This window comes from Berghia stephanieae, chromosome 1 (assembly GCF_034508935.2).
Source record: "Berghia stephanieae isolate SIO BIC M18660-M18661 chromosome 1, UCSD_Bste_1.3, whole genome shotgun sequence".
NCBI classification, from domain to species: Eukaryota; Metazoa; Mollusca; class Gastropoda; order Nudibranchia; family Aeolidiidae; genus Berghia; species Berghia stephanieae.
Genome location: NC_088360.1, coordinates 43957404 through 44099734, shown reverse-complemented (window position 1 = coordinate 44099734; position 142331 = coordinate 43957404). Strand labels below are relative to the sequence as shown.

The 142331-nt window shown below is 34.9% G+C and overlaps 6 protein-coding genes across 12 annotated transcripts; 3 read left to right on the top strand and 3 right to left on the bottom strand.

Moving 5' to 3' along the window:
• Positions 1-3772: 3772 nt before the first annotated feature.
• LOC144975495 (histone acetyltransferase KAT8-like) lies at positions 3773-23479 on the bottom strand. The gene is made up of 4 exons (XM_078919646.1): positions 23178-23479; positions 10405-10612; positions 8223-8426; positions 3773-6893 (listed from the first exon to the last, which is right to left on the bottom strand). The coding sequence occupies exons 1-4, from the start codon at positions 23399-23401 to the stop codon at positions 6243-6245; spliced, it is 1287 nt and encodes a 428-aa protein (XP_078775772.1). The 5' UTR covers positions 23402-23479; the 3' UTR covers positions 3773-6242.
• Positions 23480-29304: 5825 nt separating this feature from the next.
• LOC144975470 (uncharacterized) lies at positions 29305-64665 on the top strand. 2 transcript variants are annotated; one of them, XM_078919589.1, is made up of 11 exons: positions 29305-29393; positions 35652-35721; positions 39791-39882; positions 41232-41339; positions 42268-42392; positions 46045-46222; positions 47421-47527; positions 49342-49458; positions 50581-50702; positions 53350-53426; positions 60457-64665. In XM_078919589.1, the coding sequence occupies exons 1-11, from the start codon at positions 29385-29387 to the stop codon at positions 62206-62208; spliced, it is 2757 nt and encodes a 918-aa protein (XP_078775715.1). In that variant the 5' UTR covers positions 29305-29384; the 3' UTR covers positions 62209-64665. The 2 variants fall into 2 exon arrangements, with proteins under 2 accessions (XP_078775715.1, XP_078775724.1); XM_078919598.1 differs by lacking the exon at positions 29305-29393 and adding an exon at positions 34662-34733.
• Positions 64666-69396: 4731 nt separating this feature from the next.
• Positions 69397-80939, bottom strand: LOC144975455 (malate dehydrogenase, cytoplasmic-like). Its single transcript, XM_078919538.1, has 8 exons — positions 80813-80939; positions 79262-79360; positions 78801-78897; positions 77726-77901; positions 75635-75757; positions 72130-72306; positions 71581-71694; positions 69397-70176 (listed from the first exon to the last, which is right to left on the bottom strand). The coding sequence occupies exons 1-8, from the start codon at positions 80813-80815 to the stop codon at positions 69967-69969; spliced, it is 999 nt and encodes a 332-aa protein (XP_078775664.1). The 5' UTR covers positions 80816-80939; the 3' UTR covers positions 69397-69966.
• Positions 80910-91098, top strand: LOC144975457 (dynein regulatory complex protein 8-like). 2 transcript variants are annotated; one of them, XM_078919563.1, is made up of 7 exons: positions 80910-81043; positions 84615-84699; positions 86017-86089; positions 86857-86936; positions 89521-89630; positions 90235-90376; positions 90826-91098. In XM_078919563.1, exons 1-6 carry the CDS (start codon positions 81001-81003, stop codon positions 90348-90350), a joined length of 507 nt encoding a protein of 168 aa, XP_078775689.1. In that variant the 5' UTR covers positions 80910-81000; the 3' UTR covers positions 90351-90376; positions 90826-91098. The 2 variants fall into 2 exon arrangements, with proteins under 2 accessions (XP_078775689.1, XP_078775680.1); XM_078919554.1 differs by lacking the exon at positions 90235-90376.
• Positions 91099-92602: 1504 nt separating this feature from the next.
• LOC144975431 (uncharacterized) lies at positions 92603-139967 on the bottom strand. 5 transcript variants are annotated; one of them, XM_078919504.1, is made up of 12 exons: positions 139833-139967; positions 129347-130828; positions 122235-123722; positions 105842-106297; positions 104460-104585; positions 103576-103774; positions 101345-101581; positions 100311-100556; positions 99566-99708; positions 98874-98933; positions 94458-94473; positions 92603-93082 (listed from the first exon to the last, which is right to left on the bottom strand). In XM_078919504.1, the coding sequence occupies exons 2-10, from the start codon at positions 130815-130817 to the stop codon at positions 98893-98895; spliced, it is 4407 nt and encodes a 1468-aa protein (XP_078775630.1). In that variant the 5' UTR covers positions 130818-130828; positions 139833-139967; the 3' UTR covers positions 92603-93082; positions 94458-94473; positions 98874-98892. The 5 variants fall into 5 exon arrangements, 4 of the variants coding, with proteins under 4 accessions (XP_078775630.1, XP_078775647.1, XP_078775623.1 ...); XM_078919512.1 differs by having other exon boundaries at positions 92880-93082; positions 98870-98933; XM_078919521.1 differs by lacking the exon at positions 94458-94473 and having other exon boundaries at positions 92603-93108.
• Positions 110153-112617, top strand: LOC144975465 (uncharacterized). Its single transcript, XM_078919574.1, has 2 exons — positions 110153-110365; positions 112275-112617. The coding sequence occupies exons 1-2, from the start codon at positions 110209-110211 to the stop codon at positions 112607-112609; spliced, it is 492 nt and encodes a 163-aa protein (XP_078775700.1). The 5' UTR covers positions 110153-110208; the 3' UTR covers positions 112610-112617.
• Positions 139968-142331: the final 2364 nt, after the last annotated feature.

Sequence of the window (142331 nt, the reverse complement as noted above, 5' to 3'; positions counted from 1 at the left end):
CATGTCGTTATACAGGGAATGTCGCTATAACGGATGTCGTTACATCGGGGTTGCACTGTACATAACAGAGTGATGATTTACAAGAAAAAAATATCATCTCCCAAAACAATAACTATGCATTTGACCGTTTCCCTCCCAGCCAGGGCCAGGACAAAACCAAGTAATCTCATCCCAAGACAAAGGCAGAAGGCATGTTGGAAAACAGACAGTATGTACCGCCCTGCCCACTATGCTGACATGGCGGGGTTTGTTTTTTTTAAATCCCAAATTTTGCAAATTTGCAACAATTTTGCAAAAATTTGCGATTAATTTTCCTAAAAACCCATAATTAGTTCATGAAAGAGGAAGGTATTTGTTTGTTTTTAAGGGTTTCACGGCACTTGCAACAAATGTAAGGTCATAGTCATATCAGCGCCAGTAAAAAGGAAGAAAATGGGATCTAGTAAAAAGTTCCAGAATTACAATTAAAGTACCCAAGAAAAAGGAAGAACACGCTATCAGTGTACGTACTTATTTTGAGATTATCTAAATTTTTCATCCTGACACAAGCACAGGTCCCCCAGTGATGATAATGACAATTTGTCAAAAAAGAGGAAATTCTACCAGCCCGTCAGTCAAGCCCAAATCTAATGCAAATTAACATAGCTATTCATAGTTATTTAATATATTATTAGTCCTAAAGCACTTCTGATCATTAGACACATCCTGGCCTTTGGTAAATATAATTTAATGAATTGTCATTTCCAATTAAACATTTTAGAGAGGCCTATAATGCCGTCCACTATATCAAGAGATTATGATAAACTTTTGGCCAAAAGACCAGGAGGTATTTGTTTTTACATAACAAACCCGACTAATGTCTGTATTATTATTATTGCAACCTTGTGATGATGAAGCTTATAAATAACAATATTTAATCAATTGCAAAACATATTCCATCAACAAAGCAAATTTAAATTAGCCTATAAACAATAATTTCTTAGATCGATCAGCCTAACTTATTATCTCTCTATTACCAAATGATATCTATAAACATAATATGGAGAGAGAGAGAGAGAGAGAGAGAGAGAGAGAGAGAGAGAGAGAGAGAGAGAGAGAGAGAGAGAGAGAGAGAGAGAGAGAGAGAGAGAGAGAGAGAGAGAGAGAGATGATGAATTGATTTTTTATTTTTTTCAAAATTGTTTTATAATTAGACAGAAGTTGTAATGAATTCTATTAACAAATTCAGAACAATCAAACAAATACAAAAACAAAAACACAAATTAAAAAGGAAGAAAAAAAAAGACACGCTTATAAAACATAAAATCGCCAAATGTACTATCACTATCATGCTACAGCTAAAAAGTACACAAATATTTACACCCATTTGCTCCATCCCCTTCCCTTTCGATCATCTTCTCATTCATGGATTCGTGTCTTGTGCTACTTTTGACATTTGGCGCCAGTGTGTCTAGACTAACGTCATAAATAAAGGAGTGTCACCAAAATTCATGCAACTGAGCAGAGGTGTCAAAAAATGATAGAAGGCATATTGGTTGTTTTTTTCCCCGGAACTACCACTTAGCAGAAAATTTTTGACATTACAAAAACAACGGAACACTTATGGAAAGATCCTAAAATTAAAATCCCAGAATTCCGCGGAAGATTATAATCACTGGTCCCCACTATATTTTTAAAAATATTCCTTTTTTTTTTTTTTTTCAAAATCTCGAAAATTTGCAAAATCCGCAATGCAAATCAGCGATTTTTTGCGGCATTGAAAGGGCCATGCTTTGGGGATTAGTGGCCCGATGGAATGAGAGCGCGGTACCTCGCGCTGGAAGGAGACGTAGTACTAGGCTCAGTCATGGGAACTTGGCAAAAGCTAGTAGGTAGGAGATGTACAAGACCTAGATGTGAGAACTTGGCACCTCTTTTGAGGGTGGAAGTGCCCGTGACTCAGACCAACGGTGCAGCCAGCCGTAGTGGGAAACAAGGTTTCAAGCAGGTAGGAGAAAACTCATGGCCATTAGGAGCACATGGGACCCAGACGACCCCCGCCGCGTAAACGCGCTGAGCTTCAACCGCTGACGTGGTTGGGAAGGCTTGGGAGATCCGATGTAAAGTATGTAAAATATGGCTCTAAAACTAAAACCGGGATAATCGGGGGGGGGGGGGGGGGGGGGGGGGGGGGGGGGGTAGTGGGAGCCAATAGCCGATGATAATGAAAAAGGAAGGCTAGAGAACAGATTTAGATAAAATATCTTTGTATTTTGATGTTCATATCTGTTGTACCCCTACTTGTACATGGCAACAACCCATGGAAAATTCTTTGAAGTTAGAATGTTATCCCGACATCCCCTACCGAGATAACGATGTGTTTAGTAACAATGACGATTGTCTGGGATTGTGAATTATTCAATAATTAATGGACATGACAATTGGTTGACAATGTTCTATTACAGTTACAGTATGCATCATAATTTATACACTTATCTTAATGTTAGTTGAGGATGATATTAATCTACCTGTATGAGATCAATGTTATGATCCTTTCTGGATTGAGACAATTTTTAAAAAGCAAAAATTGCCTCTAGTGATGACAATGACAGAACAAACCGGAAGATGTTTAAATCGCACAGTGACGTGGCTGCTGGGGGTTAAAGTTAAAGTTTTAGGAACAGTTTGTGTGTGGACAAAATTGCGTAACAGGTAGATAACCATTTGAGCGTAATCCTCCAGAAGTTGCTGGCTCGGCAGTATGGTGTCTGGATAATAATAGGTGTTTGTTTTGTGTTTTTAAGGGTTTTACGGCGCTAGCAACACATTTAGGTTATATCAGCGCCAGTAAAAAGGAAGAAAATGGGATAGTAAAAAGTTCTAGAATTACAATTAAAGCACAAAAGAAAAGGTGAGACAAAGGGCAATTGGTTCAAATAGGGAACAGATGTAGATTCCAAGAGCACACCGTCAAAGTACTTAGTTTGAGACCACCTATAAGTCTCATTCAGACACAAGCACATGTCCCAACTAAGAGGAATACACTCAAATGTTTACAAATCATATAATATAATATGTAAACTAAACATAATACAATGCATAACAGAGAGATGATTTACAATGGAAAAAAATATCATCTCCCAAAACTATAACTATACATTCGACTGTTTCCCGCCCAGCCAAGGAACTCCGGCAAGGATCAGGACAAAACTAAGTAATCTCATTCCAAGACAACGACAGGAAACAATTGGAAAACCGGTTATGGGGGGATAGAAGACACAGCATGTACCTCCCTGCCCACTATGGGAGGTCAGGATCCCCACCCAGTAATAATAGGTGTTGTCAGGTGAGAAGATCAACCAGATAAACTATTAGTTATTATGACACCCACATTCACAAAAAAACAAAATCAATACAGTTTACAACAGCAAACCTATCCCTGAAGCGAGATCACCTAAAAGTCTCACCTAGACAAAAGCACAGAATCCCACTAAGAAGAGGAACACACTCAAATGCTTACAAACCATTATGATCTTCTTTTTTTTTTTAATGGAACTACATACAGTCAAGGACTGGCAAGGGCCAGACAAAACCAGGTAATCCCTTTCCAAGGCAAAGACAGAAAGCAAAATCGTAAAACAGAAACACGTATAGGGGGATCTCCAATGGGAGGTCAAGAGACCTCAAACAGACTATACGGGCTGACTCATACCCCAGTTATTCATAAGGTTTTTCTTATTTGGTAGAAATTTCCACGGTGTATTGTAATTTGAATTAGCAACACAGACTCCAGTTTCATTTATAAACCAATGTGACTTTATAAAATTTGAACATTCAATATGAAATGAATCGGACTTAATGATAGCAAATATTACATTTTTAAACAATAAAAGTGCATATCATTTATCTACCTGTCCATCTATCAATCCACATTGTTAGCCTATCATCTCACTCTTGTTCTGTTACTACACAATGCAATTCAATTGTACTTCAGCTGACAATCTCATACTCATATGCGTGCGCAAACACACACACAACACACGCGCAAGCGTACAAACACACGCTAAAAGTCGGAAAACAAAATGATAATACTAATACTAACAAAAATAACTTTCAGAGGAAATTGATTTTTTACTTGTGGTACCTAGTAGTGGTAGGTTGGTAGATAGGTAGGTAAATAGTAGTAGTATTTTATTTACATTCAAGGAAATACAACTGTAGAATGTAAAAATAATCTAGATACTACAATTGAGCTGCCAGACTCCTTAGGATTCACAATAAACGCAGAAAAATCTGAATTTAAAACAGGCACAAAAATGGAATTTCTAGAGTTTATTATATATTGTGAGAATATGGATGTTCATCCAAATAAGAAAAAAGTCACAAACATTAAATCATTGTGCTGTGACTGTGAGATTATTTCATTACCTAAGATCTCCTTGCAGCGCTTATCTGAAGTAATAGGACACTTGGCATCTGTCAGTATCAGAAATATGTTTGCATCGCTATAGTATAAGAGGCTAGAAATCCTTAGAAAAAAGGGTTAAAAATATCAAAAGGAAATTAACCTTTTCTAATCCCTATTCCATAATAGGAAGTAAAACGACTTAGAATGGTGGATATATAATGTACCAGATAGTTATCCATGACCTATCACTCATAATAAACTGGTGTTTGAAATGTACAGAGTATCCTGATAGCTCAGTTGGTAGAGCACTCACTTCACATGCAAAGGAACCGAGATCGATCCCAGGTGCAGTCGAGATTTTTTCTGACCCCCCTGTCCATCTAGCAGTGATTGGGTAGCTGGGTCTGTTAGATCTGGTGGAAAGTACTTTGCGATAGACTAGCATCATATCCAAGGGGTAGCAAGCAATTGCTATTGTCCGGTTCACGCTATAGAAAACAGGATAAACTCAGGTTCCATGAGCTGAATGGCTCCTTTTAAAATCTTTTTTTAAAATGTACACTAGTACACTGTACACGGACGCTGTTTGTCAGGGTATGGGATTTCTTGCAATGGTATTGACACAGAGGGATTGAGGAACGAAGAAGAGAGAAAACATTTTCAGATAATAGTACAACAGCTTCTTGTATAAACAGAATGGGTAGTCTCTTTGCATTAATGCATTCAATTTATCTTGGGAAAATTACTACCCATAATCATTTTGCTCCCTTCAGTCTAATTTCAAGAATTCTTCAAAAAGCAGAACAAGAAAACCGCAAGATATGCTTGAGTTGAGATGACCAGTATAATGGTCAATTAGAATTGAACATGCCATAAGTGTGATTGGGAGACCTGATAGCCCTTCCGTTGTTTTGTTTTGTTTGTTTTTAAGGGTTTTACGGCGCTTGCAACACATTAAGGTCATATCAGCGCCAGTAAAAAGGAAGAAAATGAGATAGTCAAAAGTTCTAGAATTACAATTAAAGCACCCAAGAAAAGGTAAGACAAAGGGGAATTTGTTCAAATAGGAAACAGATGTAGATTCCAAGAGCACACTATCAAAGTACTTAGTTTGAGATCACCTAAAAGTCTCATCCACACACAAGCCCAGGTCCCAACTAAGAAGAAGGATACACTCAAATGTTTAAAAATCATATATAATATTTAAACAAAACAATACAGTGCATAACAGGGAGATGATTTACAAGGAAAAAAATATCATCTCCCAAAACTTGCTAACTATACATTTGACTGTTTCCCTCCCAGCTAGGGTATCCAGCCAGGGCCAGGACAAAACCAAGTAATCTCATTCCAAGACAAAGACAGAAAGCATGTTGGAAAACAGACATAGGGGGATAGAAGACACAGTATGTACCTCCCTGCCCACTATGAGAGGTCAGGAACCCCACCCAGTAGCCCTTCCGTAGAAGACTTGTTTCACAAGTAAAGGAAAAGGGGTTGATCCTGGACAAAGCTGAGATATTTTTTTTGACCCCCTGAACATCCTGGAGGTATTGGGTAGCTGGATCTGTTAGATCTGTGAGGAAGGTCCCATGGGTGATTGCTTATACAAGTTCAACTGTATTTACATATCAGTATCAATATTTCCTCTGGTCATCAACATGTGGATGAAAAGTTAAAAGAATTTTCTTGGGTTGCAGTTGGTCACATGATAAATATAACAAATTAATTGATGGGTAAAAAATTTAGAGCACCTAATTTTAACTGTCCTGTAACCACATATTTCCAAACTATGTTATCAACATTGCGAAGCTGGAGGATTAAAAATAAGGAAATGTAAAAACTTGATGTAAGTTCACCTCTTGGTCAATTTCACTGGTGGCTTATTACTATTTGGTTTATCCCATCTCAAACAAGAGGGATCCACTGTTAGCGTTGGTTGTTTATGAATTTTGTGGTACAGCTCTTCCACTGTTTTAGGTGTGACGCACAAAATGTGGTTTCCTTTCCAATATTTGATTATGTTCAGATTTTGTAGAGTGCTGACTACATCTGTGTATGAAATTGATGTCATCTTTTCAAGCTCCCTCATGCTTATTTTCACCCCCATCCTGTATATGGAATCCAGCAACACAGACATCCAGTAGCTTCTATAACTTAGCTTACCCAGATCTGACAAAGGCTTTTCGGGTGAGCCGACAACCCCTTCGATAATTGATAACTCATAGCTGAGAGCTATTAAAAATTTCCCATAACCTTTTCTCTGATATGGAGGTAATGTCAATATACAAGCCAGATTATTTCCATCGGGTGATTCTTTTTCTTTGGAAAAATAGCCCACAAGATGACACCCATAGCGGTCCACTTCAACGAGGATATAGAAAAGGAATGGTTCAACATCAAAATATAAAGTTTTATGATCTAGAAACAGCTTGGCCAGCAAACAAAGGTTTTGACAATATATCTTCCAGTCCTTTCCATCAACTTCAAAGACAGAAATGGTGCCCTGAGGGAAAAAAAATGTATGAAAAACACTTTAAACAAACAAACAAAAAATTTATTTAACATTCCATTTATTAGAATTCATCTACCAATTCTGGGACCAAACAACATGATTCACATTTTGTTTCTGGGTTTTACATCACTCTTATGTCATTTCAGCATCAGTAAAATAAAAATAATGTGACAGCAAGACTGGTGTAGCTGCACTTACACATCCCCATGAACAGGAGGGCCATATGAGCAAACCTGCCATTTTACCGACACAAAAAATCAGGACCAAGGTCTCAAAAAATCAGGACACAGGACAAAAAATCAGGAGGCTTGAAAATAAGGGACAAAACGTTACATTGATATTTTTTGAAAACACTCACATGAGGACACTAAACTCACAGGTGTAGTGCCGTTATTGTCGACCACATTTGGCCAGAAGACTTGGTGATGGCACAAAGCCATAACAAGACTGCCCACGACTAATAAGAGTCATCTTGATCAGAATTATATCACTCAGAAGCTGCAATTAACAATTCAGCTCAGTACGAGGTAGAGTTGAGAACAATGAATCAGTGACTGTGACTGGTGATTGACGATTGAACGAATGGTGTGCACGAAATTGAAATAAACCACAGCACAGGTATCGATGTCTTCTATGAAACAATAACACCTACGAATTCAATCCCGTCTGCCCATACTATAAAAAGAAATACTTATGACCGGGCAACATTACCGATCTCATTATATCGATACCGTACAATGGAGTGGGGATATGTTATACACATCCGGTTCATACGGTCACCTCATCATTTGATTACCGCTAAAAAAAACATTCTCCACCAATGTTTTTTTCTAACTAAAAAAATTCGGGTAAAAAGAGAAATCGGGACGCGAGAGAGAAAAATCAGGAAATCGGGACAGCAGCAAATTTCGCATAAATATCGGGACAGTCCCGATTAAATCAGCACAAACGACAGGTCTGTATGAGCATTAAAATAGGTGCCTAGTCCCGAGACAGTGATGAATGAATGAATATAGCGCCTGGATCCACAATGTGCTCAGAGGCGCTTTACAATATGCAAATAAAACAAAACAATAAATTAATAATTTAAGCATAAAATCTATCATATTTGAATAGCATCAATCAATTTGTAATTTAATTACCACGCACTGTGCTAAAGTGCCTGGGCAAAATCAAAATCAAATCGCCCCATTCTAGATCTCAAGACAAAATATGTCATGAAAAAGTAAGAGTGTATAGAGGAAAGAAGAAATAGCAAAGGTGGACCGATCATACCCAAACCCCAATCAGCATGGAAGGCCAATGGAATTAACAACAAACCTTTCTGTAGATTTCTTTTCCAGGAGGATGTCTCCATGTGCATTGTGACTGATGATATCGAAACGATTTCTCCAGCTTCATATATTTTAGGCAAAACTCACAAATCCACAGCTTAGGTTGTTTCCCATACTCCTCAGGATACGGAGAGAAGTACCATGCATCAATCTCATATTTCCCCATTTGAATTCTGTCAATATACTTCACCTGAAAATTAGTAATAAATCAACTGAGGGGAAAATGAAAAAAAAAATAAAAAATAAAAAAAAAATTTTAAAAACCCACAGAACCTAATTGCTCCTCACCTCATAAAAAACATTGTCATGAAACTTTTGATATAATATTGTCAACAAAATATAATGCAACCGGGACAAAACAACATTAACAGGACCAATGGGTGAATTTCACTGAATCCGAATGCTCAAAGAATGTATGATTTTTAAAAAAAGGATTGTTCTGTTCACATCTTCAATGTATTCAGGATGCATTGTAGTCAATTTTATTACCATGGAAAAATGTGTCACGATTTTATTAGCATTGACTGAATTGGCACCTTTTCATGGGGCTCCAACATTTGTTACACCAAGAGCCTTGATTCATTCTGAGAAACAATGATTCCCACAGCTGCTGGTCATAAAGACCAAATTTTCATTTTATACAGTGCAAGTCACCTCTCAAGTGTCATTTGTGGACAGATTCTTACAAGAGGATTCCTGATGGCTCGAACTGTATACTCTTAAGCAAATAGACCAATTACTCAACTGTGTAGAGTTGGAGAGGTTTACTGACACTGACACCTTTGTCCTTTGGCATTAAAAGCCCATTACATTATAAAAAAGCTTCCCAAACTTATTTTGTTACCCCTTCTTACTATCAACCACGTTGTCTGACTTTTTTTGGAGTGCTATAATTTTTACCGTGCATTGGGGAAAAAAAAAGGAAAGCCTGCTTTTGTATCAAACTGTTGGAAAGCATTGTAATGAATATTTTAAATACATTACTTGAAGACTTGGGGGATTTATTTTTCCAAGAGATTTTAAATGGTTCTAGAGTGCTACCACATTCCCTAAATCAATCAAGAAATCCTTATACCTATGAATAACATCATTATCAAAATTTTCAAAGTTCAATCATTTATCAATTGTTCATGTTAAAAAATCCTCTTCTTTTCTCTCAATCAAGAATAATAGAATTTATTCAAAGATCTATTCGAACTACAGTGCAGCACGAAAGTCTCGAAATTACAGAAATCTTGAAATTGAAACCTCTCAATTGGCCATTTTAATCCCTCAATTTTCAATATCTTAATACTGGCAACAAAAAAATCTCGAACACTATCAGAGGCTAACACAGAAATCTCTTACAAAATGGACCCTAACTTTCGTGTTCTTGATGAAATTATGTTGCCAAAAACGAAAGCTGTCATCGCTCTGTACCTGGCCTTAATGGTATCTGTTAATGTGGAGAATGTGTGCGTGGTGTGTGAGTCTGTTTGGAGGGAAGTAGGCTGCATGCTTGACCAGTGTCATATACGTGACGCATCACTCTATTTAATGTGTACCAGTAAGTACCATAGGGAGACTAGAGAGGCAATGATGATCTCAGGCTATTACTGTTATGTATTAAAATCAAAGAAGTTATGTGGAGTGGGGAAGATGAGATGAGAGGAGAAGCGCAAAAGAGATAAGCGAGGAACGCGGCATGCTGAGTGTTTAATAAAAAATGGGAAGTGCTGGCTTTGTCTTATTATAGCCAATGTAAAGGGGAACATTATTCCATCCGTTATTGAATGAAACAAGATGCACTCAACGCTACGCCTCGATGGGACCTTACTGAAGCCACCCGTGTTTACCCCCCCCCCCCCCCCCCACACACACACACACACACACACACTTTTCTTCACAATGTTCTTTGTATGATTACTAGCCACGTAAATCTTAAAAACAAGGAAATCTCTAATAAATAGGTCAGGTCCCAACTTGTTCAAAATTTCCATGCTGCACTGCATTAAAAAAAAAAAAAAAAAAAAAGTAAACAACTAAAAAGAAAACAATAAAAAAAAACATAACTGACACTAACATTGCAGAAAATTAAATAATCAAGATCAAAATGTAGCACATCCAAAATGGATCTCAAAATAATCAGGAACAAAGAACTAGTAAATCATAATATATCATAACAATACCTTTGTAATGGCCTCATGCTCTTTCTCCAGAGCTGCTGTAGTTGGATCCATTTCTGCAAACGTTTTCTGTACATGATTGATCTCGTCATGTTTACGCTTTTGGTTGCGAGTTATCTTTCTATCTGTTCCATCACTGAACTCAGAAAAGGAAAGAGCCAATTCATTTGACTTCCCTTGAGAATCATCAAGTTTTGTTGACAAATCCAACCTGAAAATTATGAAAATTGAAAATGCAATGAACATCTCTGTAAAAGAGAGAAAATAATAATAATAATAATAATAATAATAATAATTATTATTATTATTATTATTATAATTATTATTATTATATTTTTTTTTAAACAGCAAAGAAAAACAGGATAACAAATGGGATGTAAATAATAATAAAAACGAAGTGACTAGTTCTCCTAATGCTCGGTTTCCGTTCTCAAGATTTTTTTTGGTTATTTGCGAGAGTGTCTGTGTGAATGATGAATGTGTATGCATTTTTTGAGGTTTTCTTTTGCCAGTGTCTGGGCCCTCTGTCTTTTATTCCCAACTTTCTGTTAGACTTCTATCCTGAGTTTGTGCTATCCTGTCTTTTAGCCTCTGCGTTCCCGTCTTGAGACTTTGGCTTTGTTATTTAGGTTTACTTCTGTTCTCTCTTTGATAGTGCAGCATGAAGTGCAAAAGTGAACACGCCATGGAGTATTCGCGATAGCACAACATTTTGATAAAATTATCTGTCTTTGTCAACAATGTGTCTGAAAAACTCTATAGCTTGATGATTCATGGGAATTCCTTGTCCAATCTGAGCATTTACTTTTGCATCCACAACGCGTCCGTAACCCATCAGTTACTGGAAGCGAATCGACCATTCGGAGAAATAGAGATCAAGTTAATTTACCTGAGCGTTCGGAGAATTAGAATTAGAGCTGGCCTAAATAAAAACGGACTATTTTCACCGTACGGTGAAAATAGTGTTTTAGGCTATTTTCACCGTACTGTGATAATAGTCTGACAGACTATTTTCACAGTATGTATTAGCCAATCACAAGCCAGGATACTAACTGTGACGTATGCGCCTCTGCATCCAGACCATTAGAATTCGACCTGACATCATTTTCATTTTCTTACTGCGCGCAGACCAGTTTTAAAAAAAGAAAAAGTTTGCAGAGAACAAGGGAGGCCTCCCGAAAGCTCCTCGTTATAGCATTTCTTTCAATTTGTATTTTCACTTTGGACCTTTTGTCAGACGTTTATTTATTCAATTTGTCATCATATAGAACAAACCTTGATAGATTTGTGAAAGTTAAAAAATTCCTAATTTGACCATTGTTTTGATTCTCGGCCGCCATTTTGATTTGTGAGGTATTGAAAGGCAGTGCAAAGCAGTCATAGGGTTGTTTTTGTTTTGTTTTTTGTCTTTTTCTATTCGGGATAGTTAGAGGTCATTTGTTTTTCCTATTAGGGGTAGCAGTTAAAGGTACTAGGTTGCATTTTTTCTTAGGAGTAGGAGCGAATATTTGGCATGATGAGCTTTCGGAGGGCCTCCCAAAATAATACAGGCGGGATTCAGAATTGGTTACAGTTTACAGTTACCGATGAAGCTTTCCAATTTCGTGGCAGCGATGGGGTCTCGAACCCGGGACCTTTCTGGTACAACAAAACACCTGGCCGGGGAGGGCGTGGCTCTACTGTATGAGTATGAGCTGTTCACAACTCGAGAAATAGTGATTTCAATCTCTATGTCTATCTTGAACCGCTACCCGCTACTTCTTGAGGTCATGCATGGGTTCAACACAGACAAACGCCGCGACGTTTGTTAGCTACCAAGATACCATTATCACCGTACGGTGAAAATAGTGTGTCAGACTATTTTCACCATATGCTGAAAATCGTCCACCAAGATATTACCGTACGGTGAAAATAAGTCTCCCACACTATTATTACCATACAGTGAATATAGCCTTCCACACCGTTATAATGAATATAGTCTCCCACACTATTATCACCATACACTGAATATAGCCTTCCACACCATTATCACCTTACGGTGAAAAATAGTGTGTCAGGCTATTTTCACCATACGGTGAAAATCGTCCACCAAAATATTACGGGACGGTGAAAAAAGTCTCCCACACTATTATCACCGTACAGTGAAAATCGTCCACCAAGATATTACCGTACGATGAAAAAGGTCTCCCACACTATTACAGTGCACTCTCCCGATAACGACCTCTCCGAATAACGACATTGGCCCCCTGTCCCGATTTTTTTACTATATGTTATTAGTAATAAAACTCTAAATAATGACATACTTTTTAGACCAATCTCCGGATAACGACATTGAGTTAGCAATAATCGGCTGTGACTTTGCTAGATACAAAAATAAAAATAGCTAAAATGTTGTTTCCGGTAAGTTTCATTTCATTCTCTGAGCCAGAGGCACCTCATAGCCAATGAGATCACTTTGTTATCGGCCAATGAAATGTCCTACCAGAGGCACCTCATAGCCAATGAAAACACACCTGTGTCTATTGTCATCGGTACAAAAGGGTGACGCGCATTGAATGAGTCAATCATCACATCGCTGACCGCTGAATCGATTGTATTCACCTGAGAGCAATAACGCACCCCAAGATGTCGACAGCTGCTATTAGAAAAAGAAAGATACTGACAATAGATGTCAAGCTGCAATTTCTGGCTGATGTGGACACAAAGACATTAACCAAGAAACAGATCGCTGAGAAGTACGAGATTCCCCACAACAGCTTATCAACAATAATCAAGAACAGGACAAAGATAGAGACAAGCAGCCATGAACCTCAGCGCAAGAAACGACGCCTTGCAACGAATGCGACCGTAGACGAAGCTGTGTTGACATGGTTTAAACAAACAAGAGCAATAAATGCCCCTACTTCTGGCCCCATTATCCGCGAGCAGGCCCGACTTATTGTGGAGAGGCTAGGCGTAACAGATTTTCAAGCAAACAGCGGTTGGCTGATGAAATTCAAGCCACAACACGGCATCGTGTTCAAGGTGGCCTGCGGCGAATCTGCTTCCGTGGACACATCAATCGTCAATGAATGGAAAACAACAACTCTGTCCAGTTTGATGAAAGAGTATTCACCTCGTGACGTTTTCAACACGGATGAAACAGGCCTGTTTTTCCGCTGCCTCCCGAACAAGACTCACACTATTAAAGGAGAAGCCTGCCACGGTGGCAAACAAGCGAAAGACAGACTAACGGTACTCATCGCAACTAATTCAACGGGAACAGAAAAACTTCCCCTTCTCGTTATCGGGAAGTCGGCCAACCCGTGCTGCTTCAAAAACGTAAAATCACTGCCTTCAAGCATGCTGGCTTCTGCGCAGAGGAGGATTCAACTCAACGTGCACCCAATGCCGACTCAGCGATTGAGGAGCTGTCTGCCTTGTTCAATCGTATCGACGATGCAGATGCCGGTCTCGAGAAATACGTCAACATCGACAGCGACTTGGCAGTGACCGGCGAGGTATCAGTCGATTCCATCGTTGACAGTATCAAACAGAGACAGGAGCCACCCGAAGATGACGACGATGATGAAGATGAAGCTGCCCCTCTTGTCACGGATAGTGACGCAAATTCGGCACTAAAAACTCTCAGACGGTTTGCACTGCAACATTAGGATGGTGCATCTATTTTCGACTTGTTGCATCAGATGGAAGATAAAGTCGGCCCTATGATTTACAGCAACAAGCGACAGACCGGGATTATGGATTTCTTCTCTAAATCGAAATCCGACAGTAAGTTCAAAAAAACAAAAACACAAAAACAAAAACAAAAAAAACAACAAAAAAAAACATTTTTAATGTGGCCATGTGTTCAGTTGTATTATTAAATATAGCTGCACTCATGCCGGTCCCAAGCCCGGATAAACAACAGAGGGAAAATGACACACAAAAAACAACAACAACAACAAAAACAAACAAACAAACAAAAAACAACAAAACTACACACACACACACACACTTCGTGTATTTTACATGTTTGGAAAGTCTGATCACTGATCACCCACTATGGTTGGTACATTAATGTACATTCTAAGGGTCTAACCACACCCCTTTTTCCGCCATCTTGAAATTTTCCGAATAGCGACATGTTCCCGATAACGACATGCACCTCTGGTCCCGAGCCATGTCGTTATCGGGAGAGTGCACTGTATCACCGTATGCTGAAAATCGTCCACCAAAGTATTACCATACGGTGAAAATAGTCTCCCACACTATTATCACCAAGATATTACAGTACCCCCACTATTATCACCGTACAGTGAATATAGCCTTCCACACCATTATTGCCGTACGGTGAAAATAGTGTGTCAGGCTATTTTCACCGTACGATGAAAATCGTCTCCCACACTATTATCATCATACAATGAATATAAGCCTTCCACACCATTATAATGAATATAGTCTCCCGCACTTTTATCACCGTACACTGAATATTATAGCCTTCCACACCATTATCACCGTATGGTGAAAATAGTGTGTCAGGCTATTTTTTTTAAAAAGTTTACCCCCTCCCAAACCCCCTACGAGAACAAGAATACTTGTTGGGATGTAGTAGCTTATGGAAGGTGTCCCAGATACGTAAACAAAGTGACAAATTGCAACCAAAAAAATTTGCACCAGTTTAGGTTCCAGCATCATTCCTATTTACTGAATCCATGTAGAGAGGTGGGCCTTTAGCTAACCAACCTCCGCTGAATGTCCAATTCGCCTTGAGCATGCATTCACGTAAAAGAGAAATATTTTTTTTTAAAACCTACCTCTGTTTCAAAAACTAGCATCTGTCAACTTTCTAAGAAACATTTTGATTTTTCAGAACTTTAGTTCGTTAAAAAATACCAGCCAATCTGACCCGTTGAGTCAAATGAAAACGAAATTTTGTTGTTTACACGGTTTAAAGGAAATGCCGTAAATAAGCATTCATGGACTTCCTGTGTTGTTTTTACAGTGTCACGTGACCGTTTTGAGAAATTTATCGTCTGCTACAAATAATGAGACCGGTGGGGGTGGGGGTGGGTGGGGGGGGGGGTAGATATTTTCGTTGGAGCAGAAAAAAAGTGAGTATTATTTCTTGTACTTGTAGAGAGGATTAGGGTCCAACAGCAGTCAAGTTGATTGAATGAAAAAAAAAAGCCTTTTTTATCCGCCGCCACCACCACCACCATGACAGTGGAGGGGTGGGGGGAGGGGGGGTTGCATGAAGACGAAAGGGAGACGTGTCGTTTGGTGACCTTGATGACGTAGAGCATGTCAAGGATGCTTGCAGGTGTCCTTAACTCCTTAACAGCGAAGCTAATTTTTTGCTTTCAGATAATAGTTTGCTTTTATCTTTATTATTGTTAACGGAGAATACAGCGTTTCCACCAAGAGAGCAGTCAGACTATCGTTTTGCCGTTACTTGTCTTTTGATGAAAGAAGATTTGGTGTTAGGTCACCAAAGATCGAATTTCGTCGCTAAAAGGTTGCATTGCTACTGGGTTTGCTCCCCCCCCCCCCCCCCCCCCTCCTTTTTTTCCCTTTTTCTTCTTCATTTTTTTTTTCAACTTAGTATTGTTGATTGCTATTTCCTTTTTTATGATTAGCAAGTGCCGTAGGAGTCTCACAGGATGCAGGAGTACTGCAATTAACCCTTTGCCAGTGACACTATTTTTTTGTTATTAAATAATAGTCTCCATTTATATTATTTTTTAGCGCAGAAAAAAAAAACCGTTTCCACCATAAGAGCAGTAAGAATATTGATAAAAAGCGCTTTGAGCACGTTGGGTGGATATTGCCCTATATAAAAGCTCAAGTTTTTAAATTGTATTCTGTTTTTTGTCTTCTGATGAAAACGGTAAGATTTTATTTTTGGTCCAAGTAAGATTGATATTCGCCTTTAAAAGGTTAAGTTGTTTTTGTTTTGTTTTTTTCAAAGGCGGATACGCTGCTTCTTCCTTTTTTTCCTCAACTGGCAAGCTATCGTTGTACTTACCCGCATGGCTTGCACACACAAAAGGATACATCTAGGTCACAAAACCTTACATCCAGGTCACAAAATCAGACAACTAGGTCACACATCAAGACATCTCTGTTTCGTTTGTTCCAAGATAGCAAAACAAACCAGGCGTCTTGGAGTTCGAAAGACCTTTCCATAAAATATTTGGTATTTGCAAGACCCTCAGAAACCAATTCCCGATACAGCTCTTGTGCACGGTTACTTATGACCTTGATTTCTTTCGTCCCCACCCCCAAAATCCCACTTATTGTGTGTTATAGGCAGAACATAATAAATAGCTGGGCTGCCACATGCGTGACTAAATTGGCCAAAGAGAGAATCTATACTTTGGCATTAGACACCCATTACCCGATGTCTTGGTTTTTAATCCTAGCCTAGTGAGAGAGAAAAAACAAAACAATCATACATGTATCTGCAAACAGCAGAACATTTTCATTTTACAATGAGATGGGAAGGGGAAGGGATAACACTATGACACTATATAGTGAGAGAGAGAGAGAGAGAGAGAGAGAGAGAGAGAGAGAGAGAGAGAGAGAGAGAGAGATGGGCGGGGGGATGGGGGGGGATAGTAAGGGGGAATGGGAAAAGATGAAAGAAACAATGGGTTGCTGATGACGTTGATCAAAGGATTGTTACAGCGGTGTTCACGGTGCGTACTTCGTGAAATTTTAACCTTTTACAGTGACACTGCTTTTTTTCTCCAGATTGCTTATGTAGAATAAATCGTTTCCACCAAGAGAGCAGTAGTTAGAGTATATTTCGACTCGGGCTTCAATTAAACTATAAATCGCAAAGCTTGTCTTTTAATAATAACATTAAGACTAAGATCTGGAGGTTGGGGAGTGTAAGATGGAATCTCGTCATTAATGGTTAAAATTGTTTTTTTTTTCTTTTTAAATAACACACACACACAGACACGAGCATGTGCGGACACGACAGCAAGGACCATCTATTGCTTGTGTTGCAACGGTAAACCAGTTTACGTCTACGTAGATCCTGAGGCTAGATGCCCCGTTACTGTGTACGTAGGCACTCCCAAAAAAAAAAAAAGAAAAAAAAAAAAGACACACCCCCCCCCCCCCCCCCTCCTTCACTCTCACGGTGGTGGTGGCGGCAGATAAAAAAGGCCTTTTTTCTTTCATTCAATCAACTTGACTGCTGTTGGACCCTAGTGCTCTCTACAAGTACAAGAAATAATACTCACTTTTTTTCTGCTCCAACGAAAATATCTACCCCCCACCTGTCTAATTATTTGTAGCAGACGACAAATTTCTCAAACCGGTCACGTAACACTGTAAAAACAACACAGGAAATCCATGAATGCTTATTTACGGCATTTCCTTTAATCCGCGTAAACAACAAAATTTCGTTTTCATTCGACTCAACGGGTCAGATTGGCCGGTATTTTTTAACGAACTAAAGTTCTGAAAAATCAAAATGTTTCTTAGAAAGTTGAAAGATGCTAGTTTTTGAAACAGAGGTAGGTTTTAAAAAAAAATATTTATCTTTTACTTGAATGTGTGCTCAAAGCGAATTGGAGGTCCAGCGGAGGTTGGTAAGCCAAAGGCCCACCTCTCTAGTCTAGAGAGCTGCGCCGCGGTTACCAATAGTTAGCTTCTTAATCCTTACCAATCGTTCGTTTGGACAGAAATTTTTTTTTTAAACTTACCGCTTACCGTCAAAAGCAGTTTAGATTTGAAGATGCATTTGTTTTCCATCAAAAAACATTCGGTACTAGACAATCCTTGATGAATTTCAAAAGTTGTGTTTGAAATTATATCGTAAATTTTTTCATCATTCATTCCTCGCGAAATCGTGGAGGCTTAATCTGTTTTCAAGATGCGGTCGCAAAAAAAAAAAAAAAGGTTTTTAAAAATGTTTATTGAGAAAAAGATACGGAAAAAACTATCCCTAGATAGGTATGCAATTTGGTGCATAAGCGCAGTAAAAATTGGTGTGCAAAATTAGTTTGTAGCGGATGCGAGACTCTGTGTGTGTGTGTGTGTGTGTGTGTTTATGTGTGAGTGTGTGTGTCTCTCTTTTTTTTTTTTGGGAGTGCCTACGTACACGGTAACGGGGCATCTAGCCTCAGGATCTACGTACACGTAAACTGGCTTACCGTTGCAACACAACCAATAGATGGTCCTCGCTGTCATGACCGCGCGCGCTCGTTTGTGTGTGTGTGCGTGTGTGTGTGTGTGGTGTGTGTTATTTTTTTAAAAATCAAAACAATTTTAACCATTAATGGCGAGATTCCATCTTACACTCCCCAAACTCCAGATCTTAGTCTTAATGTTATCATTAAAAGACAAGCTTTGCGAATTATAGTTTAATTGAAGCCTGAGTCAAAATATACTCTGACTACTGCACTCTTGGTGGAAACGATTTATTCTGCATAAGCAATCCGGAGAAAAAAATCTGTGTCGCTGTAAAAGGTTAAAATTTCACAAGTACACTCCGTGAACACCGATGTAACAATCCTTTGATCTATGTCATCAGGCAACCCACTGTTTCTTTCATCGTTTCCCACTCCCCCTTACTACCCCCCCCCCCCATCTCTCTCTCTCTCGTTATAGTGTTATCCCTTCCCCTTCCCATCTCATTGTAAAATGAAAACGTTCTGCTGTTTGCAGATACATGTATGATTGTTTTGTTTTTTCTCTCTCACTAGGCTAGGATTAAAAACCAAGACATCGGGTAATGGGTGTCTAATGCCAAAGTATAGATTCTCTCTTTGGCCAATTTAGTCACGCATGTGGCAGCCCAGCTATTTAATATGTTCTACCTATAACACACAATAAGTGGGATTTTGGGGGTGGGTACGAAAGAAATCAAGGTCATAAGTAACCGTGCACAAGAGCTGTATCGGGAATTGTTTTCTTAGGGTCTTGCAAATACCAAATATTTTATGGAAAGGTCTTTCGAACTCCAAGACGCCTGGTTTGTTTTGCTGTCTTGGAACAAACGAAACAGAGATGTCTTGATGTGTGACTTAGTTGTCTGATTTTGTGACCTGGATGTAAGGTTTTGTGACCTAGATGTATCCTTTTGTGTGTGCAAGCCATGCGGGTAAGTACAGCGATAGCTTGCCAGTTGAGGAAAAAAAAAGGAAGAAGCAGCGTATCCGCATTTGAAAAACAAAACAATAAAAACCTGAAAAAACAAAACAACTTAACCTTTTAAGGCGAATATCAATCTTACTTGGACCAAAAATAAAATCTTACCGTTTTCATCAAAAGACAATAAACAAATTACAATTTAAAAACTTGAGCTTTTATATAGAGCAATATCCACCCAACATGCTCAAAGCGCTTTTTATCAATATTCTTACTGCTCTTATGGTGGAAACGTTTTTATCTGCGTTAAAAAATAATATAAATGAAGACTATTATTTGAAAAACAAAAAAATCAGTGTCACTGGCAAAGGGTTAATTGCAGTACTCCTGCATCCTGTGAGACTCCTTCGGCACTTGCTAATCATAAAAAAGGAAATAGCAGCAATCAACAATACTAAGGTGAAAAAAAAAGAAGAAAAAAAAGGTGGGTGGGGGGGGGGAGCAAACCCAGTAGCAATGCAACCTTTTAGCGGCGAAATTCGATCTTTGACCTAACACCAAATCTTCTATCATCAAAAGACAAGTAACGGCAAAACTATTATAGACAATTGAAGTCCAAGTTGCGATAGTCTGGCTACTCTCTTGGTGGAAACGCTGTATTCCCCGTTAACAATAATAAAGATAAAAGCAAACTACTATCTAAAAGCAAAAAATTAGCTTCGCTGTTAAGGGGTTAAGAATACCTGCAACTGCAACTGCCAGCATCCTTGAGATGCTCTACGTCACCAAGGTCACCAATCGACACATCTCCCTCTCGTCGGCATGCACCCCCCCCCCCCTCCACTCTTTCAAGGTGGTGGTGGCGGCGGATAAAAAAGGCTTTTTTTCTTTCATTCAATCAACTTGACTGCTGGTGGACCCTAGGCCTCTCTACAAGTACAAGAAATAATACTCACTTTTTCTCTGCTCCAACGAAAATATCTACCCCCTACCGGTCTAATTATTTGTAGCAGACGACAAATTTCTCAAAACGGTCACGTGACACTGTAAAAACAACACAGGAAGTCCATGAAAGCTTATTTACGGCATTTCTTTTGAACCGTGTAAACAACGCTGTGATTATCCCCAGACACCTGTCTGGGGATAATAAAAATTTGTTATCCCCAGACACCTGTCTGGGGATAACGAATTTTTATTATCCCCAGACGCATATTTGAAACTCCGCTCTTTTAAACAATTATCCACATTCCAGAATATGGAATGTTTCCAGATACACATAGAAATAAGGAAAGTTAATAAAATATCTATAAAAACATAAAATTAACCAACATTGAAATCAGTTGTTACTACATATACACAATATGCGTCGACTTCGAAGTGGGTGTCATGGCCGAATGGTTTAGTCGTCTGCCCTGGAAGTTTGACCATAATCGACGTTGTGGGTTCAAATCCTGGTAACGTCACTTTTTTTAAAAAAAAAAAAATTCCGTCTTCTTTTTACAGAACGTTGAAAGGGATAAATGTCCCATCCATCCTCCCCCCACCTCTTTTTTTTTATTATTAAACTCTCTCTCTCTCTCTCTCTCTCTCTCTCCCTCTCTCTCTCTCTCTCTTGTTTTTTTCTAGTTTCTAGCAAATAAATTCGACTCCACTCCGATCTCAAATAGTGTCTAAAAAGAATAAATAATTAAAAAGCAAACAAACAGAAATATTCAGAGAGCGACCAAATGGTCAGATAGAGGAGAAAAAAAACAATAATTGTTTTAAACATAAAAACAATAATTGTTTTAAAATAAAAACAATTTAAGAAATTCATGCTCAGAAACGGAACATTTACATAAAGGTTTAGCAAACAAAAAACTCTAAGGTTTAGGTCAAAATATAAAAAAGAAAAAAGAAAAAGAGAGATTTCCCTCGGAGCAGGGAATAGTGTTAATAATATAATAATAATATAATAATAATAATAATAATAATAATAATAATAATAATAATATATATTATTATATTATTTTTATTATATTATTATATAATATATAATAATAATAATAATAATAATAATAATAATAATAATAATAATAATAGTAATAGTATGATAATAAGAGTATTAATAATAAAAATAATACTATTATTGATAATAATATAATAATGATTATGATGGTAATAGTAATAATAATAACAAATATTACAATTATCATTATTATTATTATTATTATTTTATTATTATTATTATTATTATTATCATTGACCAAAACAAAAAAAACAATAATAGATCGAGAGCAAATTAAATAATGAAATAATATTATCGGAGAAATAAAAAATTCAACTGATTAAAAAAAAACTCTTGCTCGGAACTCGGAACAAAAGTGAAAACAATGAAAATCAATTGGGAAGAAAGAAAGAAAAGTAAAAAAAAAAAAAATGAGTGGGGGGGGGGGGGGGGGGCGGTCGTGACTGGGTCGAATCTGTGCAGCTAAAAGGAGTAAAATGAAAGGTGGCCTTACCCACTGAGCTGCCTATCCACACCGCTATCGGAATATTTTAAATTCATATATGAGCTAAACATATTTCCACCATTTTTGATTCCTTGTTTTGGTAGTTATTTTCATCTCTGATTCGAATAAAAATATGTTGTTGGATCTAGTTTTGTGGACGTGTGATACTAAATTGTATTGTCTTATGCGAAGCAGACAGGAAAATAACAGGTGTGGGTTTTGGGCTTTGGGGCGAACAACACCATGGCCTAGGAATTCGTCCGCGACATAAAAATTATTCCCGGTCGTCCCCAAAATTGTGGCCAGAATGAGCAAATTATAGAAACAAGAGATGATCAATAAAGTTAACAGGTAGGTTGGTAATGAAAATTTAAATGGTTGGTGGACTATGAACAGATTTGATGATTAACAACTTTCTTCCTGGTCGAATTGCCAGTTTGACGTTTTCAGATCAAAGTAACAAAAGAAATTTCACTGATCCATTTGCTTTAAAATATTTTTTAAAAAAGAGCTGGATTTGACATTTGATCACTATTTACTTTCATCTTGTGTTAAATATCACTTGATATATAACTGTTTTGGGACACAACCACTAGTATTTTTTCCAGAATATTTGGTATTTTTCACGCCTAGTTTGGCATTTTGCAAATCTTTCTGCCCACTTGCTACATGCGTCTGAGGATAGTATCCTCAGACAGGTGTCTGGGGATAACAAAAATTGGTTATCCCCAGACACCTGTCTGGGGATAACGAATTTTTATTATCCCCAGACAGGCGTCTGGGAATAATGACAGCCGTGTAAACAACAAAATTTCGTTTTCATTCGACTCAACGCGTCAGATTGGCCGGTATTTTTTTAAGGAACTAAAGTTCTGAAAAATCAAAATGTTTCTTAGAAACTTGAAAGATGCTAGTTTTTGAAACAGAGGTAGTTTTTAAAAAAAATCTTTATATTTTACGTGAATGCATGCTCAAGGCGAGTTGGACGTGCAGCGGAGGTTGGTCGGCCAAAGGCCCACCTCTCTAATTTTTGGGTGTTTTTAAGGCATAACAAATAGAATAACTCTGCTTCTATATAACCTAGAGACAAAATTCAAACGGTTTTATCATCGGGATGGTATACTGCATCATAGTAAACCAGATTTTATACTGTCATTTGAAAACTGAATTTTCATTTCAGTGCCTACCGTCCGTTACCTGTTCAAATCAACCCATTCATCAAGTCTTCGGTCAAAGCCTTCATAGTGGACGTATAATTCTTGATTGCCCTCATCATTTTGTCTAATCTGAATTATTTCTGCCGCGTGCAAAGAATTGTATCTTTTGACGAGAAAATGATCTCCTATTTCTGGAACTGTTTGGTTGTTAGCACTACCGTTGTTCTCTTTTCCCATCTCCTTTTGTTTGTTCATGTCAGCCATTTTGATTTTGAATGGAGTGAGTGAGGGGCAGGGCGGGCTGGGCAGGGACGAACCGGGTAGATATCGTCTAGGACGAGTTCCTACTAAGAAAGTTCGGAGATAAAAATCTAAAGGATGTGAGGTGAGGCGACGTGCACTTATTTGTAGGTCTTATGACCCAATTCCTTATGGGCTCATTGTTGTAATGGAAATCTAAAAAAAAAATTACGCAAAATATTGTCCATTACAAAAATGTTAAACTCGGCCCATACGTGGGTTCGGATGTCAGATCTGCATATACGTATACGTTGGGTGATGGCATTTCCTCCACGGGTGAGCATTATACTTTTTTGCTGATCCCCGACGCTGTACATTAATTTCTATTTTTGAGCAGCTATTGTCCGTTTATGAAAACGTGGAAGGTGTGGAGTGGGTACGGGTCAAATTTGTATAAAAATTATCAATTGAAATTTGGTATGTGTAGACTTTCTTAAATTTTGTTTTTCGTATAGATCTATAATGTGCACCAACAGTAACCCAGAATACACAAACCCACTTACTGGGAAGAAGAGAGATTGAATTCATATCTTCAGATGAATGAATAGTTGGTTGATTGGTTTGTCTCTGTTATGTTGCTGTTATTGTTGACGTTGTGGTTGGCACACTTTATTTAACCCTTTCCTTCTAACATTTACTGTCCATTCCTCTCTGGGTTCTTGATAAGCACATTTCATCAGACTTGGGACCGCCTTTAAGGCCCATCCCTTCTGTGTCCAGATTATAGCTGGGGGTAAATAATAGGGATATTATGAGCATGTCACCCGTGTAGACAACCTTTGATGATCTAAGTCTATTCTATTATGTTTACAGCAGCACAACAGTCACTCGCTAAGCCCCGCCAAGGAACAATTTCAATTTTTGATCTAGTGAGTTCTTGAGATGTTTTTTTTTTTTACCAAAGAATTATTGGTGCCTTAGATTATTGACCCTTCAATCATTGTTCGTTTTGACAGCTTACATGTCAACAGCTGTCAGCTCATCCCTTGAGCTACGGGGTTACGGGCAGGCAGTCAAGAGTAGTAGCCACTTGTCTTAGAAAGTATTCCGTCTTATAGAGATTACCGTTGTGGCAGACTGGACGGTACCATGAAGTATTAGTTATTCTGACTAAACAATGAGATTTGTGACCTGTCGCCCAGGCATGTGCAGTGATTTTTTTTCCTGGACAAGCATACTTTGTTTCTCATAATAATATTGTTACTAATAAATCCATAAAGTTTAGCTTGGCTAACATTCACAACCCACATATTCCACAATTAATAATAAAACAAAAGGCCTTTTGTGTAAACGACAATACAACCATGATTAACCAGTAGATTTTTGACCGATCAAAACATGGAATTTGTGACATACCTTCACACGTGCTGTGCTCGGACAAAACTAGTTGGTTGTTTATAAACAAATGAATGAAAATGACCTCTATCTGATCATTGTTATTGTTTTTATACCACCAAATAGGTGACTAGTTATCACACGATTTTCTCGAACATAATATAAACGTTTAAGTTTATCAATAGTTTTCTGTGTTTGTTCTATTGATCAAGTGGTAGAACAGTGGATATTTTACTTAAACATATACCATCAGTCGCATAGCCTGTGTAGTTCGCTATGTTTACCAATCAATGTCATTGATGACGACTGTCCGAGAGGCGTGGTTATCTAGGTCTCTATCGATCAAATAAATTAAGACTTCACGACACACTCAAACACAAAGCAACTCACGCAACGCTCAAAAACATAGTATCCCACACACATCACACAGTCAGACATACATACATACTTTCTCTCTCTCTCTCTCTCTCTCTCTCTCTCTCTCTCTCTCTCTCTCACACACACACACACACACACACACACACACAAGCACCGATTACGTAAAATGCCCAAGCTTCGCTCTCTCACTTCAAATTTAGTGGATTCTTAGAAGCATATAAAGCACATTTGGTAATGCTTACAAAACACTATAGTATTGCATAGAAATAGGAAGGACTTCAAATATCGTTGTAGTATTGCTATTCAGATGTCATTTCCGGACCTGGCTTTCTAAACTTGTAATATTATAGGCTAGTGGCCACCAGAAGCAGAGATACAGTATATTTGTCTCTATTAATAGATTGTGATTTAACCATTGCACGTGGAACCTTAGAAAGAGGAGAGCTAACGCTCCTCTTTCTAGGGTGGAACCTAGCATACGCCCTGCACTCTCTTCCTCTCTTGATCCTTGTGTCAGAGTCTTTATCCCTGTGTCAGAGTCAGCTCACATGAAATCACAATAAAACTTGCTTCTCTTCCATCATCTATTAAACTACTTTAATTTATTTCAGATTCTTCATTAAAATATGTTTTTTAGGGTTTAAATTAATGAAATTAGTTGAGATTTGTCGAGGCGAGGCATTTGAAGGCCTTGGGAAAGCATTTCTTATTGTGCATCTATAGACAGCACGTGCCTGCTTGACGCCTCAAAACGGAATTTTGCCTGGGCGGTTTGGATGCTAATATAGAATCTCATAAGTATAATAATAATAATAATAATAATAATAATAATAATAATAATAATAATAATATAATAATAATAATAATAATAATAATAATAATAATAATAATAATAATAATAATAATAATAATAATAATAATAATAATACTTTATTGCATCCCAAAAAGGAAATTTTTTGTACAGACGTGTTATAATTTACACATAAGATAAAAAATACAATGGAAATAGGATGTATATATATAAAAAAGGAGCAGCTCTATAACCAGAGCTGCGCTTTATAATATGAATAATTTCAAACACTGTAAAATAGTTAAAACAATAACAAGTTGCTAGTGATTTCCGTTAGGGACCGGAATAATTTACGCACAATATAGGTCTCCCAATTTTGTAGTTTGAGTTGTAGGCAATACACTTTCAGTATTGAAAATATGTTTACATAAAATCTAACAGTTGCAGAAATAATAGTATAAGACTAAATTATTCTGAAAATCAGGCTTCGAATAATTCTCGTTTTGTTCATACCAGCGCAATAATTTGCTCTGGTCTAAAAATAGATAGACGTAACTTTTGATAAATTTTACCTTTTGTTCCATAAAATATCCATATCTAGACATTATTTGATGCATGATCGAGTATTTATGAATATGTGTTTCTTTTGCCACCTAACAGCCAAATTTTAAAGGTTATTTTCTTTCTATTATTTACATTGGAACGTGAGCTGTCAAGACAGGAACATGTGGTTTGCCATGTGCTTCTCGACATTTGTTTACGTTTGGGGCAGCAACTTTACTGTTCTATAGAGCAGTAAAGTTAGGTGCCCAAAACGTAAACAATAACAAGTTGCTAGTGATTTCCGTTACGGACCGGAATAATTTACGCACAATATAGGTCTCCCAATTTTGTAGTTTGAGTTGTAGGCAATACACTTTCAGTATTGAAAATATGTTTACATAAAATCTAACAGTTGCAGAAATAATAATATAAGGCTAAATTATTATGAAAATCAGGCTCCGAATAATTCTCGTTTTGTTCACACCAGCGCAATAATTTGCTCTGGTCTAAAAATAGATAGACTGTAACTTTTGATAAATTTTAGAAAATTTTACCTTTTGTTCCATAAAATATCCATATCTAGACATTATTTGATGCATGATCGAGTATTTATGAATATGTGTTTCTTTTGCCACCTAACAGCCAAATTTTAAAGGTTATTTTTTTTCTATTATTTACATTGGAACGTGAGCTGTCAAGACAGGAACATGTGGTTTGCCATGTGCTTCTCGACATTTGTTTACGTTTGGGGCAGCAACTTTACTGTTCTATTATTATTATAGTATTCGATTATTTTGAAGTATCGCCCCTTTCGAGGATTTGCCGCTTGTTGCAAGTCATAAAGTCATTGAATGGTTTTCACAAAAGAAGAGTGGTATTATTAAATATGGAACTACCCGACATTGGAGTGTCACAGGACTTCGATACCTTAATAAAACGATGAGATTTATCGTCCAGGCCTAAAAGAGTACTTTTGAAAACATTAAAAGTTATTATTTTTTTAACAACAATTATCAAAAATTGAAAAGAGTATAAACATTTGTAAAAATCGCACCAAATATTAAAAGTTGAACGAAGTTAAATATTTATTAAAGCATTCCAACGTTTAAGACATCAATAAGAAATTTTTTCGAGTCTTATCATTATTCATCGACCGTCTGTAAATTATCGCAGTGTATTAAAAAATCAACAGACAAAATACACCCCCTCCCCCAATATTTAAAAGCAACAACAACAACAACAACCAACCAAACCAACATTGAATATACATTTGAATGGTGTTCCATAAATGATTTACTTCCAGCCATTGTACGGATACATAGGACAACTAGGGAATGCTGTGGTCATTAAAGAAACAAATTATCTAGGGATTAACATTTTTCCAAGAAAGCTATGTAATGTAGAGAGAATCGGCGTTTTACAGGGAAAAATCATCGGGAATTCGTGTTTTGACCATAACACGAAAGAATAGAGAAGTACCAGAATTAGTAGAGACTTAGGTGAAACCGAGACTGGAGTGATACTCCACCCTCAATCGGCCATGAGATCCCCGGATTTACTTGACTTAAAGTTTTCCGCTTTAAATGTAATAGGACTTTGCAACCTCAGTCGTTCATCTCATTCTTGTAGTGAAAGATTCTTCACTTGTTTCTATCCTGTGCCATTTTTTCCTGGTATTTATTAGCTATGACAGTGATGTTAATCCGATTTTGTCATTAAGTTGTTTCAAATTGTTATCGAGGGTGAGAGGTAATGTTGTTGTTGGTCACCGCCTAGCTCGTTTGTTTTGGTCAGAGATACAGTGCGTTATTGGCCGTAATTTCAGGTTTACAACGCAGATTTAATTTACATTTTCATCCCATATATATATATATATATATGTACATATATATATATATATATATATATATATATATATATATATATACTAGCAAAACGCCCGCAATTTCGCGGGGAAAGAACTATTTTCATTCGATACTGTACTCACCTTCATTTAATGAGGGCAGATTGGTAAACAACGTTGTCTGTGCAATTTGGTATATCTTCGGTTGATTTTTCTGTGCGGCCCAACATGAAGTGTAAGCCACTATAGCCTCTGACCCGTGACACAGCAACATACAGTTGTCCGTGTGTGAATACCGGTTGTGGTAAGAAAATCCCCACCTTGCTTAATGTCTGCCCCTGAGACTTGTTAATTGTCATTGCAAATGACAATTTTACCGGAAACTGTATTCTATTTAGAATAAATGGTAAGCCTGAATCAGTTGTTGTCGTCAGATTGATTCTAGGGATAAACACTATGTCGCCAGCTCTACTACCTGTAATTATCTTGGCTTCTAATACTTTTGAACCTAATTTAGTTATTAACAAACGGGTGCCATTTAGGAGGCCTGATTAAGGATTTATATTTCTAAGCAGATTTAATTTACATTTTCATGCCATATATATATATATATATATATATATATATATATATATATATATATATATATATATATATATATATAAATACATAAAACAAATAATATATTTTTATGTATTAATATTAACTGTATAGATGCACTATTAATTTTTCGATTACTTTTATTTCATTTTTTTTCATTCAATATATCGCTCTATAAAATTATGTTAATACTTTTATAACGTTTGTAACCTTTTATTTATTTGAATATGTTTCTCTCTTAGTCATTATCTGAGTGTTATGTTTGTCTCTTGACGAGGATCATAATTAATTACTGTCAATTTATCGATTAAAAATCTTATTTCCGAAGGCCTACCCGATATAATTTTTAGTATCGATACTTTCGATCTCAATATCGGCCAGCACCCATCATCACAAGTAATCATGCCTTAAAAATTCTAAAACAAACATTCTTTTCACCCACAAATTTGTCATCCAAAATGCCAAATGTAAGAGTAATGTAGGCGTATAAGAAGATGTGCTATTTTAGAAGCCGTTTAAGCATATTTAAAGATTATGTCTTTTCACTGCCCATTGATTATCTTTTGATCTGTCTTATTCTATGAACAAATCCTGGCTAATATTTTGAATTAGAAACACTCGACACCTGTTGCCTGCTGTTGCTCTGCCTCTGCTCGAGTCTGACTTGTACTTGTACTTTGGGCCTTGGGTCACTTTTGAAGTGCGAGCCATTGCTAATATACCAAGATAGTTTTTGAAACTGTCTGTTAAACAGTTTTCTAAAGTCACGTCTGTCAAGATAAAAAAGTGTTAGGGCTAGGGAGACCAAAAATTTGGTCTCCCTGCCTCTATCTAGCTAAATAGTAAAATTGGCCAATTTGGCTAGGAAGGGCTAGGCTAGGCTAGGGTGACCAAAATTGGTGGGGGACCTTCCATAAGCTACTACATCCCAAGTATTCTTGTTCTAGTAGGGGGTTTGGGAGGGGGGAAACTTTTTTTTTTAAAGTCTCCCCCGCCCCCCTACTCCTACACTAGAACTTCTAGTCTAGAGTAGAGAGCTGCGCCGGTGTTACCAATACTTAGCTTCTATACCAGGATAAATCATTCGTTTGGACCGAAAAATAAATAAAAAACTTACCGCTTACCGTCAAAAGCAGTTTAGATTTGAAGATGCATTTGTTTTCTATCAAAAAACATTCGGTAATGGACAATCCTTGATGAATTTCAAAAGTTGTGTTGAAATTATATCCTAATTGTTTTCATGATTAATTCCTCGCGAAATCGTGTGGGTATCGTTTCTGTTATCAAGGTACCGCCTAGCCAGGCAGGGTTGCCAGATCATTTTTGAGTAAGAGACCAAACTAGCTATAGCAAGAGGCCAGATTCCTCGGCAGGAGCCCAAATACCACCAAACCCACCTTAGCCTCGCGAAAACTCTTTAGATTTGTTAAACAATTTAGATAGGATAAGGAAAATTCGTATATATAGAAGCATTAGCAAATGCAATCTGTGGCGTTAGCACGTGTTGCATTTAGATATTTAGATTGCCAAATAAAATAAGTTTTACCGGTACCGGTATCCTGCTGTTCTTCAATGGGACCATTTGGTTTAGCTTTGGCCTGGGATCATGAAAGAAACGATGCATTTATTGTTCTCTACATATGTTAGGCATTATAATCATTTGCATTTGCAACCACTAGAGTGTATGATATGCCAGCCAATGATTATGCTATCTACGTAGGCCTTTTAAATGGCGAACTTGTCCCCAATGGGTAATTTGCCCCCCCCCCCCCCCCATCATGGACAGGGAGATCACTTGCTGTTTCTCCCATCCCATCCCCCTATACGTTTTCCAACTTGCTCTTGTCTTGGAATAAAATTAATTGGTTCTGTCCTGGCCCTGGCCGGAGACCTTGGTTGAGAGGGAAAAAGTCATATAGTTAGTTATTGGAGATGATATTTTTTTACCTTGTAAAACACATCTGTGTTATGTAGTGTTGTATTTTGTTGTTGCCATATAATATAATGATTTGTAATCATTTGAGTCTATCTGTTTTAGTTGTATCTTGTGCTTGTGTCTGGATGAGACTTTTGGGTGATCTCAAACTAAGTAGGCTACATGATAGTTCGCAATTGGAATCTACACCTGTTCCCTTTTTGAACAATTTCCCTTTGCCTCTAGACTAGAGAGGTGGGCCTTTGGCCTACCAACCTCCGCTGCACGTCCAACTCGCCTTGAGCATGCATTCACGTAAAATATAAAGATTTTTTTTAAAAACCTACCTCTGTTTCAAAAACTAGCATCTTTCACCTTTCTAAGAAACATTTTGATTTTTCAGAACTTTAGTTCGTTAAAAAATACCGGCCAATCTGACCCGTTGAGTCGAATGAAAACGAAATTTTGTTGTTTACACGGTTCAAAGGAAATGCCGTAAATAAGCTTTCATGGACTTCCTGTGTTGTTTTTACAGTGTCACGTGACCGTTTTGAGAAATTTGTCGTCTGCTACAAATAATTAGACCGGTAGGGGGTAGATATTTTCGTTGGAGCAGAGAAAAAGTGAGTATTATTTCTTGGACTTGTAGAGAGGCCTAGGGTCCACCAGCAGTCAAGTTTATTGAATAAAAGAAAAAAAGGCCTTTTTACTGCACTAATGCACCAAATTGCATACCTATCTATGGACACTTTGTTCCGTATCTTTTTCCCAATAAACTTTTTTAAAAACCTGGGGCCAGGGTTGCTAGTTTGGCCTCCTGGTGGCCAAATTTGAGAAATTTGGCCTTTTCCCAAGCCATTTGGCCTCCCAAAATTTGGTTTGGCCACTTGGCCTCCTGTAACCAACTTTTTGGCTTCCTCTGACTTTCCCCGTTATATCGTTTTACTCTGGTACCGGTAAAACTTATTTTATTTGGCAATCTAAATATCTAAATGCAACACGTGCTAACGCCACAGATTGCATTTGCTAATGCTTCTATATATACGAATTTTCCTTATCCTATCTAAATTGTTTAACAAATCTAAAGAGTTTTTGCGAGGCTAAGGTGGGTTTGGTGGTATTTGGGCTCCTGCCGAGGAATCTGGCCTCTTGCTATAGCTAGTTTGGTCTCTTACTCAAAAATGATCTGGCAACCCTGCCTGGCTAGGCGGTACCTTGATAACAGAAACGATACCCACACGATTTCGCGAGGAATTAATCATGAAAACAATTAGGATATAATTTCAACACAACTTTTGAAATTCATCAAGGATTGTCCATTACCGAATGTTTTTTGATAGAAAACAAATGCATCTTCAAATCTAAACTGCTTTTGACGGTAAGCGGTAAGTTTTTTATTTATTTTTCGGTCCAAACGAATGATTTATCCTGGTATAGAAGCTAAGTATTGGTAACACCGGCCCACCTCTCTAGTAGGGGTTTGGGAGGGGGAGACTTAAAAAAAAAAAAGTATCCCCCCTCCCAAACACCCTACTAGAACAAGAATACTTGGGATGTAGTAGCTTATGGAAGGTCTCCCAAATTGGTAGATTTTGGCTTGGGAGACCAAGATTTTGGTCTCCCGGCGTAAAACTGTATTTTCGTTTATAGAAATGTTTCTTTATGTTGAAGAGGCGAGTTTTTTCTTCTTTTATTTATTGCCCGTTTGTTTTTGTTGCTGTTTTTGCTTTTATTTTTTTTCTTCTTTGGCTCTTTATAATCACGCCCCCCCACCCCACACCAAAAAATGCCAGATAAGAGATTGCAAGTTATCGGCCGGTCGCCCACACAAAATGTAATTTCATTTTTTAAAAACAATTTAGTTTTTTGCTAGGTTAATCGTGTATTCATTCATAGAACTGCTTCTTCATGTTGTGGATGTTTAAAACAATTTTTACAAAATTTATTTATTTTTTACATATTGGTTTGTTTTTATTTTTAGGCCTTTTAGCTAACAGCTAACATTATTATCATATCCCCCCCAATACGAAATTTATTTTTGTACTCTTCTTTTTTAAATTCAATTTTGGCAAGATAGACCGTGATTTTGGCCTCCCGAGTAAAGCCTTGTTTTCAATTGTCGGTGGCTTTTTCTTTTTTGATCTCGAATCATGGTCTCCCTTGCCCCCTCCCTTATAATTAATTTTCTCTCCGTGTCTAAAGAGGGCTCCGCATGCATTGTTATCTAATATTAAATAACACAAGAATGGTCTTCGTAATAGTTTCTTTAACCAATATAGCATTTTAAAAAATAAAACATGACAGTAATTATCTCAAGGTTTTGTTCTTGTTGCTTGTACGTATATCTCTGATTCCACATCGTATTAAAATAGCGTCATGATATTTTCCGTTTTAAAAAAATTCTCCCACCATTTCTGGCCCCGCGGTTTTATGCATTTAAAAAATGAGAAATATTCATTAAGTTTAGGTGAATATGCATTAAAAAAAAGAAGAAAATATGTAGACTTCAATAATATACAATAAACAATTCGGACTCAACGTACAACTAAAACTCTGTGAGCAGAGAACCCCCTCCCCTCTTTTTTTTTCTTTTACTACTGAGACATTCAGTTGAAATTAAGATCTGCTGTCGGTGTCAGCTCACAAGGAACAGAGAACGACGATAGTGTGGAGACTACCTCAGGCGTCATCCTACCATGCGTTAGGGGTGGGGCAGGGTCAGTGTCATTTAATATTAGATAATAGTGCATGCGGAGCTCTGTCCTAAATACGGATAGAAAATTATAAACTGATGACGGGGGAAGGGGGAACCCACAAACGGCGAACGTGTTGGACGCAGGGGAGACCATGATACGAGATCAAAGAGAAAAAGCCGCAGCACTTGGACGGTGTTCTTAAAACTATCCTATTTTCTTCCTTTTTACCGACACTGATGTGACCTAAATGTGTTGCAAGCGCCATAAAACGCTTTACAAACAAAGGCTTTGTATTCGTCGTTGCACTGCATTGTACTCAACAGTAAGTACCCCCCACTCCAGAAAAGTAACCGGATTTTTTGGAACTACATAAGAGAAAATTGAAGAACGAGGAAGAAAATGAAAATAATTTTTGTGGTGGGTGGCTGATAACTCTCTCTCTTTCTCTCTTTCTCTCTCTCTCTCTCTCTCTCTCTCTCTCTCTCTCTCTCTCTCTCTCTCTCTCTCTCTCTCTCTCTCTCTCTCTCTCATCTACTCACATATTATTGGTCTCTTGGTCTGTGGCCTTCCTAGCAAAAATCTAACAATATTGTTAATGTTAAAAAATAAAACTAAGTCAAATTTTCTGTGGGCGACCGGCCGATATCTTACAATCTCTTCTCTGACATTTTTTTTGTGGGGGAGGGGGGGGGGGGGCGTGATTATTACCTAAAAAATAACCACCACCCCCCCCCCCCCCACACACACACACACAAAAAGAAGAAAGAACAGCAACAAAAACAAACAGGCAAACAATAAATGATAACAGAAAAAAATCGCCTCTTTAACATAAAGAGACTTCGATAAACGAAAATACGGTTTTACGCCAGGGTGGGCCAGAATCTTGGTGTCTCTAGCCAAAACGGGCCATTTTGGCTTGGGAGATCAAAATCTTGGTCTCCTAGCCAAAATCGACCAATATGGCTAGGGAGACCAAAATCTTGGTCTCCCTAGCCTCTACCCAAGATAAATTTTATATTGTGAACTACTTTACTTGTAGTACCAGACTTATCTACTACTGGACTATATTCGTTACTTGTACTTGTGAACATTTGAATTTGACTTTGACTTAGAACATTTGGGGAGAAATTCTGTAAGCTCCTCTGGGCATCCAAGCATGTCAGTAGCCATTTTAGGCCAGTTTTGAAATCCAAATGGTGGGTGGTCATCCGATTTTCGAAATTTTGGTAACATTATTGTCATTAGAATTGTGTTCAATAAAACGCTGTGATTATTCTCAGACATGTCTTGAGAGTAAGAAAATTGATTATTCACGGACACTATTTTGAAACTCCGCTCTTTTAAATATTTATCCACATTTCAGAATATGGAATTGGAATGTTTCAAAATTCACATAGAAATAAGTAAAGTTAATAAAATATCAATAATTCATGTCAGTGTATAATACCTCACATTATTTAAAAGGACATGAATGATAATATTAATAATAATAATAATAATAATAATAATAATAATAATAATAATAATCATAGTAATTGATCTTAATTGCCCATAAATATGGCAATTTGTCATTTAGTTACACTTGTTATAACGTTATATGATAACTATAACATTGAACAGATATTTCACTCCTACTTATTCTCTCTCTCTCTCTCTCTCTCTCTCTCTCTCTCTCTCTCTCTCCTCTCTGTCTCTCTCTCTCTCTCTCTTTCTCTCTCTCTCTCTCTCTCTCTCTCTCTCTCTCTCTCTCTCTCCCTCTGTCTCTCTCTCTCTCTCTCTCTCTCTCTCTTCCTCTCTTTCTTTCACGCGTGCGAATTTCACAACATAAACGTATTCATTTCATTTTCAATTTGTTACATTTGTGGCAACTCGACACCAAATATTATCATCATTATCAATTGGTCAATTAATTTAACATTAAATAAATCAATCAGTCAAGGCATCAATCCTTGGTTTTGCTGTACCATATGAAATATTCAACATTTTTATTGCTGATGGAACAAACGTTGATTTATACTTGTTAGTTCTACATTTAATCTGACAAAATCTTCTCCCAGATGGTAAAAGACTAAATTCATGGTATAAAGTATGTTTTTTATACATTTTCATTTTAGATAAGTGGTCAAAAACGGAGAGCAGAAGAAAGCAAGGATTGTGATGACTCTAGCAAGAAATTAAAAACAGGTTATTATTTTATTTCCATTTGTATATATTCTTGAAAGGAGCCTATTGCCCCTGGTCAACACCACATCATTATCACTATCACTACTACTACAACCACCACCACCATCATATCATCACTACCACAACTTCAACCACCACCACCACCACATAATCATCACTACCACCACTACTACTACTACATTCAATACTGCATCTTAAATAACACTACTACAACCACCACCACCCCATCATCATCACTACAGTTTACAGCTACAACCACCACCACATCATCATCACTACCGCTACTACTACAACCATCACTACCACTATTACTATTACTACTACAACCACCACCACATTATCATCACTACCACTACTGTTACAACCACCACCACCACCACATCATCGCGACCACTATACAACTACAACCACCACCACAACATCATCATTAACACTACTACTACAACCATCACCACCATGTCATCATCACTACCACTACTACTACAATCACCACCACCGTCACATCATCATCACCACCACCACTACTACAAACACCACATCATTATTACCACTAATACTACAACCACCTCCACCACCGCCACATCATCATCACGGCTACTACAACCACCACCACCACATCATCACTACCACTTATACTACAACCACTACCACATCATCTTCACCACCTATACTACTACAACCACCACCTGAAGGTGAATGCCTTTTCTGTACTAAAAAAAAAGGTGACATTTGTTGCTTTATGGTAGAAATGATAGATGAATGCATAAAATTGGTATTTCGAAAAAATCTTCTATGGTTTTGCTTTTAATTTTTCTTTCTTATTTAGTTAATGTAATGTAAGAATTAAAAAATGAAACGGAGAGAAAAAAAATGTGATGTCTCTGAAGAACAAAGGGTGAATTTTTTATCAAGTTTCATTACTTCCATGGACATTTAACATGTTCTTTACACCTGTTCAACTAGCATCTTTAAGATTTATGGATTCAACCCTATCCAACACCTTCCCAACCCAATATGAATAATTTGAGCCACTCCCATTTCTTCGTTTCATACTAGATTTTGATCTAATTCTGTCCCCTGATCATCAAAACTATTTCCATTGGCTTGATCTGAATAAGTTTCGTCATTACTAGAGCTAGGTCTATCAGTTTCATGGAAATATTAGTCCCATCATACCAATAAACATCAACACCCGAGTCAAACACCATATCAGGAAGTGTAGACGAAATGCAAACAAAGTTAACAAATTTCACTAAAATGTGAGCAAATTGACGATTTTTTATCTAAAATAATTCTCTTAGCAAGCTCCATGGAATCAAGGGACATCACCCCTGAAACTCCAAGTCATCTTACTTTTTATCATTCTGGCACGGCGGATTTTTGTATCGCTTGCGGTCGCAAAAAAACCCCCAAAAATCCCTGATTTGCCTGCAGATTTTCGAGATTTTATAAGTGTGTGGGAGTAGCTTCCGTCAGCTGTGCAGTGTCTCGTTTGTTTATTTGTTTTTGGAAAGGAGTTTTTCCCCAATGTAATAAGGGAAATAATTGCGGTGCAATTTTTTCACAGCAACATCATTACTGAAAAGGTAGGCTGTTTTCAGCTGCTGTACTGTAATGGATTGCTTATTTTCTAATCAACCGTTTAAGAGGCGGGGCCCTTGTGTTATTTCAATGAAACAAATCAAAGTTAAGTACGGATTGACCCAGGGTCTCCGGTGAGCAGCAGTGGGGATTGAACCAGGCAGCATTTGAGGTGGACATAAAACCCAGAATAATGGGTGGTCAATATTAGAGGGCCGGAAACCTTGTGACCCTGGGTTGTAGACAGTAGTTGGCAGTTGGGAATGAACTTGAGGACTAGACGGAATGTAGACACAAGTGGGAAGTGAACCTGTGTGCTTCCTCGACTGTGGGATATAATAAACAGTGGAGAGTAAACCCAGGACTTTGGGATTTAAATATCAGTGGAGAGTATACCTGGGACCATGGGCTGGTGACACCAGTGAGGAGTGAACTGGGGACTGTAAGATGTAGATACACGTAGGGAGTGGACACGAGAGAAATGTACCCACTTTTTTAGTTAGACACCAGAATAATGTGAGGTGGATTGCAGCAGGGAGTGAACCCAATATATGTAAAGTGGACATTAGTAGGGAGTAAGTATAGGATAGATACACAGGTGAAGAGTAAACCTGGGGCTATGTGGTGTTGGAACTAGCGGAAAGTAAAGCCAGGACTGTGATAAATGGACACCTGAGAAGAGTAAACTTGTAACTGTGGGATAAGGACACCAGTGGAGAGTTTATCTGGGACTATGGGAGGTGGACGTCACCCAGGAGTGATTAGGAACCACAGGATGGACTCCAGTGGAGAGTGAAGCTGGAACTGTGAGAGGTGAACACCAGAGGGAAATGAACCCAAGGCTATGGGAAGCGGACCCTCAGTGATTGTGGAACTACAGGATATGGAGTCCAGTGGTGAGTAGATGTGAGGCTATGGGAGGTGGACACTACTAGGAGTGAACCTGAGACTATGTGAGATGGACACCAGTAGGAATTGAATGCGTATGTTGTGATATGGGAATGTATTGTTTCTGGAATTGGAATGTGAGGTTTTATCCATAGAATGTCCCTGAAAATTGAGATTGAGGGTGGACATACCTGCAACAGCATTGTTGATAGGATTTTTAAAAATCTTATTAGCTTTTTGTAATGATAATTTTTGACCAATTACTCTGGCCCACAACGCTTTTCTCTTTCATGAACTTATTGTCAGTTAAAAAAAACAAACAAAAAAACCCAGTTAATATAGCGCAATATCCACTCAACATGCTCAAAGTGCTTTACAAAGGGTCCCTGATCAACAGCAACGTGTAACATGTAGAATGAGACATGATTTTACGGAAATCAATCACAAATTTTGGTGTTTTTTTTTGCGTGCAAAATTTGGGAATTTGGTTGACAAATTTTGGATTTTAATTTGCAAAAAAACGCCATGCCAGATAATTCACCTTCTCAGGGAGTTCAATGCTATACTCGCATTAATATGAGGTCAGCATTCAAAATGCATATTGGGAAGCTTACTTTAATACGAGGTTAGCAGATTAAAGTTAATGATTATATATTCGTATTATTACTTCTGTATTGAAACATCTTCACCATAAAAAATTGTTCACGTTGAAAAATCCGGAGAGTATCATTTAATTGGAGCTAATTGGTGTACTTTAAAGATCTCACATATCCATTCATAGAGTGCCTGAGATGGAGATATAGAAAAAGATTCATTTCACCCCATCAAAATCATCCCTCTTTTAATAATTGTGTTGTTTCCCCATAATGGTTCCTATATATGAAATTTCTCCCATTATTTATTATTACAAATTGGGGGTTTATAATCTTTCCCGTGGAAAAAACGAAAGTGCCAGTAGTTTTGCTTGAACCCAGGGCATTCAGGGTCACTGCAATACCTAAACCACTCTGCATATTATTATTATTATTATTATTATTATTATTATTATTATTATTATTATTATTATTATTATTATTATTATTATTATTATTATTATTATTATTATTATTATTATTATTATTATTATCATTATTATTACTATTATTGTTATTATTATTATTATTTTTATTATTATTATTATTATTATTATTATTATTATTATTATTATTATTATTATTATTATTATTATTATTATTATTATTATTATTATTACTACCATAATTGGTCATAAACTGTTTGTCATTTTTTGTAAATTAATAATTATGCTTTCATTTGTTTTCTATATTGGCAAACTGCCTAAGATAAGCTTTTGAATCAGATTTATATTTTCTTGACCTTTTTTCTGATAAGAGACTTATCCTTATTTCAATTCATAAACCAAAGACCAAAATATTAATTTGCATCTGTTTCAGACTCATTAAAGAAAAACAAGTTTGGAATCGAAAATTATAGGAATATTAAAGTCTCCTTAGTTTGAGATATTTCATACATTTAAAGAAATGGTCTTTACTCACCAAAAAAGTTTTACCTATTATACTTCTGTATTTTTTATATTTTTCAGTATGTGTGTTCTGTTTGAGCTCTCAAAATGATGAGATACAACTTGGTGAAATTTTAAAAAAGGATGACTTGACTTGCCATTATTTTTGTCTGGTAAGCTATTGTATCCAATTGAGGATATAGTGACATGGTCGAAACTGTGCTAAAGTATTGATATAAGCTTCATGTTGAAATATCAGTCCTTCCAAATAAGATTAAAGGGAAACAAATAGAAAGATGTAAGAAAACAACAAGAGAAGTCATTTGTCGATATAAATGTCTTCTAGCAAAATTTATGTCAGGAAACAAGATCTTTATTTGCTAATGTTATATTTATATAGATAAAAAAAACCCCAAAAACCCAACGAATCTGGACTTTGGTGTCATATCAATATAATTGTGTGATATCAATATAAACGTTGTCAATATATCCGCTCTGCACTGTAAGTTTGTAATATTTTAGGAATCAAAATTTTCAGATCAATGTGAAGTGCTGTTAGTCTTAGGGATATTGCACTTGGAATTCAGAGGCTTTGGTTAATCAAGAAAAGTAGGTGATTGTATTTTCATTTTCTTTTGTTTTTGTCAATTTTGAATCTATTCATATTGGTGCAAGATTTCCTGCTTGACCTCTATTTCCGGCTATTTGAAATGGATATTAATAATTTTTTTTTCTGGCTTTTTATTAATTTCCAGATTCAGGGAATTTACTGTTGCTGTGACTTCTACCTCCTTATATTTCCTTTTTCAGGTTGCTTCCTTTGTCTTTGTCTTGGAATGAAATTTCTTGGTTTTGTCATGGCCCTTGCACGAGTCCTGGGCTGAGGCAGAAACAGTCAAATGTATCATTTTAGTTGAGGGAGATGATGTTTTTTCCCTTGTGAATGATATTTCATTTGCTGTTATAGTTTTTGTTTTGAATATAAAGTTTGTAAATATTTGAATGTATTCTTCTTATTGGGATCCTGTTCTTGTATCTAATTGTCTTAAACAAGTACACTGATAGTTTGCTCTTGGAATATACTTCTGCTCCGTATTTGTTCCAGTCCCCTTTGTCTTACTTTTTCAGAGGCCCATTTAATTGTAAATCTAAACGTTTTTTGCTATCCCATTTTCCTCCTTTTTAACGACACTGAAATTACCTAAATATGTCAAAAGTGCTGTAAAACCCTAAAAACAAAACAAAAATCCCAACAAACGTTGCTATGCAGGTTTTTAAAAAAAATATATGATATTGCTTATTACTAATGATATCCAGGGATAAAATAGGGACTGGGCACCATGTCATTTCAGAGAGGATGTCGTTATATAAGTATAAGAGGGATGCTCTGTAGTAGCCTTTGAATTATCAAATCAATTTTGTAATCAAAAGCTCTTCATCTTGCATTGACTTTTTGATTTTAAATATACAGTTGCATTTAACTCATCATATGATATTAGGTTTTTATACTTATATTCCACAGCTTCTTTCAAGCGGCCTTTATCAAAATGCCAAGCCCAATGAGAAATCAAGTTTGAGAGGTTTCCTGCTTGATGACATTCGGAATGAAGTCAAGCGAGGTTTTCGTTTGGTATGTCCCATTTTATTTTTATGGACTGATTCCAGTTTTACTCATAAACAAAACAACACAAAAAGATATTTCTTTCATCCTTATATTTCAATCATCTCAAATGAACTTAAGTATCATATGGCAAAGTCTCAATCTTTAAAATCCTCCTTGTTGTAACTCACCAGTGTTCACTTGATTGGGAAATCAAACTAATTTGAGTTTTATTCATGTAGTGCCCAAGACATTTAATCAACCCAATGTTCATGATGAAAAAAAAAAATTATACTGTGTATTATCTGATAAACTTGCTCAAAGCACTTTACAAAGGGTCTCTAGCCAACAGCAACATTAAATGTCGGACGAGACATGAGGCCTGTTTGGATGAGACTACTTATTGTATTCAAGATATCGGAGCATAAACCAAAGCCTAAGTTAAAAGCGGTGACTCATTGAGTCACAGCTGAAACAATTTCTACCAAATATGATGCAATAATGTGGGTTTTTAATTATTTTTTTTTATTAAAAAAAAAACAAAAAAAAAAAACAAAAAAAAAAACAACAATATATATATATATATATATATATATATATATATATATATATATATATATATATATATATATATATATATATATATATATATATAATATATATATAAAATGTTAATCATCTATCATAGTTTCAGCTTCCTAAAATTGAAAGAAGAAAAAAAAAAAGAAAAGAAGGATCATTTATAAAAAATATTATATTTCCTCCTTTTCTGTCTTTAATTTTTAACAGTTCCATTTGGGTTGCTCTGAACAGGCCTGACTTGTAATATCCACAATTTTTTGTATATCTCTCAAATTATAATAATTAAGTTTGTGATTTGAATAATGCAATTTTATTATTATTATTTATTTTTTTTTATCGACTTTTACAACTTAATTTTCAAATAATCTTTCTCTAGAAATGCTTCTATTGTCAAGAAAGGGGAGCAACCCTCGGTTGTTGTGCAAAAAAGTGCAAGAAAGCTTTTCATCTTCCATGTAGCAAAGCCAAGGGAAGCCTACACCAGTTTTTTGGTGGATTTGGGTATGTATTTTCTGGTATGATTTGATATTATCATATCAAGTTCAAGCCTATAGACTTTCATCCTTTAAAGGCTCTCATTGTAAATTGCAGGCAATCATACACATGTAATCATTGGCATGTGCAATTATTTTTAAATAATAGATTCAAAAACAAAGTGTAGTAATAAATTTACCATCGCAGTTGCACAATCCAAGTTGTTTTAATCAATTCGTACAGTTCTCTGTGTGGCTTCCTTATCAATTATAAATAGGGGAAAATGTTTTTTCTTACTATTTTTTATACTTAGAAAAATGAAACTTATAGAATTGAAATTACATAAGTTTTTCCTGGAGACAATAAAACTTTTTATCTTCAAACTCTTGTCAGAAATTTAGATTGCTGTCATTAGACAGTGATGCCAAAACTCCGGTTTCACCGGAAAAATGGACAAAAAATTCAGAGTTCCGGGCAACTTCTGTCAAATTCTGGTGAGGTCAATTTGTTCCAAGGATACCCCCCCCCCCTTCCAACCACCACATCATCCTCACTGCCACTAGTATTACAACCATCATCACTACCACCACTACTGCCACCACCATCACATCATCATCACTACCACTACTACTACAACCACCACCACATCATCATCAGTCCCACAACTACTACTACAACCACCATCACTATTACAACCACCACCACCACCACCACATCATCATCACTACCACTATTACTACAACAACGGCACCACATTATCACTACCATTACTACTACACCACCACCACCACATCATCATCACTACCACTACTACTACAACCACCACCACTGCATCATCACTACTACTACTACTACAACCACCACAACCAAATTGACATCACTACCACTACTACTGCAACCGCCACAAGCACATCATCATCAATACCACTACTACTACAACTACCACCACCGCCACTACATCATCATTACCACTACTACTACAACCACCACCACAGCCACTACATCATCATTACCACTACTACTACAACCACCACCACCCCATCATCACTACCACTACTACAAGCACCACCACCACCTCATCTTCATCACTACCACCACTACTACGGATACAACCACCATCACCACATCAACACTACCACTGCTACTACAACCACCATCATCATCACTACCACTACTACTACAACCACCACCACCACATCATCTTCACAACTACTACTACTACTACAACCACCACTACAACATCATCATCATCACAACCACTACTACTACAACCGCCACCACCACATCATCATTACCACTACTACTACTACTACAACCACCACCACTACTACTACAACCACCACCACTACTACTACAACCACCACCACTACTACTACAACCACCACCACTACCACATCATCATCACTACCATTTGTACTACAACCACCATCACCACCACATCAACAACACTACCACCACCACTACAACCACCACCACATCATTATCATCATGACCACAACTACTACTTCAACCACCACTACCACCATATCATCACTATCACTACTACTACAACAACAACCACTATCACATCTTCATCATCACTACTACTATTACTACAACCACCAACACATCATCATCCTCACTACCACCAGTACTACAATCTCTACCATTAGGTTTTGGCGCTTTACTTCATTTGAAATAAGGAAACTTTGGGATTGTATTTGGCAATGTGTTTATGTATCATAATATAATTCTAATCAGTTATCTATTCAGAACTATACAATATGTAAACACAATGCCAAATACCATTTCAATTCCTTTTTCTTGTGTGCGGAAATTCCTTTTTCGGCATTGAAATTCCTACGAGTGGTGTCTGAAACTCCTGTGAGCCAAATTTAAACAGGCCTGTAAATCTTCTGACTATTGTCGGATTTCCGACAGTACGATTTTGCTCTATAAGTGCTAATTTTTTTTTTAAAAATTAACAGTAAAAATAAAATTTGTAACATCAAAGAATAGAACCAATAAAAAAGAAAATAAAAGACTTATTTTGTTCCTCGAAAAAATTAGATTTTATTCCGTTTCAAATGCCGACTTGAAAAAACAAAACAAAAAAACTTTTTATTTGTCGCATCAAAGACAAAACAAAACTTGCCGTCTATCAGTTAGCTATAATATTATCATGCCACCTACACGCTCTGCTAGACATGGATGTATTCACTGCCTGGCTACTGTGCCACAGCCAGCGAGAGAGGGTCGCAAAGTTCGCGCGAGTCGTCTTCACACACACAACCTAGTCAGTAAATAACGCACGCACAGAAGTGTGTCGAACCGGACTGGAACGTTTCTCTCTATTTTGCTACCGACACACATGCATATCTCCGGTTCTCATATCTTTTTCTCTATATTTTATTGGTTCCGTCCGGATGTGAGACGGCAAAAAATATAATGCGAAATAATTATTTTTCTTTGAAATGTATATTCTTCACCTCCTCTTCTTCTTGGTTGTCTTCTTCTTGGTCGTCGTCTTCTTCTTCTTCTTCTTCTTCGTTGTCGTCGTCTTCTTCTTCTTCTTCTTCTTCTTCTTCTTCTTCTTCTTCTTCTTCTTCTTCTTCTTCTTCTTCTTCTTCTTCTTCTTCTTCTTCTTCTTCTTCTTCTTCTTCTTCTTCTTCTTCTTCTTTTTCTATAAGAATTAATCCAAATAAACGAAAGAATCAGTGTAAACATTTAACGCAAACAGGAGCGAAGATATGCAGCTTCCTGTGTCAAGCACGAGATACACATCCTTCAAAAGGGTAGGAATTGTTCTCTTCCTTTCATTTTACAACTAACTCAGATCTGGGCCCTCAAATAATTGGGATTTTTTTTTTGGTACCATAAAATAAGGACCTCGTTATAAATAAGTAGGGGAAAGTGACATGATTTGACTAGTCAATTGACGTGTCATATCTGTGTTGTGTCCATATTTTTGTCCTGTTGTGTCTATTTTCGCATGTTCAAAAAGTTCCGACAATTTTTTCACCAACCATTTACAGGCCTGTTTAAAGTTGGCGTCTCTGATTAGAGATTGGAATCATGCCTATAAATCTATTTTAATTTTTTTTTCTTCCCCTCTAACATTAGTGAGACCACCTTTTGAGAATGGCTCATATGTTCGTCACTTCTATTATAATTTCTTTGTGTCAAGCACCTACAGCCTGTTTATTTGAGGCTGGGTGCTATACAGTTATACAGGGTATATTTTATTCACTATCATTATTGCAATAAGTGAAAATCTTTGAAAACGATTGCTTTTTTGTTTTTATCCATGGTAAATACCATGCTCTAAATGATTTACGATTTAAAAAAATATCCTAATAATTGACTAATGTACATTAAACACACAAACATGTACTGTTAACCATAAATACTGTTTTGGGTAAAGGCATTGAATATTTGGGACTTTTACGGGACAGATTTGCCCTATCCATACACTTTTTTGACTTGTTTGGAGCAACTATATATTCTCAATCTAAGGTATATTTTATATTATATAGTCCAAACATACTGCCATTTTTGGTCATGACCATCGTGCATATTCAGGTGTCCTGTTTTTAGCTCTTTCAAAAGTTGGCTGCCATGGTACAGAAAATAATAATTTTTAAATTTCACAATCATTACATTTTTGAAAGTTTTTGTTTTTATTTTCATTAATTTTCAGTTCTTACTGTGATGATCACTGTCCAAAGCAGTCTTTAAGGGAGTGCGATAAGATTGAAAATGTTGATGACCTGTCATGTAGTATTTGTCTCAGCCCTTTGGGTGAATCACTGTCATCAGTCAATGTGTTACATTCACCCTGCTGTAATAATTCTTGGTTTCATCGAAGTTGTATTCAGGTATTTGTAAAAGTATTTCTTTATACATACAGGGTGTCCCAAAAAAATGGATACACGTTACAAATAATCATTTATGTGGGATTTATATATATATATAGTTATAAAATAAAAACCACAAAATAAAAGTGTTCGACTTTAATGTTAAAGGAGTGGTAATATATCTATTATTTCACCTTTCTTAAAAAATATTTTTTTGCTGACAAATTTGTTTCTGCCATTTTATGGCTTCCTCGGGACGATGAAATTTGTTCTTTTACTGGCAGAAACAAATTTGTCTGTGAAAAAATATTTTTCAGAAAAAGGTGAGATAATAGATATAATATTAATATATATAGATATAATTTCACATATTTTCGGCTTTACAGTTATGGTGATTTATAATTACATAAAGGTGTTTGTTTCTGTGCATGTATGAACATGTAAGTTTGTTTCTTAGATGTAAGTTTGTTTTGTTGAGATCATTGTGCAACACTCAATAAGAGAACAGAACTTAAAGCTTCATGCAAAAACCGAAATGATCTAACCTATGCTTTGTGTTCTATATTTGATTAGTGATGAATTTTATCCGTAGGTATTGTCATTCTTGTTAATCATTTTATCACAACCCTCTCCTTACCGACCATTTTCAAGATTTTTACTGATATGTCATACCGACCCAACACATAAATTGCATTTTTAAATTTTAAATTGAAAAGTAATATGTACATGCTATACATGATTTTTTGATCAAAACAAGCTTTACAACACAACATTAAGTTCTTGTAAATATAACAAAGGTTTTTCTTTCTTCAATTTTGTGATTTGTAAAACAAATCTGAATAAGAAAAAATGTTGTTTGTATCAGTATCATAATGAATGTGACGATTTTCCTACATTTGGTAAGGAGAAGTTAACATTTGTAAATAGAGAACAAATGATAAGTGTTTTTATAAAAGAAAGAGATTTTTCAATCTTATTTATAGACAGCCTCTGTTCAGACTATCTTATACATTATATACCTCTCCAAAGATCCTTGCTGTAATTTGGGTCAGTGTAGTTTATTTTGTACAAGGCATTGATCATTTTTTTTCCACTTTTAATTTATCCTACCATCTTACCATGGTGTCTTAAATGGTGCTTGCCTAAAGTTTTAAAAAAATATTTTGAAAATCATTACCTCTCGACTAAAATCTTCTCTCCCCTGTCTCCCGTTGTCAAGCAATATGCCATATCTGCCGGGAAACACCATTTTAAATGCCCTTTGTGTAACTGTGGTAAAGAATTCTTCAGTGAAATGCAGCATTTTGGTATTTACATACCTGACCAGTAAGTAAAACCAATTATTTTTCTTGTAATTTGAATGGAGATTTTTTTTCCATGATGTAATGGTTGCTCTTTACAAAGAGTAAATAGAAATAGCGTGAATGATTTGTATATTATTTAAAAAGTCTGAACATTTAAACAGAGCACCTATGTCTCAAAAAATATAAGACACTCTCAATGATGTTTTGTTTTCTTTGGAATGTAGTCTTTTCCTGTAAGTACATTGCAAGTAGTCTAATTTGAGACAAACAGCAAATGGTGATTCAAGTTTTATTAATCTTCTAAATTATTGTAAATAAAGATTCTTATAATACAAATTGAAATTTTATTATAAGTGCACTGATTGACTGATTTATTTGACTGTGAAAATGGAACTCATTTGCAAACATCTGAAAAAGAGAGGTGGAAAGATTGCATCGGTTCTTTGTACTCACTCAACTGGTGGTCGTACACAAAGACAATTGCCAACTATGGTTGCCTCACAGTAAGGGATCATCTGTCATTTACTTTACTTTTTGATTAATTAGTCAGATTGACATAAAATGTTGATGTCTCAGCTGCCTCACAAAATTTATATCAGTGTCAACTAAATGAGTCTCAGAATAAACAAATTTTTATGGTCCAAATATGTTGATATAATTGAACTAGATTTTATATAATTCCTCAACATTGCTTTTTGCATTCATTACGTTTTTTTTCCATTGGAAGCTGGTAAACCAGGTAATTATACTAATCATCTCAGAATGGTTAGATTATTTAAAAAAACTTTTTCTGGGTGGGGTCCTTTGACCTCCCATGGTGGGCAGGAGGTCATTTCAGGATGGCAACTATCTTGGCGTGCTTCCACACTTGTTGAAGCTTCCATTTGCAAGGACGTCAGACATTGCTTCTGCCAGCCAGGCCCATGCTCTGTGGCCCAGATGCGTCACCATGGCTGCACCTACTTCTTGGGGGACTGAACGGGGGATGTCCATCCCGACTCTTTGTCCGCAGGTAGCGAGTCCAAAATCGCATGGTATGCCTTGCGGACACTGCTCTCGAAAGACTGATTCGGGACCATTTACTGCAGGTGGCTAGAGTTTATAAAGTTGAGACTTTGGAATTGAAATTGAGAATTAGACTGATCCATAATATAGTAGTGTGGAGCCCAGGATGGTTGAAGCCATTCTGGCATTGGGTTGGATTTTCATTTTGTCACATATCAGGGTGGGCTGTCATGGCACTCGCGTATAGGCTCGACATCCAAGATGGTCTAGTGACGGTCAACCAGAATTACTCCTTTGCCCCTGATAGCCTCAAGCACCCCCACCAATGTCAAGGTTGGTGATCCATTGGGGGGTGATGCAAGTGGCATGTTAGGCTTTGGGGCTTGATATATGACGCAGACCTGACTTGTATTCCAGTGTAATCGGAATATTCTGATTATTAAATTGTTTTGGGGAAAATTATAATTTTTCAATAATTCTTTTTTCTGATTCCAGTTTTCTTTTTCTATGTTTTTATTTTTGGGGGAGGGGGGGGGTTTCTTTTTGCTTTTTAAACATTTTTTTCGTATTAAAAAACTATTATTTGTGATGTTTTAAAAAAAAAATATTTAAAGTTGATGGTTTTTTTTTTGTTTTTAATGTTTGTTTTTGTTTTGATAAGCAGATTATGTTAAAAAACCCTGTTGAACATGTAATCTTATTCCGGTTTTTTGAGATTTATTTTCATCTTTTTCTTTTCTTTTTTTTTCTTTTTTTTTCTTTTTTTTTTAATGAGAGCAAAATGTGATGTGATGATTATATTTTGATGAGAAGAACTTTTTTTCATTCCAGAGATGCATCATGGGAGAGACAATCTGATGCCTATGGTGAACTATTAGAAAGACACAACACATGTGATGCAGATGTCTGCTCTTGTCCCTCGGGTAGAAATCATGATGCAGAAACAGGGTATGTCGTTTGCTTTCATCTCAATTGATTTGCCTTTTGTTTTGATTTGCAGAGAACATGGGTTTTGTCAAAAAGGATTAAAGCAAAAAGATGATTTGAGATGCTGTTAATTTTTCTCATTTTGTCATTCTTTATAACTAATCATCCAAATCCTAAACTATTAATCCTCTAACTGTAGTCATATCATTGTTACAGCTTCGCAGTGTACACCCTGTTCATTGTTTATTTCAGTTTTTGTTTTTGCTGACTTATCTTTTGATTTTGTGATTTTTTTTTAGTGATTGATGAAAATTTGTTCACCATTAATTATTTCTGTAAATGTAGTGGAGTAGAAGACTTAGAAACTTAGAAGATAATGTTTATTAGAATATTGGTTGAATTTTTTATCAAAGAACAACATTCTCTCTCTCTCTCTCTCTCTCTCTCTCTCTCTCTCTCTCTCTCTCTCTCTCTCTCTCTCTCTCTCTCTCTCTCTCTTCTTCTCTCTCTCTCCTCTCCTCTCTCTCTCTCTCTCTCTCTCTCTCTCTCTCTCTCTCTCTCCCCCCCTCCCTCCCTCCCTCCCTCCCTCTCTCTCTCTCTCTCTCTCTCTCTCTGAAAAATGAATAGCAAAAGTTCACATTATGCGCCCATTAAAGTATTGTGTTATTAAAAAGATACCCCCTGGGCCCCATGTCATAACATCACTTGGACAGCTTCCACAAAGGTGAAAACAAATAACAAAAGGTGACCGGACTTCAACTTGAAGATGGTCCTCTCTGGTACTAGATGCTTCAAGCCAACATTAGTAAACCCTCAAACACGAAAAACAGTATAATAAAATAAAATAGATGTTGGACCAGAAAACATTTACAAAAGTTTCCGTCATTCAAAACAATAATGTTTGAGAAAGGCAAAAGATGCAATATTAAAAGACAAGCTGGGAAAATATTTGCTTCTGAAAATTATTTTTTTTAAAGAACAAAAAAGCAAAAAAACAAAAAACAAAAAAAAACAAACAAACGAAAATTATTTTCCTTCATAGTTTTCCAATGTATTAAAAATGTCATAAGAATAAATGATAAAATTAAACATAATGATCGACAGCCAATTCCTTCATTTATTTCCCCATCCAATTTTGAACAGAAAATACAACCTTCTATTGTGTTCCTGCTGTGGTTCCTTTGGATCCCATAGAACTTGTCGGGGATTGGTGTGGTATGACTCTTCACTTATGTGTCCACTATGTGCCAAAATAGAAAAAGAGTGTGAGTATTTCCAAACAAACCTAATGCTATTTAATTAATTCTAATTTTTTCTCCTTCTGCTCCTCCAACTCCCCTCACCTTCCAATTCCTCCTCTTTCACCTCTTAGTTTGAAACTTTTCTTTGATTTGCTGCTGTCGACAGGCCTTCCAGCTATTCAGATGTAATCCTTATATATAGAAAATTCAGGTGTCTTCCTTCAAATTCGAATTTTTCAATCAAAGGTTTTAAAGTCGAGTCAGTGAAAAAGTTAATATTTCACTCTGAAATAGGTTTTGTTACAATTCAAACCAAAAATTCGTAGAAATAACTTTTGAAACAGTACATTTTGAATATATATAGATTTTTAATTCAAATTTGGATTTTTTAAAGAAAATATACAATATTTATTTGTTGCTTATGGCAGGTCTGCATATGTCTTTTATTATTATTATTTTATTATTATTATTATTATTATTATTATTATTATTATTATTATTATTATTATTATTATTATTATTATTATTATTATTATTATTATTATTATTTTTAATTGAAATGCAATTAATCACCTTGAGATGCAGTCCCTTTCGAAAATAAATTCAGGCCCAATTTTTCATCATTGAGTTCACCATATCTTTGTAATGTGTTAAACATGTATGTCAATGAAAATAGTTGGGAATTGCTTAACAAATGCTGCCTCACTCTTTTATTTAAAAATATGGCATAGGACAAACATTTGAAATGGACCATCTAAAATGGTGTTTAAAACAGATGTACTCACAAAGAGAATGGTTACATTGGCATTAATTCTTAATAAATTAAGTTATAATTACACGATGAAGTGGGTGAAACAATCATATACAAATTTTACCATTCTTTTCATTGACTATAGGAGAAGTTTACTCATGGGCCATATGATTGGTGATACTGCCCCTACCAAAAACATTCAATCTAACACAATCTTTTGAATTGACAACATTTTCACTTTAAACTTATGGAATAAGACTTATGTAGCTAGAGTTTATTTCTTAAGGTTTAAATGGCCAATGACAATTGCTTAAGATAGGGTGCAAGTTTATAGCAAAATACTTTTCACCACATTTAACAGATCCAGGCTACCTAATTATAATAATAATAATAATAATAATAATAATAATAATATATGGTTTTTATATAGCACCTTACCCTGTATGTCAATAAGCTCAAAGCGCTTAACAGTAACATGACAACTTTCACTCAAACATACATTCACTCAAACATTCAGTATATTAAAAAGAAACGTTTTAAGATTTAAAAAAAAAAAAAAAAAAGAATTCTGCATCATTACTGTCTCTGATCTTGGGAGGGAATTCCAGATAAGGGGTGCTGAATATTGAAACGCATGCTTGCCAATTTTGCGAGTCATTTTTGGTTTCACAAGAATGCGATTATCAGACTTTGATATTCCTGGCTTGGACGTAGAATTTAAGCATGTCATTAATGTATCCAGGACAATCAGAGTGATTTAAAAACAATAGTACAGATCTTATACTTATATTCTATACGTTTCTCAACGGGAAACATATGGAGTTCTCTTAGCAAACCCAATGCAGATTGATTTCTCCTCTTTCTATAAATAAATAAGCCTGTGGCAGCATCATTCTGGGCTACCTGAAGGGATTTTATTTTGTCTTTATTTATAGAAGAGAAGAGAGAATTACAATAATTTAGCTTTGACAGGATTAGAGAATTAACTAACAAGGCAGAGATGTCTCTTGTAATGAGATGTCTAGCACTACATATTCTTCTCATATCCACGCACATTAACCGTACGATATGGTGTACTTGGCTGCTAAAAGACAAATCTGAATCAATAAGTACACCCAAATTTCGAACAACCTAAGCAGTTTCAATTACACTAATGTGTGGTAAATGTCATAACAAAAGTCATAACAGGTATCTCCATATCACTGTTCACCATGTACTTATAGCCAAGATAGTAATTTGAATTCCACCAATGCCCTCTTTTCCTTTTAATTCTATTTCTATTCTATGATGAAAAAAAAAAATTCTTCCTACAGGTTACTGCTGTAGACTTGCCAATTAATCTGATCAATTTATGGAGACTTTTTTTTGAGTCAAACTTAACCAAATTCAGATTTATTTTATTCCATCGTCAGATTAGAAAACTAAAATTTTGAGAAAGATTGGTGAAAATATTGGTTTTGAAAGCTGGAACTGGATATGCAACCAAATTGAAAACACCACACTAAATTTGAACCAATTCAAAGAAGTATGAGTGGGAATCATGCAATTTGGGATGGATGCATTTAAAAATAAAACTTTTTCATTCTGCTTTTCGTGATTCTATGTGAACTTCGAACAAGATGTGTGTGTGACTGTTGTGGTGATTTCGTAGTCGAATGAATTAACTTGTGTGATGATACCAAGAAAACTATTGTAAAGCACCTCTGAGCACTATTTGTGGATACTGGCGCTATATCAAATAATAATTATAATAATGATAGTGGTAGGTCTGCTGACAAATGGAGAGAAGAGTCAGATAAAGCCAAAACTCAACGTAAGTCATAGTGCTCTTACTCTAACAATGGTGCTATTGAAATTCTTATATGTCACATCGTATATTTTGACCTTTTCTTTTTTCTTTTTCTTCTTTGTCCTTCTTAGTTGTAGAGCCAGAAAGGAAAGCAAGACTCAAAGAGGACTCATCAGGCAGTGGAACTTCAAGAGGAAGTAATTCCCAGGTGCGATTCTTGAGATCCTGGAAGTGAGAATTCTTTCTTTTCTGTCACTTTCTGACCTGCCTCTGCTTTACCGTCTTTCCAAGCCTTCTGATTTTGGGAAAAAGAATTTTCCGGATCTCTTTTATTTTAAGCATTATAAAGACATCCTTATGTAAAAAAAAAAGTGAATTCTTCCGCATTTTCGTTGATTGTATGGCTTACTTGATTTAAGCCTCTTGATTCCTTGTGGAACATAGGGCTGCAACAGCACAACTTGGTTTTTTGAGATCTTTTTTACCTGGACCCAAGTTTGCCCAACTGCCTTCAACTCGTATTCTTGCACGCTTTTTCATGCATGGCAGATTACCGGCTGTCGATGGTGGTTGAAAGGAAGGGATGGACAATGGGTAATCAAATATTCATGAAAACTTCTCTGCACTAGCATCTCTCTCTCTCTCTCTTTCTCTCTCTCTCTTTTCTCTCTTTCTCTCTCTCTCTCTCTCTCTCGTTCTCTTTCTATTCTCTCTCTCTCTCTCTCTCTCTCTCTCTCTCTCTCTCTCTCTCTCTCTTCTCTTCTCTCTCTCTCTCTCTCTCTCTCTCTCTCTCTCTCTCTCTCTCTCTCTCTCTCTCTCTGTTTCTCACTATTTCTATTTCTCTCTCTCTCTCTCTCTCTCTCTCTCTCTCTGGTCATTTGGTCAAAAGTTTATCATAATCACTTGATATTGCGAGTGATATGAGTAATATTGTAGGCCTTTAAAATTGTTTTGTGGAAAGGACAATTCGTTAAATTTTTACAAAAAGTACATTTTTGTCTAATGATAAGAATGGATTTTCAGTGCTTGTAGTAGTAGTATTAGTAATTTATTATATGATATTACGTAATTTTCATAGTTTTTGTTATTTTTGCATTTTGAGTTAGACCGATACATTTTCCTCCTTTCTGACAAATTGCTATTATCATCACCGAAAAGTCCCTTCTCGTGAAAATGATGACTCCCTAAATCATCGAAATTCTTATCAATTAAAAAACAATTATAATGTTCATTATATTGCATTTGGATGCGATATCTGTCAGATAATTATGTACTTTTAGACTATAACATTAAATCTACCAAATATATTTTTACAAGAGCCAAATTTATTTTACCCTTCATTGAATGCTCCTCTAATTTTTGTTTTATTGTTGTAACCAAAAATAGGTCTATGGTGCAGTCACAGTTAAGATTGGTAAATTCATTGTACCTATATGTGGGTTATGTTGTCTTTACATTTGTAAAAAAAATGTATGGGCTGCAGGCTTTATCAGAAAATTTGTCAAGAATCGCTCAGAAAATTTGTCAAGAATCGCTCAGTCTGCAGGCTTTTTGAGATTTTTTGCTCCCATCCATTCATTTTGCTGAGGATCCTATGCATTGTCAAATTCCTATTTTTTTAAAAATTGTGTACTTAAACACTTTAATTTGTCTTATGACCTGGAAGTTCAATAAAACATTCTATTAAGACATATTGGATTTACATATAGATTTAACCCCTGAAAAGCATGTTGCTGCACAATGAGTAGTTGTGTCATCTATGTTATTGGTACCATTTATTAGGAGAGAGAAAGATGATCATGCAACTGTAAATGCAGAGCTATACTTCCCCCAAAATTCCATTTTTGTGTGTAGATTTTACGCATTTTTTTCAAAATCTTAACTCATTTTGACTTCCCTTTGCACACATTGTCATGGGCTAGGGTTGCAGTTCTGAAGGGAGATTGTTTCCAAAATGAAATTTACACCATGATTACAGTTTTGAGATTAATATCAGCCTGTGCAAAAATTGTACTTAAATGTAGAGGATGAATCCAACCTAATTTTCTAATTTGAAATTCAAAGTATAGAATAAGATTGAAATTGCAGAAACAAACTCGTTATAGATTATTTGGTTCATTGGAACCATTGTATGCAGTAGATTTTAAAAAAACATTTCTCTCGATTTGGCAAAGGATCATTTTTTACTCTTTTATTTTGAGCTTTATTGTTATTGCATGGGTGCCAGACTGGCAAATGCCGGCTTGACATTTTTTTAAAAGACATTCTTGAGAATGATCTGCTGGTTCTTTGAAAAAGTTACTTTCATGTCTTATATCATATTTTGACACATGTGTTCAGTTGATTGAATTTTGGTGATGTCAGCTTAGACAGATTGGAACCAAATGTCAAAGTGACACAAGAGTAGTGGTGTTGTTGGATTAGTTGATTGTCGAAAAGGGAGGGGAGGGGGGATGGGACAGATGGGTCTTTTTTTCCTTTATGTGGTATAGGTTATTGGGTTTTTTCTCTCTCTATCTTTCCTTTTCATTTTTTTTTCCATAATTTTATTTCTTTTATTGTTTTCTGATTTGGTTTTTTGTTGTTTTTTTTTTTCTTTTGTTTGTTTGTTTGTTTGTTATGTTTAATATAGAGTTCATCATAACTTCCTTCCAATTAAAAGAAGATCAATTCATTAACTATTCTTAGTCTCTCTCTCTCTCTCTCTCTCTCTCTCTCTCTCTCTCTCTCTCTCTCTCTCTCTCTCTCTCTCTCTCTCTCTCTCTCTCTCTCTCTCTCTCAGTCTCAGTCTCTCTTTCATATTTCATCTGGTTCTATCTTCATGTAAGTTGTAAGTCATCTGGTTTTAGAGAGACAATATAATATTACAATCATGCAAAGGTGATTGACTTAGTTTATCTTCATTAGATATACATTGTAACATAACGGCTCATACTTTCATTCATTATAACATTGATGATAATTCAAGGGCTAGTGCTCACACGTGCTGCTAGCCCTATGGTGTTGAGAGTTTAGGCTCATAGTGCTGATGACTGTAGAGTGACTATTACAAATCATATTGGTTTGCTCCATCCTTTGGCGAGTCTACTTGCTGAATGCTTGCCTAGATCTTCTTGCTGTTATACTTAAGGATACTTATGGATTGTTTCCAGCACAGGTCCTTATATGTCCTCTTCGCCAGACTCTATTTCTTCATCGTCTTTGTGATTTAAGTTTCTTCCGGTTTTACAATCTAAAGGGCATTTATAATTGTACAAAACATTTTGGTCAGACAAAAATTTGTCTAGTCTGCTCTTGAAACTATTTATAGTTTTTGCATTCATAACAGAATCCGGTAAACTGTTCCATATTTTCGTTGTTCTCACAGTAAAACTGTGTTTTCTCACATCCAATCTTATGATGAACAACTATTTTTAAAAAATGTTAACTTGGTTAAATAATGTTTTTGAGCCACCAATAACTTTATATTTGATAACAAAATTAGCATATTGCATCGCTACATTTCGAAGTTGAAGATTTTTTTGCTTTCCTTCAAAGACCTGCCGGATTTTTGAAGTCCAGGCGCTGGCACCCATGTTATTGTTGTGGTTGTTGTTTTTTGTGATTTTTAGAAACAGGAGGTGGGGGAGTGGTTTGCCTGTGTTTGAATCATTTTCTCGGGTCTGGAAATTGCCTCGCATATACATGCAATACAAAATAAAACATCACTCATTTCCAATAAATGTACGTCCTTTAATAGCAATACTATTATTACTATTATTATTATTATTATTATTATTATTATTATTATTATTATTATTATTATTATTATTATTATTATTATTATTATTATTATTATTATTATTATTGTTATTATTATTATTATCACCACCTTCATCATCATCATTAATATTATTACTATTATTAGTATTATTATTATTACTGTTATTATTATTATATTATTATTATTATTATTATTATTATTATTATTATTATTATTATTATTATTATCATTATCATCATCATCATCATCATCATCACAATCATCATCATCATCATCATCATCATCATATTATTATTATTATTATTATTATTATTATTATTATTATTATTATTATTATTATTATTATATATTATTATTATTACTGTTATTACTATTATTATTATTATTATTATTATTATTATTATTATTATTATTATTATTATTATTATTATTATTATTATCATTATTTTATTTTATCATAGAATGCATTCTGTGCGACCACCACTACCAAATCCTTATCACTAACAGTACTACTACAACCACCACCATCACATCATCATCCCTTCCAACACTACTTCAACCACCACCATTAGGTTTTAGAGCTTTACTTTATTTGAAGAATGGGACTTTGGGATATTATTTTACAATGTGTTTACATTTGACATTTTGTTAACATAAGCTATATAGATCAATTTTAGAATAGGTATGGCGAAGAATGCATTCAACCAGCTGCATACAATTATGAAAAACAGGAATATTAGCATGAAAACAAAAATCAAAGTCCTGGATTGCTATGTACTGTCTGTGCTGCTATATGGTTGTGAGAGCTGGACCATAAACAAGACCATGGTTAAAAGACTGGAGGCAGTGGAAATGTGGTTTTACAGAAGAATGATGAGGGTGTCATGGATGGAAAGGAAAAGAAATGAAGAAATTTTAGAAATGGCCAACAGAAAAAGATCACTGATAACAAAAATCATCAAACGCCAAATGGAATTTTTAGGACACATTATCCGCCACCCTGGTTTGGAAATACTCACCTTGACTGGAAAGATGAATGGAAAAAGAATAAGAGGAAGACAAAGAATAACGTATTTGAAAGGGATAAGAACTTGGACAGATGAAGCTGAGAAAGGTGGCGCTGCTTTAATAGAATTGGCAAGAGATAGATCAGCTTGGCGGAAGATGACCTCCGACGTCTGCTTCAGATATGGAACTACATGAGATGAGATGAGATCAATTTTGTATGCAGAAATTCCTGTTTCGGCCTCAAGATTCCCCAAATTCTTGTCTGAAATTCTTGTAAGCCAAATTTTAAGTTGGTATCTCTGTCAGTACTAGATCAAGTGTCGAACATGGAATATATGATGTTCTTTGTTTCTTTATACGATGAAGCATCCTCCTCCTGTAGCAATCTGGCTCCTTCCTTAGCGTGAGCATCCGCTAAGATCTTAACCCATCAACCTAGTCAATAAGGATTAAAGGGAAATGTTACTGGTGTTGTGGTACTTGTGTGGTATGGGGTACAATCCATTTATTTACAAGGCATTGTATAGTTATTTGACAGAATTCAACGAAACCTTTGAGATGTATTGTTTATTTCTTTATCAGGCCTGTAAATCTTCCGTCTATTGTCGGATTTCCGACAGTACGATTTTGCTCTATAAGTGATAAAAAAAAAAATAATAGATAATAGTAAAAATAAAATTCGTAACCCCAAAGAACAAAACCAATAAAAAAGAAAATAAAAGACTTTTATTTCGTTCCTCGAAAAAATTAGATTTTATTCCGTTTCAAATGCCGACTTAAAAAAAACAAAACAAAAAACTTTTTATTTGTCGCATCAACTATCAGTATCAGTTAGCTATAATATTATCATGCCATTTACACATTCCGCTAGACGTGTATGTATTCACTGCCTGGCTACTGTGCCACAGCCAGCAAGAGAGAGGTCGCGAAGTTCGCGCGAGTCGTCTTCACACACACACACACACACCTAGTCAGTAAATAACGCACACACAAGTGTGTCGAACCGGACCGGAAGGTTTCTCTCTATTTTGCTACCGACACACATGCATATCTCCGGTTCTTATTTCTCAGTCTCTATATTTCTTTGGTTCCGTCCCGATGTGAGAAGGAAATAATTATATTTCTTAGAAATATATATTCTTCTTCGAAAGCTCTCACACCACCGCACCACCTCCTCTTCTTCTTCTTCTTCTTCTTCTTCTTCTTCTTCTTCTTCTTCTTCTTCTTCTTCTTCTTCTTCTTCTTCTTCTTCTTCTTCTTCTTCTTCTTCTTCTTCTTCTTCTTCTTCTTCTTCTTCTTCTTCTTCTTCTTCTTCTTCTTCTTCTTCTTCTTCTTCTTCTTCTTCTTCTTCTTCTTCTTCTTCTTCTTCTTCTTCTTCTTCTTCTTTTTCTTCTTCTCCTTCTTCTTCTTCTATAAGAATTAATCCAAATAAACGAAAGAATCAGCTTAAACATTTAACACAAACGAGCGAAGATACACAGCTTCCCGTGTCGAGCACTAGAGGTCTAGATACACATCCTTCAAAAGGGTAGGAATTGTTCTCTTCCTTTCATTTTACAACTAACTCAGACCTGGGACCTCAAATGATTGGGATTTTTTTTTTATACCATAAAATAAGGATCTCGTTATAAATAAGTAGGGGAAAGTGACATGATTTGACTAGTCACACTTCTACTTTTTCCATTCATATCAATCTTCATTTCTAAAAATTTTCCATTCTCTCTTCACACTATCCCACCCCAAACATTCTTATCACACCTTAGAGACTCTCAAGTCTCCACGGTTTCATTTCATTCAGATTCAATTCATCATGGAAAGACACACATATACAATTCTCAGTACATCTGTTTGTTTTGTTTTGTCAATGAAGGGCTTGCGTCGGAATCATTAATTGCTAGTATTGGTACATTCAGAATGCTTTCCATTTTCACCTTTACATTTTGTCCCAGGCTTCAGACAATCCCTTAACGGTGTCACCATTCTGAATACCCACGACAGATGTTGATGTGAATAGCTATTTCAGCACAATACTATTTGCATAATGCGACCTAGGTGTAGAATAATCTGGTGACAAGATACATCCTAGTTTTGGAAGTTGAATAACACTTTGATATCTGCACATACTTGTATTTATATTTTTAAAAATATTATCATCATGCTTCTTTTACTCTGAAAGCTATTTGTGCTATGTGAAATAAAATTCTAATTCATATGATATATAGGTACCTAGCATTAGAGAATGCGGTTGAATCACTATTTTGTAAAAAGTGTGTTGTCTCAAAAATTGTTATAAAAGCTGCCTCTCATTAATTTTTTGTTAAGGGAATGTTTATGAATGTCATGATAATTGATAATCATTTATTATTTATACTTTCATGTATGTTTTATTAAGGGAATATTTATGAATGTCATGATCATTGGTGTCCAAATAATCACATTTTGTTTTGTCTATTTCTTCTCTTTTTAGTCTGAGGCAAGCTCATCTTCAACGTCGCAAGAAAAGATCATCCATTTAGAAATGGCAGATGAAAGTGAAGATATTGATGTTGATGACGATAGTGATATGCATATTCCTCCTTTTTTACGTAATTCCTTGAGCAGGAAGATTCTAAGACAAGCTGTATTCCTACCTTCCTGCTCTCTTGTTTTGCAGAAAGTAGATGAAATTATATCTATGTCTGATAATTCTGTTAATGTAAGTAAAATCCCAGGATTCACTTATCATAGAAGAAAAGGATATTTGATAAGGAATAAAGTTAAGTTCAAACAAAAATCTAAAAACTATGAAATAAGGAAATATTGCCATGACTCAAGTGAAGTTCTAGAAAATTCTCACAAAATTCCAAATGAGAGGGAAGACACGGAAGAGTATAATGAAAAGTTAAGTAGGAGGAAAAATACATATATCAAACTATTTGATGGCGAAAATGACTCTAAAGAACAAAAGATCATCAAATGTATAAAGAGAAGAAGTCTCAGGAAAGGTAAACGGGATAAAGAGAATAAAAACATCACTCAGAAGAAACGAAGATTGAGCAAAATGGTTTCCAAGATTCATACTTCTCCTTTATCCTCATTGAAAAAGCAGAAAGCCCTCAAATTTCTTCTCAATTTTAATCAATCTGCTCCTCGTCGTCGACGCGGAAGCAAAACTCCTTCTCCAATAATGAATTTCAAGAAGGCACCAGAGTCGGATACTGGTAAGAGATTAATACAGTCTACTTTGAATTTTTTAAAATCCTCAGTTAATTCACCTTGTAGGGAAATGACGAATGATAAATATAAGGCAACTATATGCAACAAAGGAAGTTTACTGGATATCAAAGATTCATCCGCTGTATCTGCAAATAATACAACTCATGTGGACAGTGAAAATAAGAGTATCAAAACTGGTGTGCGTAAGAGAAAGAGAGGGACAGGTAAAAAATCCTATCTTCGTAAATGCACAACAAAGACTCATAATTGCAAAGCAGGGATTAAAAAAGATGAAAAGGATAATGAATGTGTCTCACCAGTTAAAAGACGACATGGATCAGAATACTTGAGTAAAAGTTGTATATCTGATGTAAATTTATCCCAAAAAGGAGGAACGGAAGCAGATGGTGATTTAACACAAATGACATCTGTTATAACTACACCTTGTAAGAAAGATGCAGTAACATGTGAAAACATGCCTGCCTGCACAACTCCAAGTAAGAATGTTGTTATGGTGTGTCCAAATCAATTAGATAGTACTACAATTGCAACCACGCCTCATAAGAGGGAAGCAAAAGCCAATAAAGAAATTGATTTTATATCAGTCACCACAGTGCTGAGCACTTGTACTCCTGTTCAAACCACTCCACAGAAGAAAGGGACCAAAATTGGTGAAGTTTCCACAACACCCTCTAACAAAGATGCGGTGGATCAGAGACTGTTAGATGGCTCTTCAATTGCAGCCACACCTCACAAGCGAGAGGCAAAAGCCACCACCAACACAGAAAAGGATAACTTATCTCTTGGAACAACACCCAGTAAGAAAGGAGCTGGTAAGCATGAAGGAGAGGGTGATACCTCTGCGCTAACTTCACCTCACAAGAGGGCATCTAAAGCAGAGAGAGATTCCAAGGCAGCTGCAACACCTTGCAAAAAGAGACTTCATATGGAGCAAGAAGGGATGAATATTTCCATAGAGACCATGCCTCACCAAATAAGTGCAAGAGGAAATGAAGATAATTAGGTTATAAATAGTGACTTAAAAGAAATGAATGTGAATACTGAAACGGAGAACACCACTGTAACTGGTTCAGAGTCCAAATCATTATGATAGCCACGCCAAGTAAGAAAAGAGTTGGAAATGGGAATAGAAGCCAGTGTTAAATCTGTCCCAGTCTTCTCATACAGTGAGGGATAAGAAAATGTAAATATTCAAGATGAGATTCCCCTATTCATACGTTTTGAAATTGTTTTTCCATCAGTATATTTTTAATGAAAAAAACAAACCCAACATTAAACTCGCCACTGTAGGAGTAGGATGCTAAGTGCTGCCCAACACTGGATACTCGGTTTGTTGTTTATATCTCTTAGCAATGATATTCTATGTAACTTTTGATTTCCTAACCATGGATCACCCCCCTTTTCTTCTTGTCTTATTCTTTATCATGATTCTGTCAGATCTTAGATACTGGGTGGGGATCCTGACCTCCCATAGTGGGCAGGGAGGTACATGCTGTGTCTTCTATCCGCCCATATCTGTTTTCCAATTGTTTCCTGTCATTGTCTTGGAATGGGATTTCTTAGTTTTGTCCTGATCCTTGCCTGAGTTCCTTGGCTGGGAAGGAAACAGTCGAATGTATAGTTATAGTTTTGGGAGATGTTTTTTTTCCCTTGTAAATCATCTCTCTGTTATGCATTGTATTATGTTTAGTTTACATATTATATTATATGATTGATAAACATTTGAGGACCTGTGCTTGTGTCTGGATGAGACTTTTAGGTGATCTCAAACTAAGTACTTTGACGGTGTGCTCTTGGAATCTACATCTGTTCCCTATTTGAACCAATTCCCCTTTGTCATACCTTTTCTTTTGTGCTTTAATTGTAATTCTAGAACTTTTTACTATCCCATTTTCTTCCTTTTTCCTGGCGCTGATATGGCCTTAATGTGTTGTAAGCGCCGTAAAACCCTTAAAAACAAAAATAAAAGATCTTAGATAATTTTGCTAAATCACCCAGTGCAATTTTCAATCCTGGATTAAATGACTCATTATGAACTCCCTTGTGGCAGATCAATACTTGTCACGTAAAAAAAAAAGTAAATGACTAGTGCTATTCCAGTATTTGAAATATTGAAAGACTTGTCGTATTGTACATATTATTTTGTTTGTTGATGATTATTGATGATTGTTATGGAATGGAATACAAAATGCATGCATTGTCAATTTGAGTTTGAGTTGATTGAAATTAAATGACCTGACCTGATATGCTGTAACTACTCCAATTGTTAGTTCATCTATAATGAATTCACTCATTAAAAATGAGTTATCAAGGATACCAACAAGTCACTGCACAACTTATACACAGGAAAGGTCCTTGCAAAAGATATTGCAAAATGAGTGAAAGGATAGTAATTCTTTTCATTGCAGCCCAACGGCAACGTATTTAAGAAATGACATAAATTTCACTGAAAAAACATGATTTTTATCTCATAGAAAAAAATATAATCTAAACAGGTTTTTCTATTTTAAAGACGAATCAAACATTGAATTAGAATATTGTATATGTTTTGTAGAATTTTCTGTCTGGTCAGGACTTGATTAATTTCAGAGTTTTAAAATCAAGGCTGAAACCTTGATTTCTATAATTAGGCATGGCCTTGGTGTTTTGATTTTTGATACGGAGACCTGAATTCAAATCCTGGTGAATCTTTGGGAGGGGGGGGGGGGGGGGGGGGGGGGGGGAGAGAGAGATTTACATGGTTCTCTCCATATTGCAGATTGGCTTTAAAATTGAGGCACTGCCTTGAAAACAACCTAACATTTGTAGGGAAGTGTGTTGCACTACAACCGAAAAACAAACCACTTGAACTTTTTGAAATTTAAAAATTGTTTATCCAAACTGAAAGATTAAAACTGATACATTACGATTCAAGTAAATTTTTAGATGTATTTTACACTTTATTTCCAACATTTGCACTTTTTGTTTTTATACTATTTCCTCTGTTATTATTTATTGTTTTTTATATATAAAATATATGTTATTAATCAGCTTTACTCTATTGATTTTAGCAGATAAAATGTTCAAATTGCCTTAAATAAGCAATTGTTCAAACTCTTGTAATATACATTCATCTTTACATTTGCGGAATTTGCATTTTGTGTTACCTTTTGTCTTTGTCTTTATATAGCCCATTAGAGCACTTCAAGGATTCTGCGCTCTATATAAATTAACTCCTACTCCAAAGAAGCACAGAGGCAATAGTGATATTGGCATCATCTTACACAACACAAATATTGTATTTATCTTCAGTGTTAAGCTGGAACAGTATGTATTGGATTGGATTATATTAAAAGTGTCTCAAGATCCATTCTATAGATATTATTTGGGCATCAGTAAAAGCCAATGATAGTTTTCTTATTCATTAAAAAAAAATATATATTTGTAAATATGTGTGTAATACAAAGATGTTCACTCAAAATGATTTTGCGTTTTTTTTGTTTATTTCACTCCTCTTTCTTCTATTATTTTAGACGTGAACACTGGGTGGGGTTCCTTACCTCCCATAGTGGACAGGGAGGCACTTACTGTGTCTTCTATCCCCCTGTATCTGTTTTCAACATGCTTTCTGTCCTTGACTTGAAATGAGATTATTTGGTTTTGTCCAGGCCCTAGCCAGAAACCCTGGCTGGGAGGGAAAGTTTTGGGAGATGATATTTTTTGTCTTGTGAATAAATCATCTCTCTCTTATGCACTGTATGTAACATTTAAGCGTATCCCCCTTAGTTTGGACCTGTGCTTGTGTCTGGATGAGACTTAGGTTATCTCAAACTAAGTACTTTGATAGTGTGTTCTTGGAATCTACATCTATTTCCTATTTGAACAAATTTCCCTTTATCTTGGGTGCTTTAATTGTAATTCTAGAACTATTTACTATCCCATTTTCTTTCCTGATATCGCCCCAATGTGATGCAAGAGCAGTAAAACCCTTAAAAACAGACAAACCTTTATTTTGATTGTATGATTTTTTTGGGTTAAGTTCTATTATCGGAAGGCAACAGGTGTTTGTATTTTTCTTTAGGGAATTTGGCTGCTGTAATGGGTGGAGTAACCTTGCTGTCCCTAGGCTCCTGGTTCTACATTGATTCACATCCCTTTGATAGATCTGTATCATTTATCCTTTCCCCGGGCGGGCAGTCAGGTCACTTGCTATGTCTTTTATCTCCCTATCTGTTTTCCAGATTGCTTTCTGTCTTCTCGGAGTGAGATTACTTGGTTTTGTCCTGGGCCTTGTCCAAGTCCTTGGTTGGGAGGGAATGTATTATAGTTTTTGGGAGACGATATTTTCCTGCCTAATAAATAATCTTGTTTATGTTTTGAATATGTTATGTAAAAATTTGAGTGTTCTACTCTTAGTGGGATCCTGTGCTGGTGACTGGATGAAACTTGGGATCTCAAACGAAGCATACTGATGGTATGCTCTTAGAACCGAGCTATTGCTAATTTGAACCAGTCTCTTTGATTTGTCTTACGTTTCTTGGGTGCTTTTACTTTTATAAATTTTTGACTATTCTATTTTCTTTCTTTTTACTCAGGCTGATATGACCGAAATGTGTCACACAAACCCATAAAACCCTTAAACAAAACATTTGTCCTATCTATGTGGCTTTACAGGCGGAGTCTTCTGACCTTCCATGGTGGCCAGAGATCACTTGCTGTCTTCTCTCCCCCTTATCTGGTTCCCCTTTCCATGTTGCTCTGTCTTTGTTATGGATTGAGATTTTTCTAAAACAGTTCAGTCTTTAAATTGGACTTGAAAGAGTTAAAATTTGGAGAGTTTCTGGTTGTGGTAGACAGAATTCCACATTTTTGGAGCTGCATTAGAGAAAGATCTGTTGGAAAATTTTGTTCTTGATGTAGATCCTCTAATTTCGAGTTGAATGGAGATGGAGGATCGAAGATTTCTTGATGGTATATTGGCGTTTAAGAGAGATTTGATATAATCAGGAGTCCATGTAAGCATTTGTAAGTGGTTCGTTGGACAATTGGAAGCCAATGTATTAATTTCAGAACCGGGGTTATTCTGTCATATCTCCTGGTCCTGGATATGACTAGCTGAGTTGTTTTGAGCCACTTACAAAGCCCTAGTTGTTTTAACAGGTAAACCAGATGAGTCCATTGCATTAGTCGATATGACTTGTCACGAGGGTATGGATGATTATTTTAGCCATCTCAGTGTCAAGTAGATCTCTTAATTCGATTTATGTAATGACTGACAGACTTAGGTGATATGCGTGGGCATGTCAAGATTTTCATCAAAGTAGAAGCTGAGGTTTCTGACGGTGAGTTGTCGATTTTTTCAAGGATATTGATGCTTTTAACAATTGTGGATGAACTTTTCTTCTTGAAAACTATCGGCTCAGTTTTTTCATTTAATTTGAGCTGGTTTGTATTCATCCATAGTTTGATCATTTGTGTGCCGTGTCCAACCGTGTCAAAGACAGCCTCTCTGGAATTATTATCCCAGAGGAACGCCAAGTTGAAGCAGTGATGGAGAGCTCTGAGTTCCATCTATAACGACACTTGCTGCTGACTAGTGAGGTTCTCAGAGAACCAGTTCAGAGCAGGTCCTTCCATGACATAGTTTTCGTTTAGTCTTGCCAACAAGATGGTGTGGTCAACAGTATTATAGGCAGCACTAAGATCAAGCAAGAGCAGGATGACATTGCTGTCCGTTTTTTTTTTTCTCTAGCTTTTCAATGATATCATTGTGGACCCAAAGGAGTGGCATCTCAGTGCTGTGGCAGATTGGAAAGGGATCTACAAATTGTTCCTTACCATGTGATCTTTAAGTCTTTTTGTAACAATCTTTTCGATCAATTTAAAATGAAGGTTGGATATTGGTTGATAATTTTTTGGATTGTCTTTGTCGAGGGATGGCTTCTTTATCAAGGGCATAACGTTTAGCAGGAGTGAATTGTTTGTATTCAACCAGCTCACTGTAATGAATAGTGCGTCGATTTCGTTTTCAATTATATGGTCTTGTATGAGAGCTGTTTTGTTACACACTGATCGAGCATTCAAAACTGCGGTTTTAAGACATTTCTGTTAGTGAATGATCATGGGTTGTTTGTATAGACATGGCAGTGTTTTCATCTTCTCTCTGTCACTATTGTTTTTATTAGAGGCATTCGCAAATTTAAAAACAACTATTATTGTGGATGCTGGTCTGTGATTTATGGTGTTGTGGTGATTGATGGCTAAGTTGAACATTAATCGTTTTCTGTTTTCTATGTCCACCTCTTCGTGTTTTAAAAATAGCTGTATTGCTTACAAAAGGTTTGTTTGTTTTTAAGGGTTTTACGGCGCTTGCAACACATTTAGGTTATATCAGCGCCGGAAAAAGGAAGAAAATGGGATAGTCAAATTCTAGAATTACAATTAAAGCACCCAAGAAAAAGTAAGACAAAGGGGAACAGGGAACAAAAAGGGATCAGATGTCGATTCCAAGACCATACCACCAATAAGTCTCATCTGGACACAAGCACGGCCCCCACTAAGAGGAATACACTCAAATGTTTACATTATAAATTATAACAAATATAATAATACATAACAGAGTCAGAGAGATGATTTACAAGGAAAAAAATATCATCTCCCAAAACAATAACTATGCATTTGACTGTTTCCCTCCCAGCCAGGACCCCGACCAGGGCCAGGACAAAACTAAGCAATCTCATTCCAAGACAAAGACAGAATGCAAGTTGGAAAACAGATATAGGGGGATAGAAGACACAATAAGTACCTACCTCCCTCCCACTATGGGAGGTAGGAACCTCACCCAGATGCTTACATTTCATGACACATTAAAAATAAGAAATGTAATAATACATAATAGAGATGATTTACAAGGAAAAAAATATCTCCCAAAACAATAACTATGCATCTGGCTTTTTGTATGTATTTAAAACAAAAAATGTAATAGTACATAATAGAGATGATTTACCAGGAAAAAAATATCTCCCAAAACTATAGCTATACATTTGGTTTCCATCCCAGTCAAGGACTCTTCCTGGGCTACATAAAGAGAGATGATTTATAAGAGAAAAAATATCATCTTCCAAAGCTATAGCTATACATTTGACCGTTTCTTTTCCACTCGAGGACTTTGACCTGGGCTAGGACAAAACCAAGTAATCTAATTCAAAAGCAACTCAGAAAACATAGAAAGGGTATAGAAGACACAGTGTTTTTGTTTTTAAGGGTTTTACGGCGCTTGCAACACATTTAGGTCATATCAGCACCAGTAAAAAGGGAGAATATGGGATAGTAAAAAGTTCTAGAATTACAAATAAAGCACCCAAGAAAATGTAAGACAAAGGGGAATGGTACAAATAGGGAATTGTGTATATTCCAAGAGCATACCATCCATGTACTTAGTCTGAGATCACTTAAAAGTCTCATCCAGACGCGAGCACAGGTCCCTACTAAGAGGAATACTCAAATGCTTACATTATAAATTCAAAACAACAAATATAATAATAATACATAACAGAGAGATGATTTACAAGGAAAAAAAATATCTCCCAAAACAATAACTATACATTTGGCTGTTTCCCTCTCTGCCAGGGCCAGGACAAAACCAAGTAATCTCATTCCAAGACAAAGACAGAAAGCAAGTTGAAAAACAGATATAGGGGGATAGAAGACACAGTAAGTACCTCCCTACCCACTATGGGAGGTCAGGAACCCCACCCGAACGCAGTAAGTGACCTCCCTGCCCACTACGGGAGGTCAGGAACCCCACCCAGTTGCAGTAAAACAGGGATGACAGGAAAATGTGTATGGGTGAGGTTGGTTGAAATGAGTTATTCCACACACATTGAAATAACAAACTTTTTTTTTCCTGTTAGGACTTTGGACTTTTTCATTGTATCTTTGCTCTACGATTGCAATTCTGATTGGGAGGCTAAGCCAGTTCCATATCAATCTTATATGGAGAGGTTATGAATTCAATATAGGTCCGGTAAAAGCAACTTTTATTTTTTTTTTTTCTCCTGAACACATTTCTATGAAGCAAAAAGGTAATCTGACACTGACAGTTATATACCCCCCCCCCCCCCCCTTCCACATGGATATTTTAAAATAACCAAGCATAGCCCCCTCCCCCCCCCCCCCCCCCCTTCAATTAAAAAAAGCAAAACAGGAGAGGTATAGTTCATACATCAGATTTATTTTGGATCAACATTCATATCTGCTGTAGTAAATCTGGAGTTAGTATAATGACATAAAACAGTAAAACAATCTCAGTTTCAACAAATAGACTAAACGAATAAAAGACAATTTTATCTCTGTAAGGGCCTATGAAACAAAACAATCTAGATTTATATCTAGAATACTTTTCAATTATTGAAAACTGGTATTTATGGGGAGAAGCATTTCATTGTGCACTTGAATGAAGAAAATAATGTTTTAAATTACAAGAAAAAAGCATGCTTCATCTCTCCATTCTGTCCAATTTTTCTAATAAATTCAAATTTAACATTGACCAATTCATCAATATTCAAAAGAAAAAAATGTACTTAAAACTGGAAACAACAACATTTTAAAGGTAATCTCCATGTAACTTTACCCAATACACGTAGGCCTATAGATTGATATATCAATTCTTTTTAAAAAAAAAAAAGCAACTACAATTCATGGTAACAAAGGTGGACACAATTCTTTCCTTCTAACATCAAAGCTTGGGATGTCCTACAGATGCTAGATGCTCTTGTCCTAGTCAGTCAGAACATTCAGCCATGGCAGCTTGCAACTCATCTGCTAGCTCTGCTGCTGTAACGTCCATCTTTTCGCGTGCAAAGTCACTAATTGTCAAACCCTGTACAATGGAGCTGACGCCATCTTTGATACTTACAGGGAAACTGTACATAAGACCCTTCTCAATGCCATAGGATCCATCAGAAATCATGCCCATGGACACCCATTTACCCTGAAAGATAGTAAAATAAAGCTTTAGCACACTTAATGGATCATGTCATAAAGAAGTTCACCTTTGAATGGAAAAAAATAAATAATCAAAATGCCATCCTATTATTTATCATATTTTAAAAGGAAATTTTAAAGGCTTAAAAATAATAGATTTGTGCTTAATGTGATACTTAAAAATGATAGTATAGTAAAGAGAACATAGATTTGCATTTACTGTAAGAAAAGGAAAATGATAGGTCTTTCTGTAATAAGAAGAAAAATAAAAATGAATTATCTAGGAAATGACAACCACAATGGATAATAGGACTAAAAAAGACAAAACTTAAATTTTAAAATCCTAAAAACTTGCAATATAAATAATGGTTTACGTAAGGTTTGTCATAATTCATAAAATGTTTCATGGAGAAAAATCCACATTTTGATATGACTGATTATTCTCAGCTCTGTTTTCAATCATAAGTATTAACATTAATGTTACAATCGAGCGTCTCCTCGAACTCATTTGAATGTCCCGAAATTTTTTTCCCTATTATTCTTTGTTATCATTCCACTTCTTCCTCGAACTAATTTTTATCACAAACACAGTTTTCTCAAACTATTTTCACCCAGCCAATGCAAAATAAATTTTTTTTTGGGGGGACTAATTAAAGGGTTTGTAAATGCACCCTGTGATTTCGACCACTGATGATTAACTGTGACATTGACAGTTACATATATATGTATGTGTATCTACAATGCAGATGTATGCATACAGTGGGATATACACACAGACACACAGTCAGTCACACACATCATAATTGTTTCGCATTCTCATCGCCATTCATTGTAATTTCAGTGCCATAAGCTATAATTTGCTTATGGCTGGTACGATGGGAAATATTTGTTGTGATACAGTAACCCCCACACTCACACAAACCCTTTTTAACATCTCATGTATAAAGTTTTCTCCCTCACCATATCAATAAAGTAAATAAATAATAAAGTTTCCCTTTATTCACCCTCAAGAGGATATTTGCCCTAGGGTCTATTCCAAGGGAATTCTAGAATAACCTAAAAGTCACCCGCAGCGCAGCACCACAAATCGAGCTAGGGAGAGGTGGCTTGCTGAAGGCCAGATAACACGGTGGATATTCGAACTAGGGATCTTTCGGGTATGATGCAAAAACCATACTGCCCCCCCCCCCCCCCCTTAAGTCATTATGGCAAAGCACCAGTTTCCTCAAACTTTATTTGGATGTCCCAAGGAGTTTGAGGAAACCATGCTGGAGTGTATCGTAAAAACGATTTTCAAAAATAATTCCCTGATAATCCTAAAATGTCAATCCCTGTGGGAACTAGATGGATCCAGCTTTACTGAAGATTAAAGCATTAAATTTAATTAATCTGATAAATAATTTCAACGTACTGCTTCAGTGCCACAGAACCAATCATGCATATGGTCACAAGCAGCTTTGGCAGCTGACATAGCACTAGACAGCTTACGAGCCTTGATAACACTTGCACCCCTCTGTTGGACAGTCTGAATTACAGAGAAAAAATAAAAAGATAAACGTTAAAACTCAATGAAATAAATTGTTGGGAAATACAAATGATACAATACAGTCTGCCAAAAATGCTTTTATTCATAAATTAGTAAATGTTCCATCACATCCTTTTTAAATGTGACCAACCGTCTTAAAACGGTATTATGTCAGAATGATTCGGATACCAAAAAAGCGAAATTAGAACTCATAAGAAGATAAATGTTGAGTTTTTGTTTTTTTCGATGTAAGAAATGTATCTATTCTTCACCATTTTTTCACAAAGGACAGATTTGAATAATTAAGTTATAAAAACTTAAATTTCCTGAATGTGATCATTCTGATTTTAGGAAATATTTTCTTTGTTTCAACATAACACTGGACTTACACAGTGGGTCATAAATTTCTATAACTTCATCTGCATCATCCTTTACCTTGATAAAATCGTTCTTCAAATAATTATCATCCTTGATAGCTTCGTAGACAGGAAGATTCTTTCCTTGGACTTCGACAGTTGCATGTGTTACATCAGGAAACTGGGTGGAGGAGTGATTTCCCCAGATTATGATATTGGATACTTTGTCACTAGACACTCCAAGTCGGTTTGCAATCTGAATAATGAAAATAGTAAAGCAAAACAAAACATTGAACTCTGACTCTGAACAAGAAACAGACCTACTTGTATAAAGAAAATGAGCTTTATCACGCTCACAACCCTTTAATGTTCTTTAAATTGATAGGAAAGTAAAGAATATAAATATTCCCTTTAAGAATTTGAGGAAAGGTTAGACAAAAGGCTTTGGTGTTCAAAGAGGAAAAAGCCATAGAGATCAAATTTACAATGATTTTGGATCTCTTGAAACTTCCACCAAGACAAAAGAGACACATTCAATAGGCAATGATTAGATATAAAAATAATTATAATGAATTGCAAAATTACACTTAAAACCAGAGCATACATCATCAATGGCTTAATGGAATATCATGTATAGGTCATCAAAATGAAAAATAAGGAATAAAACATTAGCAGTTATGAATTGAGATACTTTAGATAAAACCAATTGACAAGAATGATTACATTTCTAAACACAAATATATTTTGTTTTAAAACAATTAATCATGATTACAAAGATAAAAGATTTTGTTTCATTTGACACAAAATAAATACTATATTATCAGTATATGGGTCCCCCTTCCCCCACCCCAAAATAATTTTCTATTTTTAAAAATGCAAATCAAAATAAGATACACACACTGCCCTCTCAAACTGGTAAACAACCTCTATCTCAGATTATAAATGATAGTACTCATTCTACACACCATGATTATTATTTACATGAAGAAAGATTGGAGACAACGCAAAAAGCAGAATATCTTGGATTAACTCTTGGCAGCAAAATGTCTTGGCAGTACATCAATAACATTTGTAAAAAGGCCAATACAAAACTTGGATTCTTACGAATAAATGTACAAACTTGTCCAAGGAATATCAGAGAGACCTACTATAAATTCTTTGTACTGCCAATTTTAGATTATAGTGCATGCATTTAGGACCCCAAGAGTAAAAAGCAGATGGAACAGCTCAAGAAAGTTCAAAACAGAGATTGTAGGTTTGTTTGTAACAAATGCAGGAGGACTGAAAACATCAGTGAGATGTGCAAGAGCCTAAAATGGTCGCCGTTACATGAAAGATGCGCAATCCAAAAAGCCTATGTCCTTTTTCAGGCCTGTCTGGGACTGACAAAGATTCCAATTGGTAGCCTTATTCCAAACAAAAGAAAACAGCATTTATAAAATGTCTCACAGTCACGAGTTAATGATCATCTCAACACATTTTTCCCAAGCACCATCCGAATATGGAATCCTCTGCCCGAAAATATTTTCAAAATTAAGCCAAATTGAAATTGACAGAAGTCGATAAAATCAAAATGAAGGCTGAGGCAAGTCCATCTCTGTTCTCACCACACTCACAGTTGCAATAATCTTCGATGCATGAAGTTGTAACTTAATGACAAAACAAGACTGCACAATTGGTTACACAGCATATAATCTGCCCAGGGACCATACATTTCCCTACAACAAAGGGGATTCCAAATTAGTGCCATCAAAAGATTATTAAAAGAAAAAAAAATAAAGACATTAATTTTAAAATAAGCAAGATACTAAAGAACTACTATGTATATGTATTACTTCATGATTTTTAGCATCGAGCCTAAAGTCAGTCAGAGTTTTAGGTTAATTGACACTTCTTGGTCATAAAAATGCCTCTCTACCATGAGCAGGAACTCATAAAATTTCAGTTTTGTTCAAGCACATAACTTTTTAATTTTAAAAAAACCATAAATACTTGACTGCTAAATTAACAAAACCAAAACGAAGGATTGGCCAGCATCAACTGTGTTTGCAGTGCTGCAAAGTTGGATAACAAATTGCAAAAGAGCAAGGATATATTGGAAAACCTTGGTAGGGAATTTCAGAGCAGTTCGGTTACAGCCACCTCGGATTAAACTAAATCTTGGATTCAAAGTAAACGTAATTATTTTCCCTATTTACACTTCATAATGTAAATGTTGCTGCTCGAAGCTCATATCAACTATTTACACTTCTAAAGCCACATCACATTCGACAAAGTTCATAACAAAAAACCTCATCTTCAATTGAACTGTGAAGACCATGTCGAGTGGGGACAAGATTGGAATAAAACAATCTTGCACGGCTTTCCAAAATCAGTGAGATTATTACACACCACCACTTGTGTAGTAGACTACTTTCACAATATTATAATACACAAACAATCAAAGCGTAGTGGTAGGGGTAAGGACCTTGTGTGTGTGTGTGTGTGTGTGTGTGTGTGTGTGTGTGTGTATTGCAAGTGGTGGCATGACTCGTGCAATTGTGTGTGCATGGTAGGTTGAGTGTGTACATGTATCATTGCAAATGACTACAAGCGATGAGGTCTGAAGAAGAATGAGACTCATGGGAGATAACCCTTATGAAATGATGGCCATGAGAGGGAGAGGAAAGATGGGGTTAAGGTGGGGAGACGACCCATTACCCCAGTCAACAATAGTTTATGTTTGTAAGGGTTTTACTGCGCTTGCAACACATTTAGGTTATATCAGCACCAGTAAAAAGGAAGAAAATGGGATAGTAAAAAGTTCTAGAATTACAATTAAAGCACCCAAGAAAAAGTAAAACACAGAGGAACTTGAAACAAATAGGGATCAAATGTAGATTCCAAGAGCATACCACCAATGTACTTAGTTTGAGATCACCTATAAGTTTCATCCGGACACAAGCACAAAATCCAACAAAGAGGGATACACTCAAATGCTTACATTATACATTCAAATTAACAAATATAATAATACATAACGGAGAGATGATTTACAACGAAAAAAATATAATCTCCCAAAACAATAACTATGCATTTGACTGTTTCCCTCCCAGCTAGGACTCCGGCCAGGGGCAGGACAAAACCAAGTAATCTCAATCCAAGACTAAGACAGAAAGCATTTTGGAAAACAGATATAAGGGGATAAAAGACAGTATGTACCCCCCTGCCCACTATGGGAGGTCAGGAACCCCACCCAGCAGTCAACAATAGGCTTTTGTCAATTCCATCAAATAATTTTGAACATATTAAGTGTTCTGAATTGTGCCATGCCTTTTGTTTTTTTTTCGATTGTTTTCTTTTTACATACAAAAGACTTTTTTCTTTCAAAACTCATACGAGCAAGGAAGTATTTTCTTATTCTGTATTCATATTCCCTAAAGTCATTTCTAGCTGTGACTCATTCCAACACAAATATTTTCTAGTTTAGCAATTATATGATCAACTATTTTCCTCCATAAAAATCAGGTTTAAGTTTAAATTTACAGATTTGGCTATCGCCCACCAAAAGAATGACTGAACTTGATTAATGGCTGTACTGTTACCTGTGCTTGTGCTCTGTTCTGATCCAGCCTGGTCATGCATGAGATGTTCTCCTTTGGGATGGAAGGTGCATATTTGCTTAGGATGCAAGCATTGGTGTTGGCAGGGTTACCCACGACCAAAATCTGGAGTTAAATTGAAGTATTTACATGATTAACACTTTTTACTTAATACCCCTGTCATTAATGTACAAAATGCTGTTAGCAGGCCTGTAAATGGTTGGTGAAAAAATTGTCGGAACTTTTTGAACACGCGAAAATAGACACAACAGGACAAAAATATGGACACAGATATGACACATCAATTGACTAGTCAAATCATGTCACTTTCCCCTACTTATTTATAACGAGGTCCTTATTTTATGGTATCAAAAAAAAAAAAAATCCCAATTATTTGAGGTCCCAGGTCTGAGTTAGTTGTAAAATGAAAGGAAGAGAACAATTCCTACCCATTTGAAGGATGTGTATCTAGACGTCTAGTAGTGCTCGACACTGTTTGTGTTAAATGTTTACGCTGATTCTTTCGTTTATTTGGATTAATTCTTATAGAAGAAGAAGAAGAAGAAGAAGAAGAAGAAGAAGAAGAAGAAGAAGAAGAAGAAGAAGAAGAAGAAGAAGAAGAAGAAGAAGAAGAAGAAGAAGAGGAGGTGGTGGTGCGGTGGTGTGAGAGTTTTCGAAGAAGAATATATATTTCAAAGAAAAATAATTATTTCGCATTATTTTTTTTTTCCGGTTCACATCGGGACTGAACCAAAGAAATATAGAGACTGAGAAATAAGAACCGGAGATATGCATGTGTGTCGGTAGCAAAATAGAGAGAAACCTTCAAGTCCAGTTCGACACACTTCTGTGTGTGCGTTATTTACTGACTAGGTGTGTGTGTGTGTGTGAAGATGACTCGCGCGAACTTCGCGACCTCTCTCTCGCTGGCTGTGGCACAGTAGCCAGGCAGTGAATACATACACGTCTAGAGGAGCGTGTAGGTGGCATGATAATATTATAGCTAACTGATAGACGGCATGTTTTGTCTTTGATGCGACAAATAAAAAGGTTTTTGGTTTTGTTTTTTTTTTAAGTCGGCATTTGAAACGGAATAAAATCTAATTTTTTCGAGGAACGAAATAAAAATCTTTTATTTTCTTTTTTATTGGTTCTGTTCTTTGGCGTTACGAATTATTATTTTTACTATTATCTTTTTTTTTTTTTTTTTAGCACTTATAGAGCAAAAGCATACTGACGGAAATCCGACAATAGACGGAAGATTTACAGGCCTGTGTTAGTATAATAATTAACACAAGTCAAAGTGACACTAAGCTGTGGTCTGTACAAAAGTAATAAACAAAAATGAAGAAAACAGCTTAAAAAAAAAACCAAAATACCAAACCCGGAACGTTTTGGACTCAAAACATTCCTTCAGCCAACAACAAAAATCAATAAAAATATAAATACATTACTAAAAAAACAGATCACCAACTAATAGCCTTATACCTCAAGCATTCTAAAAAGAAATGAATGCTGTATAAGAAAGGAAAGAGATAGGGCACAATGTATTACTATTACTGAAGTGCCTTGTAGAAGTAGAAGAAATTCTAAATAAGCAAGTCATTTATATGATGACTTTAAAAAGGTAATTCCAGCTATAGTATTAGTATAGGCTTTCCAAACAATTAAGTACAAGCATTCCAAAAATCATACCATAACTTTATGTCCATACTTAAACCTAACTAAACAGCAATTATTTTTCTAGCAGCGACCAATTTTATTCATTCTGGCTTAGACGAAACAGTGAAGTTTATCACTCAGCAACTTTACCTATGGGATCACAACAGCTGGAGAGTGAAATAATAATTTCACAAAGGCTGTGTAAAAATGCACTGGTAAGATTCAATTCTGAAAAAGCATAACTTAACCTTAACAATATATCTACCATATAAACGACCCATGGGCTTTGTGTGGCGCTCTGGAAAATTCCAAATTATGCTACATTCATTCAACTACATTTCACGAATTTGAAGAATTGGCTGATTTCAGTTATTTGACTGAGAATTTACAGATCTACATCATCCTATTGGTATACAAGCATGTAAGATTCACCTTAATGGTTTTCTTGCTCAGTTTTTCAATGGATTCCCCTTGAGCTTTGAAAATTTTGACATTGGCTTTCAATAAGTCTTTCCTCTCCATTCCTTCTCTACGGGGCATAGCTCCAACCATAAATGCAGCATCAACATCCTTGAATGCAACATTGGGATCATCAGTGGCAACAATTTCTGAAGAGAAAAAAGTTTGCATCACAATCAAATGACATGGAAACTGTCGGTATCAAGGGGTTGCACTGTATGACATTTAGCATCAGAGCTCTTCCATGTGTATTACTATACGGTGCTTGAGAGAAAAAAGTAGATGGTTTACATCAAAGAGCAATATGACCAAAGGAGTTAAATGGTTGCATAACATCAAAAGCCCTAAGAATTGACCACAAGGTCCAACATATTGTAGGTATTAAATTTGATTGGGAAGAGCATACTTGGCTTATTTTGCTTATGACCATCTGCTGGACAAATAAAATTCTTTTTCAATAGCCAATTGGAGTGGGACAATAGTAAGAAGCTGAGTAAATGCTCCATAAGAGGGGCATAAGACGAGACTGCTGGAGAAACTAAGGGTAGAGCAAGTGTGAAATGAATTGATAGTAAATTGGGGTGGTGTTAATAGGTGTCAAATAAGATCCTCGCAAACAGGAGATGAATCAATTCTTTTGACAGTAAATGATTACCAATTCTCTCTTCATAACAGGCATTTAGGCGAATTTCATTTTGAAAAGTGGGCATTTAGATTTACATTTTGAAGGCAGATTATTCTGTTTTACCAAATTAATGGGAATTTAGGTCAAATGAGCATTAAGTCAATTATCACCTTTTTCATATGAGTACATGTTTGTTTTTAAGATTTACTCATACTTCAGTGGGGAAAAGAAATTTAAATCAAGAGATGGTGCATTTGATTATGATCCCAAAGTAGAAAGTTAATAGTAATAGTAAATATATATATATATATATATATATATATATATATATATATATATATATATATATATATAATATATATATATGTATGTATATTTTATTTTTTTTTTATTTTTTTTTAAAGAAAGAATAAATATACTTACTCTTCACTAAAGGAATAGCACAATCCTGAAGCTCCATGACAACTCCGTTGAGGACTTCCATCATGGGGGTAATGTCCAACAGCAGAAGCTCCAATGTCTGATCAAATAATGCCAAATGGTACCAAAGTAAACATGAAAAAAAATGGAATTATTTGGAGCAGTAAAGCCCCATGGGTGGAGTTTATAGTGGTTTCTGTAGCATTGACAAACAATAACAACTGCTTGCCCCATTTGAATAGTACAATGGTCATATTTTCTACAAGATCAAACAAAATATGGTACCTATCAGCTCAGAAATCAAAGGGTACTAAGAGTTTTTATGTAGGTTTATAGTTGAACCAGGGTTTTCACAAAATCCAAGTCATTATATCAGGGTTGCATTGTAATGGACAAAATCCTCTCAACAACATTAACAAACTCTTTACAGTGAGATTTCCTAATGGGTTACAGATATATTTTACCTGATTCTTGCCGAAGACATCGCCTTTGGCTACTGAGAACAGCAAGGAGTATGCAATTTGACCAGCTGCACCGGTTACTACAACTTTCAGTGGTTCTGGCTGAAAAAAAATAATTTTTTTTTACAATATATTATTATTATATTATTTGTGGATAAGTCTCACATGGAACGAGTTAAAAAAAAGTTATTTTAAGATAAAGAGGGATAGAAACTGTTTGTCTGTGGCCAATACCCTGACCTAGAGTGAAAAAGACAATGATGATGATAATGTTCCAGAGTTTTTAATAAGGCTGGCTCTATTTCTCTGAACGTTCGGAAAAATAAACTTGAACTCTACGTCTCGGAACATTCGTTGAATTAAACTGGAACTCTAATTCAAATTCTCGAATGTTCAGCAAAATAATGCTGAACTCTATTTTCCCAAATACTCTGTAAAATAAGGCTATTGTTATACAGACTCAAATCCGAATGCTGAATAGTTTTTAAGTGGAGGAGGCGAGCTTTTTCTTCTTCTTAATTTAATGTTTGTTTATTTGTTTTTGTTGATAAGAAAAGACAGAAGAGAGATTGCAAGTTGTCAGCTGTCCAACACAAAAATTATTTTAATTTTATGTTTATTTTTTGTTGTTGACAGTTTCAGTTTTCATTTTTTTTTCCATTCTTCAATTTTCTCAGACTACTCATAAAAAATTCTGGCTAAAAAAATCTCTGATTCTACAAACACTAGGGGGAATAAACTTGAACTCTACTTCAAATTCTTGAATGGCCGGCAAAGTAATGCTGAACTTTATTTTCCCGAATGCTCGGTAAAATCAGGTTATGTTTATACAGACTGCAATCCAAATCTTTTACGTTGAGGGGCCAGGATTTTTCCTTCATCTTTATTTATGGTCTTTTTTGTTTGTTAATTTTTGTTGTTGTTAAGAAAAAACAGAGGAGAGATTGAGATTGCAAGTTGCCAGAACACAAAAATTATTTTTCTTTTCTTTTTTTGTTGTTTCAGTTTTCATTTCTTTTTTCGTTCTTCAATTTTCTCTTTGTTTTAAAAAAAATTGTTTATTGCGGGGGGCGGGTATTATCTAGCTCTAGAACATCACTTTATTACAGCGAGATAGATAGAGAGAGAGAGAGAGAGAGAGAGAGAGAGAGAGAGAGAGAGAGAGAGAGAGAGAGAGAGAGAGAGATGCAACTTTGTTGAGGTTGTTAAATATGATTTTGAAGTAATAATAAGCATCGCCGTCAAAGGGATTTATGCGTGAATAATCCTTTAAATAGTTTCAAGCAAGACGTTGACACGTTGAAGTGAAGTTAGGAGTTTCATTTCACTCATTCTATTCTAATTCTAGAATTCTAGACCTCGGCCTTTGGCCTTCTTAGGTTAGCAACTTGGCAAGGCCCTCGTCTGAGGCTTTTCAAAATCAATCACATATAATTATAATATTATTATGACCCTTTTTCATCCAAACTTTTAAATTGGCAGTAAGCCTTATATAAGTTTCATAAATCGATCACGAATTTTAAAGTTTAGATAAAACTGCTTTTCAAAACTTACCATTTTTGAGGATATCTTACTTTGTCGGAAGAATCTTGATCGAGAGTGTGACCTTGAACTATGCTCTCACCTTTGACAACTCACCGGCAACAAGAAGGACAGATTCGAAACTATGCATGTACAGCTCCATAAAGAAGAAAGTAACCTCTTCCGTCTTCATTCTTACGTTAGCAACAATATAAACAACAATGTCTACCCAGGAGGATTCAAATAATAATAAAGATAATACTGGTAGGGAGACCTTCCATAAGCTACTACATCCCAACAAGTATTCTTGTTCTAGTAGGGGGTTTGGGAGGGGGGAAACTTTTTTTAAATGCCAATTCATCTCGATACATTGCTGTGTTCAGTGTTTGCTTTTGACTGTCTTATTCCTTATAATATAATCCGCCTCAACCTAGGCAGTTTAGTGAGCAGCAGCAGTGGCAGTCAAATTTTGACCCAACTCGCCCATAGGAAAGTTGTGACTGGAAATTGCCGTTCGCGTTTTGGGGGGTTAAATTTAAAGATGCATAACTTCGTTATAAAGAGGAATATCGCAGATATTTTGGTATCATTATTTTCGTCTTTCAATTTCCTTTTAAATGGTGCCAATTAAGGAAAAATCCATTAATAATTCCAGAAGTTATATGAAGTTAAAATTTGGCAATTTTCAAATGCATTTATTTTTTTATTTACCGCGTGTGTTTTTAAAATTTAAACGCTTGTTTTTAGAATAACATCTAAACTTTATTCATGCCAAATTTCAGGCTCTATATCGATGCGCAGACACCTTTTAACTCTGCGCCGAAATGCCTTGTTTACATTATCTTCTCATCATGACTGCCGGGCGATATCGATATTCATATCGATATTTTAAATTTAGTTATGTATTATGTTATTATTTACTATGTTTTTATTTTGAATACATACTTTCCAACTTTATTTATAGGCATTTTATAGTTTTTGTTTTAAAAGTTTGTATATTTCTTCTCTTTGTGAAATCCGATATTAATAATATCGATATTTTAAAAATACCAATTGCTTTAATTTAATTTAATTTTACTTTGCCATCAAGTCATCAAGTTTCTTTCCCATATGTTTAGATATGTTTATCATTTGTATCCATATTCTAAAGGCCTTAGCCTTAATAATTATTATGGTAAGAAGTTCTATTAGTTTTGACACCCCCATACATTGAGAGAGAAGGAGGGGGGGGGGGGGGGGGATAAAATTATATTAATTGTCAGTTCAAATCATGTAATAGCAATAAACCCAAAGTTTTTAGCAGAATTTTTTAAAGTATTAAAAGCCAGAACTTTCCTTCTAATTATAATAGGGAATCTGTTTCAATTTATTTGAACTTTTTCAATCTACCATTTTATTTATATGCAATTAAATTGCCATAGGTAAAAATAAACTCATTATGTCATTACACAACATGTTTATATCTTTTCATTTAAATAGTCTCAAACCCTTTTTTATTCTCTCTATGTATTAATTAAAAGAGGGTAATTATTTGCAATTGTTTCAGTGAGAAATTGGGGATAAATCCAAAAGTGATAGAGCAAATTGTTTCTTACGTCTAGCCTAGTTTTTGATTATGTAACATTTGCGACATATTATGCAATAATGTGTTAATTTGAAATGTTTATCTTCCTCTTTATTAATGTAAATGCATTGTCCTCGATAAGACGAACATTTTAGTATACAATATATGATAAGAACTCCATATTGACTGTTTTAAACCATTTTTTATTAACATCACGCGATTTCGGTCACAACTTTGCAATGGTAATTTTGGGGTAAAAATCGGTCTGAAATTTCAGACTTTGAACTGCCGTAACTACATTTCTAATCAAGATAGAAACAAAATTCAAACTGTTTTGTAATCTGTGTTGCCAGCTCTTTCATATGACATTGGTTTCAAGTGTGTGAGGTACATTTAGAATTTCTATTAAACTCCCTACTCAACCGGGACTTTCAATACAACCAAAAGCTAGAAAGCGAGAGGCTAACAAGAGGTGCCTAATATTAGTATAAATAATAAGCTAATAATAATCCTAACAAAGAATACAAATAAACTAAAGACGGAGAGAAAAATAAAGTGAGTGATGTGACTCATATACATTTAAAAGAGGACAACACAAAATAAACAATGTTTCATATATAATGAAGTCAAATTACAACGGGGGTGTGAAGAGCTAAGAGAAAGATTATTATAATTGCTCTTACAAATTCAAAGCTAAGAGATTGTTTTATTCATTACAATAATTCCTTATCTTTCTATCTCCTTTGCTGGCTTTCGTCAGCCATGTTTGTATATATCTTTTTCCTCCAATTAAATACCCGCAACACCTTTTTACCACACGCATCTCTCTTCCCGTCCATTTCAAATCTCTTTTTTTCTTTAAAAAAGGAAGGGGGGGGGGGGGTAAATACTCTTTTGGCGTCTCAAATCCTAAGTTCCCCCCCCCCCCCCCCCCCCCAACACTTTTTTCATTTTAATTTTAATCATCGCAATCAGCAGGGCACCAGCCTTCAATTTTCAATTTACATTTAATCTCCTTCCCTTGAACACACACACACACACACACACACACACACACACACACACACGCACAAACACATTGCTCAATTCCCCCCCCCCCCCCTCCCTTCTTCCCATTGTAATTTGACTTAATGTAAAATATATATAGCTATATATTATCTCTCGTCATTATCTGCTTGTTTTGTCTACCACCAGAGGAAGGCCCAAGGTCGAAACGTTGTTTGCTTTGTGTTGTCTCTTTTTATATGAGGCACAGTCACTCGCTTTATTTTTCTATACTAGTTTCAATCCTTATGTGTCATCTTACTCACAGTGCCATACACCGCCAGAAGTCTGTGAATGTGGATATTATACATAAAAGACGCCCCCCCCCCCCCCCCCCCCAAAAAAAAAAAAAAAAAAAAACAAAAAGCAAAAACAAACAAAAACAAAAAGCAAAACAAAGCAAAAAAGAACGAACCAATCTTCTCAGTTCTTGTCTGCTCCAGTTAATTTTCAATGAAATATTTTTTAAGAGGACTGTTTTTTCATGAATAAATCATTCAAAATGGGAGAAAGTCTAATTTTTTGTTTCGAGTTTCCCCTTTATCAACAAAACAGGATGAATGAAGAACTTCAGACGAATGAGATTATGTGATAAAGTTGGATAAAGTGTCTATCACATATTGCCATTTTTCTGTGGTGCTTCATTCATCCTGTTTTATTGACAAAGGGGAAACCTGAAACGTCCACATTATCTATTTTCATTTATTAAATTGAAGTTTACATTCAATTTCACTTTGTTATTGATTTCTTTGATTTTTGAGTAGCAACATTAACAACATTGCACAATAACTTTATATTGGCAAATGGAACAAATAAATGTAAAGAACCCAAAGATTTGAAAGTTTTAATTAAATCTCACTTCTACAACTTAACTGACAAAAAAAATTAAAAAAAAAAAAAAAGCCTCACACGCACTGTCTATAAAGCAGATCTCACTCTTTTATTCTTTCAAAAAGTGTCTTTGACACCATACACTTCACTCAGACCGTACTGTAATGGTAAGTTATGCTACAACCATAGTTTTTTTTCACTTTTCCAGCACAAGGTGTAATCTTTCCTTTTATATGGTAAGAAAAGTAATTCAGTAATGATTGAAAACTGCATACAATATGAATGGCGACAATTTCTTTAAGCGTGTTATGTTGATTAATTTCATTATTTGATGTTAATCAATCTGTTGATATTGTTAAAGAATGGCTTTTTATTTTTTTATATTTATCTTTCCAGATTCTTTGATTCAAGATATACAACGGAAGATTACAGATGCATTTGATGTTTTTGATCAAGAATCAAATAAAACTGTCGATGTTCGGTAAATACTTGCCCTTTCAATTTCTTTTGTAGTAGAGCTCCCATTCTGTGAGATCCTTGTGCAAAAGATTCTTAACAGGATGAGAAATTTGAGATTTTTTTTTTTAGATTTCTAGTTATCTTTGATCTTTCAAGTTTCTCCAATGTCATTAATCTTTTAGACAGCAAAATTGGTTTTATTATATTTAAGTTACATTGGTAATTGCAATTCTCTTTTATCCTCATAACATGCTATTTACTAATTACAAATAATTGGGAATAAAGATACAAGAGTGATAATAATAACAGATGACACTAGTATAGCGCATATTCAAAAGTATACAATGCTCTATACGCTTTACATTGTTAATTTTTTTTTCATAAATGCATTTCTTGTGACAAAGGATCGCCTGCTAAAACAATTGGATTTAAAAAGAGGACCTAAAAGTTTAGCTTTATCAGATGATGATCTCAGTGATCTAGAAGGTGTTTAAGGATGTAATAGTTTTTTTAAGTAGACGGGGGCTTCATCGTTTAAACATTTAAAGGATATCATGGCGATTTTGTAAGTGAGTGACTCTGAGGTGTGATGTAATAGTTCATATAACCTTAAAAACTTTGGCTTTCAAAAAACTTTAGAATTATTTTTTTTTTTAATTTTAAAGTGTTCATATGTTAAAAGTTTCATGATTTTTCAAAAGTTTAATGATAACACATTTGTTGGATTTCTTAAAATAAGTACATAGGACGGTAATAACTTTTCTAACAAAGATTCTGACGGGATGAGAAATTTGAGATTTTAAAAAGATTTCTAGTTATCTTTGGTCTTTCAAATTTCCCGATGTTATTAATATTTTAGACAGCAAAAACTGGTTTTATTATATTTAAGTTACATACATGCCATTGACTAATTACCACAAAATTTGGAATAAAGCTGCGAGAGTAATAATAATAATAATAGACGACACTTGTCTATCGTATATTCAAAATTATATAATTGCGCTTTACAATGTTCATTTTTTTAAATGCATTTCTTGTGCCACAACCAACAAACCCATCCACCCCCCTCCACACACACACACACACACACACACACACACACACACACACATCGCACAGGCTTTTTTTAAAACTTTCTAATGAATAAAATCTTATATCAAGCATATGATTCACAGTAAGTGGAAATGTTTATTTATCTCCTAACAGAAAAATTGAGGTCAGTTGTCATTCATTTTTTATTTATTATTTTTTAAACGCAATGAAATTTTATGCTGTATTATTATTATGGTGTTGTTCTGTCTCCATCCAAATTTAATAATCACAATAATTCTATCCTCAGAGAGGTGGGAACCATCATCAGATCTTTGAACTGTTGTCCCAGTGAAGCTGAACTGCATGACATGCTAGCAGAAGTATGCAAAGCAGACGTTATTTTAAATTTCAGTTTAATTTAAATAAAATTTATATAGATATACAGTGATCTACTTATTCAATTATCTATTTATTATTTTTCTCTGTATTTGAGGAAGTTGGAGCTTCTTCTTTAACTACAGTGGAAATAATGAGATATGAAAAGAAGCAAGAGTTGGATGAATTATAATCGATTTGTGTGCCACAACATGTGTGTGGGTTTTTAATATAGAGTTTGTTTTTTTTAAATATAGAGTTTTTTCTTTGTTTTGAAATAGGAATAGTAGTATGAAACAGCGGAAGGCTGTGCATAATAATAAATAAAATTATTTGTTAAAATATGACGCATATTGCACATTCACCTGTGAATTAATTTATGAAATTAAACAACACATCACTTTCTCTCTTCCTCTCTCTATCTATTTTCCCTCTTGATGGATACGGTCTAAGTTATTGGGAAGAAGAAAAAAACTTATTGAGTATTGCACCATACTGTCCATGTACCAAATAAAATAATTGATCAGTTTCAGTTCATTTATTGGACCTAGACCGTTGTGAAATAGGTATATTACAATATTGTTTATTTTTATTACGATATTATTATCTTTTTGTTTTTGTTTTTGGTGTGCTCTGTCATAAATTCACTTCAATATGAGCTTTTATACTTGATAATAATGACTAGGTCAATAGTCACGTTACCATTTTTCACCTTACTTTTGTTCAAGTCAATGAAACTATTTTATTTAACTACTTTATCTTTAAATCATAGATTGAAGAAGAAGAGCCCACAGGCTACATCAGATTTGAAAAGTTTTTGCCTATGATGACGAAGGTATTAATGGAGAGAAGGTGAGTTGTGAATGTTAATATTGGTTTGTAATGACTTACTCGAGATTTCACACTATGTTCAGTGAGAAGTAGAAAGCTCACGTCACACATTCACTTATTGTCTATGATTTTCATTATTCTATTGCAATTTTGAGCCCAAAACGTTCTGTGTTAAGTATTTTGTTCCTTTTTGAAGCTGATATATTCATATTTTTGCTCAATTCTCTTAACAGTCCACAGTTTCTAGCCGAGGTATTCACTTTGATAAGTTAGTTCAATGCTTCAACACTCAAGTCTCGTGTCTCATTAACGCAGGAAAAAGTGAAGATAATGAAAAGAGTATAATCTAGAGTGTTTCTGCACTTACATATGTTCAAGAAAAAAGAATAGCAGTATTGTCGGGTCAGAGGCTACTCAGAATATTCCACCCAGACACAAGTATAGGACTTCCGATAAAATGATTGCACTCAAATGTAATTAATAGGGTTAAATGGAAGAGGTAATTCATAAAAAACAAACAAACAAACAAAAAAAAAAAACAAACCCCAACAATACCAGACTATACAGTCCAAAATATTGCAGAAATCATCATGCCATAGAATAGCAGACTATTCAGAGAGTAGCAAGCAATTTATATATAGGTAGTACGAAATGTATTCTGTGGAAACTTGTATAATCCAGAGGTCCATGCATGGTTTGACGGTTCTAAAAGACTACTCACATAAGGTTAATGGTATTAAATTATTTATACATTGAAAATGGCTATACCGAAAGATTGATACCCAAAAAGAATTTGGAATTATTTTCTATTTGACATTGTTATTGAAACACTGATAACCTGAAATATTCAGAACTCACACGATCGTTAATCCAAGATAAATTGTTCAATCAAACCTCCTGCTACTACAGCTAAATATCTCTGTTCAGATCAATTTGTAGAACTATTTAAAAACATTTTTCATAATTATGTAAAAATAATTGCAAATAAATATCTCAAGATTATTTTTTTACATTTGAGTTAAGTGAAATTTTCATGTAAATAACTTGATAATGAAAAAAATAATAATAACAAAATAAAAGTAGTAAGCAAGTCCAATTGGCTTTCTTTAAAACCAAAGATTGTTGATAAATTTTACATTTTGAAAAAAGAGACATTTTACAACTGTTTTTAGAGCATAAGCATCGATTCAAACAATTAAATCAGATTTACATTTTTACAAAACACCACATTTGTTATGCAGTGAAGATAAAAAAAAGAAAAATATAATTAAATAATAAAACAGTATCTGCCAACAATTTCTTATTCAAACGCTTTAAAATTAGGGCTTATCACAGTGAGTTGATAACGCTTTAACTTGATTGCAGACGATACGAAGATCTATAGTACAACTGAATATCATAACATTCTACAAAATGAGTTATTTTCACTTTTCAAATAGTCTACAACATGGCATTTGGATTTTAATGTTTCGAAATGTAAAGTATTACATATAGGAAAAAATAATCTATGTCATAATTATTTTACCGATACTTCTATGTCAAATCTACTTTCCGTTGTGCCTTATGAAAAGGATGTGGGAGTTAATTTTGATTCACTTTTGAATTTTGATGTACATATTGATAATTGTGTAAGCCGTGCAAACAGAATGACGGGAATAATATAAAGAACCTTTTTAAGTCTTGATAAAACCATATTTTTATATTTGTATAAATCGATCATTCGGCCCATTCTAGAATACGGAAATTGCATCTGGAGCCCATTATATGAAAGACAATCTATTAGTATTGAAAGTGTACAGAGGAGAGCTACCAAAAAGATTTATGCAATGCAGTATTGATCTTATAAGGAAAGGTTAGAATTTCTTGACTTACCAAGTTTGAAATATAGAAGAATTTGTGGGGATGTAATTCAGGTTTATAGATTGGAACATGGTCTGGATAGGATAGACTTTTCTGATTTTTTTTTTCATATTCTAATACTACTTTTACTAGAGGGGACAAGTTTAAGATTTTTGTCTCTAGATGCAAAACAAACATAAGACAAAACTGGTTCGGTATTCGTATTGTCCAGAAATGGAACAATTTGAAATTTGAAACAAGGAATGCAAAATCTATGGATTATTTCAAGGTGTTTGTAGAGAGGGAATTACATGATGGGAGATTTATATATGACGAATAATACTTTGTTGCACTGCTGTTGACATCGCTTTCAATCTTGTATGTATATATTATGCATTGTTATATTATTATGGTTATCTTCTATATGCGTGTGTGTGTGAGTGTGTGTGTGTGTGTGTGTGTGTGCTTTCTTTGGATGTCACGGTTAAAGATTTATGTTTGTACACCACATATACATGAGTACATTTAAGTTGAAATACTATCTTTACCACGTGTATCATTATTATAATATTTAATCAAGATTTATGGCATTTCTATTAATATTAAGGGCATTCAAGGGATTTTATCCTATTTTGCCCTATACCATATGTTATGTTATGTTATGATTAGTATAAAAAAGTATGCGCAAAGAACTATGACCTGATCAATTATAAGGAGTAAAGCATAATAATTATATGATTTCTTTTCTTTTCTTTGCTTTATTCAGATACAAACCATCACCAGAAGATCAAATTTTGAAAGCATTTCAAGTCTTAGATACTGATATGAAAGGATATCTTACTGTGGAAGAACTAACTAAATATATGACGGAAGAAGGTATATTATTTAAAGAAATTCAAATATAACTCTTAAAATGTTCTTGTTCCATTTAAGTTATTTGAAAAGTTTTATTTTTATAGTTGTAACCTTTTCATCACAACCAAATTGTAGTTTAATATGCAAACACTAAAATATGTTCGAGTCTCTAAGTTATCAAAATAAATCCTAATAGATTACTGTTTAACGTTCAACAGGAATTCATTTGTTCAGTGATACTTAACCGCCACATGTAGTTAAGGCCACACCGATCTTATTATGTGTTTATATTGAAAAAAAAGATGAAGATGACAATAATAATAATAATAATAATGATAAAAAAATTATTATTAATAATAATAATAATAAAAAAATTCTTTATTCATACTTTAAATTAAACTTTTCCCTTTGACATTTTGAAGGGAGCAGGAACTGGTGTAAAATAAGGAAATATTGGATTTATATCTTTCAAATTCATTGTAATCTTTTGGTTTGATTCTAACATTTACATTTGTTGATTTTGCATTTTGTTTAATTGTTGCAATTTTCTTTAATCTGCAAACTTATTATTTTGTTTCTTATCATTTGTTCAAATGTTGAAAATTTTTGCTTGAATGGAATGCAGGAGAGCCCTTTACACAAGAAGAGCTGGAAGAAATGCTGTCACTGGACGCTGGCCCTGACAAATCGACAATTATGTATAAAGAGTATGCCTCAGCCATGGCAGTGGAAGAAACGTGATATGACTATTATTGATTAAAATAAAAGTTAGAGTTTGTCTTTTATTTTCAATTCTAATATAAAGAGTCAATATTGTCCAAATTATTATTAAAGATATTTTAAAAAAAATAATAATTATATACATACTTTAAAAAAAATATGTAACTGAGTAATATTCAAATAGTTTTTAAATAAGCATAAGCAATTTATGAAAGTGAAATAATTGTAATTATATACATCCACATCTGAAGGAACAGAAGTAGTCTTGTATACAATACAATTTTCACAATCTTTTGAATACCTCATTCTATAAATTTCTAATATTATCGCTAATGTTCCTTTCTTATCAAAGTTGTGGAAGGTATAAAAATGACTTGCAATTTTAATAAATAATCACAATTATTATGGTTTGCCAATATTAATTTGGTTCATAATTTTCCTGTCATTTTATACATTCAAAACTACTTAATACTTTTTACTTTTTTGCTCAATAAAGGTGAAGTATTTGATAAAGAAGAAATGGAGGATATGCTGATGATGTCTAAGTGCCGCAAAATGGAAGTAATCAACTACCAAGACTATGTGAAGATCATGGCAGTGGATGAATATGCGCGATTGTGAATGAATGTATTATGATTAACTTGTTCATATGTATGTAAATATTTTACTAAATAGATACTGTTTATGCACGAAATGAAAAACAAAATTAAACAATTTAAAACCATTTCAAAATTAGAGTCTGATGAATAAATTTTGATATGAAGAAATATATGTTGTATTTATCTTTTTTTCTCAAATCTGTTGTTTGACTAATTCAGTTTCTATCTTTTTATAGTTTTGACATTTTAAAACTTGTAAATGGCGACTCTTGTGACTTGTTCAAAAGTGCCTCACAATACCATTGTCAATGTCAGTCACTTTGGTTACTGATATGAGCAAAGCTTTTCTAAAGTTACATTCCCCCATTAGGAGCCTCCTTGTAAACTTTTAATGGCACACGAGGTTGAAAAAGGATGATTCTATTTTCTGGAACCAAAATTATGACAAAATAAAAGAAGGAAAAGATACACACTCATTTGAAGACGATAGTGGGTGGGGTTACTTAGATATATGGATAAAAATAGGTGAATTCTTGGTCAATGTTTGGCTACATTGACAGTGGAGAAGAGATGAATAGTAAAAGTTATGGTTTTGTGATAGTGAGAGAATAGAAATGGATTACAAGATTGCACATGTACTTGTTGAGCACTGCATTCTGCCTTATGATACATCAAGCATTTTTTTCTTTCATTTCATAAGTCCTTGATTAAATTTAAGATAGAGGTGGGCTTCCCCATAAACTAAATATTTTTTGGTAGACTACTTTACAAACAAGCACAAGAGCAGGTTTTAAATCCAGGTAAAGGTTGTTGTCTGACCCATCCGTTCACGAAACACTGACTGCTTAGATGGATCATTCTGAAGGACTGCAATCAGTGATTATTGTCTATTTAAAACTAAAGAAACTTTAAATTAAAGTTTAATGAACTCTGAGAGAAAAAAAAACTGAAAAGTTTTAGAATTATGTAGCCGACAAACTATAAAATAAACAACAATCAAACCCATTTATTGAAATTTAATGTACGGTACTCAATTTTTCAAGAAATTATTTTTAGAAAATGAATTCCACGATTGTTTCAATAAAAACACTGCTTTCTTTCCATTTCAAAGCTTTGATGTAATTTGTTGATCCCCCATTTTGCTTTGTTTCTGTGCATAGCCTTCTCTTCCATTATCCATTTGATTTTTAAAAAATGTTTTGAATAGTGTTTCACTCTCATGCATTTTGAATAAACTATGTCCGACATCATGAACCAAATGATGTAGTCCATGTCAGGACTCAAGTTTGGAAACTTATGATATCGCGTTTTGAATGACTTTGGTATAACCGGCATAGTTTCTTTCACTCAGTTTCATCTATGGGTAAAAGATTCCAAACAGGACGGACGTTCAAATCAAATGATCTCTTTCCAGATCAAGGACACAAAACTAAATGGAAAGGGCACGTGATATAGGACAATGGAATTGATAGGATGAGTGGAACAGATAAAGAGCCCAATGGCCCAGAAAGCCACTAATTTCCCATTATTTGGAGGATTCCACCCACCATAATAATTCTACACGGAAGGGGATACCATATATGGTGGTATTGAATAAACAGTTGGACCCCATTGTCCAGGGTGACAGGCTGGAAAGTGTAAGCTAACAAAATAAAGTCCATTTAAAAGCCAATGTGAGTATTTCTATAGTTATTTATTAACAGAAAAAAAAATTATAATTTAATTTAAAAAATAGAAAGTTATCAACCAAAAGAATTTCATGATTTTAATGAAAAGAACAAAAAAGCAAAACAAAAAACAATTAACATATTATTACAATATGACAGTATAATGATAAGAGGAATAGACAATACAATGCATCAGGATTTTTCATGGGGGACCAACTAAGGAGCTCTTCTCAGTGTCTCTCTCTCTCTCTCTCTCTCTCTCTCTCTCTCTCTCTCTCTCTCTCTCTCTCTCTCTCTCTCTCTCTCTCTCTCTCACACACACACACACACACACACACATAAGGAAAATCGTACATTTATCTATGTAAAATAAACACAAATTACACACACACACAATTATAATTAATTTCAATAGTAGTCTTCTTCATCAGTCTCACTGTCACTATTCCTGTCATCTTGATAAGGTTCCAAGTAGTCCATATTATCTCTGTAATGCAAAAAAATGTGATTCACCTATTGCAGGTAACAAAGAGAAGAAACCTTGCTATACGAATCTCCCTACTCCCTCCTACTCGCCCCCCCCCCCCCCCCCCCCAATACTCTACTATAATACTGGCAATAAAATAATATGGGAGACTTCAAGTACGGGTCATTTGAAACGAAAGAAAGCAGAAAAAATGCCATTAATCAATTTCATATCAGGATCTAGGTGGTAGCAACTCAGAAAATAGAAATGATGACAAACATGAATATAGCAAATATATATTTTTTTTAAATGATGTTTTGTTGTGTAATGACTAGTAAATTTGCTCAAAGAGCTTTTCAATGAGTCCCAAGCTAACAGCAACACTGATCATGTAAAAAGAGACATGCATCTTGTAAATTCCTCTTAAAATAGATAATTTTGTTGATCATTAATTTTCATGTCTGAGACACTTCCTGAGAATAAATCCTTTTTCCAATGACTCAACTTTAAGCCTCTCATAACACTAGATCACAAAGCCACAAAAACAGAGAATAAGATTTTTTTTTAAAAGGTGGATTAGATAGATGGACAAGAGAAATAGATGTCGAATTGTCTTTGACTTGTATAGTATGGACGATGAGCATGAGACTGGGAGGGAGGGGGGGGGGGGGGTCCCATGTTGAAAGAAAAGAGTTAGTTTTAGCATGCTTTTTCCAATAGTTCAAACCCCCATCCAATTCCCCATGAAAAAAACAAATGATAAACAAAAAAAAGAACAAAACAAAACACCCCCCTCCACAAAAAAAAAAAAAACAACAAAGAAGAAAAAAAAGGTTTACCGAAAAATCGTTTAACTCAATTTTTTTTCCAGATAAGTTGATTTTTGGGTTGTGTCCCATGGAAATTGACTTAAGAGATGTCTACTGTAGTATAAGTTAAATTCAAGAGGAGACTTTAGGATTGATTGTTGAAATGGAATACAGACCACATTGGATACAAATACAATCAAGATGAATGGAATCTATATATTTTTTACATTTCTTTTTCTTGGGCCTTGAGTGGAATACAACAAAAGGCGAGTGAAGAAAAATATGAGAAAGAATTACCAGAATCTGCGACCGAGTTGCCTCTCATAGTATACACGTAAAAATAAAATTGACTTAGATGCATGACAGATGAAAGCTAAATGCTGATGATGGTGATATCAAAATGTGGTTGCACTCAATTGTCATTCATTGGCTGATAGAGGGGTTGAGCCTGAAATGATCTTTTCTCAAAATTGAAGACTTAATTAAAAGTATAAAATAAAATACAAATATGAAGCTCTGCACACTGTCAAATAATTAATCCAATATGAATTTTAAAAAATATTTTAAGAGATGAGATGACAACTTACGTGATGTTGGTGTCACCTGAAATTATAGAAAAAAAAAACAACAAAACTTATGGATGACTTTCAATTAAAAACAACAATGAAAAGAAGGGGGCCCTAATAGCTCAATTGGTAGAGCACTCACTTCACACACAAGGAACAGAGATCAATCCCTGGTGAAGTCAAGATTTTTTATCTGACTGAATTGGGTCTGTTAGATCTGGCCAGAAAGTACTTTATGATAGACTAGCACCCTGTCCACAGGGTGGCAAGCAATTGCAATTGTCCATTTCACAGTATAGAAACTGGAATAAACCCTGGCTCTACGGGCCAAACGGCTTTGAAGGACTGCTTTTTTTTAATGAAAAGAAATACTATCATTTTGATAAAAATGACACCAGGGTGGAAAAAAAAAAAACAATGCCTAAATTATAATAATTTATCTCGTTTTTAAAATCGTGTATAAGGAATGGCAATCCCTTATGAACGCGTTTAAATCCTGTCACTGCCAAATTTTATTTTCTTTCTCTGGGCTACCCAAAATCTTACTCTTGAATCATGAACATGTTAGTAAAATAAAATCAATTTACAGGACAATGGAATGTACCGTACTACTGAATTTTATTACCATCTGGATTTTTTATTGATAAACATGAAATATTACCATTTAAAAGGGCTCACACCGTGATTGATGCAGACATCAATTATAGTTCATGTCTTATAACATGAATTAAAACATTGATTAAAAACAGCAAAACAATTATTGTATTCAGCAGTGCTAATTTAGGTGTTCATTTAAATGTCAATAAAAAAGGCATTTGTCAAACATTACTGTTTCACCAAAATTCATATCTATCTTCCAATCTCGAATCAGATTGTGAAACACAGTAAAGCCTATACAATGAAAATATGTGAAATTTAATATATTCAAATTTATAATAAATTTGAATTACTGAAACAGCATAGCCCCCTTCATATTGCATTCCCCAAAAATACAGTAAAATTTGTAAGACTCAAAAGCTACTTGATTGAATAATAGATCTGCTCCTCCTGTGTTGCATCTCTTTGTAGGTCGGATAAACAACTAATTAAGTTTTCAACAAAACTGTTCTTCTTAATTACATTGTTGGCAGATACTTTTTAAAATTTCAAAAAGCAAAGGTGTAACATACATTTAATATAGGTAATTTTAAAGAAATAATCATATATTAAAAGTTGTTTCTCGTTGATAGTTAGTCAAAACATTACTATTCTTTGAAACGCTGGTTAAAAATAAAGTAAAAATGGATTAATTCAAAATTCACTGGACTTGGTTACTATGAGAAGATAATCATGATAAATTATTCATTCAGGAATCTCACAGAAGTTTGTGTGTACTTCTTCCATTATTAAATGTCAAAGTGAAAAAATAAGGAACAGGTAAAGGTGGAAGATATAGACCTAAAAAAGTGTGTATGAAACAGAACCAAACAAGCAAGCAGAGAGCACTGCCATATCTTTCATTAGAAATCTTTCATTTTAGTTTTCTCTCCACTCACCCCCAACAGTTAATTTATACAAACGACCCACCGTCAATGACGGGGAGACCACCATGTGGTTATGTCATAACAGATGTCCAGAACGTGAGGAATAGCCATAAATTATCCCTGCAGGTAGAATCACGGCTTGGGTTCCGTTGTCAACCAGGAAATAGGACAATTTTCATAAAATCATTATTTTTACACTGCAATTGTTGACCGTACACTTCTTCTATGTTTTTCTGTTTTATATGGATAGAATGGCCACGTTTTCACCTTTAAGACGCAATTATTTTCATTGATATCATTATTATTATATAGTTTAGACCTATACAAACTTCACAGGAATGCATATAACATATCTTCACCTAAGAATTGTCAATTGGCATTACTAAAACCAGTTCATTTTGATCATTTGTTCATCAAACCCCCTACAATGCGGTATCACGCTTTTTTTGTTGTCAAAAAAAGGATATTGCTGTATAGATGAGCAAATATCTCAACAATGCTTGATTATTGCAGTATTTCTCATTAATTTGTATAAACTCATTAAATTATGTAATTTTTTATTATATGGTTTGAAGTGATTAACATTTCTGATCCATTTTTAGGGTTATTTCCTTTAAAATCTAATCCCAAATGAGGTATTAAATTAATATCAAATTTAAGTATAGTCAAATTACTTTAAACCGAAAGAAGCTAAACTGAAAAATACCATGAACCGCAAAGAATTTAATAAATTGTACGAGTTTCTTCATTATCTTTGTACTAATTAATAAGATGAACCGAATTACTTCTAAGCAGGAGTTTCTTTAAACCGAAACAACTTGAGAGCACCTTCCCTTTTTCTCTCTCTATTTTTCTTCAAAAATGTGGAAAGGTGGCCACACGTAATAATGCCCGGCGATATTAAACAAAGAGCCTAAGTATAAGATGAGATTGAGGGGTGGGGTAGGGTGAGGGGTAGGCAAACGCTCCAATCACTGAACTTGGGCTTGGTCACCACCACAATCGCACAGACTGGAAAAGGAAGACAATGGGTGACTGGCAGGCGAAAAGGGAAGAAAGAGGGGGAGGCGGGGGTGTAGAATCACGCAGACGAGATGTTCTCACTATGTGTTGATGCTTTGGAACAATAAGGGGGATGGGTGGGGGTGGTAGACAACTTACGATTGACATGCCATTTCATTTCCACTTTGTTTAAGTGTGTGTGAGGGGGTGAAAGGGGTGTTTCTATGTAATTAGGCCTTTGAACCTAATGGCTTTTCAACAAAAGACGGGTGTGTAGTAGACAGCACAGACTCACTAATCAGTTGTAGACAGCTTAGCATTGGCACGTTTTTTCATTTCCATTTCACTTCACCTCTGAGTCGCTGCGCATCATTCATTATCAATTATCACACAAGAACTTTCGATCTTATTTTAGCTTTACATTTTACTAAAAGAAAGCACTGTGCTTACACGTTGGAGTGTAAAATCAAAATACTATGTGAAGTCGATGAAAAAAAGTTGAGCAAGATGGAGATATGTACTATTGTTTTTAAATCACTGCACTCTGATTGTCCTGGATACATTAATGACATGCGTAAATTCTACGTCCCAGCTAGAAATCTGAGATCAAAGTCTGATAATCACATTCTTGTGAAGCATGCGTTTGAATATTCGGCACCCCTTATCTGGAACTCCCTTCCAAGATATATCAGAGACAATAATAATGCAGAATTCTTTAAGAAACATCTTAAAACGTTTCTTTTTTTATATGTTACACTGTAGAATTATATTGCTTTGTTTCATACTGCAAGTTTGAGTGGCTGTATATTTGAGTGAAAGTTGTCACGTTACTGTTAAGCGATTTGAGCTTGTTCAGATATGGGGTAAGGCACTATATAAAAACCATATATTATTATTATTATTATCATTTCATTAATGAGAAATCCATAAACATAAATTCTGTCTCGATTTTAAAAATTAAAAATAGTATGACTGTAAGCCAACCAGAATCATGAAATGTAAAAAACATGCTACAATTGAGGGCTGTATTGACGTATATTGATATCATCGTGATCAAAGTAAAATCTTGTTATAAGCATCATGTCGAAATATCAGTCCTTCCAGAAATGAATGTGTAACAAATTTTTAAAATGTGAAATAACAATAAGGTAAGTCAATCTGTGTGATTTGGTGGCCCTTAAAACAACTGATTAAAAAATGTATGACGTTTCACTTAATTTGACTTTAAATAGTCAGTAATTGTGATCTGCTCCTGAAGGCACGAATCATTTTATAGCCCCTGTCCTCAGCAAAAGCAATGATGTCAATTCAAGAAGCACACCCAAGATGTCGTGCAAAGCAAAGTAGGGTCTTGATATCTGTTAAAGCAATTTCCTATCAACGTCAGCAAAAGAGTTAAAGCTAGGTTTGGATGGTGAGGGTTTTCCTTTTCATTGCCAATGTTAATTAAAAAGTGCTAATTTTTTAATAATCACCACACAGGCTTTTTAGCAATTTAATCTTTGATAATCTGACAATTTCATAGGCTGTATTATTTACAATCATTTGATGTTATTGGACTATAATCTCGCATTTTCATTTGGCTCTTACTTTACCTCGCAGCAGGATATCTGCCATTTCATAATTTAACTCACAGCAGAATATCATTAGCCAATTTTCTCATGTTTTTTTAAAGATCAATTATTGCCATAGTGGTATGTCAATATAATCACCTTCAAGTAAAATGCATGTTGATATACATGATCTTTGAATCTCTATACAAAAAAAAAACAAAATTCACGTCGATGTAAGTGTTCTTGATATATCCACTCTGCACTGTAAATTAAAATGAACATGTTCAAAATCCTTTTTAAGAAATTAAATTAAATTTTAGTATCAAAATAAACAATATTTGAGTGTCATCACTACCTACACAGCGGGACATTATCATCTTAATTTTTCTTTTTATCAGTTTTCCTAATCTTAGGTTGAGCTGAAAAGAAAAAGAAAAAAAGGTGAAAAAACAAAATTTGCGGTTATGTAACAAAACAAATAAACGAGTCGTTTGTGCCAATTGACTACTATATCATATCAAATAAAATGACACTGATCTTGAAATTGTCAATGAACCTTCCCAGATTATGTTGTTGAAATCATTTGTGTACGGGTGATTTTTTAAATGAATTCTTGTTTCAAAATCATATGAGTGATTCAAAGAATACCTACAGAGAAAATTGTTACCCATTTTATAACAATGTTCTCTTTAGGAAGCAGTTATGAAAACGATTAAACTGTGTGATAATGTCATCCTAGCTGTCTTATTGCAACCGTAATATAGCAGATCACTGTCAGATAGAGAGGCTTAGTTTCAGGATTAAGAGTTCAGAATGTAGCAGCATTAATTCTGTATGCCATATTAACTAACAAAGTTGTATTAGGAAAGGTGTAAACTGATCACTCCCAAGGAAATCGTTTCCCCCTCCATAAGGGACCAATTTCCAGTCAAGGAAGACTGAATTAAAAAAAAAAAAATTTTCTTTCTGCATTATCTGGAACATCATTTCATTTTTACAAAGGTATCTGCTCCTCAATTGTTCACTTTGTATTATGCAATAATAAACTTACAGTTTTGGATGACATCTTTCAAATCAGACTGTAAATCGAGATCAGCAGCTTCAGGATGTTCCAGGATGTATTCTTCCATGGCTTTTTTTGCTGCCTCCTTCATGTCACGCTCATGTATCTTATTTGGATCTGTTTGGGCACACCTGAAGTGAAAAACCAATATCAATATTTAGTCAAAATGTTTAAGCTGAGATCAGATCCCAACCCATCCATCTCCAAAAGTTTAAAATCTATAAAAGCAAAAACACAAACTACCGAGTAGTATTCAGGTAATACCAATGACATGATATCTAAGACATCATATTATCAAAACAGTTTGTTTTTCCACATCTGATGCTAAAATACTTTATTTCATGCATATTATAGGCCTGACTTTGAGACGTGTCCCTTATTTCAGAAAAACACAGTGAAAACTATTATGAGGACAAACTGACATGTCTAATGGTTCATTGATATCTCCAAAAATCAAATAAAAAGCTACAACAATGAGATACCAATATATGTGGGGCATAATTATTATTCAGTCAATGTTAATGAGGGACTGATGCAGGTAGCAAATACATTTTCTCGATACATACATTATTTGATTGAGAGACAAATTTTAGATAATTAATATAGTTATAGGTCTTGAGACCATGGCAATAACCAATTTCAATTAAATCTCTGAATTGATTAATTCATAAAGTCCCAGATTGTTAACCAGTTAATCGATTTAAAATTAATGAATAAATCTCAAACCACTTGCATTTTATTTCGGTCAAAATGGCCATAGTCAATATTTGGTTCCTTGCAAAAATAGCAGCTGGTACCACCACATACACAGGTCATTTTGTTGCAACCCGTGTCTTTGAGGAATCTTTTGCCACATTTATGACACTTTCTCATCACTGCCTCTGCCACTTTATTCTCTATGTATGTTCGCATTTTGGTACCAGCTCTGCTCTCCACCTCATTGCATTTCAATGGAATATGACTCTCCTCTCTGCATAACCTGGAAATGATTTTTTTTTAAAAAAAGGTTTCATTTTGTAAATACAAAGACAACGAAAAAAAGACAACGAAAAACTATTGAATTAATATCATAAAACAAACTGAATTCATATCAACTATTACAAAACTGTGACCAATGAATTAGAGTATTTTTAAAAGCTAATAAAAATTACAATCCTTTTTCCATTACAAACTAAAATAAAAAAAAAAGAACATAACTTAATTAAAATGATAATATGTGTTATTAATGAATTAAAAGTGATAACATGCACAAAGAGGCAAGCATGAAGAGAGTACTTAAAAGTGACGATATGCACAGCCTCACTCTTGTGATTGTGTTACATCAATTTCAAATCTCTTAATAAGACCTCAAGGAAACCTTGATGGAAAACAAACAACAAAAAATGCATTTTCATTTATTAAAGGAAACACAGGAATTACAAAAAAAACCCCAACAACTTGTACATACAATTGCAATTTCTAGCAACACTTCTAAACAACCTTGAACTTCCTTTTTAAGAATAAATTGATGTCATTTTCAGACAGAAAGATCCCATAGGGAAAAGTATTCATCTTGAGCTACAAAAATGAAAATAATTAAATAACACACACATTTCAAAGTTACCAACTTCCTTGTTTGATTTTGTATTGGTGGAATATCTAGTAACTTAATTGTCATTATATAGAATGTGCTTGTCGAAGCATTGACGAATGGCAGTTTGCAGAAGTTTTGTGTTTTTTTTTCATTGAAAAAAAAAACCGTCCATGCAAAAATTAGCAAGATTTTACCTGCAGGATTCTTTGAGGCATTCTGGGTTAAGGCATTTCAAAATCTTATCATCTGGGTCAGGCATAATAGTGGCAAATGGGCAAAATGGACAAGTTACTAGATCTGGTATCTGAGCCTGTAAAACCTCTTCTTCTTGTAGGCGACTAACTATCTTGGAAAACAAGTTTGGAGGAATGATTCCTTGTAAAGTGCTGAGAGGTATGCTTTCATCACATTCTCCAGTAAGGCATGGAAATCTTTTAAAAGGAAAAAAAAAAGAAAATCATAATAATTCATGGATTACATTTTTTAAAAACGGTTATGTTAACTTCAAAACATTAGACAATAGTGATTGACGACCAGATTTATCAATTTAGTTTTTCATTATACAGACGACTCTGCATAATTGCACACCTTCGAAAGTTTGGCTAAAGTAAAAGCATCTAAGCACCAGTTTTCATGTGCCATTTATGTAGGACCTTCCTTTCTGAATTTTCAAGATATGGCCTCATTATAATTTTGTTTGTTTCTTCTTTTTAAAAAAATATTTTGGTTGTTTTTTTTTTTCTTTTCTTTTTGATGTTTTATTGACAACAAAATTGACATTATTGTTTGTAAGAATAGTAATCGTGAAGCATTGATTGTTTTCTATTCTTTGCAAGTTGTTTATAAACCCTTGTCTCCAATATAGTAAATGTTGGTAGATCATCTGTCAAGCATTCTTCTTGGATAAAGTGGTGTAGTTTGTCAAGCATGTCAAGATTTTCAGTGTTTGTCAGGGGTGATGTGTCACACTCTGATAACTGATCCTCATCTTCATTATTCAGGCGTTGTCTTTTCGTGGTTGAACAGTAGCTCCTGAGATATCAGTTCACTGCTGACGCGTATATTGTTGTCCATTGTAACGAATGGATCAAATCATTACTTTTTTGTGTATTTTTTAGATCAGCCCTGAAAAAATTGCTTGAAAATCCGCGAGATGTTTGGGTCCGGGTCCAGGGCGGAGCCCTGGTAGGGGGTCAGGGTGACAACGTCCCCCTGAAGCCGAAGCTTTTTAATATAGCATGAGTAAAGATCCCCATTTCCCGGAATATTTTCTTAGAATTTTACCGATTCAATAGGCTGTGAAATAAAATGAAATTGTTCATTGCCAGCAAATTTACAGGCCTGTTAGATATTTTTCTCCAATCAAGATGGAATCATGGTGTAGTGATTAAGCGGAGTGATTATATAGCAAAAATTATGTTTTTCAGGAATGTGTAGCATTTTAGCGGAGTGTGCGATTAACCGATGAGCGATTAGGTGGAGTAAACTGTATTATCTTGTAATATATGACAAAAAGATTTCATATACAATCACAATTTACCTTTTCTTTAATCGGTCTTTCTTGTCTTCAGTACCAACATTAAAAACTCAGTAGCTTATTCATTATTGGAATAGTGGCTGCCATCTTATCAAATCTGTTAATATGGTTAATACTCATGCATTTTTTTTCCTTCAACGACCTTCTCATTGTCAACAAAGTGGAAACTTTGCCAGAGTTATAATTAGAGAATCAGAGGAAATGACATTCAGTTTAATCCATAACAAAGGAGGAGATCAGAAGCCCTAATTATACAGGCCTTGATACTTCATAGGATACTCTCTATTTTATTTTTGATAATGCCATGCACTATCACACAGAAGGTCCTGGGTTTGAACCCCACTTCAGGCATTTTTGTTTATTAAAATCTTCAGACAAGATTATTAATCCCCAAATGCTCACTTTCGATAACAAGGGCGATTCATGTTGATTTCAGATGTTTGTTTAATGGATTACCTATATTCCTTCATGGAATGCCTAAGCGACAGCATCTAATGTCAGTTTGTAGAATTATTAGTTTCTTAATATACATTTATCTATATAATCATATATTTAGAAATATATGTAAATTTATAAATACATATTCATTTAAATCAAAAAACATTTATTCTATTTTACGAAAAATTTTCGCTTAAATATTATCTAAATTTTTTTACAAAGAACAAACAGAGCAAACAAAAAATTTAAAAAATCAAAAAATCAAGAACATTAATGATAGGAACAGAAAAAAATAACACAAAACAAGAAACATAAACATTACTGAAGACATTAAACAATGAAAGTCTCTTTATCACTTTATCACCGATTTTTAAACAATCAAAATTGTTTTAGTCTAGTTCCATCAGGTAAGGCAAGAATCGATTTAAAATAAAAACACAATTGCAATACCTGTTTTTCATTTCCCCAAATGCTGCTTCAGTGGATCTTACAACACAGACTTTACAAAAGAGGTGACCCTCTGGACAATTGGCCAAATCCTCGAAAAGGCATTCATCCTCATAACAGCAGCAGCATTCATACAGTTCCCCCTTTTCTCTAGCTTCCTCCACCTTTGTTTGACGTTCAAGCATTTTCTGTTTTTTATAATCTGCATTAACAGCATGTCAATATCATTGAATACAATGATGATGATAATGATGATGATGATGCTGATGATGATGACGACGACAATGATGATGATGATGATGATGATGATGATGATGATGATAATAATAATAATAATTAATGATAATAATAATAATAATAATAATAATAATAATAATAATAATAATAATAATAATAATAATAATAATAATAATAATAATACTAATAATAATAGTAATTTTGATTAGATTGCATTTACATAGTGCACATAATCCTTTGCTAAAACTACAAAGGCACTTTACCTATAAACTTAAGAAGTTTAAACATTACCAATGTTATTTAAAAAACAAAGATAAACAAGCAAACATTCAAACTCATTTGCCACTGATTTTTTCAGCATGTTATTTTTTTTTCTTTGATAAAAATGAGATAAGATTACCTTCTTTTTTCACAATTTAGAGTATTTGTTAACATTTATTATGTTGTACCATAAATGTGACATTTGACTATTTGTCCTCTCACACCCTTAATGCTAAACAACTAAGGTGCATATTCATGGACACTTTTCAGATCTTTATTTTACACCAGTGCCTGCTCCCCAATTTGTCACCTGACTTAAATAGCAATGACTTACATATCCGGCAAAGATTCTAAACTAACATAAATAAAAAAAGGCTTGGAAGTGTTACCTTCAATATTAAGCTCATTATGAGTGAACCAATACTCATGAAAGAAATACTCATCATTTTCTGTTGGCAGTGGTACTAATTTCTTTCGCTTAGTTTTCATAAAACGAGAATGAAGTCGCCTATCCGCTGAAATTGAATAAAATGTATATAAATTTGCACACAATTTGCAGATAGAAATCAACTGGGTAAAAAAAAAAAAAATACAAAACAAACAAAACAGAAAGACTAATACCTAAAAAAAAATATTAACAAATCCAGTCCTATTTTGATAAACTGGGAAACATAACAAGTAGTCATTCTGGAAAATCTTAAAATAAAATCAAGAAACTCATTTTGCTGTTGGGCAAGCAGGGATTGCAATAAAAATTAACATTATGCAACCTTAATATGATGACCAAACTTTGCTTGCCTAAGCGGTTTGCTTAATCAATCAAACAGAGAGGAAGAGGAAGAAGAGTAAGAAAAGAAGAAGAAGAAGAAGAAGAAGAAGAAGAAGAAGAAGAAGAAGAAGAAGAAGAAGAAGAAGAAGAAGAAGAAGAAGAAGAAGAAGAAGAAGAAGAAGAAGAAGAAGAAGGAAGGAATAAGGAGGAGGAGGGCAAAAGGAAAAAGCAGCTTGTATTGGCAGCCAATAGCAAGCTGTGACAAGGGGTAAAAAAGGACTTTTTTTATAGTTTAAAGGGATAACAATCCCAAGAAATATTAAAACATATGTTCCAAGAAAATTAATTGTTTCACTTTATTTAGAACCATGAACCATATATTACACATACATTACCACTAAGAATAAAGCTACAGTAAAACCTTACTATGCTACCTACCTTTCTTAGTGCTAACTTCATGTAAAGCAAAGACTGTATTGAATTCTCATTTTGTTATACTCTATGCGGCTATGTGGTCTTGTGGTATGACACTCGCTTTCGGATCGGAAGTTCCTGGGTTCAAGCCTTGCTCTGCGCAGAATCCTTGGAAAAGGCTCTTTACTCACATTCGCTCACCGTACTCAGGTGTAAAATGAGTACCTGGCCGTTAACAGCATTGTCTCTGTCCGAAAAATTTATAATATCGCCTAACAGGCGTCATGTCCTGTCCTACACGTTAAGTGTTGCTTTTGGCCAGGGACCCCATGTAAAGCGCTTTGAGCATGTTTAGTGGATATTGCCCTATATAAAAGCTCAATTTTTAAAAAATACTTTCCTAATTCTTTATCGGATCTACTTTGCCAAGATCTCAAATGCCAGGACAGTTTAACAGAAATATATATAAAATACACACAAATTAAATATTTAGCATTATTCAAATTAATACCAAAACTTTGCACTAAATATTAATATATTATGATTAAGATCTTATTAGCTATGATCCAAGAATGCAATTATACTCACCTAATGGCGTTTGCACCAATACATTATTTACTTTTTGAGAGGCTAAATAGTAGTGAAAATTATATTCTTCAAGAGTCTTGATTAAGTACTGTGTCTTGAATACCAAAAAGTCATTTAATATACTGGCCCTAGCATGAGCTTTGTATGTATCTGACAAAGGCTTGGTTGGATTTCCAAATGTGGTCTGTGGATCTGGAAACTTATTTAAAAACTCTTCAACTGTAAAATTCCGTTTGATTTGTTTCTTTTTTTCTTCTTCCAACTTTTCCTTCTCGAGTCTATCTTGGAGTTTAGGATAATTCTTTTTCTCAGTCAACTCAGCTGCCAATACCATTCGCCTATCAGGAACATCTTTCATTGCCTCAATTTTTTCAAAGAGGTAATTAGGATCACAGTCTGGAAAAAGAAGTATCAGATGATCAACATCTTCTTGTTCTGGTAAATTACCAGGGATATCTGGGACAGAAAAAGATAAATAATAAATGATATAGTTACATACTTATAAAACTGATTTCCATGAAAAGTGTTGGTAGCTAAACTAATATTATATATATATATATATATATATATATATATATATATATATATATATATATATATATATATATATATATATATATATATATATATATATATGTATATATATATGTATTAATACCGGATAGGGAGACTTTTGGTACCCCTATTAGTTCATTTTACAGTACTTTACCAATAGGGAGACCAAAATCCGGTCCCCCTATTGATTTGACCTCTAGCACATTCACTTTTCTATTTTTAGTTTAAAGTTGTCAACCCAACCGTCAAGGATATATAATTGTAAATCATAGTATTGAAGTTATTTGTTAAACACCACAGTAAGAAGAGTTATGCCTAAATTTTCACGTTGGTCAATAAGGTGACCGCCTGAAAAAAGTACAATAGGGGTACCAGTGTTTTCATCGATATATTTCAATAGTGAGGCAATATATCTTTCCGAAATTTTCTCTAAAATTCTAGAGCATTATATGGATTTTTATAGTAATGAAAACCTAATATAAAATTGTGTGAAAGTTGATGAACTGAGGAATGAACAAGATATACGAATTATAATCTATTTTTAGAAACAGATTTATCGAATCTTGGTCCGGATTCTTATCTTGGTGACAAGAGACAAGCAAACATAGTAACTCTTTTTTTCGTGAAACGTATGTTTAGTCAATTTCGCGCATAAAGAGGCACTCGGCACTCACTCACTCCGCAAGTCAGTAGTAGGTGGTTATCAGTTATCAGCTTTAATTCTTAGTCAAACGCTTCATCAAACCCATTATTGAGTAGCATGTTGATGCCTGATGCCAGTTGAAGCCATCTCGACGTCGTGAAATGGAGCATCTTCTGTCATAGCAGTAGAATCGTCAGATGCCGCATTTAAATCCTCCATTCCAGGCGTTGCTGTTGCCATATCGATCTTCGAAATGATTTGGTCTAGACGTCAAGTTGACCCGTTCTATGTCTGAAGAGATTTTAAAGTGCAATACCTAACATTATATCTTGATCTACAAAAGAGTCTTTTTAAATGAACCGCTGTGTTTCTATATTTTTCAAGAACCAATGATTATCTGATAACAACTGACTTGCGGAGAGAGTGGCCGACGGACGTCCTCTCTATAGCCGCAAGTATTTTTTCGTCACTTGCTGAGTTCCAAACTAGACGTCTATGGCATCGTGGGGTAAATTGATGCTGGAGGCATCATTGAAGAGACACCGAGATAATTTAAATGGTAAGTTATTGGCCATTCTTATTACATCACTGTTGATTTAAGATTTTCAATAGGGTAGACATCACAATCACACACACACCGATTGATGATTGTCACTTGTCAGTCAGTCATTTGGAAGTGGAGTCAGATAATTCGGGAACTTCTGTAGACTGTAGATTCACACTAGTGAGTAAGATCTGTCGTTTACTACTACTACTACTACTACTACCACTACTACTTTTAGTTTTAGCTTTATCCAACTCAACACTTCTCGTGTTTATTTTATTTTGGCAAAACTAGAATGGATTTTTGAAAAGAATATAAAATAATTTAAACTTAAACCTGTCTTTGCATCTTGCTTTATGCATACAGTATGCCATATCACAGCCATCACAAAATCATAGTTTAATGTTGAGAATATGCTATTTCTTTTGTAACTTCAGATCAGAGAGATTTGAGCTTTAAAAATCCTGAAAAATGTCTTGCTGTCAATCCAGACAACCCTTTTGATGTGATCTATGATGTTAATGGTAAGAATGTAATTTGATGAGGAAATGAATAACATTTAGGTACACATAGTTTGCTTTTTTTTTTTTTTTTTTTTTGAGTCATGATGTGTAATACTATTACAGTCCACTCCGGATAATTGCAACTCGTTTAATCGCAACTTTCGGTTAATCACAATATTTCCTAAGCAATGGAAATAATTCTATATAAAAGTCACTGGTTAATTGCAACAAACTTCGGTTTTTTAAAAAGTGGTAAATTCAAGAAATCAAACAGTATATCATGATTAAATTTCATCATGGATGAAATCGTGACAGGTTGAAGAATCGAGAGTGAGCAGGATTTAATGCTACAGTAGTGTGTCACCACTCTGTTAGAGTCGAAAGAGGGCGGGGCTCTGCAGTATGGGTTTGTGACGTCATCGGTGGCCATTAAATAGAAGAGGGGTGGGGCTGGTCATAATCTTGACAACAGGTTATAAATGACAGTTATAAAGAGAGACTGAGCGATATCCTTTGTTTTAGGATTAACAACTGTGCATTGTGACCAACGAGTTTGGTGAGAGCTTATTGTCTCTCATTAAGGCTAATCTCTTTAACTCTGACAAATGTTGAATTGTTGAGAAAAAAGATTGAAACTTCTTCCAATCTGAATAAGATATCGGCTTGCTTCATAGCTGCTTTTGGTTGACAAATCTACACGGGGCTGCCATATGGTTTTTGTTTCAATCAAATTGCTCTGTATGTGGTGGACTAAGAATATTATTTACTGGTTTGAGTTGACAATAAATGTGTAAAATGTTGAAATAGTGGACAGGAAACTGAATTTCGGTTAATCCCAACATTTTCGATGATCCCAAGGTATTGCGATTATCCTAAGTGGACTGTACCTGAATCTTGAACGAAAAACTATCATATGGATATGATTATAGACAGATTGGTTTCTGGAATTATATTTCCGTCCTCCCTTGCCAACTCTGACGTTCTTGAAATTTAAAAGAAAATAGCCAGAAGGTTTCGGACTTAATTTTCTTTTTTTTTCCAAAGGACAATAGTCATAAGGTAAATAATTTTTAAAAAATCCTTTTACAGCACAAGATGGCATGATTTTTTGTTTAAGAGTTTAGAGAAAAACTTGCACATGATAGTCTTCAGCTTTTTTTTTGTTGTTTTTATTTTCTATATAGACTCCAACTCAGAGCCTGAAAGTGATGCAGAACAAAGTTCCATATCACATGATTCATTTGTGGTAAGTATGTACATTAAAATAAAATCATAACATTTGTATAGCGTTTATCCACAGTTGGCACCATGCTCAAAATGCTTCACATCAACATATTTTGTGGTGGACAAAACACATTTGCCACAAAAGATGAGACCTGCAGTCTGTTAGGCGCAATACAATATTTCAGGACAAGGACAACACTGTTTTACACCAGTGAGATCTCCTAGTTTTTTGTTGTTAAAATTTTTCTTTGCAGTGGACTTCGCCAACAATAACACTATTTTAAACCTTCCTCGTTATATTTTGAAGTGATATTCATTGATGAGCCATTCACATTTGAAGTCGTTTGTTTTTTTATTTGACAAAATGTGAAAATGATGCGTTTCCAGGAAAAATTAAAATAGCTTCTGTTGGGATTATACTTTTGATCTCGCATTTTGTCCAAATTCTCTTGCATCGTAATGTTTATCAACTTTTTTTGTTAACTATATTGCAGTTGCAAGGTTAGGAAGTTCATATTGTTGCAATGACAACCGTTTATATGTCCAGAATCGTAGTGATATAAAAAATTGTTTTGTAGTTGTTGGTCCTGGTGTAGGATTTAAAGAGTTGGTTAAAAACGGTTTACTGAAACCCTGGTTGGTGTATCTATATTTATCCAAGCACAGTTGAACATATTAAATACTTAGACAATATGTCTGCCTTTCTCAACTCTTTTTTATTATACTTGCATTATTAACCAGCTAATTGTTTAGTTGGATTATTAAACAATGGCTCTTCATGTTTATTGTCAACATGAATAAATTGATTGATCTGTCATCTTTTCCACAAAATATACAGGGTCCCGATTTTGTTGCTGACTCCGAGTCTGATTCCTCTACGTACTCTGTGAGGTACCCAATGCTGAGTACATCATTGTCTTTGGAACCTAGTGCTCATTCCCCAACTCAGTCAGAGCCTCATCCACAACTATCACAGACTGAACCTCGTTGCCAGTCTGGGACCCAGGTTCAACCCGAATGCTATACACTTGCAAACCAACGTGTTACGTGCAATGGTGAGTCATTTTTTTGTCATTCTTCTCCTTTGATATTTGTGGGATCAATTTTAATTTACCATTCCTTTTAAAAGAAAACTTCCACCCCCTCCATGGTGCTGCATTTGTGTTATTGCATTTTTTTTCTATTTTGGCAGTGCTGCGTCGCAAAATACGCTACCATTTACATAACAAGCACAAATCCAAATTTGATAGGGTGGACATCTTAGAATCTGAAACCCCAATGTGTGAGTGATATCAGTGAAACCAGCCATAAAAATGTTCATGTTTATTTTATTGGGGTTTTTTTTTTGTCTGTAATAGACTTAAATTGCTTGTATTGTAAGTGTTAAAATGGTTTTTTTGTTACAACCCATCTATATATTAAAACTGTTTCTTTGTATTTCTATGATGCTTAAGGCTTTTTTTCACAGACCAGCTGGAAACTTAACGAGAATCAGAGTAGATAACATTTTTATTAATCTTGCAACCTAAACAGTATATGATGATTGGGAGCATTTAAAGAAAAGCACATTTTCTTTTTAATTTGTCGGTACTAAAATTATACTTTGATAATGCCTGCTGTGCTACAAACCCTTTTGACTTCCAGGTTCAATATTTTTCTTTATTCTAAAATTCTTGGGTTTCCTTTCAATGACAACTGAGATCATTAAAATTCAGCTCACAACATGATGTGTGTAGATTTGATGAAAACATATGTTCGAGTTGAGAAGCAGTGTTCACGAACTTGCTGATCGTTTTTACTAGCATTTATTTTCCTAACTTACCTGTATCAATTAACAAAGGCAAGACTCAAATATTTTCTATCTGAACAGTGTGTTTGTTATTGAAATATTTCCGGCATATACATGTCATATTTCATTCCCACAAAATATAAATCAGGATTAAGTTGTCTGGGCATCAGCATCGTTCAGGCAGTTGGGGGAAGTCTTTAAGGAATTAATGAAGCCGATGCTCAACCGGTCTGGAGGACGTTTGATTGATGTCGGCTGTTTGTTCTGCCAGCCGGTGATGTTTTCTCACTCCCTCAATGACAAAGTCATTGTTATGACTATGAACTATAGTCTATTATTACTTTTGTTACTATATTAATTGTTACTTATAGCCGCTACTGTTATTATTATTATTATTATTATTATTATTTATTATTATTATTATTATTATTATTATTATTATTATTATTATTATTATTATGATATTGCCTTCATTGCATTCTATTACTATTATTGATATAATTAATTTCTGATTGTTGTAAATAATTTATGTGAATTGAATTTTGTCGATTGGCCAAGGGCCTACAATAAACTTAAATGAAATGTTAGTCTTTGGATAGGACTTGGGTCTATTCTTGATTGCTTTTCCGCCTGGGTCGAGTGAAGCATTTGGAGTAAATTTTGTTGCTCAACGTAAAAAACATGACGCTTACCATTCCGCTGATACTGATACCTCCAAGGGGTGGTTGGGGAAAAACCTAAAATTCTTTTGACATTCTGTCTGATTTTTCGCTGAAACAACAAAGGACAATCTATGTATTCAGATGAGACTTCAATGTGTTACTATTCCGATTTATGTTCATATTTTGATTATAATGAAGAGGGAACCCTGAACCCAGTGAAGTGGGTGGATTGATCTATTTATTTCTATTTCAAAACAAAAATATGGCGTCTTTTCACTGGATTTGTTATGTGGCAGAGGTCTCCACAAATCTAACATACCTCTTCCAAAGGAATAGATGGTAGAAAAGTATATAACAAGAAGGAATTATGACAGTTACTTGTCCAGGCCTTAAATATTTGGAATGCTATTCCTCTCTATCGCTGTCATGTAGCTGATGTGCATATGATCTGTCTATTGATTTATTTTCATAGTTCATAGCATGATGTGCTTTTTTTTCTTCTTTTTTTTCCAGAGAAATACAAAAAGCCAAGGAGACCCTGTCCATACTGTGGACAGTTGCAAACAAAACTCTCAAGGCATTTGATGAGGAAACACAAAGATGAGACAGAAGTTACAGAGGCCATGAAACAGCCTGTAAAGGAAAGGGATAGAACAATGGATTATCTCAAGAAAAAGGGCATTTTTTATTCAAACACTAGAAACAATTCAATAGTTATGCGTGAGAGAGCACAAGGGTCACATGAAGTTGTTATGTGTGCTGGCTGTAAGGGGTTTTACTCTGGACGAAGGGTTTATGAACACAAAAAGAAATGTAGTACTGAGCATGCTCTGTGTACTGGGTTGTAAAATTTTATCCCGTGGCTCCCAATGCAAGTAAAGAAATAAAGGAGAATATTCTTGACAAATTTCGGAATGATGAAGTGGGAAATTTGTGTCGATCAGACAAAGCTATAGTATTGTTAGGAACAAAATTGTGGAGTAAAAGTTCAAAGAAGGAGAGAAAAGTTATAATGAGTGATTTACGCATCTTAGGAAATTTGATTTTAAAAACTAGGAAGAGAACGAATCAACCTTCTTTCTCTGGAGAGGACGTGGTGAAGCGTTGTAACTTTAATGAAATATCGCAAACCATTTCTGAAATGACTTTGAAAGAGGATGGGACATTGAAAGCAGGCTTGAAGCTTTCAATTGGATTTATATTGAAAAAGTTAATTAATTTCTTAAAAGGGGAATATATAATGCAAAACAAAATGGAAGAATCCGCAGAGATAGATTTGTTCAAAGCTGTCCTGGATTATAATTGGGATAGTATTTTTTTTACAGCCAGAGTTCAATGTGAAGCAAAGAGAACAAATTTGAGAAAACCCAAAGAGATGCCATTAGAGAATGATATAAAGAAGCTACGGCAATTTATTACTGAAGAGATGGTCCGTATTTGTGAGGATGATTATCAATTATTTGATTCACATATGTTTGTTAGGCTTCGCAATGTCATCGTAGCTAGGCTTACAATGTTTAATGCGAGGAGAGGCGGAGAACCCGCAAGGATGTTGTTAAAAGACTGGAATGATGCAGATTCAGGTGTATGGGTTGATCCCCAGCTTGTACAACATGTCACTGATCCTCTGGAAAAAGCGTTACTTGAGAAGTATAAGCTGGCCTATCAGTCTGGAAAGGGAAGCAAGATGTTGGTCCCTGTGTTGATACCCAATGACACAATTCAGCCTTTAAGGAAACTTGCACAGGAGCGTAAAGCTGTTGATATTTCAGACAACCCATTTCTTTTTCCAAATACAGGAATATCCAAAGATCATGTAAGTGGTTACATTGCCATCAAATATGTCACTTCCTTAGTAAAGGATTTAGAGAAACCCCAGTTGTTAATAGCTGATAAATTCAGGCACCGAGCTTCGACATTATTTGCCTTACTTGATGTCCCACAACACGAGAGAGATGTCTTCTATCGACATATGGGACACAGTGAATCAATCAATCAAAACATTTATCAGTGTCCACTTGCAATACGAGAAATAACAGAAGTTGGTCATTTTTTGGGTCAAATTGATAACTCAGCATCGGTCACTGGGAAGGAAATTGTAACATTGAAACAAATGACTCTGTAGTGAATAGAGACTCAAATGCAAATTTTGGAACATCCATAGTAACAGCTGCAAATCAAGAAGAAATATTTGATGGTGAAGCAGGAGTGCCAAATCAGCTTACGTGTTCTTCAAAACAAACTGAACCCAAGAGGAATTCAAGCAAAAATCGGAGATACATGTCATGGTCAGATGAGGATACAGATAGAGTCAAGTCATATTTTAAAAACTTTGTCGAAGATGTTTCAGCACATGGTTCAAGGGGATCATTACCTAGAAAGTCTGAAATTATTCTGTTCTTAAAACACCACAGGGTATTTTCACAAAAAGGAATCCCTGAAGGTACACTAATTAGTTTGGTGAAGACAAAGATTTTTAATGAAAGAAATAAATATAGAAGGGAAAGAGCGTTTCAATCGGTGTAATGACAATCATGAATTTGATTTGTATTACATTCATTGTATTGTATAGTGTTATTGACATATTTTGGGGGTTTACAAAAACGTTTTATCTTTATATAGTACAATCTGTTCATCATTGCAATATCCTTTTTTATATTATATGAACATTCATTTGCTCAGCTTGAGAGACAAATGCTTTGTAGAACCATAGCTGCCAACCGTTCTGTTAAAAACGGATTTGTTCCGTATTTGACTTCCTGAGTCCGTAAGTGCTTATTTTTAGTTCAAAATCCGTATTTTGTAATTTTTGACTAATTTGTGGTAAAAAAAGCCATGTGAGCCTAATGAATTATTATTATTGATCCATTATTATTACTATTACTACTACTACTATTGTTGTTATTATTATTATCATTATTATTGGTGTCCAGTGAGAGCATAATCTCCATTTGTGTAGCTCTTTAATTTGAATTATGCCTCTAACATAAATGATTTTCAACAATTAAAAAAGTTCCATTCGTTTATATGACGCCTGTATTTTACTCAAACCTTTCATAATGTATTGGAGATTTGCATAGGATATGGATGTTAGCCTCGATATACTTTGAATATTCTAAGACAGTATTGATACTTTCACTATTTGTTACAAATATTATTTTAATTAAGAATAAAATTAAATCCACCTTTTTGATTGGAAGGTATTCAATAAGAAAATCAATTGCTTATATTGATTAAAGATGACAATGATTATTTCCCTTTATTAATTTATGAAATATATAAATTTAATCCCTTTAAAAACATCTTCATCTGATTTTAATTTTTTTTTTTCAAGCAAGCTTTTGTAACGGTTTAGGTTCAAGAAAAATAAGTATACTCCATTTTTAGGTGTGTTTATCTTGTCAAAGTAAAGAAGTAGGAATTCTCTAATATTTAGAGGTGCATTTTACTATAACTACTATTATAGTATACTACTTAAAGACCATTATGTTGCATGAAAGAAAACATATATGCAATCGTCTACTTTTTATCTGAACTCACCTAATTTTTACCCCAAAACGCCCTCTCAAGTGATGTACCAGGTTGGTAGTTATGCATTTCTAACCATCTTAAGTTATTTCATTTATTTTACAATCGTGCTTCTTGTGTATTGGTCCTTATCAAAGTTGAGGCAGTTGAATTCTTTCTTTATATTGTCCGTTCTGAATTTTGATCTCATTGTGGAAAGCTCCCATAGCGGGCAGGGAGGTACACCACTGTGTCTTCTATCCCCTTATATCTGTTTTCCAACATGCTTTCAGTCTTTGTCTTGGAATGAGATTACTTGTTTTTTTCCTGGCCCTCGCCGGAGTCCTAGCTGGGAGGGAAGCAGTCAAATGCATATTTATTGTTTTGGGAGATGATATTTTTTTCCTTGTAAATCATCTCTCTGTTATGTATTATTACTATATTTGTTATTTTTTAATGTATAATGTAAGCATTTGAGTGTGTTCCTCTTTGTTGGATTTTGTTCTTGTGTCCGGATAAGACTTATAGGTGATCTCAAACTTAGTACATTGGTGATACGCTCTTGGAATCTACATCTGATCCCTATTTGTTCCCAGTTCCCCTATGTCTTACTTTCTCTTGGATGCTTCAACTGTAATTCTAGAACTTTTTACTATCCAATTTTCTTCCTTTTTACTGGCGCTGATATAACCTAAATGTGTTGCAAGCGCCGTAAAACCCTTAAAAACAAAACAACAATCATTGTGGAAAGTGTCATTTTAACGATTCAAATGTGCTGGTACTAAACCCGATAATTGAGCAACATTTGGACTAGCCTCTGTCATCTCAAACTTGTTAGTGTTAGTAATAGTAATTAAAAAGGCTGACTTTTATATGTTGCGATTCGATGAAGGGGGGGGGGGGGCTTCGGCACACATCGCCCCTCATCCCGGGCAAAATGAGCGTTCCTTATTTTATTTTTGAAAAGTTGGCAGCTATGTAGAACTATCTGAAAGAATCAGATATGGCAGAATAAAAAGTCTTTCTACTAACCCTAACTTAATTGGCCAATGTAGCTTTATGTTCAGCATTTTCTAGATACCTAATGTAAAATTTCACTATTCTTTTTATGATAGTTTTAAGAGTTGCAATCTTTAGAGGTGACTGTCAAGAAATGACACCTCTGTGCATTTAATTTCATTCTTTCTTTATCCCCTCATCCTTAATCAGAATAATAATAATTAATAATGAAAAAAAATGCAGCAACGACAGCTTAGAACGGCATAAAGTGCTTAAGAATTATTTTTTTTTGCATTAAACTTTATTCAAACGATTTTCAACACTTTTGCTTCACAGTTTATGCTTTTTAACAAATGCAATTAAGCAACTTACCAGCAACAACATATTGGTTTGTTATCATTTGAGGGTTTTATCAGTAAAACTGTTTCTATCCTTTTATGTTGCACTGTACACATAGCAAACTTCATGCTTTTATTTGGTGACCAAAGACTTATGTGATACAGTGGATGAATGTTTGTGATGGCTTTTGGAACTGAAATAAACCTGCAATATGATTTGTAGACTTCTATCGTTATGTATCATTTTTCGGTCAAATGTAAATGTAATTTTACACGAGCTTGATGTATCATAAAACCCACAATGAGCTCAACGTGCAGCTGGTAGTAGATTTATATGGACACGAACAACGTTGTTACAATTCAGTAACGTACTCCAATTAACACAAGTGAGACTGTAAATGAGACTTTTACAATGACTCTGCATCGCCACAAATATGGATTCGAACCCTGGCAACTCGGGCGTCAGACGAACTGTCTACCACGAAACCAAAGCAAGCATTGTGCAAGTTAAAGTGAATGAGATGTTGATTGAAGCCGTTCATTGTGTCCATCAGATCTGCTGTCCTATCCATCCAACTCCATTCACTCACTGGGTGGGGTTCCCGACTTCCCATAATGGGCAGGGACGTACTCGTTGCGTCTTCTATCCCCCTATGTCTGTTTTCCAACTTGTTTTCTGTCTTTGTCTCGGGATGGGATGGGATTACTTGGTTTTGTCCAGGACCTGGCTGGGAGGGAAACAGTCAAATGTATAGTTCGAGTTTTGGGAGATTATATTTTTCCCTTGTAAATCATCTGTCTGTTATGCTCTTTATTGTTTTGTTTACATATTATTTATGCTTTGTAAACATTTGAGTGTATCCCTCTTTGTTGGGACCTGTGCTTGTGTCTGAATGAGACGTTTAGGTGATCTCAAACTAAGTACTTTGATAGTGGGCTCTTGGAATCTACTGTTTCCTATTTGAAACAAATCCCCTTTGCCTTACTTTTTCTTGGGTGCTCTAATTGTAGTTCCAGAACTTTTTACTATCCCATTTTCTTCCTTTTTACTGGCGCTGATATGACCTTAATGTGTTGCAAGCGCCGTAAAACCCTTAAAAACAAAACAAAACAAACCAAGTCCATTCAGTGGTATACAACAACAACAAATAAACTCCTCTGCCTGGTCCCTTCTATCTCTGATCTTAACCTGGGTCGTCAGGTTTCTAAAGGGGTCGGGGACTGCAAAAACAATGGCGCACGGAGCAACTGGGAATATTTTTTGCCGTGTTTGAGTCCCAGGTTATTTCCCTGAGCGCCCCTTCTGAGGGATGGACCTTCCCAGGAGTTAGTAAATGCGTTGCTCGGCCACTTCACTCTACGCACACTGGGATAAGCTTCGACACTATGGCCATGAAGCTCTTAATCTTAAGGACTTACTTTATTTTAGACAATTTGGTGGTAGCTCACTTGAAAATGCACTCTTAGGTATACACATATATAAACATATACTGGGCTCCCTAAAAGGGTTTTTTAATGTGGTCTCCCTAAAAACATGTTTTTACCAAATGTCTCCTTAAAGCTACAGAAACACTTAGTAAAACATTAGGGGGACCGAGTAATTTTCTATATACCATTGTGATCATCAAGCATCAGAATTGTGTTCATAAATCATTGTAGGGAATCAAACTATACTCATTTGAACAAAGATTGAACAGTTTAATCAATTTGAACAAGACATATGCTTGGTCCTCCAATTGGTGCATTTCACAGTGGTCACCTTAATAGTGGATTGATACTTATATATATATATATATGTATATATATATATATATATATATATATATATATATATATATATATATATATATATATATATATATATATATATATATATATATATATATATATATATATATATGTATGTATATATACACACATACTAGGCCTGAAAAGTCTTGACGCCTGTTGATGTTTTCCAATTGTATTGAACCAATGATATTTACTAGGATTCCCAACTGAGAGTTTTTTTTTCTTTCTATTTAGCAAGTGTAGAACAACATTAGAATGATGTCCCTTCATTCTTGTTGGTTCTGCGAGAAAATGGCAACAATAACAAATAACAACACTAGCTGGTTTTGAAACATCCATAAACATGCAAAGGGTTTACTATAGTCATAATCCAGTTGCCATTTCCAATAGAAAAATGAAAAGTAAACAGCAGCCTTAATTGCTATGTCTTATGACCATGAAATAATACCGATTTTAATTGTATATGTTGAGAACATATTTTTGTGTGTTCTGGTTTAGTGTTTTTCATGCAAAGGGTTTACTATAGTCATAATCCAGTTGCCATTTCCAATAGAAAAATGAAAAGTAAACAGCAGCCTTAATTGCTATGTCTTATGACCAGGAAGAAATGTCAATACCGCTTTTTTTAATCGTATATATTGAGAACATATTTTTGTGTGTTCTGGTTTATTGTTTTTCTCAGCTGTGTTCTTGCTGTGAATTGTTTTTATGTCCGCGAAGCACTGTGGGTTTGTGAGTTTTGTGTGTTGTTTCTTCTTGTATGTTTGTGACGTTGTAACTTAAAAACCCCCATGCATGTAGTCAGTCCCTGTCTCCCTCACTCTCTTTGCTTTTTTAAATTGTGGATACTGACGATCATTTCTCCCGAGACTAAAATGAAAATGTGGAGACGTGAAACTTAGGGACTCCTTCTGTATGTGGGTGTTCAATGTCAAGTCACTAAACATAGCATTTGTGTATTGATGGTATGTGTTTTAAAAAATACACACATTTTCTGCCTGCTATATCAATCACACAAAAAAAAAAACACACAAACACACAAAAAGCCTGAGAGAATTTAGTGAGAAGAAATCACCAAAGTGAATATAGAAAGCTGCGAAAGCTGTGCCAATTTCAAATGTATTACATTTAAACATTATGAGCAAGAGGATGTTTACTGACTTGATACGAACTGACATATATACACACCATCTGCTATTAAAACCCTATTTAGAGAGAGAGAGGGAGAGAGAGAGAGAAAGAGAGAGAGAGAGAGAGAGAGGGGGGGGAGAGAGAGAAAGAGATAGAAAGAGATAGAAAGAGAGAGAGAGAGAGAGAGAGAGAGAGAGAGAGAGAGAGAGAGAGAGAGAGAAAGAGAGAGGGAGAGAGAGTGAATTGGGAATCTCCATGAAAGCCTTTGTCATAGTCCATTTCCACAAAAGTGTTCAAAGGATTACGACATGTTATAGGCTATTCGCTTTTAAAATTGCTACCTGTGGTTCTATTTAATCTCCTCACCCAGATCCTGCGCTCTTCAAAGGTAAATCCAAATGAATCACACAAACACAAGTAAAAGCATACATGAGTAATATTCTTCTTTTTCTTCTTCTTACTATTATTATCATTGTTGATATTATTATCATTATTATTTATTATTATTATTATTAGTATTATTATTATTATTATTATTATTATTATATTATTATCTATTATTATTATTATATTATTATTATTATTATTATTATTATTATTATTATTACAATTATTATTATTATTATTATTATTATTATTATTATTATTATTATTATTATTATTATTATTATTATTATTATTATTATTATTATTATTATTATTATTATTATTATTACTATGATCATCAATAGCATGCAGTTTCTTATAGAACAGAACAGGTGTTTGGTCCTTTATTGAAGTCAATTGAAATGATTTGTAGCAATGATATTATAAATCCAAATGAACCATGAAAGCACGAGTAAAATACAACTTAGCAACATAAATTCAAACTCCATACCTAGTTATCAGGTCAAATGGTCTATTTCATTCCAAGCCGGTACGTTTGCATGATCCCACATGGATAGCTCACAACTACTGGAGACAGAACCTACTCTATCATAATTATCATTATCATCAATATCAGTTCTATAAAACGTGCCATGAAAACTATTATTGTTAGGCATTTTAAAAATATACTTATAATATTCCATAAAAAAAATATTCTAGAAAACTCACCGGTGGGAAATTTTCAAGTTTTCTATTTTTCCTTTTAGACTTTGTTTTAAAAGAGATACAGTATTGCATGTTTTCTATTTTTCCTTTTAGACTTTGTTTTAAAAGAGATACAGTATTGCATTCCTTCAACATGTGATGGAGTCTTATATTTACAAAAAGGTTTAAAATTAATTCCTGAATGTTGCATTGACATGATCCACTGATAATCACACGAGACAAAGGTTCTAAGTCATTTATCAATATGAATTAAATTTTACACAACTTTTTGACAATAACGTTCAGGAATTTTGTTTCAAGATTATAAATTACATTGTTAAGCAATTCACTGAGATAAGTCAAACCTGTAGTACATCCTTCCATCTGCTTTATTTCTATCGAATTTGATTGGAGCTGCTGAATTCATATGCATTGAATAAATGATGACACTCATTGCATACTTTAAATTCTAATTTTGTTTGCGATATAGCCTGCAATGAATGCCAAAACATTATTTTGAATTTCTTCTGAGACATCGTTTGACACTTGAGGGTCCACGGTAAGAAATTGAGCTGATTTATTTGTAAAAGTTGTTTTTTTCTTTGGTATTTTGAATTACTTGTACTTTATAGGTTGCTTGTGAAATTCTTAAAACATAACAAAAATTTGTCACCATCATCTTTGTAATTACTGCCATTACTATGAGACAATCTACCATGACATTTCGGAACAAGGACCTGAACTCCATAGAAAATAATAAACAGGCACCATCTGAATCAATTGGAAATACCATCTGATTGGAAGAAGGGCATGCTAGTAAAATTACCCAAACATGGCAATCTGTCCCAGTGTGGCAATTGGAGAGGAATCACCTTGTTGTCCTTACCAAGCAAAGTGCTCACAAGAATCATGCGTGACTGGATGAAAGTTGCTCTGGATAAAGCACTACGAGATCAGCAGGCAGGCTTCAGAAAAGAACGGTCATGCACAGACCAAATTACAACTCTAAGAATTATTGTATACTTTATAGATTTTGAGAAAGTGTTTGACAGTGTAGATAGGGAAAGCATCTGGAGCATCCTTCTCCACTACGGGTGCCAGAAAAGTTTATAAACATCATCAAACGACTTAATGGTGGGTTTTCCTTCCAAGTCATCCATAATGGTCGACTCTCAGAGGATTTTGATTTTACCTCAGGAGTTAGGCAAGACTACTTGCTGTCCCCACCTCTATTTCTTGTGGTATTGGACAAGGTGACAAAGACAGCAATGGCATTCAATGAACATTTTCAAAAAGACTTGAAGACCTTGAATTTGCAGATGACCTAGCCATCCTCTAACACCGTCCACAAGACATGCAGAACAAAGTCACGGCCCTGGAAGAAACAGCTCAGTGAGTTGGTCTCAAGATAAGTGAAGAGAAGGAGGAGGAGGAGCAGGAGAAGGTGGAGCAGGAGGAAGAGGAGAAGGAGGAAAAGGAGGAGAAATTAGATTACAGCACAATGGCACGTTGTCTTTGGATGGAAAAAAAAAATTAAAACAAAACAAAAAGCAAACTGATATAATCAGACTTTGAAAAGACCAAAGTTCAATCATGAACTAATAACAAAGAAAAAATGTACAAATTGCTAGATTACCTGTGAGATCAATCATAGCAGGAGTATCCATACTCGTTATGTTGTTTGGTAAAGATTCCAGAGGGGTGTCAGGTTTGGCTTTGATGTCTGCATTATTTCTTTGCATTCCCTGAAGAAGCTCATTTATCACAATTTGAATTCGATCAGATTTGTCAACATGAGCTTCTAGGAGAGCATATATTTCATTCCTGTCCCGGTCTGGAAAAACTTTGGCAACTTTTCTCATGTCACTAAATAATGGATCACTGGCTAGAACAGGGTCGTCTGCCAGAGTGCTTTTCTTTTTCAACATGACCGGCCTTTCTTTTTCCTCATTTTCTGCTCTACCAACTCTTCTTAATCCCATTTCTTTTATCGTTCTTTCAACTCTATCTCCTACATTTTCTATTGATTCTAAAAAAGCATACACCAAATCAGCATCTGCTGTTGGAAATTGTTTTACTATAAGCTCAACATCCTCAGTGATATTTTTGGTGGGCATTTGTAAGTCATCTTTCCCTGTTGCGGTAGCTTCTAAAAGGTTTGTTGTAACTATATCCAATCTATTTACATTGTCTCTGTTTTCCAACAATTTATTATAAATGGTATTGAAATTTACGTATGGAATGATGGATGAAATTATTTTTGCATCTCTTGCTATGGATGGTGTCTTTTTCACACAAGGTAGACATGCATTATTATTTTTTTCCTTTGAGTTGTCTGGTACTGATTTTTGTACACCCTCAGTTTCTAATGAATCATCAAGCATGATTATATTTTCCACATTCTTGCTCTTGGCAGATGCAGTTCCATCCAAATGTTTTAGAGTAGATTCCTCATGATCTGGCGAATTCGTAGACTCAGCTTCAAGATCTTGAGAATCGTTTAACAAAGTGTATTCTTGAGTGTTACTTGTATATGTCAACTTGTGAACAGAACAAAGATCATCTTTTTTTAAATCATCACATGACTGTTCTTCATTTTCATTTCCATGTAGAGTGACACTGTCATTTGTAGTATTTCCTGACCGTTTAAATATTTGTGAATTACAATTCTTTGTGCAAGATATCATTTCATTGTTTGACCCCTTGGAAATATTGTTTTTTTGGTCTTGACAACCATTTTCTACATTAAGAACTGATTTGCTTTTTTCCACTGGGGATATTTCTGAATTTGCTTTGGTTAGATTGAGGACCTCTGTGTCTTCTGGAGTAATATCCTCAAATATGTCATCTGAAACAGATGTCGCTCGTTTCTTTAAGCCATCATCAAGATTATCTGAAAGACTCTGCTTATTTCCATCTAAAATAAAATTATCTCCAAGATATAGCTTTTCATCATCACCACTTGCTAGTGTATATTCTTGAGTTTCATTTGAGAAAAGAGATGCAGGACTAGTCTCATCAGTAAGTTTTCTCTTTTTGCATGGAATAATGCCATCATCAAGATCTAGTGAGTGACTGTTATGAGTATTGTCATTAAGATCAGTAGAATCCATTTTGCAAAAATCTGAAAAGGAAAACAAAACAGATTACCACATTTAAATTTCTATTAAGCAAGAACTGTAAAGAACGATGAACACAAAAAGCTCTGATAAATTTCTGAAAAAAAAGATTAGAAACGAAATTTTTTAAAATTTCAAGACTGTGAGTAGTGCTCTTACCAAATTCAACAGCAGCCGTTCAAATCTGGTTAATAATAATAATAATAATAATAATAATAATAATAATAATAATAATAATAATAGATCTTTATTGTCCATAAATATGGCAATTTGTCATTTAGTTACACTTGTTATAACGTTAAACGATAACTTTAAGATTGAACAGATATTTCACTCCTACTTATTTTCTCTCTCTGTCTCTCTCTCTCTGTCTCTCTCTCTCTCTCTCTCTCTCTCTTCCTCTCTTTCTTTCACATGTGCGATATACACAACATAAACATATTCATTTCGTTTTCAATTTGTTACGATTGTGGCAATTCGACACCAAAAATTATCATCATTATCAATTGGTCAGTTAATCTTACATTAAATAAATTAATCAGTTAATCAGTCAACGAATCAATCCTTGGTTTTTCTGTACCATATGAAATATTCAAAATTTTTATTGCTGATGGAACGAACGTTGATTTATACTTGTTAGTTCTACATTTAATCTGACAAAACCTTCTCCCAGATGGTAAAAGACTAAATTCATGGTATAAAATATGTTTTTTATTGTTGGTAATTGAGAATGCTTTCCTTTCTATTGCTTTTCCATGAATTCTTTCTACTCCATCAAGAGGATGGTTTATTATTTTTGATGCCTCTTTGATAGATTTTGAAATTTTTGATTTATCTTTAAGTCGGCATCCTCCAAACCATATGGTGCAGCCAAACGCAATTACACTTTTAATCAATGAGTCATAAACTCTTAACATAGTTTTCTTCCTTACTTGAAATGTTCTCAATTTCCTTAGGATGTATAATCTTTGGGCAACTTTCTTAGATATTATATTAATATGTTGAGAGAAATTGAGGGAACTATCAATGGTTATTCCTAAATATTTAAAATAGTCAACTATCTCAACATCATCTTTACCGATCGCCACACACTTTAAGTCGTTTTTATTTTTTACACCAAACACCTGTTCTTTCGTTTTTTCAACATTTAATTCAAGCTGATTTTGTTTACACCAATCGGTGAATATATTTATTTGTTTGAAATAATTCTTTTCGGTAACTTTATCTTTTAATAAGCCAAGAATAGCAGTATCATCTGCATATTTCACTATAAAACAATTTTCAAAGGATGGTCTGCAGTCGTTGGTGTATAAGATGTACAGGATTGGGGAACTCACACAGCCTTGGGGACATCCGTTCGACAACGTTCTTTTGTTGGAGATATGTTCACCCAATTTTACACATTGCGGTCTATGGGTCAGAAACTCTTTATACCATTTAATAAGGTAGTTTGGAATATCCATACTGCACAACTTTTGAAGCAAAATATCTGTGTTCATGGCATTAAAAGCTGACGAAAAGTCGACAAACAGGATTCTGGCGTAATTCGAGGGCGTTTTGGTCAAGGTGTTTCGAGATCGAATTTGTGGCGGTTAATAGTGCGTCTTCAACACTGAGATGTTGGTGGTATGCAAATTGGTACGGATCTAGCAATTTCAGGTCATAACATTTTTGTAGGAGCTCAGATTTTAAAATTTTTTCTAAACATTTCATTACAAGCGATGTAAGCACCACTGGACGGAAGTCACTTAATACGGTCAGACAACGCTTTTTTGGAACTGGAACGACAATCAATGTTTTCCAAAGTACTGGCACTGATTGTTCATCGATTGACCTTTGAAAAAGTTTTGTATAAGGTATAGCCAGTTGTTGGTGACAGTTTTTCAAAATAGTTCCGGTAATGTTGTCTGGTCCTGGTGCTTTATGTTCTTTACATCTCCGGAAAAGGGAGCTTACAGTTTCTTCTTCAATATCTGGAGGTGGCTCATTGTTATTTGACAAACCGTTGTGAACAGGTGAGAGCCTGTCAAAACGACAGTAAAAATCATTTAATTTGTTGACATCAGTTTTCGTTTTTCCTTGTGGGAATGTTCGTTTCTTTTGGTCTACTCCTCCCATTTGCTTTATCATCTCCCATGCTTTCCTTGCGCAGCCCGATCTCAGTTGTCGCTCCATTTTATTTTTGTATTCAACCTTCTCTTCTTTTATTGTATTTCTGATCTCCTTTCCCTTTTCAAATTCTAGTTTAATGTCACCACTCATATAGGCAATTTTCTTTTCATTGAGTAAATATTTAAGTCGCTTTGTAAACCACGGGTTATTGTTAGGAAATATCTTAATTTCTTTTTTTTTCCACGCATAAATCCACACAAAATGCAATATAACATGTCAAAGTTTCGGTCCATTCATCAATACTGTCACCTTCTACCATTAATGTCTCCAACTGAGTACAGTCAAAACAGCCGTTCAGTCGTTGGATTGCCTCTTGAGTCCAGATATGGCGATATACTACAGTTGGTTTCTCACTCTTTAATTTAGAGATGTACGTCGGTACTAGGTGAATGGTATTATGATCAGATGTGGCTATCGGTTGTTTTTGTAAGGGGATATATTGTGTTTGAATATAGTACAGAGGAATGCCTCTTGGAAAACTTTGGTTTCATGTAACAGCCAGCGACAAAAAATGTTATATTTCACCAGGAAGGCTTTCTTAGGCATACTAAAATCATAGAAATGCATGATGATGCATTTGTTTATTCAAAATAGGCCATATCAATTTTGCTCTCGACCCCTTGCAAATAATTTTAAAAAGTAGTCCTTCAGAGTTTATCCCGGTTTTCATACCTTGAAATGGACAATAGGAACTGCTTGCTATCCTTTGTATAGGAGGCTAGTCTATCGCAAAGTACTTTCCACCAAATCTAACAGACTCAGCTACTCATTCACTGGGTGGACGTCCGGACAGAGGGGTCAGAAAAAATCTTGACAGCACTCGGGATTGATCTTGGTCCCTTTGCGTGTGAAGCAAGTGCTCTACCAACTGAGCTATTGGGACCCCCTGCAAGTAAGTAAATTTAAGTTAATTTGAGTGAAACCAATCCTCAGATGTCATCAAACTGGTCCCCATCTATTGGAATTTTTAAAAATAATTTAAATTTAAAAGATTCAATTTAAAGAGTAGCCAGAAAATCTTCTTCAGACCTAAATGGGCAAAACTATACTTTATCTGCCGTCCACTTATTTCTTTCAGTATTAAAAACTCTCTCTTTGTCCTTGTCTAATAAGCCACTCTAGCTAACAACACAGTGATATTGTCACTAGAAACATGGGTTGACCACTGCAGTATAGTTATACCATTGAAGGGTTAAGCTGAACTAGTGGTGCCCAGTGAGCTGGTGCTTATTTGCAAGGGGTTGAAAGCAAAGTTGATGCCGTGCCCACTACCTACTACTACTACACGTTAATGACTTAAGTAAAGCAAGTGAATGTAGCAGTTAGTAACTGATGTTATCAAGAGAAAGGCAAAACTGTGTTGAACACACTTTCATCACACATTCTTGATTCATTACTGAGTGATTAATCATCCGATACCATCTTGAGTACATAAAAATATGATCACGATCAATCCAGTCAGGGAAAAGAGAAGTACCAAAGAATAAGAAAAAAAAAATCACTGTTTAGGTTTCAGATCCAGACTCAAACTGATTTTCAATTTGACTATAATCTTTATCTAAGCTATGTTCTACAGGATCTTAATTTTCATGCTGCAATTATTAGAAAAGTTGTGCTCAACATTCTTTCTTGCTCTTTGTATAGAAGTCATGAGTTGACCCTGATTTTGTGTAATAATTTTTTTCCCTTTTGGGTATTCAAGATCGGTAGTAATTTTCAGTTTGATCAATGAGTATATAATATGAGTGTTAACTTAGTCGATTACCGCGAGTTTCTTTGCGAGTTAATCCCCTCCCACCGAGCGTTGGTACGGGAACAAAACAAAATTGCAAAATCATTGTTTACAACCGAAGCGATGGAAGAAACACTATAAAGAAAAAAAATCAGTGACCAAATGTTATTCGGCACTTAAATGTAAAAATTGTTGAAACAAGCCTGAATGCAAGAATAGTTTTCATGACAGGTTTAATCTAATTAATACTGGTTATATTGATAATTATGATAGAGTAAGTTCTGTCTTCAGTCGTTGTGAGATATTCATGTGGGATCATATTTACTTCATGTTTGAAATGAAATAGAACACTTGACTTGATAACTAGGTATGGAGTTTGAATTTATGTTGCTCAGTTGTATTTTACTTGTCTTTGTATGCTTCATTTGGATTTATAATATCATCGCTACTAGACTAATCATTTCAATTGACTTAAATAAAGGAATTGGCACCTGTCCTGTTATATCATAAATTGCATGGTGATAATAAAGACGATAAATGTTAATAATAATAATAATATTAATAATAATAATAATAATAACAATAATAGGAGGAGGAAGAAGAAGAAGAAGATTGAAAGAATGAAACAGTTTCTCCCATCCAACCAGCTTAAAGCAGTTGTCTGTGCTCTCATTCTTGCACGCCTCGACTATTGTAATTCGCTGTTGATGGGCCTTCCTGACAGGAAAGTTAACAAACTCCAAAAGGTACAATACATGGCGGCCAGAATGGTTCTGGGCATTAGTCCACATGAGAAAACAAGTGTAAAAACTATGCTCAGAACACTACACTGGCTGCCCATTCGAGCCAGAATCAAATACAAAATTGCCCTTTTTTCTTTCAACACACTAAATTCCCGATCCCCGAGCTGGCTACATTCAAGAACTTGTGGTCCCCTACTCCCCGATTTGCCAGCTTAGGTCATTAGAGATCCAGCTATTAAAAGTGCCAAAAACACGGCTTATTAATTTCGGCGATAGATCTTTCTTATAAAGCAGAACCCACCATTTGGAACTCGTTTCCTTTGTCAGTCAGGCTCTTGGGGAACGAAGACAATTTAAAAGAAAAATCTAAAGACTCATCTTTTCCAGAAATTTTTATCCTAGGCATTTTCTCATTGATGATTAAATTATACGCTTTATTTTTACTTCCATTTTGTTGAATGTCAATTTCATTTTGCAAAACTTGCATAGTTAGTGTGTGCGACTGTTGTGTGTGTCTGTTTGGCTCGGTACAAGTGTTTTTATGGTTTGATAAGTATATTGTAAAGCGCTTTGAGGCTTCAGCGTGTGGGTGCTATAAAAGAACACTTTATTATTATTATTATTATTATTATTATTATTATTATTATTATTATTATTATTATTTAATAATAATAATAATAATAATAATAATAATAATAATAATAAGAAGAAGAAGAAGAAGAAGAAGAAGAAGAAGAAGAAGAAGAAGAAGAAGAAGAAGAAGAAGAAGAAGAGGAAGAAGGAGGAGGAGGAGGAGGAGAAAAAGGAGGAAGGGGAGGAGGCAAAATTATATTTCAGCACACTGGCAGCGTAAATGTTCTCATTGGATGGGAAGAAAAATTAAAACAAAACAAAAAGCAAACTGATATAATTAGACTTTGAAAAGACCAAAGTTCAATCATGAATTAATAACAAAGAAAAAATGTACAAATTGCTAGATTACCTGTAAGATCAATCACAGCAGGGGTATCCATACTCGTTATGTTGTTTTGTAGCACAGGGGTGTCAGGTTTGGTTTTGATGTCTGCATCATTTCTTTGCATTCCCTGAAGAAGCTCATTTATCACAATTTGAATTCGATCAGATTTGTCAACATGAGCTTCTAGGAGAGCATATATTTCATTCCTGTCCCGGTCTGGAAAAACTTTGGCAACTTTTCTCATGTCACTAAATAATGGATCACTGGCTAGAACAGGGTCGTCTGCCAGAGTGCTTTTCTTTTTCAACATGACCGGCCTTTCTTTTTCCTCATTTTCTGCTCTACCAACTCTTCTTAATCCCATTTCTTTTATCGTTCTTTCAACTCTATCTCCTACATTTTCTATTGATTCTAAAAAAGCATACACCAAATCAGCATCTGCTGTTGGAAATTGTTTTACTATAAGCTCAACATCCTCAGTGATATTTTTGGTGGGCATTTGTAAGTCATCTTTCCCTGTTGCGGTAGCTTCTAAAAGGTTTGTTGTAACTATATCTAATCTATTTACATTGTCTCTGTTTTCCAACAATTTATTATAAATGGTATTGAAATTTACACATGGGATGATAGATGAAATTATTTTTGCATCTCTTGCTATGGATGGTGTCTTTTTCACACAAGGTAGACATGCATTATTATTTTTTTCCTTTGAGTTGTCTGGTACTGATTTTTGTACACCCTCAGTTTCTAATGAATCATCAAGCATGATTATATTTTCCACATTCTTGCTCTTGGCAGATGCAGTTCCATCCAAATGTTTTAGAGTAGATTCCTCATGATCTGGCGAATTCGTAGATTCAGCTTCGAGATCTTGAGAATCGTTTAACAAAGTGTATTCTTGAGTGTTACTTGTATATGTCAACTTGTGAACAGAACAAAGATCATCTTTTTTTAAATCATCACATGACTGTTCTTCATTTTCATTTCCATGTAGAGTGACACTGTCATTTGTAGTATTTCCTGACCGTTTAAATATTTGTGAATTACAATTCTTTGTGCAAGATATCATTTCATTGTTTGACCCCTTGGAAATATTGTTTTTTTGGTCTTGACAACCATTTTCTACATTAAGAACCAATTTGCTTTTCTCCACTGGGGAGATTTCTGAATTTGCTTTGGTTAGATTGAGGACCTCTGTGTCTTCTGGAGTAATATCCTCAAATATGTCATCTGAAACAGATGTCGCTCGTTTCTTTAAGCCATCATCAAGATTATCTGAAAGACTCTGCTTATTTCCATCTAAAATAGAATTATTTCCAAGATGTAGCTTTTCATCATCACCACTTGCTAGTGTATATTCTTGAGTTTCATTTGAGAAAACAGATACAGGACTAGTCTCATCAGTAAGTTTTCTCTTTTTGCGTGGAATAATGTCAGCATCAAGATCGAGTGAGTGACTGTTATGAGTATTGTCATTAAGATCAGTAGAATCCATTTTGCAAAAATCTGAAAAAGAAAACAAAACAGATTACCACATTTAAATTTCTATTAAGCAAGAACTGTAAAGAACGATGAGCACAAAAAGCTCTGATAAATTTCCGAAAAAAAAGATTAGAAACCAAATTTGTTTTAATCTCAAGACTGTGAGTAGTGCTCTTACCAAATTCAACAGCAGCCGTTCAATCTGGTTAAGGGGATATATTGTGTTTGAATATAGTACAGAATAATGCGTCTTGGAAAACTTTGGTTTCATGTAACAGCCAGCGACAAAAAATGTTATATTTCACCAGGAAGGCTTTCTTAGGCATACTAAAATCATAGAAATGCTTGATGATGCATTTGTTTATTCAAAATAGGTCATATCAACTTTGCTCTTGACCCGTTGCAAGTAATTAAAAGAGGTAGTCCTTCAGAGTCATTGGACCCATGGAGCAGGAGTTTATCCAAAAAAAAAAAAAAAAAATATTTGGGCAAAACTCTACTTTATCTGCCGTCCACTTATTTTTTTCAGTATTAACCCCCCCCCCCCCCCTCAAATCTCTCTTTGTCCTTGCCTAATAATCCACTCTAGCTAACAACAAAGTGAGATGCACCAGAAACGGGTTGACCACTGTAGTATAGTTATACCATTGAAGGGTTAAGCTGAACTGGTGGTGCCCAGTGAGCTGGTGTTTATTTGCAAGGGGTTGAAAGCAAAGTTGAAGCCGTGCCCACTACCTACTACTACTACACACTACCTACTACTACTACACGTACTGATGACTTAAGTAAAGCAAGTGAATGTAGCAGTTAGTAACTGATGTTATCAAGAGAAAGGCAAAACTGTGTTGAACACACTTTCATCACAAATTCTTGATTCATTACTGAGTGATTAATCATCCGATACCATCTTGAGTACATAAAAATATGATCACGATCAATCCAGTCAGGGAAAAGAGAAGTACCAAAGAATAAGAAAAAAAAATCACTGTTTAGGTTTCAGATCCAGACTCAAACTGATTTTCAATTTGACTATAATCTTTATCTAAGCTATGTTCTACAGGATCTTACATTTCATGCAGCAATTATTGGAAATGTTGTGCTCAACATTCTTTCTTGCTCTTTGTATAGAAGTCATGAGTTGACCCTGATTTGGTAAATTAATTTTTTTCCTTTTGGGTATTCAAGATCGGTAGTAATTTTCAGTTTGATCAATGAGTATATAATATGAGTGTTAACTTAGTCGATTACCGCAAGTTTCTTTGCGAGCGTTGGCACGGGAACAAAACGAAACTGCGAAATCATTGTTTACAACCGAAGCGATGGAAGAAACACTATAAAGAAAAAAATCAGTGACCAAATGTTATTCGGCACTTAAATGTAAAAATTGTTGAAACAAGCCTGAATGCAAGAATAGTTTTCATGACATAATTAATACTGGTTATAATGATAATAGAATAAGTTCTGTCTTCAGTTGTTGTGAGATATCCATGTGAGATCATATTTACTTCATGTTTGAAATGAAATAGAACATTTGACTTGATAACTAGGTATGGGGTTTGAATTTATGTTGCTCAGTTGTGTTTTATTTGTGGTTTTGTAATATCATTGCTGCTAATAATTTCAATTGACTTAAATAAAGGAATAGGCACTTGTCCTGTTATAACAGAAATTGCATGGTGATAATAAAGATAATAATAATAATAATAATAATAATAATAATAATAATAATAATAATAATAATAATAATAATAATAATAATAATAATAATAATAATAATAATAATAATAATAATAATAAATAATAATAATAATAATAGGAGGAGGAGGAGGAGGAGGAGGAGGAGGAGGAGGAGGAGGAGGAGGAGGAGGAGGAGGAGGAGGAGGAGGAGGAGAAGAAGAAGAAAAAGAAGAAGAACGTGAGCTTTTATATAGCGCAATATCCACTAAACGTGTTCAAAACGCTTTACAATGGGTCCCTAGTCAACAGCAACACTTAACATGCAGAACAAGACATGACGCCTGTGTTAGGCGGTATAATAATTTTTTTTCTCGGACACAGACAATGTTGTTAACAGCCAGGTACTCAGGCTATGAGAGTATACATGCCTTCCCGCCTCCTCTCATTTTCTCTTTTCTCTCTCTCTCTCTCATTTCCTCTTTTTGCCTCAGACTGTGCCAGGTGCTAAAATGTCAACTGTCACATAGGATGGAGCGATAAGTTAACATTAGTACTTTCATTTTCTCTTTCTCTCTCTCATTTTCTCAGATTCACTCCTCTATCTCCATCTCTCTCTCTCTCTCTCTCTCTCTCTCTCTCTCTCTCTCTCTCTCTCTCTCTCTCTCCCTCTATCTTATTTCCTATTTTTGCAACAGACCATGCCAGTTGGTAAATTATCAAAATGGACTGATGTAGTTGCACAAATCCTTTAAGCAATTTGTTCATTTATTATGACGATGTGCAGTAGATTTTCCTTTAAAACAAAGGAAATCCAACTTTCTTTTCTTTTTTTTTTTTAAATCTATTGGACATTATCTATACTGGCAGGGATTTGCCACTTTGTTCTTCTGTTTAATTTTTCTGATGAATCTGAAGTTTGGTTCCTAAAACAAAAGAAATTTTTGTTTAGATATGATTTTAACTTGTTTTGGTTTTCTTGTAAAGACTTATGAAAATTAAAAACAATTGCCAAAGAATGTAAATTCAAACCCTTCCACAATGATTGGAAGAAAGTGATGAGATTCAAGATTTGTGCAAATCAAGGCTCTACTGAATTCACCTCATGTACGTGAAGAGTTTTAATTTGACTCCATGGTAATTGATGAACCGTCAACTACCATGGACTCAATCCTTGGCAATTGACACTTCCTAAAGTTTAAGCAGAAGTCAAATTATCTAAATATGCCATATGACATCATTAAAGTTGGTTAAGAAGTCAGATTAGCTTAATTTCAGATCTGACCTCGTAACATCTCAACAAGAAATGGCCGATGAGAACCGAATCAATGAGCTTAACATTTAAGGCCTTAAATTTTAACGTGAACAACAGTTGTGAAGAATGAAAAACAAAACAAAAAGTGGCAATTCAGACTCAAGTCTGAATAGTCTCCTGTGGCTTTTCGAACTCAAACTCCAATGTGCATGTACATACAGAGAGGAGGACAACACATTGTGGGCAATAGGGAGGGGGTGAAACTTATAAAGAAATAGAAGAGTTCAGAAGAAATTCTGTTTTGCCCATATCACACTGACTCAGCTCATACCCCTACTTTGGACTGTAGAAGGATTGTTGCCTGTCTCATATTTTTGATCTGATTTTGTTTGGACATCGTGCTATGTTGTTAAAAAAAACTTTTCATTTATATCACAGTTACTTTGACTGACCTTAGATACTTTTGAAGAGTTTTACCTCTTTTCTTTTTAATTTCTAACTGGACTTCTAATGGATCAATGATTTTGTCTTTCTCGTCAAATAAAGCGGGTTTAGACTACCTGTTGATAGTTACTAAAATCGATAATATGTTTGCAATAATTTTATGTAATTATCAAGAATTTTTTTTTTTTTAAAAAAGCAAACAAAACCTGCCACGGGAGACTATTCAGATTGAGTCCAGGTAATCTGTTAATTGCACAGGCACACTGGAATTTGAGTCTGAATAGCCTCGGGAGACTATTCAGACTCGAGTCCCAATAGCTGCAAAGAAGGAGCAAAGAACATTGAAATGTGCATGTTTTTGAAATGGAGATAGGTTTTTGCATAAATATTTAATAATAATAATAGTAATGCTGAAAACATATAAAGCACTATAACTACGAGACACCAGACTCTAAGCGCTTAAATTACAAATCACTTTGGCTGAAACATACTCATTCACACACACACACACACAAACACACACACACACACACACTCACACACAACACAAACCAGACACCTGTCTTGCTTCTCATATCATCTACAAAATTCGAAACAGATATGTTTTAAGCAAAACGTTCAAAAATAGACGAAGATTCTTTTTCATGAATGCTCTGTGGTAAGGCGTTCCAAACAGAGGGTCCGAAATGAGAAAAAGATCTTATTTTTGGTGTTTGGTGGAATTACTTGCTGAATGTAAGGGGCAGGGTTTTGAGTATCTTTCAATTAGTTCCGAAAGGTAGGAAGGGGCAGTACTTTCAAGACAACGATACACTAAAACACAAGCTTTGAATTGAATCGGTTTCTCAACAGACAGCCAGTGCAGGTCATGAAGCAGAGGTCTGGCAGAATCGCACATGCACTTCATGAATACTAGTCTGGCAGCGCTGTTTTGGACAATCTGAATACGTCTCAGATTATATTGCAAAACGCCAAACAACAGAGCATTACAATAATCCAATTTTGATAGTAAGAGGGACACAATCAGGTGTTTGGTCACATCCTCAGATATGAACCGTCTAATGGAAGAAATCTTTTTTAGTTGGAAAAAGAAAGATCTAACCAAATTATTAACCCAATGCTCCATCGACAGTCTAAGAATGTGCCAAGGTTTTTCACTTTGTCAACAATTTGAATGGAAACATCCCCCAGCTTCAAATCTGTTTCACTTTTCCAATTCCTGTTCCTCACATACAGCACCTCCGTCTTATCATCATTCAGTTTCAGTCTGTTCTCATTCATCATTTTCTTAACACTTTGGATAAAATTCTTACTAATGGCTGATACTTCTTGTAAATTTCCCGCATTGGAGATGTAGTACAATTGCGTATCATCAGCGTATTGATGGTAAAACAAACTGAAACTTCTGATGATTTTAGACAGAGGGCCAACGTACACAACAAAAAGAATGGGTCCAAGTACTAAACCCTGGGAAACCCCACAACCATAAATGATTTCCTCAGATCTATATTCATCCACCGTAATAATCTGTTTATGATTAAACAAATATGACCTAAACCAAACAAGCACTGCACCAGACACGCCATATGTAATTTCAAGACGTTTGAGGAGAAGATTGTGATTGATAGTATCAAAAGCAGACGACAGGTCAAGTAAATTCAGCAAAGAACATGAACCTAGAGAGAAGACTCGACAACTAGACCAGAAGGCACTCTACTACATGGGCTGGATTCTATGCCCATTGACGAAATTGTGACTCTAGCCAGGAACAGACGTGCTTGGTCCCAATATGTGAATTCCCTGTGGCTGTGACACTTTTATGCTGCTGTAGCATAGCACCTTATAGGTGCCGTACTAATGTACAATGCAACTCATACATACAACAACCCTAACAAGTGCTGTTTCCATTGAATGATGTTGTCTGAAATTTTTTATCAAGACAATTATTTTTAAGATGAGATAGTAATTGTCAAAACAGGCTGTTCCAAGACTTTAGAGAGAAAAGGAAGATTAGAGACAGGGAGATAGTTTTTTAAGTTCTCTTTATCTAGATCAGGTTTTTTCAAAAGGGATTTGACATGAGCAACTTTGTAAATGTCTGGTACAGCACCTGACTGCAATGAATTATTAACAATACATGTAAATGGTGTTAAAATTAGATCAATGCATTTTTTTTTAGCATGGCAGTATTTAAGGGGTCTAAATCACAACTTTTAGTTGGAGACGACGTAATGCAGTCACATAAGTCAGCTTCAGTGATCTTTGAAAAATTTGTCAATGAATCACCATGAAACTTGTCAAATGTTGTTTGGGTCGATTCAGATGAGAGTTCTTTCCTGATGGTATCAGTTTTTTCTTTAAAATATTGTCCAAAGCTAGTTGGTAGATCTGCACGATCGATTAAAGATGGGAGAGCTGCTTACGTCTGTTGTCCCAGCAGTTCCTTGGTCAAGGCAAAGAATTGCCTGAACATCTGACGTTTTTCAGGCTGTCTTCATAATATTTCTTTTTATCTTTTTAGCCTCCTAGCTAATCCAGTCAATTTCTATTTCTCTTTGAAGTGAAGAATTCCAAGTTTGTGAGGAGACTTGTCTTCAACTTCAAGTAGGCCTAAGGAAATTTCACTCTAGAACAGAAGTCAAGGCACAACTGATGGGCTAAATCTGTGTCACAGTTCTCCCATTCACCTGCGTGACCGCTAGTTATTGTTTGTGAGCAGCAGGCTAAAACCATGGCTTGGTTAAATTGAGACATTTCTGGTGTTTATTTACAGAATTTGATAAATCAAACACTAAAATAAAAGGCAATGAACGCTCTATCATTTGGTATAATCCCCGTTTTTATCTTTAAATTCATTTAGGATATATTATTGTAATGGAAAGATAGCTTAATGTTAGTAGGCAAGAAAATTAAGCCGTGTATTGTCTCCAAGACTAGTGGATCACAGTGTTTCAGGGGAGTCCCCTTTCGTTTTTTCACTTAGCTGGAGCCACTTTCAGGCTGATTCCTATGCCTATGCCTATAGCCTATAGTCCTATGCAGTAATCTTGGGGTTTTTTTAAGGTAAATAATTGCAGACTGACTATTTTCACTGTACAGTGATAATAGCCTGACAGACTATTTTCACCGTATGTATTAGCCAATCAGAAGCCAGGATACTAACTGTGACGTATGTGCCTCTGCATCCAGACTATTAGAATTCGACCCGACATCATTTTCTTCCTGCGTGCAGACCAGTTTAAAAAAAAGAAAAAGTTTGCCGAGAACAATGGAGGCCTCCCGAAAGCTCCTCGTTATAGCATTTCTTTCAATTTATATTTTCACTTTGGACCTTTTGTCAGACGTTTATTTATTCAATTTGTCATCATATAGAACAGACCTTGATAGATTTGTGAAAGCTAAAAATTTCCTAATTTGACCATTGTTTTGATTCTCGGCCGCCATTTTGATTTGTGAGGTATTGAAAGGCAGTACAAAGCAGACCTGGGGTTGTTTTTTTTTTTTTTTTTTTCTATTAGGGGTATTTAAAGGTACTAGGTTGTATTTTTTCTTAGGAGCGAATATTTGGCATGATGAGTTTTCGGAAGGCCTCCCAAAGCTATAATAATACAGGCGGGATGGCAGATTCAGAATTGGTTACAGTTACCGATGAAGCTTTCTAATTTCATGGCGGCGATGGGGTCTCGAACCCGCGACCTTTCTGGTACAACAACAACACTTGGCCGGGGAGGGCGTGGCTCTATGAGTATGAGTTATTCACAACTCGAGAAATAGTGCTTTCAATCTCTATGTCTATCTTGAGCCGCTACCCCCGACTTCTTAATGTCATGGGTTCAACACAGACAAACGCCGCGAAGTTTGTAAGCTACCAAGATACCATTATCACAGTATGGTGAAAATAGTGTGTATCGTGCACCAAGATATTACCGTACGGTGAAAATAAGTCTCCCACACTATTAACACCGTAAAGTGAATATAGCCTTCCACACCGTTATAGTGAATATAGTCTCCCACACTATTATCACCGTACACTGAATATACCCTTCCACACTATTATCACCATACGGTGAATAGTGTGTCCGGCTATTTTGACAATACGGTGAAAATCGTCCACCAAGATATTACTGTACGGTGAAAATAGTCTCCCTTACTATAATCACCAAGATATTACCGTACGGTGAAAATAGTCGCCCCCACTATTATCACCGTACAGTGAATATAGCCTTCCAGACCATTTTTACAGTACGGTGAAAATAGTGTGTCAGTGTCAGGCTATTTTCACTGTACGATGAAAATCGTCCACCAAAAAATTATGGGACGGTGAAAAGTCTACCACTCTATTATCACCGCACGGTGAAAATCATCCACCAAGATAATACCGCACGGTGAAAAAAGTCTCCCACACTATTATCACCGTACGGTAAAAATTGTCCACCAAGATATTACGGGACGGTGAAAAAAGTCTCCCACACTATTATCACCGTACGGTGAAAATCGTCCACCAAGATATTACCGTACGATGAAAAAAGTCTCCCATACTATTATCACCTATCCTATTATCACCTATCACCTCATGCTGAAAATCGTCCACCATAATATTACGGGACGGAGAAAAAAGCCTCCCACACTATCATCACCGTACGGTGAATATAGCTTTCCACACCATTATAATGAATATAGTCTCCCGCACTATTATCACTGTACACTGAATATAGCCTTCCACACCATTGTCACCGTACGGTGAAAATAGTGTGTCAGGCTATTTTCACCGTACGGCGAAAATCGTCCACCAAGATATTACCGTACGGTGATAAAAGTCTCCCACACTATTATCACCGTAAGCTGAAAATCGTCCACCAAATTATTACGGGACGGTGAAAAGTCTCCCACACTATTATCACCGTACGCTGAAAATCGTCCACCAAAATATTACGGGACGGTGAAAAGTCTACCACACTATAATCACCGTACGGTGAAAATGAAAATCGTCCACATAGATATTACTCGTACGGTGAAAAAAGTCTCCCACACTATTATCACCGTACGGTGAAAATCGTCCACCAAAATTTTACAGGGCGGTGAAAAAAGTCTCCCACTCTATTATCACCGTACGGTAAAAATCGTCCACCAAGATATTACCGTACGATGAAAAAAGTCTCCCATACTATTATCACCTATCACCTTATGCTGAAAATCGTCCACCATAATTATAATATTTATTACGGGACGGAGAAAAAAGTCTCCCACACTATCATCACCGTACGGTGAAAATCGTCCACCAAGATATTACCGTACGGTGAAAATAGCCTTACAGACTATTTTTACCCTACGGTGAAAATAGCGGCTTCTAAATAATTGAATAACTCTGCTTCTATATAACCTAGAGACTAGAGACAAAATTCAAACGGTTTTATCAATGGGATGATATACTGCATCATAGTTTAGTAAACCAGATTTTATACTGTCATTTGAAAATGAGTTTTCATTTAAGTGCAGAGTCAGTAAGTCCTGACTAGAAAGAAAAAGTCTAGAAATAGAGTAATGAAATTAGAAAGTGTAAGTATGTAAGAGTAAGAGTAAGAGTAAGAAAGATAATTTTTTCTCTAAGGTTTTAAGTTAAAGTTAAATTAAAACAAAACAAAAGCATCGACTTACACAATAGGCGATATCTTGGGTTCCTTCGCAACAAGAATTATTATACAGTCTCATACATTTCTATGTAAACAACCCTTTCCCATGTTTTGTTGTCTTCTTGAAAGCAGGGGACTTGGATTGGCAGATTACTAGTGCAAAAAATAAAATGCCAAAAAGTTAATAGAAAATACCACATAACAGTATTTAAAAATGCCAATTATCTACATTTATCACCTTTTCTTCTAATATTAGTACCATTGATGGGTCTATTAGATACTTTAGTAAAATTAATGATTTTCTCTTTTAAACAAGAAAACGCCAAAACTGCTAAAGCTATTATTAAAAAATGCCAAGCGGCTTAAAAAGCCGGGCTTATTTAGGCATTTAAAAATGTTGACATTAAAAACGCCAAACTGGTAATCTTCAATCAACCATATTCCTTCTTTCGATTTTCGCTTCTCAATTTCCGCGAAGTAAGAAGAAAAAATACAAAGGAACTGTGTTTCCCGTCCACCAGTGGACTGTGCATTCAGTATATCGGAAGAGACTCCGGGATGGGGTGATTTTGGGGTTCGAGCTCCTTTCTAGGCATAAACAGCCTCTCATAATCCATTAGTTTGAGAGTTCTCCCGCCCTGCAAAGATGAAAGTCTTAAGGATAAGTACGTGTGAAAGGGAGCAGATCAAAGTAGAACGTGAAGATATAGACACTTTCTGCTATCTCAGGAGTATTATTGACAATAATAATAATAATAATAATAATAATAATAATAATAATAATAATAATAATAATAATAATAATAATAATAATAATAATAATAATAATAATAATAATAATAATAATAATAATAATAATAATAATAATAATAATAATAATATAATAATATATCTTTATTGTCCTAAAAAAAAGTGGCAATTTGTCATTTGGTTACACATTTATAACAATACAATATTGACACATACACACTCACACAGATGCACACTAGTAACATATTAGTCATCGAAAGAAAACAAACAAAAACAAACAAACAAACAAACAAACCGGCTAAAACAACAACAACAACATCATCATCATTATCAAAGATGTAGGTACGGAAGCAGAGGTGAAAGCACGGATAGAAAAGGCACAGGCTGCATTCATATCACACCTTTGAACAGAGTTAGGAGCAGTGGCGTGGGGCCATTGGATCGAATGGTGCCAGGCACCGCACCAATCTTTTAAAAATCATTAACAGCATAATTCAATTAAAAATAAAACTGAGAAATTTTAACTCCACTGTCTTTCGCCAACTCGCCAACAACATACTGCCTTTTTAGTCTCCGCTCTATTCAAGATTCCGATTCACGCACTGCGCCGACTCGTGTGTTGGTGACACCACTGCGCGAATTAGTGACAAAATCAACACCGTGGTGCAAAGCAATCCAAGCTCCATTTAATGCTCTATCCATTAGAATCGCTACAGCTGATTGAGCGAGAAACTGGGTCGAATTATACTATCTTCAAATAGCGGAAAACCCCTCGACTTGTGCCAGGATCTGAGAGCTCCACCGTTGGGCTGGGGGGATGCGCTAATGTTGCACCGTTTACGTCATTATTAGGGTAACTTCGGCCATCCAAAATATTACATTAACTGTCAAAAACACTTGATCATTGTCAAGTTTATTTGTAAGCAGCAAAAAAAAAAAAACAACATAAAACTTTAAAATATATCACATATCAACCCCCCCCCCCCAACCTCTTTTCATGATTATTGAATAAAGTAATTCTTTGCAACGAAGCATTGTGGACGAATTTACCAACATTTTTCTTGCTTGGAGTGCCGAGTTGATGTTACGTGTGTGTGAGTGTTTATATATGTGTGTGTATGTGTGTGTTTGTGCGTGTGTATTTGTGTCAGTCAGAGAAAGAAAGCGAAGATTGTCAACAGTTATACTTTGGTGTCTTTTTTGATTTCTTAAGTACTTAAGCGGGGTGATTTTTTCTTTGTGATGCTTTAAGATCTGAATCTACCTTTTATTTGTGCAATCATTAATCGTATTCCATTGATTTCCATTATTTGAGATATACTTTGAAGTTTTGTTATGTTAAACAATGAATTGCAATGAATCAAGTTGACTCTTTACTTCACCGACCGTTTGGGAGATTGACGCTCGATGACAAATTAAAAATAAAAAGACTAGTTCCTCACCAACCAATTGATTTTGAATTAACACAGGTGTGGAAATCTCGAGAACCGTCTTTTTCAGTGACCTGGTATGACAGACATGAATGGCTCACAGTTAGTTTAGAAGAGAAAAAAACGTTTCTTTTGTTTTTATTGTCTACTTTTTACAGATACAACAAACACGGACAAATCATGGACATCTATAGGCTATAGTGACCTTAACCACTTCCATCGTATTTCTTGACCTCCTGAACGTTATTTTAGCACCCTTAAAAGAGTGAAAAATTTCTTGCGAAATTCAATGAAACAGGAGCGGTTAAATTCGTTAATGATTCTGTCAATTCACAAAGCTGAAA

Bases quoted from the DNA above. Each gene is read 5' to 3' on its own strand.
- LOC144975455 (XM_078919538.1), bottom strand. The intron at 78,898-79,261 runs GTAAAATATATC...TTATTTGATCAG, and splicing joins ATGTCTTCGGCAAGAATCAG to ACATTGGAGCTTCTGCTGTT. The intron at 72,307-75,634 runs GTAACAGTACAG...TTCATTATTCAG, and splicing joins AGAACAGAGCACAAGCACAG to ATTGCAAACCGACTTGGAGT.
- LOC144975431 (XM_078919497.1), bottom strand. From the start codon at position 130,817: ATGGATTCTACTGATCTTAATGACAATACTCATAACAGTCACTCACTC. The intron at 104,586-105,841 runs GTGAGTATAATT...ATTCAATTTCAG, and splicing joins ATTGGTGCAAACGCCATTAG to CGGATAGGCGACTTCATTCT. The intron at 99,709-100,310 runs GCAAGTGGTTTG...TTTTCACTTCAG, and splicing joins CATTTTGACCGAAATAAAAT to GTGTGCCCAAACAGATCCAA.
- LOC144975495 (XM_078919646.1), bottom strand. From the start codon at position 23,401: ATGGCTGACATGAACAAACAAAAGGAGATGGGAAAAGAGAACAACGGT. The intron at 8,427-10,404 runs GTATTGTTATGA...ACTAATTTTCAG, and splicing joins AGCATGAGGCCATTACAAAG to GTGAAGTATATTGACAGAAT. The intron at 6,894-8,222 runs GTTTGTTGTTAA...TTTTTCCCTCAG, and splicing joins GAAAAGAAATCTACAGAAAG to GGCACCATTTCTGTCTTTGA.
- LOC144975470 (XM_078919589.1), top strand. The intron at 39,883-41,231 runs GTAAGCTATTGT...TATATTCCACAG, and splicing joins CTTGCCATTATTTTTGTCTG to CTTCTTTCAAGCGGCCTTTA. The intron at 50,703-53,349 runs GTGAGTATTTCC...TGTCCTTCTTAG, and splicing joins TGCCAAAATAGAAAAAGAGT to TTGTAGAGCCAGAAAGGAAA.
- LOC144975465 (XM_078919574.1), top strand. From the start codon at position 110,209: ATGCTGAGTACATCATTGTCTTTGGAACCTAGTGCTCATTCCCCAACT. The intron at 110,366-112,274 runs GTGAGTCATTTT...TTTTTTTTCCAG, and splicing joins CCAACGTGTTACGTGCAATG to AGAAATACAAAAAGCCAAGG.
- LOC144975457 (XM_078919554.1), top strand. From the start codon at position 81,001: ATGTCTACCCAGGAGGATTCAAATAATAATAAAGATAATACTG. The intron at 86,090-86,856 runs GTATGCAAAGCA...TTTAAATCATAG, and splicing joins TGCATGACATGCTAGCAGAA to ATTGAAGAAGAAGAGCCCAC. The intron at 86,937-89,520 runs GTGAGTTGTGAA...TGCTTTATTCAG, and splicing joins AAGGTATTAATGGAGAGAAG to ATACAAACCATCACCAGAAG.